The 144,179-nt window shown below is 41.5% G+C and overlaps 1 long non-coding RNA gene across 1 annotated transcript; it reads right to left on the bottom strand.

Annotated features, from left to right (window-relative positions):
* Positions 1-35,723: 35,723 nt before the first annotated feature.
* LOC309551646 lies at positions 35,724-134,161 on the bottom strand. Its single transcript, XR_014225103.1, has 2 exons — positions 133,956-134,161; positions 35,724-35,783 (listed from the first exon to the last, which is right to left on the bottom strand). It is a non-coding gene; the product is annotated as an uncharacterized lncRNA (long non-coding RNA).
* Positions 134,162-144,179: the final 10,018 nt, after the last annotated feature.

Raw genomic sequence — 144,179 nt, 5'->3', positions numbered from 1 at the left:
CTATAGCTTGTTAATCTTCTTTCCAGCAGTCTGGAACATTTTGTTAACTGGACAAGATTTTCTAATCAGCTCAATAGTGCCTTCTATTTTCAATCTTTCAGCTGGGTTGGTGCTCATAGACATGACATTGTTGACTTATTTTACACACTTGTGATTTAACTGACCTAGTAGTGACCTAAATAATCACTGTGTGCATTTATAATTCTCATGAACTTCAGAGGATAAAATTCTAATGAAAAAAAAAAAAAAAATGACTATGCTTGATTGCAATGCTTCATAATTTGTGTGTTCAGTTTCCTTTATGTGGGATACAATATAATCTGTTAGTAACTTTGTTTTGTCACGGACGGTAGCTTGACACTTTTGAATTTGACAATGCAATAAAAAAAAATATTGATTGGGAAAGTAATAATGTTTTCTAAATGGTATTGTATTTCCCTGTTCATTTACTGCTGTCTCCAAAATTGCTAGCATTTTATAGACACTTATTCGGTGTTTTCCTTTTATTGTCAGGACACCAGGGGCATTGTCGGGAGGTCCCGGATCTCAGGTGGTGACAGATAGTGGGGAGAGGACTACCCCCTTTAGCCTGGGAGTAATCCTGGACCTTCATTGGTCTAGATCCCCTGGTGAGTGGGCTCAGAGGGGGTCCTTGGGAGACCCAGTGGGTGATAACAGGGAGACGGTACTGGATACTTTTCCTCTTGGCAGGCATCCTGTGACTTTTGATGCAGAAAAAAAAAAAAAAAAACAGAAAGTTTGAATGTATGTATGAAGTTTTGCGTCCTCCCCTTAAAATAAGGTATTTAAAGTATGTGCTTTGGGCAATTTTCAGGACTGAGCAATTGGGCAATTTGGGCAATTTTGGCTGACTTTTTTAGTGAGAAGAAAGCACTATTACTACCTATCCTGGCCCAATGCAATTTTTCCTGATCCAATCCAATTTGTGGTGGACTAGATATGGGTCCTAGCCTTTAAATGAGATTTTTGGAATAAGTAAGTAGAGGGTAATGTGTGTGTCTTTCGTTAAATACATACAGTGGGGAGAACAAGTATTTGCTACACTATTGATTTTGTCATTATTATTTGCTTAACTTGTCTATACAATGTTATAATAAATTTGTACATTGTTTTACATATTTAATTTGGTATTTATTTAATCTCCAGCCAATAGCACCAACCTCATTTAAAGTCCCGCGGGCCATTTTTCTGTATTGTTATGTTAATTTGGGATGGAGGCGTGCTTGGGCGGGAACTAGACCATTACCCCTTGTGCTCATGATTTAGGGTGGAAGACACCCACAAGTGCCCACTCAATGGTCTGGCTCCTTTCCCTGGCTGGACATTCTACCCTGGTGTTTTATCCCCTTGGTTTTTTTTTTTTTTTTCAATTGAAACATCTTTCTATATACTCTTTAACATCCTTAGGCAATTTTATTGATTTTATATTCATATTTCTTCATGTGTGAATTTTTCACACTGATGCTACATCCCTTTCGGCTATTGGGCTCTTGTGCTTGCAGGCGACGGCTGCCTTGACTCCGGGAGCTGCGATGTGTAAAGAGGGTGGCTCCGCCCCCTTGCTGTCCCCGCTCCTCCCCCACCTGGGACGAGCGGGTCCACCCTCACATCGGCGCCATGTTGCACCTCTGACGTGGCTTGTCAGTGTTCTCACTGACGCCGCTACGTCATCTGCGTGCCCTACAACTGCGGGAGGGGGAGGTCCGCCCTCAGCGTTCCTTCCTCCACGAGGTCACGGATGATCCTGTCCGGACCCACCATTGCCCGCTCACATGACGCTAGGATCCCAGGCGCATCAGCCAGCTTTGGGGACACATGGTAGGTTTAACACCACATCCTCAGTCTCTCATTTCTTCACCATCTCACCTTCCCCCTGGCATCCTTCTCCTTTGGGTCAGCACCATGTCACACCACCCCTTTCTCCTCTCTCCCCTTTCCCCCTCCTTCTTCCCCTTCTCCCCTTTCCAGGCCACCTCTCACCCCACGAGTCTACCCATCTCTCATCCACCCCTGCACACTCACTCCTGCCCCAGGCACCCTTCAATGTCTTTTTCTTTTTCTTGTCCTTCACACCCATTTTTTTTTTTTCCATTACTCAGCCTGTATCCCTCTCACTTTCCACACCAGCTCCTGTTCATCACACCGCCATTTCTATCTCACCCTATCCACATCATTTTGTTACATTATTATCATTTTTCCTTCCTTTCACATACACAACAGATTTGGAAGGTCCAATCTCCCATCACTCTCTCACTATCCACCTACCGCGGACCCCCCTTCTCTGGCTGCTCTCCATGGGACCCTTCAGCTCCCGGGTCAGGCTTTCGGTCCGCCACCATTACACGGGAATCCAATCTCCATGTAGTTCAACCTGTGAGTAATCCACACTCCTTTGTATCATCATTATCCCTTTTGAATTGTTAACTTTAGCCTTACAGCCTTTCACATATACTCAAACTTATTGTTCTTTTGTAGATACATCCAAATACATAGATCTCTGAAGAAGGGAGATGTAGCTCCCGAAACGCGTCAGATCAATTTGTATTGTATTCCACTATCATGGAACTATCAACATGTTATCCAGGCTATTGTCTAACCAAGTGGTCACACCAGGATATCTATCAACGTTTAATATTGTACATGCTATTACACTATGCCATTATGGCCATCGAGCCGTGCTATGTGATATTTTTACATGTCATTATTATTTGCTTAACTTGTCTATACAATGTAATAATAAATTTGTACATTGTTTTACATATTTAATTTGGTATTTATTTAATCTCCAGCCAATAGCACCAACCTCATTTAAAGTCCCGCGGGCCATTTTTCTGTATTGTTATGTTTTCCTACTTACAAAGAATATAGAGGTCTGTAATTTTTATCATAGGTACTCTTCAACTGTGAGAGACAGAATCTAAAAAATCCGGAAAATCACATTGTATGATTTTTAAATAATTAATTTTCATTTTATTGCATGACATAAGTATTAGTTCACCTACCAACCAGTAAGAATTCCAGCTCTCACAGACCTGTTATTTTTTCTTTAAGAAGCCCTCCTGTTCTCCACTCATTGCCTGTATTAACTGCACAAGTTTGAACTCATTTGTCATTACCTGTATAAAAGACACCTGTCCACACACTCAATCAACAGACTCCAACCTCTCCACAATGGCCAAGACCAGAGAGATCTGCAAGGACATCAGGGATAAAATTGTAGACCTGCACAAGGCTGGGATGGGCTACAGGACAAAAGGCAAGCAGCTTGGTGGGAAGGCAACAATAGTTGGCACAATTATTAGAAAATGGAAGAAGTTCAAAATGACGGCCATTCTCCCTCGGTCTTGGGCTCCATGCAAGATCTCACCTCGTGGGGCATCAATGATCATGAGGAAGGTGAGGGATCAGCCCAGAACTACACAGCAGGACCTGGCCAATGACCTGAAGAGAGCTGGGACCACAGTCTCAAAGAAAACCATTAGTAACACACTACGCCGTCATGGATTAAAATCCTGCAGCACACGCAAGGGCCCCCTGCTCAAGCCAGCGCATGTCCAGGCCCGTATGAAGATTGTCAATGACCATCTGGATGATCCAGAGGAGGAATGGGAGAAGGTTATGTGGTCTGATGAGACAAAATAGATCTTTTTGGTCTAAATTCCACTCGCCGTATTTGGAGGAAGAAGAAGGATGAGTACAACCCCAAGCACACCATCCCAACTGTGAAGTATGGCGGTGGAAACATCATTCTTTGGGGATGCTTTTCTACAAAGGGGACAGGACGACTGCACCGCATTGAGGGGAGGATGGATGGGGCCATGTGTTGCAAGATCTTGGCCAACAAGCTCCTTCCCTCAGTAAGAGTATTGAAGATAGGTCGTGGCTGGGTCCTCCAGAATGACAACGACCCAAAACACACAGCCAGGGTAACTAAGGAGTGGCTTCTTAAGAAGCATCTCAAGGTCCTGGAGTGGCCTAGCCAGTGGCCTGAACCCAATAGAAAATCTTTGGAGAGAGCTGAAAGTCCGTATTGCCCAGCAACAGCCCCGAAACCTGAAGGATCCGGAGAAGCTATGTATGGAAGAGTGGGCCAAAATCCCTGCTGCAGTGTGTGCAAACCTGGTCAAAAACTACAGGAAACTTATGATCTCTGTAATTGCAAACAAAGGTTTCTGTACCAAATATTAAGTTCTGCTTTTCTGATGTATCAAATACTTATGTCATGCAATAAAATGCTAATTATTTACTTAAATACAATGTGATTTTCTAGATTTTTGTCTTAGATTCCATCTCTCACAGTTGAATAGTACCTATGATAAAAATTACAGACCTCTACATGCTTTGTAAGTAGGAAAACCTGTGTATCAAATATTTGTTCTCCCCACTGTGCCTTCCTTGTGGAGTTTGTATATATTGGACCAAGATAAATAATACATTAATGCATTTGCTGTTTATGTGTACTATATATAATTTTAATTGTATTAACATCTTTGTAGATGTATTGATGTTATGTCAAGCAATGCTCAGTCATGATCTAGCAGGAAATTCATGAAACATGTTGACTGATGTTTGAATGTGGACATACTGTAATCTTGTCATAAAAAAAACTTTCAGACACATTTTTATGGAATAGGTGAATTGATTATTTGTAATAAAGTAATGCAATCATCTAAAAATCTTAACATTTAAAAATGATTAACAAATGCCATTCACACAGTACATTTAGTTTTCATGCTCCTGGATTTTTATAGCTTTATCTACAAATCCAGAGCAAGGAATAAATGCCTACAATCAAAATCCTAAACACAATATTTCAGAATATTTTCTATTATCCAGTGTTCTCTTGGCGTGTCAATCAAGTCTTTGACTACAAGAAGAAAGCTAGCGAACAGGCACGATTTGAATGCCTCATCATTAGCTTGGACTCGTGCTGATTCCAGAAAGCCTTCTGTTTAGAGAATACTCAGTGATCTAATATTTGACTGATCATTTGACCACCCAAACCTGACTTCAAAGATTCAGGTGAGTCAGCTCTATTTAATGAAAATGTCAAACAAATTAATCTGAGCTGAGAACTTAAAAGGTAGCATTTTCCTTTGGTGGCGCAGCTGATGTATGAGAAGTTGTAATTTTCACCTATATTTCCTGTTTTTTTTTTCTCACAAGGATATGGGTATAGTTTATAGACAAATGCAAAATAAATGATGCAACACAATATTGAATAACGAGTTAAAGGGGAAAAGGTGGTATGAGTGCAGCTAGATGATCCTGTTTCCTATAAAAATATGTTTGCATCGGAAAAGGTGTATAATGGTAAACCTGTGCCTGCTCTTCAGATTCTTCAGTTTTATTCTTTCATAAAATGAATGTATGATTGTTTTGCAGGCTATCAACGTTTTTGCTGAAAAAAACAAAAACTCTTATTTGCAGAGCTTAGTAGCTCAAACAAAAATTTACCATATAAACTTAATGAACCAGTGCAGTGACCACATGGTCTTTGGCAAGTCAGCACAAGCTAATCACTTGTGTTGAAGTGATTATGTGCTAGCAAGTAATAGGAAAAGTATAGTGACATAGAGATGATCTCATCAGTGTTCTGCTTCTCCTTCACTCTCCAGTCTCAGTGCTGGGTGCCCCTGTACCTTTGAGGAGGGATGGGCTCCTTCCAGGCTCTGCCTATCCATTAAAATGTATGTGCTTCCATTGTGGAGACTCTCAGAAGTGAGAGTTAGGACTACAGAAAATGGAGTGCCTTGACAGGGCCTGTTTCTTACTCATGTATTTATGTGTGCAGGTTAAACCCCTGTTTTTAACGCAGATTGTTAGACAGGTAAATTTGGTTGGTTGCAGGCTGGTTGGTAAGTTGAGCATGGAAATTTCTTTGGTTTTGTTTGACAAGTCTAAAAGTTCCCAGTGCCTCTTTGAGTATGTTGATCTGGAGCAATGTAAATCCAACAGAAGGTAGGAACTGTATAAGTTGTGTCTTAATTGAAGAGATTTGTCATCCCTTACTGTCTTGTCCAATCAGTTCCCTTGTGTACCCCTCTACCAAAAACTAAAAGTTTTTGGTAGGTTCAGACTTTAACTTCATAAAAATAATTTTGTTGGTCTATTCCAAGAATTAGATAAATCATTTTGGCTTGATTTTTAACTTTCTGCAGGTGAAAAACCCAACACCCACTATCACCTACCTGTGTTTTCACTGGAGCCAGACACGTTAGACAGTAAAATTACAAGAAAAAAAGTAAGATATCTTCTTTTTATCATAAACTTTCAGAATCAGCTGTTCAATAAAGACTGAACTACTCAGCTGCAACAGTCAGAAAGAAAATCTAACTCAAAATTCCAAAATAATTTTTCCAGCTAACAACATGGAATTCCCCACAGGGTGTATGTTATACAATCAACATTATAAGTATGCACTGCTGGAAAAAACAGGCAGACCTATATTATTGCATGTCGATGTAAAATCCACTCTATTAAGTTTAATAGATTCAAAAAAGAGGGAGGAGTGAGGCAGAGTGCAGCCATCCTACATCACATATTTTTTTTTTTATATGATTAATAAATCCTTAAACATTTTTTATACATACAGTATGTGTTGATTGATCTGTGTACTTGGGTGCCGTCCTAGAAAGTCCTTGGTTTTTACCGTGTTGTAGTCACTTTATTAAATTTGTTCATGAACATTTACAGAATATCTACTCATTTCTAACCCTAAAATAGACACTTCAAAGTTTCAGATATGGAAATCTAAGAATTAGAAAATGCACATTAAAATATTTGACTCATAACTACAAGATAAAGTACATTGTATTGTTTGTTTCTTTTTAGAATCCCTCTTGCAATTGTCCTGCATAAATTATCATTTTAATTTTAGACAGACAGATCGAAAACCACTCAGTACGTAGAAAGACTGGTTCACATGTCATACTTACCTGCTCTGTGCAATGGCTTTGCACAGAGCAGCCTTGATTCTCCTCCTCTCAGGTTTCCAGCTGGCACCCCTGCCTCCTAATCAGTGTGCCACCATTAGAAGATGCTTCCTACTGTAGCACACCTCCAGGCTTGATCCTGAGCCATGCTGTCTGCGTGTATAGTGACACAAACAGTGTGGCTCAGTCCCACCCCCGGTCTCTTATCACAGGATTTGATTGACAGCAGCAGGAGCCAATGGTTGCTCTGTCCTGTGAGGAGGGAAAGAGTGGAGGGAGCCACTGTTCTCAGGCACAGCGGTGCATCAAGACTGGGCTCATTAAGGTATAAAGAGGGGCTGGGGTGTCAGCACACAGAAGGCTTTGAATGCATTAAAGAGGAAGTAAACCCAGTGTGTTTTTTTTTGTTTTGTTTTTTGTTTCCCCTGATAAGTAAAAGCATTCTGTGCTAGAATGCCTCGCATAACAGCACATTATGTGATACTTACCTCCGAACAAAACCCTCATCGTCCCCACTGGAGGCCGCTTCCATCTTCAGCCGTTTTCCTTCCAGGTCTGCAGACTCTGACTATGCTACTGGCCGGGAGACGCGTGACGTCACTCCCATGCATGTGCGTGGGAACCGCCAGTCACGGCACAGGGCTCTGAAGAAATGGCACGGGCTTCCATTTCTTCAGAGCGCATGCACCGATGATGTCATCAGCGCGCTATACAGTAAATATCTCCTAAACGGTGCAAGTTTCGGAGAAATTTACAGTACCTATTATAGGCTTACCTATAGGTACAACTTACAAAGGGGGGTTTACAACCACTTTAAGGTAAAAAGCCTTCTATTTTTGCAACCATTTTAAGCTGACCAGCTGGTACTGTACTGAACAAGTGTACACCAGATTTATTTTAGTGATTACCTGTTTTTATATCACTTGTGCTTTATACCTAAGTAAGCCAAAAAAGGATAAGAAGTCTATTTTGACTTACCTGGAATCCCATATAACACTGTCCTGCTTTGGGAATAGTAAAACAAATGGGAAAGGTGGGATCTGCTTGAAATTGAGATTCTACAACTTTCTGCATAGAAACATGGCAGCAAGAGTGATGATTGAAAAAGACCAAGTGGTCCATCAAGTTTAAACCAAATGTGAAACACTACTGATAGGTGATATCAGTAAATAACCAGCTGCTAGAACACCATGAGATGCCTATGGTCAATAAAAATTCCCCATAAAAAATTCTGCACTACTCACAAAAAAGTAAATGAATAACAAAAAATGGCCAAACAATAGAAAATTCATCTAAGGTGCATATGCAAATTAATCACATAAAAAACCTAATGTCCACAGAAAGAAAAATTAAAAGTCTTCAAGAAAAGCAATTTTTTTTTTCAAATATTACTTTATTACATTTTTTTCCCCAAAGACAAATAACAAACATATACAACATGAAAAGTATATCAAAACTACATAAGTCCTATAGTGTAGAGGATCTCTTCAAGAAGTCTATATCCTACCAACTCATATCTGAACAACTATCAAATATATTCCATAGTCACATAGTCATATTAATTATACAATTTTTCATATTCATATCTTAAGACATCTGTTTTCCTTTTAACTTCCTGTAATACTATTCCCCTTCGTCGTTACCATTTAGCATCTCCATCTATTCCCAAAAACAAAAACCAACAAAACAAAAAAAAAATAAAAATAAAAAAAACTCTTTCCCCCTCCTCCCTCTCCAGAGATGGAGGCCTCATTCACTCCCCTCCCTCTCCTCCTACATTCATCCAATCTACTCTGTCAAGAGTTGTTTTCCCTCTTCTGAAGAGATAAATAGATTCCATAGACCCCATATGCTTTTATAATTTTCCTGTTTGTAGTGAGAGGTCCAAATTAGGTCCTCCATTTTATTAATATTTTCCACCTCCGTACCCAATCTGACACTGATGAGGAAAGTTTTTTTTTTCCAATATAGTGGTATACAGGCTTTCACAGCATCTAGCAAATGGGGGATAATAGATCTCTCATAGTCTCTATTCGTAATCTCGGAGACATGGAGGAGGAGAAGGGCCGGATCCTCCTCAATCCTAAAATTTGTCAAAGTCTGCATTATGGCAACTACTCCCGACCAAAAAGGTCTTATCTCTATGCAGGTCCAAAAGATATGGAAGAGTGTGCCCTTCTCCTTCCCGCATCTCCAACATCCATCTGTCTCTTGTGGGTACCATTTATGTAGCTTGTCCGGTGTATTATACCACCTAGTGAGTATCTTGAAGTTTGTCTAGGTAAACTAAGGGTACTATGTGCTATACGTGTTTTTTTGTGTGCCCATATATAATTAATAAATAGAGTATGGATAGTCTTGAAGAAATTATTTGGGATTTGTATCGGTAATGCCTGCATGAGGTATAGATATTTAGGCAGGACACTCATTTTTAATTTTTAACAGGTTACACCTCCCGAACCAGGATTGTAATCCTCCCTGCCATTGTCTCAGCAACCTTTTAGTTTCTGACAATAGGCGGGGGGGTCATTCCATCTAAATTTGAAATTAGCTTTCAAGATAGACATATGTGGCTTTGAAATCCCCAGTCCCAGTGCTTCCGGTTTCCCATAATTTATTTTAAGATTGGAAAATATACCAAACTGTTTAAATTCCTCCAATAGGTTCGGCAGTGAAATGTCTGGATTTGTTACTGTAAATAACAGATCATCTGCATATGCTGCAATTTTGTGCTGTGTTTGTCCTAGTTTTATTCCCCCAATATCTGGGTTCAAACGAATTTTGCACAAGAAAGGTTCTAATGATAAAGCAAAAAGGAGGGGGGACAGAGGACATCCCTGCCTCGTCCCATTTTTTATCGGGAAGAGTTCTGACAATGTTCCATTAGCTTTTACTCTAGCTGTCGGGTTCTATTTTACCTAGCATTGAGTCTCCTATTCCAATGTACTTAAGTACAGAGAACATAAAGGACCAATTAACCCGGTCGAACGCTTTTTCTGCATCTGTACTCAATATGATGCAGGGAGTTTCAGTTACCTTTGCTACCTGCATCAGGTTGAGCACTCTCGTGGTGTTATCTCTTGCTTCTCTGTTTGCCAAGAACCCCACCTGATCTAAATGTATTATATTTGAGATATATTTTGCTAATCTTGTTGAAAGGATTTTGGTGAAGATTTTCAAATCTACATTTAAGAGTGAGATTGGCCTGTAGCTACCACATATGGTTGGGTCTTTACCTTTCTTTAATATCAATGAAATATGGGTGGTTAAAGTGTCTCTAGCTAATGTGCCTTCTCTGTCCGTAGTAAGTACGGACCTAAGATTGAAAACAATGTTTGGTAATATTGTGTTGTTAGCCCATCTGGTCCCGGGGCTTTTCCCGGTTTCATTGAGTTTAAAGATTGTGGAATTTCCTCTTGTGCGATACTTGTCTCCAAGGCCATACGGTCCTCTCTAGAAAGTATAGGTAACTTTGATTGTAACAAATAGTTTTCTATCGCTTGCTGAGTGCTCGGTTCTTCCTTCAGGTTGTACAGAGCAGCATAGAAATTCTTGAACTCCTCTGTGATCTGTCCCGGGAGGGATTTTTTTACCCCTCCTGGGGACATAACACAGGGGATTAAAGATCTTGCTTTCTGCGTCTGCACTGTCCTTGCCAGCAATTTCCCACACTTATTTGCTGCTTCATAATTAAACTTAACACTTGTAATGCCGCTTTTGCTCTATATTGTAACAAATCTGTTATCGGTTTTCTGGTTGTCACCAGTTCTGTCATCAAAGATGATGATATTTTCTGTTTATGACTCTTTTCTAATATCTTCAATTTTCTCTAAAAGTGTGGTTAATTGCTTGTTTCTTTCTCTTTTAATTCTTGCCCCGTGTTTAATTAATACTCCTCTTACCAGCGCCTTATGGGCTTCCCATAGAGTCCCTATAGTACAGTCTACTTGGTCATTTATCTCAAAGTAACACACTTTCTATCAGCAAGAACACTCAGCAAGAGGTTCACTTAATATTCACACTTTTGCATAGTTAGAATACCATCACATGTGTACTCCTCCACCACATGCCACAAAGGGGGGCTTTGATTAAATATATTGACCCTCTTAAACAGAGAAATCTTATAACACTTGTTAAAATCAGGTAGCTCACAGCAGGACATAGGGAAATGCCACCACTTCCATCAAGCAAACCATTTCATCTCCAGCTCCCAGAAGTATCAAGTTTAAAATGTACTTGAAAAGGTGGAAACATGTGGCTTCAAGAAAGGGGCAATCATATTTGTTTATGTTGCCCCTCCTAGTAATACACAGATTTGCCATGCCAAACACCTTCATTCAGCCTATCTATAGAGAATGCACTTATCAGATCAATGTGACCAAACACAAGGTAAGGTCAATTTGTGCTTTTAGAAAAGCCTGTCCAAGTCTGGATATTGTGGGAAAGCTTCAGAGACTATTGGAATCCCCTGTCCCACAATACCTAGACACTGAAAAGCTGTTCCAAAAAACACCAATTGACTTTACCTTGTGTTTGGTCACATTGATCTGGTGAGTGAATGAAAGTGTTTGACATGGCAAATCTGAGTATTACAAAGAAATGCAGTATAAACGTATTAGATTTATGTTAATTTTGCACCTTCTAGTTATTTATTTATTTGTGAGTAGCGCATTTGTATATGAATTTATGTGGCCCATTAAGGTTTCCCTCACCTTTTTTTTTCAATTTTAAATTTGCTTATTGTTTACCATGCTGTATGCTGTATACGTTAAATTTCACAATCTCAAAAGATTATTAAAAATGTTTCTTTAAGAGAGAAAGAAATGGATATATCAGCCATTTTTTTTTTAAAAGAAAATGGCAAAAATATATATCCTGTTCCCTTATAGCATTTTAAATAGCACAATGCTTGTGCTGTCTAATCTGCCCCTCTCTAAACTGTAAAAAACCTGGCTGATCCTGCCACTTCCTGTGTCCCCCTCTGTGAGCTGACCATGATCATCATGGCTGCTAAGCCCTGATCACTGTGGTCAGCCTGCATGTCTTCATCATCCGCAGCTCTCTTCTGTTCCTCTCACCCACCTCCCTCTTTCCCTGCCTGTCAACTCTGTCTCTCTATCTCTGCACCGCCCCACCCCCTCTCCCACTGCTATTAGTAGAATAACAGATTAGCAATTGCCACTGCCACCCCCTCTATTATAATGAGGCATAACACACAGGGTAAATGTTTTTCTAAAACAAAGTTTGCAAGTACCGTTTTCCAGTGATCTTTAGGCCGGTCACGTCGCTCCCGGCTGGTCTCCTACTCCGATCCAGGGCTGCTGCAGGAGGGGCTATGCGGCCATGTGACCTCCCCAACTGATGTCAGAGGGAGATCTCGGCTCCTCCCACAGTAGCCCTGGATTGGAGTAGGAGACTGGCAGAGAATCACGTGACCGGCCTGAAGATTACTGGAAAACGATATTTACAAGCTTTGTTTTAGAAAAACATTTACTCTGTCTGTTATGCCTCATTATAATAGAGGCTGGCAGTGAATATCATTTCTGTGGTAACAACCACTTTAATGTCATTTCATATAAGCTTTAACATGTTAGCTTAATTTCAAAGGTAATTTTCATAAATCTACAGCTTTCATTAAGATAATACCCAATGATACTGCCTTGTTCAAACATTTCCTGTTATAGAATGACTAAAATCAGTGCCTGTCTTCGATTTGTTTTCCTGTATTGTCACCCTGTCACATATCAGTATGTGAAGAGAATACAGTAAGCTTCCATGCTGGTGTTTATTATCAAGGCATGCTTCACGGCTGTCTCTATCAGAAAGCCTGGCCTGAGCAATAGCATGCAGCTGCTGCTGTAGTGAGTTCATATATAGACAGAGCCTAAGAGGTTAGCACTTCCGCCAATTAGCACCAGGGTCGCTGGTTTGAATCCCAACTACAGCACTACCTGCCTGGAGGTTGCATGTTCTCCCTGTTCCTGTGTGGATTTCCTCCAGGTGCTCCAGTTTCCTTCCACACTCTAAAGACCTGCTATGCTGGTAGGTTATTTGGCTCTTGTCTATAATGGCCCAAGTATGTGTAAGCTTGAATGTGAGTTAGGGACCTTAGTTAGGGACTGATGTGAATGTACAAAATATATATATGTATGTATGTAAATCGCTGCGCAAATTGATGGAACTATATACAGTATCTTACAAATGTGAGTACACCCCTCACATTTCTGTGAATATTTTATTATATCTTTTCATGTGACAACACTGAAGAAATTACACTTTGCTACAATGTAAAGTAGTGAGTGTACAGCTTGTATAACAGTGTAAATCAGCTGTCCCCTCAAAATAAATCAATACACAGCCAATAATGTCTAAACCGCAGACAACAAAAGTGAGTACACCCCTAGGTTAAAATGTCCAAATTGGGCCCAAAGTGTCAATATTTTGTGTGGCCACCATTATTTTCCAGCACTGCCTTAACCCTCTTGGACATGGAGTTCACCAGAGCTTCACAGGTTGCCATTGGAGTCCTCTTCTTCTCCTCCATGATGACATCACGGAGCTAGTGGATGTTAGAGGCCTTGCGCTCCTCCGCCTTCCATTTGAAGATGTCCCACAGATGCTCAATAGGGTTTAGGTCTGGAGACATGCTTGGCCAGTCCATCACCTTTACCCTCAGCTTCTTTAGCAAGGCAGTGGTCATCTTTGAGGTGTGTTTGGGGCCATTATCATGTTGGAATACTGCCCTGCGGCCCAGTCTCCGAAGGGAGGGGATCATGCTCTGCTTCAGTATATCAAAGTACATTTGCATAAATGTTGGCATTTATGGTTCCCTTAGTGAACTGTAGCTCCCCAGTACCAGCAGCATTAATGCAGCCCCAGATCATGACATTCCCACCACCATGCTTGACTGTAAGCAAGACACACTGAGCCAAAAAAATGTATCTTGGTCTCATCAGACCACAGGACATGGTTCCAGTAATCCATGTCCTTCGTCTGCTTGTCTTCATCAAACTGTTTGCGGTCCTTCTTGTGCATCATCTTTAGAAAAGGCTTTCTTCTGGAACGACAGCCATGCAGACCAATTTGATGCAGTGTGCGGAGTATGGTATGAGCACTGACAGGCTGACCCCCCACCCTTCAAACTTTGCAGCAATGTTGGCAGCACTCATACATCTATTACCCAAAGAAAACCTCTGGATATGATGCTGAGCACGTGCACTCAACTTTTTTGGTCGACCATGGCAAGGCCTGTTCTGAGTGGAAACTGTTCTTGTAAACCGCTGTATAGTCTTGGCCACCGTGCTGCAGCACAGTTTCAGGGTCTTGGCAATCTTCTTATAGCCTAGGCCAGTGATGGCGAACCTTGGCACCCCAGATGTTTTGAAACTACATTTCCCATGATGCTCAACTACACTGCAGTGTGCAATGAGCATTATGGGAAATGTAGTTCAAAAAGATCTGGGGTGCCAAGGTTCACCATTACTGGCCTAGGCCATCTTTATGCAGAGCAACAACTCTTTTTTGAGATCCTCAGAGAGTTCTTTGCCATGAGGTGCCATGCTGAACTTCCAGAACCCAGTATGAGAGAGTGAGAGCGATAACACCAAATTTAACAAACCTGCTCCCCATTCACACCTGACACCTTGTAACACTAACGAGTCACATGACAACATGACACCAGGGAAGGGAAATGGCTAATTTGGCCCAATTTGGACATTTTAATTTAGGGGTGTATTAACTTTTGTTGCCAGCGGTTTAGACATTAATGGCTGTGTGTTGAGTTATTTTGAGGGGCCAGCAAATTTACACTGTTATACAAGCTTTACACTCACTACTTTACATTGTAGCAAGGTGTCATTTCTTCATTGTTGTCACATGAAAAGATATAATAAAATATTTACAAAAATATGAGGGGTGTATTCACTTTTGTGAGATACTGTAAGTAACTGTGATAAATAAAATATATAGACAGTAAGTGGTGGCTGGGAGGCTTAAGCTGACCATATATGGTTTGATCTTTTTCATTCACTCAGTAGGCTGAATTTAAAAAATGATCCGATTCCCCCATCCACACATTCGAGGTGGATAGAGTAACCCTCCCTGCTGGGGTACTGTATTCTGACAGAGGGGAGATTTCCCCGCTATCAGAATACACTGATCAGTGCTGTACCTGCTAGTAGAGCAGATTTTATCTAAAAGGACGGTTGAACAGAAATCAGTTGACAAATCAACTTCTGTTTAACTGCCATGGCCACACAGGGAATGAAATTTGCCAAGTCCCTGCTGAACCGACCACATTTTGATCCATCTATGGTCACCTTTAAATGCAAGTGAGTGGTGGTGACTGTTTTTATATGATCCCTGTTGAGCAGGTGGATGATTACTAAAAATAAAAAGTATCTTGGACTTTTTTTTATCTGATTTCAGTCTGGTGCTACTTGATTTTTTATGGTTTGACCCACTGTTGGGTGCCCACCACGGGGAACCTTCCTGTGTGGGAGGCATTTCACCAAAGCTATTGAGCTTGTTTGACTTTTTCCTTCATCTGACTACATATGCAAGTCTAAAATTTCCCAGCGTCTTTTTGTGTATGTTGTTTTGGAGTCTTTGTGTTTTGTAAAGTACATCTAGTGCTCCCCCTACACACACACACACAGTAAATTATGCTCCTTTCTAGCTATTTATTGAGCAGTTTGTTATTTTTTTCCTTTGCACATATCCCTGTTCATCAAGCTTGTTGGACCCCATCTTTTCAGCAGAATGACTGTGTTAAGTGACAGATTTATGCTGCTCTACCTTCAGGGTTCATGTACTTATTTATCTTTGTTACTTATGGGGTTTCGAAAGACTGGGTTCCCTAATGTATGTGTCCTTTAAGTTTTTCAGTTACTGGAATCCATCTACCAGAAATGCAGCCTCAAGGATGTTAGAACTCGGCTAAACAACACTGAAGTCAAGATTAAAGAAAATGAAAAAAGTACTGATGGATTAAATGAACAGCTTCCTGGGACATCTGATAAGACTATCATTTATACACAGCCTTAGATTTGGCTGTCTAAGCATAATATTGTTGCTGGCTGGAAATATAGTGAATATGTTGTGCCAAAGAAAAATTAAAACATTATCACGCATCTGCTTCAGGTGGATTTCTGTTAAAGAAACAAAGATCTATGTTAACTATAATCCCTCTATATTTCATATCCAGACAAATTGGCAGGAGTTAAAGTAGATTTTGTGATTCCTTATTAGATCAGATTACTGTGTTTTCTTTAGGTAAAATATTTCAGAATATGAAGCACTTCCATGGGAATTAGTGACGTGACTTCTACAGCGTTGTCCTACTCCCTCATAAATTGTTGGTTTATTCATTATTGAAAATAGGAGCCTACAATGGGTGGATGGGTGATACTCAGACAATAGCCAAAGGTTTTCAAAAAGCTGAATCTCTGCAAAAAAAATAGAGAGGTTTTCTTGGGAGGGTGCAAGCGATCAGCACAGAGCCTATCAGCACTGTCCAGACAGAGGGTCAGTGGTCATACACCCTCATAGGACAGTCAGAGTAAATGAAACTCCTCCTACAAGCTTTAACCAGACACTGAAAGAAGTCACAAGACTGCTATATACTGCTGAGGAGAAAAGGTATCTAGCAGTTTATATTTGCTAATATTAATTGTATTTCCATCTTCTGTGTACTGCAGTAGACCAGATATAATAAATACAGGATCCTGTGTTTAGTAACACTTTAAGGTTTTTATACATTAATTATGCATTTAATATCTTTTGTGAATGCTAAGTTTTGACATGTAAATGAACCAATACATGCAAAAGAGTCTGTATTTCAATTCCCTTATCAGCATTAACGTTTTGAGGTGTATTTATCAATAATTTGTTAGTAAAACCTGCCCAGTATAACATTAGGTTATATCACCCAAGTAAGATTCAATGGGATTCATTCACCCAGTATTTTCTGGTAGGATTCGCATATGTACAGTATTATATGACATTTGCCAGACAGATCCTGTTTGAAAATTGTAAGTGTGGTCAAAATTTAGGTGAGTGTTGGGCAAATTTCTCTTCAAATTTATAATAAATACACCCCTATTTTCCATATTAGCAATTGTCAGATGGGGTATCTGTTCTGTTAGGTTGAAATCCTTTGGAATCCTTTAGGGATGTATTTTATAATGACAAATAGTCCGGTCTATTTTTTATTGATCCAACAAAATGTCAGCTTCGAAGGACATCCTCTATATTTGGACATATACAATGTATAATTGATCTGGAAGATATTTATTTTCATATCTTTGTGCAAGCATCTGGTTTTTGAAGTACAACTGATGTTTTTCTTTATTGAATAAAGGACCCTGATCCATTTGAAGTGATTTTAGATGCATGTAGCTATTTTGACTATAAGGTTTTTCTAGGTTTACTGAATAAAAACTTTCATATTTGGAAAGTAGGGTTCCCTTAACCACTTAACCCCCGGAAGATTTTACCCCCTTCCTGACCAGGGCCTATTTTGCGATTCGGCACTGCGTGACTTTAACAGACAATTGCGCGATCGTGCGATGCTGTACCTAAACAAATTTGATGTCCTTTTTATCCCACAAACAGAGCTTTCTTTTGGTGGGACTTGATCACCTGTGCGATTTTTTGATCATGCGCTATAAACAAAAAAAGAGCGTCAATTTTCCAAAAATAACAATATTTTTCACATTTTTTTATATGAAGTTCCCCTATATATATGCACTGTTACTGTAAAAATGACACTGGCAGGGAAGGAGTTAACTTTATTTGAGAGGGAGGGGTTAAGTGTGTCCCGAGGGGGGTGTTTCTAACTGTGATTGGATGTGGCTACTGGTGTAAGGAACAGAGATCAACGGTCCTACATAGCAGAACGGTGTGATCTCCATTCTTACACAGGGGAGAATGACAGGCAGCTGTGTTTACATTAGCCACCTGCCTTTCTCCCGCTCTAACGGACAATCGCGAGTGCCCAGCGGACATCGGGCACACGCGCGGGGGGGGGTCCGTAAGCGAGCAGGCGCGTGCCTCCGGAGGCGCGCGCTCGCTCCCTAGAGCCTCACAGGCTAGCGACGTAGACCTACGGCACTTTGCCTGTGAAGGGCTGACTGCCAACGTAGATCGGCGTTAGGCGGTCGGCAAGTGGTTAAAAAGATTTCAAAAATGTTAAATGTTTGGGAGCATAGGTCCTCTGAGGTCTAGAAACATTACCTATTTTTTTCACAGGCTACATTTCTACATATTTTTTAATATTCTTGTCTTAAGTCATAAGTACCTATAGGGACTATTTTGGGGGACACCTGACTGTCTATTACATTTAGGAGTCAATAGGGGTTTTCTGGGGCAGAAGTTGACAGTCCCATGTAGTTTGCACAATAGAGTACTAGCAAATTGTGATATCCATGGAGCTTTAGAATTGAGCTAAGACCGGCTTCAGGGACCAGTGGTTGTCTGCTCTACAGTGCCTCTAGCACAGTGTTTCTCAACCAGGGTTCCGTGGAATCCTAGGGTTCCTCCAGAGGTTGCTAGGGGTTCCTTGAGCAATGGGCAATTTCTGCCTCTCAGATAAGTTCCCCTGACACCATTGATCTTTTTAGCTGTCTGGAAGAAGGTAATTCTTCCCAATGTCCACAAATGTAAGGAGCATTCAACCCACTGACTATCACACTAAGTGGCGTCACAAGGGGGGTGCAGGGGGGCGGACCGCACCAGGGTGTCCGCCGGGTGGAGGGTGACACCGCTCTGCCTCTCTTCCTTCCTCATCTAATTGTGCGGGCAGGCATCGCATCGCCGCTGCGCCGCATACTAGTATTGTGTCAGTGATGTCAGTGTCAGACTGCTGCCAGCCAGTGCCTAGGCTGGACTTCTTTGATCCTCCTCTCTCGGGGCCGGGCCGTGCGCCCTGAGCCTCCCCTCCCTCACTCCCTGCTCTCACGTTCAGGCAGGCAGGCGGGGGCGGAGCCAGTCACGGTGATGGCAACGCTAGGGAGAGGAGACAGATGAGGAGCGGGCGGCCGGGCCGGGTGAACCCCAGACAGTGCAATTAAATTGTCAGAGTGTCCCCTAATGCACAGTACAACTGCTCAGCAAACTCTTCTCTCTGCAGCCTACTTTTGGCAATGGTCCCCAGAAGTCCAGCCTGGACTTGGCCCACCAAAGACTAATTTTTTTCAGTGGGCTCTGCACACAGCTCTCTCCATCCAGGAATGTAGTCAAGTCCCAAGTAGTGGCTGCAGTCCTTCCTCTTGTCAAGATCAGTTTCACAGTACAGCTGCCAATGCAGCCAGTTGCAGTCCTCCTTCATCCCTGGTCTCCCCCAAAATGCTTGTTGCTCCTCCTCTGTTGGAGAAGCTTTCCAGTTCAGCACTGTCTCCACTGCAAAAAGAGAGTAACAAACTGCAACAAGGGGGGAAACAGAGCAGGCTAAATATATATATATACACAGTCTATATAGTAGTCCAAACAAAAAACACATCAACCAGTCTGGCAGGCTCCAGCCACTGCTGAACACATAATCAAAAGCAAATAAAGACCAGTAATGAAGTGCAATACTTCAGAAAGTTTTAATCAGAGAGTTTAAACTCAGGAAACTATGAAACATGTCACTATTGCCATTACATTTAGGGCTCTTTCACACGGGCGGTCCGATCAGATCCGCCTGTCAGTTTTTTAGGCGGATCTGATCGGATGCCCCATTCAGCCCTATGGAGCAGCGGATGTCAGCGGTGACATGTCCGCTGACACCCGCTGCCATCCGCATCCGATCCTGTCCGTGAAATCCGGACGGATGGAAACCCTATTTTCCATCCATCCTGGGGATCTGATCGAATGGGATCAGATGAGAGCGGACAGGCGGTCCGCTCTCATCCGATTCCCCATAGAGAGCAGCGGGGGCTGTGACACCTCCCTCTCCGCACTGCAAGCGGAGACGGAGCTGTCATCCGCTGGGTCAGCGGGGATCGCGGATCGATCCCCGCTGAGCAGCACAGATCCGCCTACGGAGGCGGACCTTGTGAAAGAGCCCTTAGTGTTATATGGGAGCTATGATTTACGAGTTACATTAGTTTAAAAAAAAAACACATTATTAAAAGGGGTTGGGGTGACACCGTGAGTTACCGCACCGGGTGACACCAACCCTAGTGACGCCACTGATTACTCTAATGTATCGTGAATTGTAAATATAGTCATTTTTAGCAGGAGTTCCCTGAGACCTGAACATTATTTCAAGGGTTCCTCTGTGTTGAAAAGGCTGCTCTAGCAGTTTATCATCATTTTATGTACCCCCAGGTTTGCTTTAATAAAAAATATGTTTTAATACTTCCCTGCCTGTGGAGCTTTTTACTTGGTTGGGTGTAAGTTACAAGATACATAAGCTGTACTGACAAGAAGGTTGGTGAGCTATTCTGTACTCTATAAACTTTATTCTAACTCTTCTCCAGAGTGAAAGTCAAACGGGAAACATCCACAGATATATATTAAGTACAAAAAAAAAATAATTTAGAGTAAAGAAAGGTGAAATACGATACTTATTAAAAATGTAATTGATCAAGTGCCTACCTTTTAAATTTACCGGTGTTTATTAATCTAATATTGGTGACAAAATTAAATGCCGTTGATTTTTATTATTATTATGTGTGTTCAGGGCACCTTTGGAGCTGGAATAACTATAGATGTTTCTCTTGATTTTAATAATATAAAAAAGCAATACATTTATATTGAGCAGCTTGCTCATTTATTAACTAACTTTACTTAATAATGTCCTTGTAGGGATATTTTTGGTCTAATTATTATTATTTTTTTTGCACTTATCTGCATTCATTACAGTTCATATCAATCATTTAAATAATAATGTGTGCTGGTGTCTTAGAATGGCATGCATCCAAACCCTTATTTACATATAAAAATAATTAAAACATTTTTTCATGGGACTTTAAATGAGGTACAACATTTGCATAAAAAGATGTATTAAGCAATACATAAAAATCTTTTACATAAAATAAGCAGGCTATTTTGTAAACACTAGCATGTAGCAGCATGCAATCAACATAATATTCATGCAATGATATATATACAAATTCCACTCTTCCAAATTTTTTACAAAACATAATGATGGGTACACCCTTTAGATCGATGTGTTTCGTAACAATAATCTCACTTCTTCAGGAGCATATCAATATATGGCAACTATCAATATTTGAAAAACGTAAGCCGTACACACAGGTCGAATATCAGGTGGTATTGGCTGGTTCAATAGAAACCGTCTGACATTTGGCCGTGTGTGCAGCAGCAGGTCCAACAGAATCCGGCTGAATGTCCAGCTTCTGTCGGAGGGGCATGGCCATAAAGGTCTACCGATCGGCATCTGATCAGTGCTCCAGTGCTCTCAGCCAATGGCTGAGAGTGCTGACCAGTGTTTTCTGGCGTGGAGGCTGTCTCCTGTCAGAACACAATAGCTCAGCATTGAGATCGCTGTGCTAATATCAATTTATTAGTACAGGATCTCCTCCCAAGCTCTTCAGTTTTTTTTTTAGTTCAGCCTGCTGGGTTTAACGACACAGCGGGAGTCGGGCCAGAGGAGGAGATCGTCACCGCCTCCCTTCCCTGATCGTCGGGGAAACTGTGAGAAGACCCGCCTGCTTATGTAAAGAAAGCAGGCGGATCTTCCCAGTGACAGACAGGCAGGGATCACTAGATTCAGCATAGCTGAACCTTGCGATCTCTGTGTTTGTCACAGAGCCCCCCCACCCCCACACACACACACACATGTCAGTAAGCATGAGGCAAACATTTAACCCCTTGATCATCAACAGTGTTAACCCCTTCCCTGCCAATGGCATTATTACAGTAACAGTGCATATTTATAGCACTGATTACTGTAGTAATGTCACTGGTCCCCCCAAAAGTGTCAAAAATGTCAGTCAGGGGTGCGATCTGTTCGCTACAATGTCGCAGTCCCGCAAAAAATCGCAGATCGCTACCAAAAAAAAACAATAAAAATGACATAAATCTTTCCCGTAGTTAGTAAACGCGATAACTTTTGTGTAAACCAATAAAAATATGCTTATTGCGATTTTTTTTACATAAAACATGAAGCAGAAAACAAATTGGCTTAAAATGTAAAACAAATGTGATTTTTTAATTTTCTTTTTTGGGAATGTCATAGCAAAATGTGAAAAATATTGTTTTTTTTTTCAAAATTGCCGCTATTTTTTTATTTATAGCGGAAAAATTAAAAATCGCACAGGTGATCAAATACCACCAAAAGAAAGCTCTATTTGTGGGAAAAAAAGGATGTCAATTTTATTTGGGTAGAGCGTCGCACGGCCGCGTAATTGTTCGTTAAACTAACGCAATGCTGAATCGCAAAATAGGGCCTGGTCAGAAAGGGGGCAAATCCTTCCGGGGCTGAAGTGGTTAAAGAGTTTCTCAAGCAAGTTTCCTCAGCCTACAGAAAATACAGATAAAGGTAAACGAACAAGATTATATTGCCACCTTTTCCTTTAAGCAGGTAAAAATAAGTATTCTGTAAACAGCTAGCTAAGAGCTGCTGCAGCACATCATTATTGTTCTTGGCACTTTCCTATTGTATATGCACATAAAAGTCTATATCTGCCCACGCAAGTTCACAGCTACTACTGTACCTCTGTGAACAAAAGTAAAGCCTAATACAATGATAGATTTTACCCTCGTCTAAGCAAAGCAGTTCTATCTGCCTTCTTGTAGTTTCCCCCCACTGAGCATGTGCAACTGCCTCCAGGAAACTAGTGGGATCCTGTTTCAAATATGGCAGATAGTCTAGACAGATGTTTTCATATTCATAGACCATATGTATACATTCAGGACTACTCCATAGATATTCCTATTGGTAACAGATAAGAAAAAAGTTGGGCTTTATTGATTTGATTATTTGCTTATTTGAAAATAAATATATAACTGCATTTTTTTTTCTTTTTTGTGTCCATATCTGTCCAGACTTCAGCTCTAAACAGACATATGAACATTTTCATAGCAAGCTTGCATGAGTGGGAAAAGACTTGTGGCCAGGGTAACTTCTCAAATAGGGATGAGCAAACGGTTTGAATTTGCAGGGTGTTTGCCGGGTATCTTCCCCAACCAACACCCTGCAATGCACTGAGCACTGCACAATGCATTCTGTGCCCTGATGGGTGCAGTGTATGCTACTTGTTAGGGAGCAGGGCCGTAAAGCTGGCCGTGGCGTCCTTAATAACTGATGAGTCATCAGCTGTTAATGGGTTCCTGCTGATAGCTGAACAGTAAAAAAAAAAAAAAAAAAAAAAGTTTTGGTATGGATTAAGACAAGAACGCCAACTTTTTTTTAAAAACGGAGTGGAGTCCCCTCTCCCCAAAATTCATACCAGACCCTTATTTAGACATGTAGCCTGGCACGTCAGGAAAGGGGGGGAGAGAGGGAGCGCCCCCTCCCCCCCAAACCATACCATGTTGATGGGGACAAGGATCTCCTCCCGAAACCCTTGGCTGTGGTTGTGGGGGTCTGCGGATGGGTTGCTTATCAGAATATGGAAGATCTTGCCCCCTTCCCCCAATGTAAATGTGTATCTGGTACACAGTACCCCTACCAGTTCACCAAAAAAGTGTCAAAAAGTAATAAACACAAGTTTTTGACAATTCCTTTAATAACAATTAAAAAAAAAAAAATGTCAAAGCACAGAGCAGAGATTCGGGAGGAGGCCTCCAAGGAGGCAGAGAAATTTTTTTTTTTTTTTTTTTTTTGGGGGGTCGTGATGCGGCGGGCAATTGATGATAGATTTACATCAGTGGACATAACTTTTTTTTTAGTTTTCAATAGGTTTTTATTAGGTTTTAAGTGCAAGTCAATATCATAACAGAAAGCAACAGGTAATTGACTGTCAAAAAGTGCAACATTACAGCATGGGTACGGGATTCGGGGACACAGCCCCTCGGGGAACACACAATAAAAACATAGCCCACACCCGCAACCCACCATGCCCCGCACAGAGGCGGCCCAAGGCAGGCCCAGGGCCACCCCCCCCCCACCCAGCGCCCCATTAAAGGGAACAAACTGCGCCAAGGCAGGGGAGAGGCGAACACCCGGGCCCCAACCCACCGCCCCACCATCGGGAACAGCGGGGCCACAGGAGGCGGTGTGCGGGAAAAGAAAAACCCCAAAGAAGTCCCCAGGGGGTTAGCTCCGTCAGGTGTCCGAACCCCATAGGGAAAGAGGGATCACAAAGAAACAACTTAGGAAAGAGAAGGAAACAGAGAAAGGTGGAAAAGAAAATGAAGAGGAAAGGTAGGGGGAAGGATTGATTGGTGTCCAGGTCGGGTACGGGGGAGTGCTGCTGTCACGACTGTCCCCCCAATTGTGAGCCTGTTAGGGAATAGCTGTAAATCATATAGGTCCCGCCAGATATCTGATCCAGGGATCCCATGTCTTTTCAAATAGGGGTAGCTTATCTTGGAGGATGGCCACCATGCGCTCATTCACCATAATCCATGTCAGCTTAGCTTTAAGCAACTCAAACAATATCACCAGGGACCGCCATGAACGAGCTATGGCGATCTTGGCCGCCGTGAATATAAAGGTGACCAATCTCTTCGTAAATTTAGGGGTTTGCTCAATCGGCTTGCCTAACAACGCCTGTATAGGGGATTTGACCAAGTTGACACTCGTGAGCGAGTTGATAAAGTTGTATACTCGTATCCAGAACCGGCGGACCTTGGGGCAGGTCCACCAAATATTGAAGACCGTGCCCGCCTGGCCACAGCCCCTAAAACATAAAGGAGATGATAACTTTTTTTTAAAATAAAGAATTAGTCACAAAACATGTCTCTTGTGTTTATTACTTATTGACACTTTGTTGGTGAACAGGTAAGGGTACCCAATACTCATTCATATGGGGGGGATCTGGGGGCTTCCAGATTTCTATAAGCCAACAACCACAGCCCAGGATTGTGGGGAAGAGACCCAACAACAAGGGGATAACGTGCTTTTGTTTGGGGGGACAGGGCCCCCCGCCCACAGCACCCACCCCTCTTATTGAGGGCATGTGGCCAGGTATTGTTCAGGGGGGGGGGGCTCTCTCGTTTCCTCCCTTTCTTGACCTGCAAGGCTGCATGTCTTTTTTTGCATTTTTTTTGCATTTTTTTTTTAATTTTGGTGTGGGATTCCCCTTTCAAATCCATAGGGGGACCCCAAACCATTTTTTCTTCATTTTTTCAATAGCCTGATGTTAGCATTTGTACCCGTGAGTCATTTTAAATGGGGTTTGAATCATTTTCTTTTTTCTTTAGAAATGTCATTTTTGCTGCAGCATGTTTTATGCATGCTACAGATGCTCTACTTTACAGGAACGTAAGGGGACCCTCCAGGCACTATATTTAAAGTAATTTTTCATTTTTATTGTTGCACTTTTTTAATTTTTTTATATTAATATTTATATGATCATTATTAATAAGTTCTGCATGGTTTGAGATTACAAGGTCCAACAGAGCATCATTTCTAGTGGGGCCTCGATAAAATGTACCATAAAATTGTCTTGTAACAGGTTTATTAATTTTTTGCCCTTTAACTGCCATTACTCCAGTCAATGTCTGGGTAGTTAAAATCCCCCATGATTATCACTGTCCCAGCCCTTGCAATCCTTTCTTTCTGTGCAAGGAACCGGGTCTCCACCTCCTCATTAATACTGGGAGGTCTATAACAAACTCCAATGATAATCTTTGTATTACGCACACCCATGTACATTTCCACCCATACTGCTTTAGACTCATCACACTCTACATCAACTAGGTCCTCTTTCACACTAACTTTGAGATCACTTTCCACAAAGAGGCAGACACCACCCCCCCTTCGTTTTACCCTGTATTTCCGAAAGAGAGAATAGCCAGGAAAAATAATAGCCCAGTCATATGAAGAATGAAGCCAAGATTCAGCAATACCAATTAAATCATAGTTCTCCTCATGCACCAGAGCTTCCAACTCACCTATTTTGCTTGGCAGACTTCTGGCATTGGTGAACAAACACTTTAATTCATTGTCACATTTTGCACACTTGTTTTGCATATTTTTTACTTTGGTACAAATAGTACCATTTCCAGAGTGCTACTAAACCCACAACAGTAAAATCTGTCTGTATATGCAGAATAGCATGCTTGTTATACTCACTGTGGAACTTAAGTGAATAATCCTTTGCACTGTGTAAAAAGGCTCTTTGATCCTGTATGCACAGAGCCTCCCCCTTCTGCAATGTCACTCTGGACAAATCCAGATAAGACATAGTCAGAGTAGTCTGGCTGCACATGCTCAGTTTGGTCTCTGTTGCTATAGAGAACATTTCCTGTTCCAGCTTGGGTTAATCCATTGCATTGTGTAAAAAGGCTGCTCGATTCTGTCTGCTCTGATCATCTCCTTCTTCCACAGACTCCAAAAAATAACCTAATATTTATTGTCTATGGAGTCAGGCTGCACAGTTTGGTGTGTATTGCTAGAGAGTTTTTTCTTGGGCGGGTGCATGTTATCAGCACAGGGCCAATCAGCACTGTCTAGACATGTCCAGGCAGAGAGTTAGGGGTCTTGAAGCCTGATAGGACAGTCATGGGATAAATGGAAACTCCTCCTACAATCTTTCAGCACACACCGATACAAGTCACAAGATTGATCTGACTGCTATACACTGTACTGTGTACTGTATAGTATACAGTATACAGCCGATAAAAAAAGGTATTTATCAGGTTATTTTTAGTAAAATAATTGAATTTCCATTTTCTGTGTACTGTGGGAGACCAGATATAGCGGCTGCAGGTTCTGGGTTTAGCAACACTTTAAAGCAGAACTAAACCCATCGATTTAACAGTTTCAAAAAAGTTATACTCCCAGCATGCTGGAAATGCTAAGTTCTGTTTCACTTAGGATTAAAAGGTAACTCCACTTTAGTGGGGGAAAAAATAGCAAATAAAAAAATTAAATAAAAAACCCTAGCATATACAATCGCAACACAAGTCATATTGTAATTGAATGCTATTAAAATGTACCTTTCCTTTTCAATCTGCAGCTCTGTAATTTTCTGTAAAATGCAATGCAATATGGCTTCCTGGAGGTATTCTGTACACAGAATGTGTACAGGACACCCCCCAGATAAGTAATTTAAGTCTGCACTAAGATACAAGTCAGATTTCAGGCGTCCCCCTGCAACAAAAATGTAATTTTTGGTGGAATACTCCCAATAGGAAATCACATCTAAAGGAATGCAGACCCTGCAATTTTCTTCAATAGAGTCCTACAGGTGCAGCAGCTGACTAATAATTAAGAAACCACTCCCTTCAGACTCCCTTCGGCACATGGGCACAAACACATAGGGATTTCTTCAGACTAACAAAAGAATCTGCAACAAAGTTTGTCAAAATCCTTGTAATGTACATAGATCACCCAGAAAGCATTACACCTCCATCCCCTTGGTGGATGCAGTATATAGATAGGAAGGGATTTTATGTATGGGGCATGGCCTGTAAAGCTCACTGCCTTTGAAATCCCTAATTTCCTCTTTGGGACTTTATGTGAGACAAGCAGGACATGCTATTGGTCTCCATCCCTGTAAGTGGAGGTGTAATGCTTTTCAGCTGGTCTCTTCCAGTTTGCACCATGGTTATAACCTAATTATTTGAGTCTTTGAGACAACAACCAGTCGTGGATGAGGGTGGGTTGGGGGAGGTTGGGCTGTCTCCCTCTCACCTGTTCCCCCATCCATCCATTAGCGGCCATGTGCCTCCAGTGTGAGGACACTAAATTAAGAGTGTAGGACTGCAGATTTAACAGGGTGCCGTGAAGTGGCTCTGCAGCTTTCACATGCTTTTGCAAATGTGTGTCAACTAAACCCCTGTTCTTTGTACCAAGAGACAGGTTTTATTTGGTTGGTGACAGACTGGAGGGTGAGTACATCAGACTGGGGGCTGGCTGACTTTCATGCACCTCTTACAATCCTTCAACCTCATTTTGTTTTTTGTTATAGGGATGGAGACGCCGGGCAACACCAGCTTGGGTCTCATTTAAAGTCCCACCTAGTCCAATATGTTTAAGCAACCAGGGATGGAGACGCCTTGCTTACAGCTTGGTGCCTCATATAAAGTCCCACCGTGCGATTTTCGTGCGTTTTTGGTGGATGCAGTTTTGATTTGACCTTAGTGTTTTCCGTATACAGGGATGGAGACCAATAGCATGTCCTGTTTGTCTCACATAAAGTCCCAAAGAGGAAATTAGGGATTTCAAAGGCAGTGAGCTTTACAGGCCATGCCCCATACATAAAATCCCTTCCTATCTATATACTGCATCCACCAAGGGGATGGAGGTGTAATGCTTTTCAGCTGGTCTCTTCCAGTTTGCACCATGGTTATAACCTAATTATTTGAGTCTTTGAGACAACAACCACTCATGGATGAGAGTGGGTTGGGGGAGGTTGGGCTGTCTCCCTCTCACCTGTTCCCCCATCCATCCATTAGCGGCCATGTGCCTCCAGTGTGAGGACACTAAATTAAGAGTGTAGGACTTCAGATTTAACAGGGTGCTGTGAAGTGGCTCTGCAGCTTTCACATGGGTTTGCAAATGTGTGTCAACTAAACCCCTGTTCTTTGTACCAAGAGACAGGTTTTATTTGGTTGGTGACAGACTGGAGGATGAGTACATCAGACTGGGGGCTGGCTGACTTTCATGCACCTCTTACAATCCTTCAACCTCATTTTGTTTTTTGTTATAGGGATGGAGACGCCGGGAAACACCAGCTTGGGTCTCATTTAAAGTCCCACCTAGTCCAATATGTTACTGCGTTACTTTAACGGAAAATTGTGTGGTCGTGCGACGCTGTACCCAAATACAATTGATGTCCTTTTTTTCCCACAAATAGAGCTTTGTTTTGGTTGTATTTAATCACCTCAGCGGTTTTTAGATTTTGCGCTATAAACAAAAAAAGAGTGTCAATTTTGAAAAAAACTCCATATTTTTTACTTTCTACTATAAAACATTTCCAATAAAAAAAAAATTAAAAATTAAATTTTCTTATCAGTTTAGGCCAATTTGTATTCTGCTACATATTTTTGGTAAAAAAAAATCCCAAAAAGCGTTTTTTAATTGGTTTGCGCAAAAGTTATAGCGTTTACAAACTACAGGATAGATTTTTGGACTTTTTATTTATTTATTTTTTTTATTAGTAATGCGGTGATTCAGCGTTTTTTAGCGGGACTGCGACATTGCGGCGGACAGATCGGACCCCTAACTGACATTTTTGACACTTTTTGGGGACCAGTGACACTAATACAGTAATCAGTGCTAAATAATATGCACTGTTACTGTGTAAATGACATTGGCAGGGAAGGGGTTAATACTGGGAGTGATCAAAGGGGTTAAAAGTATGCCTAATATGCTTACTGACTGTGTGGGGTGGGGGGGGGGTATTCTGTGACAGGCACAGAGAGATTGCAGTTTCAGCTTAGCCGAAACTGCTGATCTCTCCCTGCCTGTCTGACAGAAGATCCGCCTGCTTTGTTTACATAAGCAGGCGGGTCTTCTCTTGGTTTCCCGGACGATTGTGGGAGGGCAGCGGCAATCACCACCGCTCCTCCCGTGGCCTGCCCCCCCCCCCCCCCGCTGTGTCTAAACACAGCCAGAGGAGTGGCTCCGGAGGCGCGCGCGTGCCGCCGAAACCACATGCACTACATACATACTACGTGACTGGAAGCAGCTGAGCCGCCCTGCCACAGTAAAAAGGCGGCGCGTGGTCGGCAAGCGGTTAAGCAGCCTTTAGCAGTATCAGGCATTTTTACAGCTTAACGCTGCTGCTCCAGAACGCGCTGGCCCTGGGGGTTTTCTACAACTTAAAAACACCTATGCCACTTACAGCTCCTGAAAGCCTGTGTGTGTGCATGAGGCCATAGAATAACATGGAGGGGCGTTTTTAAGCTACAAAAAAAACTGACGCTCCTAAAAGCAGCTGTAAAAACGCCCTGTGTGCATGAGGCTTATTGTCAAAGCTTGATTGAACTAGCTGAAGTTAAAAACTGATTGGCTACCATGCACAGCTTCTCCAGATTCTGAGTGCTCCAGTTTTAGTAAATCTCTCCCACACTCATAGATAAATTCATTGCTTCCATGCGTCTAAGGTGACCAGAGACACGCTAGACCCTCAGACAGTGTGTTTGCTTATGTACTTATACAGAGAACGACTGCTGCTTATAAATACATGAAACCTTGCTTTTGACGGAAAAGCTTATTTCATTTTGTTAATAGCACTCTCAGAAGCTTATGCAATCTACTTAACATAAAGGGTCACTTGGAAATCTGTGGTAAGGTTTCTTATAAAAAAACAAAAATAAATAAAAGTAAAACCTCGACATAATAGTGTAAGCTCCAGTTACTTTATGAAAAAATGACAAAACCTCTCCACATAATAACAGCGGTAAGTGAAAAAAGAGGAGGAAGACAGTACTGTTTTAACCACTCCGGCTGAGAAAACAAGCTGTGAGGTAAAATACGATTTTAACAAACAGTTCCTAGGCTTAAAATCCAACAAGTAAAATCATTCAGTACATCCACCTCCAGTAAAATTATTATTATGTGTTTTGGTACATTAGAGTAGCTGGACAGTTTTATATTTGTAGACTATATTTACAGTAAAATTGCAGAGATTTACAGCAAAATATAAAGAGGAATTTGCTTTTATATAAAAGTGACTGCCTGTAAATTTACTTAAAGTGAGCCTGTGTTCAGTTAAAAGCTCCTAAAACGTATGCCCCATACACACTTTCCGATAATCGTACGACAAAACTCGCTTTCGACCTAATCTCACGATAATCTGATCGTTAGTACACAGCTTTCGACAGCCGATCACGAGAGTTGGTCCAACAAAATTCGAAGGGACAAACAGGAAAACTTTTGTCGTACGACATCTTCTCGGACGATAATCGTTTCGTCAGTACAGTAAGCGTATGCTAAAAGTCGATCGACAAAGACCACGCATGATCGGAAATAGTCAAATGACGTTGCACGACGCAGGGGTCAGACGTATATGACATCACTTCCAATACGTAGCTACGAAAAATACACTTGGTCAGTGAATCATACGAAGAAAATCTGATGGTTTGTACACAGAGTTGGTTTCGATTTTAGTAACATGCAACAATTTACGAAACATTCGTCGTACGATTATCGTACGATTATCGGAACGTGTGTACGGGGCATAAGGCAGCCCATACATTGGTCATTTTTTTTTTAAAGTGAACCATCCCTACTAGAACAGCTGGATTTCAATCCATGTATGGCCAGCAGATATCTAAAGATCATAGTTCCCAACTATTTTGGAGGGACTGTCACTATTTTGGAGGGACTGTCCATATTTTGAGACCAAATTTCTCTGTCCCTCATACAACCTAAATTCTCCCTCTTTTTGGTCTGATATATACATCCCTACACAAAATATACTTTTTAGCCAACCTCTGCATTACTACATTTGTTATTTTGAAAAGTGAAAATAAATTAAAAAGGTACTTGTGTGGTTTAGCTAATCTTTTTCTGCATATTAGATCTATTAGATCTTTGTGGATCATGTAACTAGGGACATTGCCTACATACTAATTTAAAAAGGTGTCCCTCTTTATCATTTTAAAATGTTGGGAGGTTATGAAAGATACATTCACATACATAGTGTCATTGTATTACATAGTGTTACATAGTATTGTATTATTATGTATGTACATACATAGTGACATTGTCAAAAGTATTGGAACACCTACCTTTATACGCACATGAACTTTAATGGCATCCCAGTCTTAGTCCGTAGGGTTCAATTTTGAGTTGGCCCACCCTTTGCAGCTATAAAAGTGTCAACTCTTCTGGGAAAACTGTCCACAAGATTTAGGAGTGTGTCTATGGGAATGTTTGACCACTCTTTCAGAAGCGCATTTGTGAGGTCAGCCATTGATGTTGGACTAGAAGGTCTGGCTCTCAGTCTCCACTCTAATTCATCCCAAAGGTGTTCTATCAGGTTGAGGTCAGGTCAGTCAAGTTCCTCCACCCCAAACTCGCTCATAAATGTCAACCCCACACCATAATCCCCCCTCCACCAAATGATTTGGACCAGTGCACAAAGCAACATGGATAAGCTAGTTTGGGGTGGAAGAACCTGACAGTCCTGCACAGAGTCCTGACCTCAACCCAACAGAACACCTTTAGAATGAATTAGAGCAAAGACTGCGAGCCAGGCCTTCTCGCCCAAATCAGTGTCTGACCTCACAAATGTGCTTCTAGAGGAATGGTCAAACATTCCCATAGACACACTCCTAAACCTTGTGGACAGCCTTCCCTGATGAGTTGAAGCTGTTATAGGTGCAAAGGGTGGGCCAACTCAATATTGAACCCTACAGACTAATGGCACTTTTCCACTGCAAGTACCGGCTCGGCTCTTCTCGGCCCTGCTTGGCCCAAACGGTATGGTTTGCTTTTCCACTAAAGTAGTACTAAAGTTAAGTGGGTGGGATAACAACGGGGTTGGTGGGATTCTCTGACCAATCAGTGGCTAGTAGTGACTGCATGCAAAGGATTGTGGGATATGGTACCGGGTATGGTACCTCTTGGAACCACAATCGAGGTGGTACTGTTTTTGAGAGCCGTACCGTTCGGTTCCATGCAGTGGAAAAGCGCCGCCGTACAGTACCGTACCGAGCCGAACTTTTGACAATATAGGGAATGTTTTCATACCTAATAAAGCTGCCAGGGAACCTTGAAGCACAGGGAACTCTGATATGTACACAGTCCCTGTAATTCATAAAGAGTGTCTGTCACATCTCTGTATGATACAGTGAGGGGGGAAAAAGTATTTGATCCTCTGCTGATTTTGTATATTTGCCCACTGACAAAGAAATGATCAATCTATAATCTCTCCACTATGGCCAAGACCAAAGAGCTGTTCAAGGATGTCAGGGACAACATTGTAGACCCACACAAGGCTGGAATGTACTACAAGACCATCACCAAGCAGCTTGGTGAGAGGGTGACAACAGTTGGTGCGATTATTCACAAATGGAAGAAACACAAAATAACTGTCAATCTCCCTCGGTCTGGGGCTCCATGCAAGATCTAATCTTCAATGATCATGAGAACGATGAGGAAAAAACCCAGAACTACACAGAAGAATCTTGTCAATGATCTCAAGGCAGCTGGGACCATACTGACCAAGAAAACAATTGATAACACACTACACCGTGAAGAACTGAAATCCTACAGCGCCCGCAAGGTTCCCCTGCTCAAGAAAGCACATGTACAGGCCCATCTGAAGTTCGCTAATGAACATCTGAATGATTCAGAGGAGAACTGGGTGAAAGTGTTGTGGTGAAACTGGGTGAAACTGTTCAACTCAACTCGCCGTGTTTTTAGGAGGAGGAGGAATGCTGCCTATGACCCCAAAAACACCATCCCACCTTCTAACATGGAGGTGGAAACATTATGCTTTGGGAGTGTTTTTCTGGTAAGGGAACAGAACAACACAACACAGAACGTTGGAGCCAAAACACCATATATAAGTGCAGCAGTTGCACTAAGGCTTTGCTGTCTGATCTTCAGCTGTACCTGAGTTCCTCAAACCTGATCCTGCTTCTTCTTCTGAATCTATTCCACCTTGACCTTGGCCTGTATCTGGACTTTCCTTTTGTCTTTTCCCACCTGCCTGAATCCATGTTGCTGATCTCTGCCTGAACCCTGAATACTCTCTGCCTTCTGTCTTTGCCAGCTATTGATCGACTGTCACCGACCCAGCTTGTCTGACCTCGCTTCCTGTGTCTCTTGCTCTGCATGCACCTGCCTGCTGCCTGTTGCCACCAGCCACTAGCCTGACGTCTGCCAGTTCTGCCTACCTTCTGTTACCTTCTGGTCCACCCAGGCACCCTTACACCACCACACTCTCGTGGCCACTGTCACAACATCGGTGATCCCAGAGTCGGGGTTGTACGAGAGGCCTTCCCTCTGCACAACAGGCTCAGCCGTCAGGTACGTGACAGGGCTACAAGACCATCAATAAAAAGTTTGGTGAGAAGGAGAGAACCATTGGAGCGATTATTCACAAATGGAAGAAATACAAAATAACAATCAATCTCCCTCAGTCTGGAGCTCCATGCATGATTTTGCCTCATGAACTAAGGATCATCATGAGAAATGTGTGGGATCAGCCCAGAACTACACAGAAGGAGCAGCTTTTAAATAATCTCAAGGCAGTTGGTCACCAAACAAACCAATTGGTAACATAATACGCCGCCATGGATTGAAATCCTGCAGCACCCATAAGGTCCCCCTTCAAGAAAGCACATGTACAGGCCCATCTAAAGTTTTCCAAAGAACATCCAAATGATTCAGAGAAGGATTTGGAGAAAGTGCTGTGATCAGATGAGACCAAAATTAGGCTCTTTAACTCGATTCGCCGTGTTTGGAGGAAGAAATATGCTGGCTATGACCCTAAGAACACCACCCCTACAGTCAAGCATGGAGAGTTAGACATTATGCTTTGGGGCTGTTTCTCTGCTAAAGGTACAGACAAACTTTGCCCCACTGAGAAGCCAATAAACGAGGCCATGTATTGTAAAATTCTGGAAGAGAACTTTCTTCCCTCAGCCAGAACACTGAAGATGGGTCTTCTAGCATGACAATTACCCAAAACATACCACCATGGCAACAAAGGAGTGGCACACGAAGAAGCACATTAAGGTCATGGAGTCCCATAGACAATTTATGGAGGGAGCCTAAACTTTGAGTTGCCAAGAGACAACAAAGAAACCTTAAGGATTTAGAGAAGATCTGTAAAGAACAGGGGACCAAAAACCCGCCTGAGATGTGTGCAAACCTGGTAACCAACTACAAGAAACGTCTTACCTCTGTGCTTGCCAACAAGGGTTTCTCCATCAAGTGCAAAGTTATGTTTTGCTTTGGGATCAAATACTTTTTTTACTGAACTGCAACTCAATTTATAATATTTGTATCATGTGTTTTTTCTGGATTTTTTGTTGATATTCTGTTTCTCTGATTTAAAATGCACCTATGATAAAAATGATAGACCCTTAATTTCTTTGTAAGTGGGCAAACTTACAAAATTTGCAGGGGATCAAATAATTATTTTCACCACTCTACATCTTGTTTCTAGATTACTGTACTGAGCAAGGGAGGAGTAAAGGAGAGGTGCAAAGTGATCCTTTTATTTTCCCCTGCATGGATAATTAAAGGGGTACTTTAAGCATTTTAGGCACATTGATTTCCAAACAAATGAGTGCCATAGACACCTACAGATATAAACTAGCACCGTATCCCAAAGTAGGCAAAAAATATTGTTAAAAATATCTAACAAGGACAGCAATATGCATAAAGGGACTTTAATGGTGCACTGCTCTTCAAAAAAATACACACATACATAGAATATAATCCAAACTTATATTTGTTTCAAAACATAGTTAGTCAGGTTGAAAAAAGACACAAGTCCATCTGGCTTAACCAATAAAAACAAAAAACAGTAGTGAAACACAACCATACAATCCCATATACACAATCCTGCAGTTGATCCAAAGGAAGATGAAAAACCCCAGCAAAGCATGATCCAATTTGCCACAGCAGGAGAAAAAACTCCTTCTTAATACCCTGAGAGGCAATCTGATATTCCCTGGATCAACTTTACCTATAAATATTGCTACCCAGTTATAATATGTACACCTAGGAAATAATCCAGCATTCTAGTGAGCTGGCCAGAACCACCTCTGGAGGGAGTCTATTCCACATTTTCACAGCTCTTACTGTGAAGAAACCTTTCCGTATTTGGAGATGAAATCTCTTTTCTTCTATATGTAAAGAGTCCCCCTTGTCCTCTGTAATGACCTTATAGTGAAATACTCAACACCAAGTTCACTATATGGATCCCTTAAAGCGGAGTTCCACCCAGTGAACTTTTTTTTTAATAAAAATACCCCCGGAACAGTCAGGGCTAGTGCATTTCACAATGGCTAGCCTCTGATCTGTCCCGGGTTGCACTTACCTTTTAGAAGAAATACTTACCTTGAAAATGTATTCTCCAGCGCTGCCATCTCAGGTGTGGGCAGCTTGAAGCCAGCGCGATCCTCTTCTGTGTCCTCTTCCATCTTCTTCGGTCCCACGGTGCCGCAGCGTCATCCCTGCACAGCTTCTGGGCATGCCCAGAAGCTGTTTTGCAAGGTATGACGGTGCCTGCAACCGAACTGACGTCGGGGCAGGTGCAGGCGCATTGATTCCTCGGAGCGATGACGTTCAGCTCCCAGGAATCATTGCATGCCAGGAAGTGATGACTCGCCGCGGCCGCCGATGTATATAAAGTATATTACCTTCTAAACGAGGTAAGTAAAAAAAAAAAAAATTGCGACTATCCATTTGTTTTTCAGGTGACCCGGAGCGAGAAGATGGAGGTAAGTATAATTTTAGGGTGGAACTCCACTTTAAGTATGTATACATGTTGAGGGAATATACAGGGAGGGAATATTGGCATTGATAAAAACAGAAAGAAATAGAAATTCTTAAAAAAAAAAATATATATATATATATATATATATATATATATATATCATACCAGTGAAAAAACTAGTGGATTATTTTTAAAAGCCATACAAATAAAATGCTCTTTAAAAACAATGCACGTCATAAACACAAGTCTGAATAAAACCCCTTTAAATGTTAGGTCCCATCCACAAGAAACATTTGATTTACTTTACGCTTCTCCAGAAGAGGCTATATTAATAAAGTCCACCAGATATACATATTAGTCCACTTCATCATATAACAGCAAAGGTAGAAATTGCACTTCTAGACTGTGGAGGGGCCTCTGTTACTGTAAGCATTTCACAGACGTGCTTCCTCAGAAAATGGGGGTTCATAAAGTGTTGCTAAAACGTGGGTGACATCTGCCATCAGGGAAATGGTGGGTAGGGAGGGCAGCTATTAATGGTGGAAAGGGAGGGCAGGTATTAAGCCTTATAACCTTACTAACATACATACTCATCTATGTGGCTGCAGCATCAGTCTGATGCTGCAGCTGTCCCCCACCAGCTCTAAGATTGAGAACCGAGTGATCACATGACCACTGATCATTCAGTTCTCAGTTCAGGTCTTCACTGAACCGAAAGCAATGACTTTAAGTTACCGTCTCTCTGCTCTGGCCCTCCAGGGCTCACTGAGGGGGTGGCTGGTTAAGGCTCTCAGCAGTGAGAGGCTGAGCCAGCTGCAGGTCAGGCATCTGGGTGGAATCCAACATTATTGCTGGAATACAAGCAGAAACTGGAGTGGCGCTGTAACTTCAGCTGACAATGGGCTTTACAAACAAATGACCACTGCCCCACCTATAACTGGTCTTCATGGCAAAAACATGGAAGGGCAACGCATGTCAAACAAAAACAAAGAAAATTCCCAGCTCAACTTACCAACCAGCATGCTACCAACCAAATTATCCTATCTAACAGTATGCATTAACAGGGGTTTAGTCTGCACACATTTGTAAATACATGCGCAAGCTGCACAGCTTTAGCCCACTGCTGGCTTAATCCAGGTCACAGGAGTGCAGAAATAAGTGCATTTCTGTGACCAAGAAGAGAAGTATGGTAAAAAAAAAAGCTTTAGCTTTACTTCTCTTTTAATATATTCTTGTATTGTTAAATGACTCCAGACTGTTGTCCTGCTTGCTAGAGCAATACCGTTGGGTTCTTTGCGCCTATCTAGCACAGTCTCTGAATTTTCCTTTGTAGAATAATAATGTGCAAGCTAGTCAGCTGGAGTATTAGAAACAGAGCAGTATGTCCTAAAGGGCAGAAAGTACGTAGTATAAGAGCATAGAACATTGTGTCTTTATGTTGAATATTTCATAACTAATGGGGAAAAACTGTCTACCTTTTTTACTTTACTGGGCATAAAGACTAAATTCAATCCTAACTTCACTGGAAATCAATTACCACATCAGCATACAGAGAGCACCATCTATTTTTTTTATGTATCTTATATATCACCTCATAAACTCTGTTTGATTAAAATAACTTAAAAAAAAACAACTTCAATAGCTTTGTGAAATGCAGAAACCTAGAAGTCAACCTTCAACATAATTGATAGAATTGTCATTTTACAAAACTAGCAAAAATGTGCTTACTCATTGAATGGGATGGAATGGAAGTCCCAGTGGTACACATAACACAAAGCACAACTTTCAGAGTAGAGCAGTATGAAGCATGTAATGTACTGCACAGTGAACTTCATTGGGCAGTCTAAAGCAGTGTTTCTCAACCTTTTTTTAGTTGTGGCACCCTTAACAATTCTGCACAATTTCTAGGCACCCCATTCTAAAATGTAAAAAAAAAAACCTAAACGAATAGTTTTACATAATGCAGCAACATCTACACACATGGGCCATCCAACATTAGAAGTGATTTATTCCTCCACTATTGCAAACTGGTACGGACTAGTATTCTAGGGTTTCTCTTGTCCCTCAGTTTATCTTCTTCTATTTGCTAATGTGACCCTAGTTCTGATGGAGAAGGCATGAGGAGAAGTAAATAAGGATGCTGTGCAAGCACCTGTCATTCTCCTTATCAACCAGTGATGTAACTGGTTATCAGGGTCCCAGTGGCTTGAGCTGCACAGTGCCCAGGGTTGTCAGGGTGCCAGTCGCTTGACCGGCACAATGACCAGTGTTGTAACTCTAAAAATGGCAACAAATTGCCACAGGTTTTTACTTTGTAGCCATTTTGCCAAGGCACCCCTTAAGAACCCAGGGTGCTACGGCACCCTGGCTGAAAAAGGCTGGGCTAAAGTTTGCAGTGAATGGCAAAGACAGTCCATTCACACTTACATCCATTCACCTAGTACACTCAGCACACCCACTATGTACCCTATAAATGGGCTACGGGGGGTGGGGGGGACAGAGGATGGAGGCTGGAAAAAGTATCAAAGAAAGTAAACATTCAGTCAAGAAAATATTTCTTCAAACTATTTTTTTTACAGAACATCTGTCATCAGTAAACTGTGTTTTGAAGTTTGGAAAAGCTTTACTTTCATACAAAACTTGCACATGGATCAGAAAGGAATAATGTGCTTCATTCAAACAACTCATGTCTAATGAGTCGAATGGCCAATAATTGTTCTGTATAGTAGCAATGTTGTCACATTAGGGATCGATTATCCTTTTACATTCTAGGGCATTTTCTAGTTCACAGAATGATACCCTTGAAGTTTTATGTATTTAAGAAAGAGTTTGGTGTTTCAAAATTCCTGATGTCTATGTGTAGTTGTGTCTCTCCATTACAGTATAGGTGTTTGCTTAGATTGTGGCCCCAACCATCTCCGCTCTGAGTGCTCACTCTAAGTGCGTTGCTTAAGCAAAGTATGCAAACTCACCTTTTCTTCTAGTTTTTAGTTCTCTAATATTCTAATCATTTTATTTTTAAATCGTAAATGCTAACAAGCAGGGTCCTCTGATTTCTAGTATTGTATTGTATTGTAACTGTACTGACTGCCCTCATGTTGTAAAGCGCTGCACAAACTGTTGGTACTAAATAAATACTGAATAATAATAATAATTATTTTAATGATGTTTTTCTTTTTGCTCAGATCACGCAGATTGGCAATAGTTTGCATGGTCCTAGACATACACAGAAATTCTTGTGTCACAAGCTATGCCTTCACGAGGAAATGTGCTACGCCAGAGTTTCCTCAGTAAAAACAATGTAAAGCATTTTTTTTATAGTATAGCGTTTTAATATATATTTTATTAAATAGGCCTCCAGCAGTGTACAAAAAAAAGGGCTGCAATACTCTCTTCAATCTAAATCTGTTCCCCACAATCAGCTCATAAAAATGAGGACATATTATGAATGCTGGTGTTGATCAACTTAAAAATAACAGAGAATCTCTAGTTTGTCTTTCAGAGGGCCACACAATGCCAGTGCATATCTGTACTTTAAGGGGCATTGCGTCAAGATAGGCAGTCGATTCAAAATGATAGGGCTGTAGTGCATCTCAACACAAAAATGTTTTGGTGCTGCTGCCTTTTTTGCAACATACCACAATGCATATGTAATTTTTCGGCATCAGTGGCCGCAATATAAAAAAAAAATACTGCATTGGTGTCAGTGACCACAATAATAATTCCAACTATTAATAACCCTACCATTGATGTCAGTGACCTGATCTACAGCCGAGACCGGACGTATCGGAGCTATACCGCATCGGCGGCTGCTGAACTTGTTTTACTCTAACTGTAAGTCTACTTGTTTGCTCTTAAATAAATACTTTGACATACTTCACTATGAGTACCCATTCATTTTTCTGAGCGTACTGGAGGAGTATTAAGAATATTTGGAGGATTAATGCAAACTAACAAACGAGGCGGACAACATCCATTAAGACACAAAGGACATCCCAGAGATCCCAATAGAAGCCCTCACCTGTGGAGGAGGATTAGATATTCCAGTCCAGTGATTGTTATCACTAAACGCCTTTAAATGTGTTTTTGGAGGAGAGTGGCCATTGCACCTATTAGAGGATATAGCTCACTTCTGGTGACACGTTTTAGGAGTTCCATGTACTGTGAAGAGTCACGAAAGTCACCTTTCCTTTTAAGCAAATTTTGCACATTCCTGCACATGGACTTTTATTTATAATTTAATATCACCCCACAATTATATATGTTATATATATATATCTATATTTATTGCCATGAACTGTGAAGAGTCACGAAAGTCACCTTTCCTTTTAAGCAAATATCACCCCACAATTATATATTTTTATATATATATATATATATATATATATATATATAAATATTGTCATTTATGCCATTACATCTTATACTGTGGATATTTGTTATTATTTTATCGCATCAACTTTTTTACACTATATATGTGAATATTTGTTATCTTTTTATCGCATCAACTTTTTTACACTTTATATGTTTTATGCACCTATGAATGCTTCATCTTTTCACTGAAGTCACATAACTTATTTGTATCCATTTTTATTATTTTTCTTCTTCACATTATACCCATTGGAGCGTGTATTACACTGTAACTAGGATTTTGTGTCATACTAAGTTTTAGGAATATATACTATTTTTTGGATTTATATGATTATTTAGTGAAATAAGCACTGATTCCCCCCTTTTTCTTCTATTTGAGCAACTTGTACTAGGCTTTCCTTGCAAGCAATGTTAATACAAATTTTCAGACATGTTATATATATATATGACTTCTTTCATAAAAAAATATTATATTCATCCTAGACCTAACTTTAAAATTTGAACACCAAGTATTCCCAAGTAGCTGTTTATTTCTAAATATCTTAGGGAATTGTAATATATAAGATGTGGTGGAAACAATGGTATTATAAGGTAGTTTACAATGTCCTATTAGTGATCCTTTACTCTGGCTTTCAGCAAAGGGCCAAAATTCTAATGGCTTGGTTTAAGGCAGGCAGAGCCATAAAACATTCAATAATTTTTGCCTCCTTCCATTCAATTACTGGCCAAGTTAAAGTATCCACTGTGTAATAGTTTGACAGCTGGATCCTTTTACTAGGGAGATTTTTTTAACTTTATGACCTGACAATAGAGAAGCCAGAGAATGAGAATAAAACTTTCCAAAGCGAACAAAATTCTTATCTTAGTGTGTTGTCACATTAATTAGTGGCCAATTTTGCCTCACCTTGTGCTCTAAAAACAACTCAAATGTTTGAACTTTCTGTATCGATGACAATGCTCATCAGGACAGATAGAGGGGTGAATCTTCCCAGAAGGGATACAGGCATACAGAAGAACTTGATAGAGCTTCTAACCTAAACTAAAAATAAAAACTTTAAATACAAATAAGGTAAACAGTAGGCATCCTTTTCTTCATAACTAAATGCAATCTCATTTTTTTTCACTTTAACTCAGCACAAAACAATGACAATGACAGCCACCATACCTTAGTGCAGGTTTCTTTGAAGTGGTGTAGGGCCCTGGTCCTCAACCCTGGTCCTCAGGGCCCACTAACAGGCCAGGTTTGCAAGATAACTGAAATATATCCCAGGTGATATAATTTGCTGCTCGATGATTGCAGTATTCTAGTCTGCATCTCCCCAAGGTAATATCTAAAAGCTGGCCTGTTAGTGGGCCCTGAGGACTGGAGTTGAGGACCACTGGTGTAGGGTATACAGAACAATAATTCCTAAATTTTTATGCTATATAGTTATTATTCAATCACTGCATTAGCATGTCCCCAATATGTGCTGAAACCCTATTAATGTGACTTGTTGTCCAATACATTTTAAAAAAGAGTTATGCTGTTAAATACATTCTAGCTATTCAATTAATTTAACTTTGGAAATGTCAAACTATGATATAAGATTCGGTGGCTTTATTGTTTTTACAAAAATATCTAAAGTGTTAGTGTATGTATTCTTTCAAATATGGGCCCACGTTTTTGCAGAAACATAGAAACATAGAATGTGTCGGCAGATAAGAACCATTTGGCCCATCTAGTCTGCCCAATATATCTGAATCCTATGAATAGTCCCTGGCCCTATCTTATATGAAGGATAGCCTTATGCCTATCCCATGCATGCTTAAACTCCTTCACTGTATTTGCAGCTACCACTTCTGCAGGAAGGTTATTCCATGCATCCACTTCTCTCTCAGGAAAGTAATACTTCCTCATATTACTTTTAAACCTTTGCCCCTCTAATTTAAAACTGTGTCCTCTTGTGGTAGTTTTTCTTCTTTTAAATACTGTATGCTCTCCTCCTTTACCGAGTTGATTCCCTTTATGTATTTAAAAGTTTCTATCATATCCCCTCTGTCTCTTCTTTCTTCCAAGCTATACATGTTAAGGTCCTTTAACCTTTCCTGGTAAGTTTTTTCCTGCAATCCATGTACTAGTTTAGTAGCTCTTCTCTGAACTCTCTCTAGAGTATCTATATCCTTCTGGAGATATGGCCTCCAGTACTGTGCACAATACTCCAAGTGAGGTCTCACCAGTGTTCTGTACAGCGGCATAAGCACTTCTCTCTTTCTACTGCTTATACCTCTCCCTATACATCCAAGCATTCTGCTGGCATTTCGTGCTGCTCTATTACATTGTATTCCCACCTGACCATCAAATCTATATGAGCTTGTTGAACATCCCATTCAGAAACCATGGGCATTATTTTAATGTGGGCCCCCTATAACAGTCTCTACTCTGTCCACAAGATTTAGAATTGTGTCCATGGGAACTTGTGCCCATTCAGCCCAAAGAACATTTTATGAGATCAGGTATTGATGTTGGATGGGAGACTTGGCTCATAATCAGCATTCCAGTTCATCCCAAGGGTGCGCATAAGGCCTGAGGTCGAAGTTCTGTGCAGGCCACAAAAGTTCCTCCATGCAAAACGTATTAAGCCATATCTTTATGGAGCTAGCTTTGAGTACATAGGCACATTTATGCTGGAATAGATGAGGACCTTCCCCACAAGGTTGAAGTGGCACAGTTGTCTAAAATTATTTTGTATGCTGTTACAGTAGGACCCCTTTCACACGGTCGGGTAGTTGTGGCTGCCAGATATCTATGACAAGAATCTGTGGATTCTAGCTACTGTAGAATGACCGAGTTATGCGATCAGCAGCGACCACTCAACCCATATGAATTAATAAGAACCTGACGTGACTGGTGTTGTTTGCATGTAGCCACACACATAGCTGCAGTTAGGGACAGATCTGTGAGCCTGGACACTGTCAGACAGGAACATGGTGAGGCATATGTTAAATGGAAAGCAGGAGAGGCGTGGTGACACATACTGTAAATAGGAAGCTGAAGCATTGAGGTATCAAGAAAAAAATTTAGATATATGAAGTTACATGTCATTGCTAATTGCTAAATAGTGTAATTATGTTGTTATCATTTTATGACATCCCTGTGAACCACCCCATCCTGGTCCAAATGTACACACCCATCAAGCCTGAAAGGGAAACATTATGCTTTCTTCCAGTGAAAGCTGTGGGAGAACCAAAAGACTGACACTGACAGGTGTGGGTTTCCTGGCAAGACTTTGGAGGTCATTTCTCTATATATTTCCATTGCAACTCCCTCCTCATTGGCTTACCTTTAAATATGCTATCCCCTATTCAGTCCATAATAAATGCTCCTGCCAGACTCATCCACCTTACAAACTGCTCAGCATCTGCTACCCCCCTCTCTGACAATCCCTCCACTGGCTGCCACTCACCCAACAAATTAAGTTTAAAATACTAACAATAACTTACAAAGCCATGCACAACTCTGCCCGCAGCCACACTTCACAAAACTAGTCTCAAAATACCAATCAAATCATTCTCTTTGTTCCTCCCATTACCTTCTGCTCTCTTCTGTCATCTCCTCCCATGCTTCCCTCCAGGAATTCTCTAAAGCCTCTCCCATCCTTTGGAATTCCTTATCTGTCCGACTATCTCCTACTCTATTTACTTTTAGCTGATCCCTGTATACTTTTCTCTTCAGAGAAGTTTATCCTACCTTCACCCATCTATCAGCTCATTCCCCACAGCCATTACCTTTTATATAACTTGACTGTCCCTTTTAGATTGTAAACTCTAACAAGCAGGGCCCTCTGATTCCCCCTGATTTGAATTGTATGGTAACTGTACTGTTTGCCTTAATGTTGTAAAGTGCTGCACAAACTGTTGGCGCTATATAAATCCTGTATAATAATAATAATAATAATAATTTCTCATGAACAGAGTAGAATTTAGCAGGCACCAGAAAAGGTATGTATTCCCTCGTTTGTTTACAGGTACAAAAGGCTTGCTTTTTACATTTTACTTACCGTATATACTGGAGCATAAGCCAACCCGAATATAAGCCGAGGCACCTAATTTTATCACAAAAAACTGAGAAAACCTATTGACTCGACTACAAGCCTAGGATGAAAAATGCCCCCACGAGACCCAAAACAGGGGCTGCAGGCATGGTGCAGGGGCTGTCGACATGGTACAGGAGATGCAGGGCTATGGGTATGGTACAGGAGATGGTACAGGGATGATACAGGCATGGTACAGGAGATGGTACAGGCATGATACAGGAGATGGTACAGGCAAGGTACAGGAGATGGTACAGGAGATGGTACAGGAGATTGTACAGGCATGGTACAGGAGATGGTACAGGCATGGTACAGGAGATGGTAAAGGAGATGCAGGGCTGTGGGCATAGTACAGGAGGTGTAGTGCTGCAGGCATAGTACAGGAGAATCTCCTGTACCGTGCTCACAGCACCGCATCTCCTGAGGAGATGCAGGGGCTGCGGAGGAGTCTCACTTACCTTTCGGTGAGGCACCTTACATTTAAAAATGGTGCTGCTCGGTGCCAACACATTACCGTGCATGCGCTGTCTGCCCGGGAATAGCATGTGTGCACTTTTCTTCCGGGTCTGGGGAGCACACGCGCGCCGCTGCCTCCCCACTCCCACTGTGATTGGACACAGCTGGAACCAATCAGCTGATCATTCCTGAGGCTGACAGAACAGCGGTTTACCTATGTAAACAAAGCAGATTGCCATTCTGTGACAGGAGAAGACAGAGATCTTATGTTTCTGCTAAGCAGGAACGCGGATCTCTGTCTTCTTACAGTACAAGCACCTCCCCCCACACACAGTTAGAAAGCACCCCTAGGGATACATTTAGCCCTTTGATTGCCCCTGATGTTAACCTCTTCCCTGCCAGTGCCACTAGTACATATTTTATTTAGCAATGATCACTGTATTGGTTACACTGGTCCCCAAAAAAGTGTCAAAAGTGTCACTTAGTGTTTGATTTGTCCACCGCAAAGTTGCAGTCTCGCAATAAGTTGCTGATCACTGCCATTACTAGTAAAAAAAAAAGATCTATAAAAATTCCATAAAAATATCCCATAGTTTGTAGACGCGATAACTTTTGCGCAAACCAATCAATATACGCTTATTGGGACTTTTTACCAAAAATATGTAGCAGAATACATATTGGCCTAAATTGATAAAGAAATTCAATTTTTTACATTTTTTTATTGGGTATGTTTAACCCCTTTACCACCGGAGGATTTTGCTGTCTTACATCTGGGCCACTTTTTGTGATTCGGCACTGTGCGAATTTAGCGGACAATTGCGTGGACGTGCGACGCCGTACCCAAACAAAATTTACGTCCTTTTTTCCCCACAAACAGAGCTTTCTTTTGGTGGTATTTGATCACCTGTGCGATTTTTTTGATCATGCGCTATAAACAAAAAAAAGAGCGTTTATTTTGAAAAAATAACAATATTTTTAAAAAATTTTTATATGAAATTCCCCCCCAAAAAATGTAAAAATCGAATTTTTTTAAAATTTTTGGCCAATTTGTTTTCTGCTACCTATGTTTGGTAAAAAAAATCACGATAAGCATATTTTGATTGGTTTGCGCAAAAGTTATTGCGTTTACTAACTAAGGGAAAGATTTCTGTCATTTTTGGTGTTTTTTTTTTTAACGAGTAATGGCGGCGATCTGCGATTTTTTTTGCGGGACTGCGACATTGCGGCGGACAGATCGGACCCTTGACTGACATTTTTGACACTTTTGGGGGTACCAGTGACATTACTGCAGTAATCAGTGCTATATATATGCACTGTTACTGTAAAAATGACACTGGCAGGGAAGGGGTTAATTTTATTGGAGAGGGAGGAGTTAATGTATGCCTGGTGCTTACTGACGTGTGTGGGGGGAGGTGACTGTGTGACACAAGGACAGATCGGATGTTCAGCTATGCTGAACACTCCGATCTGTCCCTGCCTGTCACTTAGGAGATCCGCCCGCTCTGTTTACACAAGCGGGCGGATCTCCTCACTCGATTCCCCGACGATCGGGGAAGAGCGGCGGCGATTGCCGCCGCTCCTCCCCTGGCCCGACTCCCACTGTGACTGAAAACAGCGGGAGCGCGCCTACAGGGGGAGGAGTCCAGCGACGTAGGTCTACGTCGCTGGACGATAACGAGCCACATTTCTGCAGTAGCAGCAATGTGAGCGGGGGTAAAGTGGTTAATATCAGAAAGTAAGAAATATATATATTTTTTTTTTTTCAAAATTGTCTGTCTTTTTTTGTTCATAGCGCAAAAAAATTGAATCTGCAGAGGTGATCAAATACCACCAAAGGAAAGCTCTATATGTAGGAAAAGAAGGGCATACGTGTTATTTGATTAAAGCATTGCACGACAGCGCAATTGTCAGTTAAAGTAACGCAGTGCCCTATTGCAAAAAATGGCCCATCATGAAGGGGGTTAAACCTTCCGGGGCTGTAGTGGTTAAAAAAAAAAAAAATTTCAGGATTCTTCCCCCTATTCTGATCACATCACCAAGCTATGTCCTTGGCTTCTTCTGTCTGCTGCATTAGTTAGATGTGATAGCTATTGTATAATTCGTCATTCCTTGTTGTTATTCATAGCATATCATGTAGAAAATACCTAATCTTGATTCTTCCAGGGAAGGATGTTGAAAGTGTTCCTTAAGAGCAAAGGAATGTATACCATTCTGTTGGTTTACAATGACTTTCCCTTCTAATAAATGAAAATATAAGTAGGTTATGGACATCTAGATGATTTATAATTCGTTTTATTAATAGCCGAAACTCATTTTTATGATATTGCCATGTAGCATGACAATGTTACTGAAACCTATTAGGCATATTTTTATAGACGATAACTGTGGTTACATTTAAGTGCAAACTAGACTTTGCAGAATGTTTACTACCTTACCACATAAGGAGCATCAATGCAGCAACTAAAATTTATCTACAGCCCAGAGCAACTGTTCCACTTGGGGATATTATTGTACAATCGTGGCTGTTTCCAAGGACCTCTGTAAGATATAATGCCTATTTGGGATCTTTTATTGCTAATTGACATTATTTTAGAGCCCCCCAGACAGCTGTAGTTCGTGCTCGTTGGGAAACAGTAAAAAAGCATTTACAGCATCGACTTGTGCATGTTACCAGATGGGCTCATATATCTCAGGCACCCAAGTTAAAAAGTTAATGAAGAAAATAAACTTCTATAAATACGGCCAGAAAATCCAAATGTATTTACACGTACAAAGGAATTAATTAAATCGAGCAACTTGAAAGATGTTACACTCAAATGAATAATTAAATCTCAACCAACAATGTACTAAATAACCATAAAATGGAGTAATGGGTTATAGCTGAATCAATGATGTGTTTGAATTGATATGTTAACTAAATTATTAATTGTACTGTGGAGAAGAAGCCTAAGCCAACTGTGCCAACAAAGGTGTGCCATATAGTAATTACATACCTGAATTTTTGGAAAGGCAAAACAGCCTGGTGCTTAGGGTAGAAATATTTTAGGGGATGCAATACAATTTTAGGCTTCAGCTTATTAAGTAATCTTCATCAATTTTTCTCTTTTCTCTTCTAGACATTTTCAAAGACAATAATAGTTCACCACATACAGAATTTACTCGTTTACTAAGATTTGTGGTCACAGGGAGAGGTACAATAAGACTAGCCTAAGGGAGTATATAATTGGATTCTGGCCCTGACTGAACTAGAAAGTGGCAATAACTACAGTAGAAGCGTGCGTAACATTATGTGGTTTCATGCTGTAAGGAAACATACATTTCAACACTCCTGCTTACAGCAAAAACTGATGCCAATGCTTATTCCCCTCTGCATGGTTTACATTGAACCCCAAACCAAAGATTGCATTCTTCCCAGCTGTAAGTACTACTGGCTTTATAGTTATGGCCAGGCAGTGTTGTATCTCAATGCAACAAATCAGAATAAAATACAACAGTTCTCTTATAAAGCTGAACTCCACACAGAAATCAAAGACACATTCACAAATTAATGCAGCTCTGTATTCAAAGATAAATCATTCAAGTATTTTAATGCAAGAAATGCAAATACACGAATTTGACTTGGTGTTGGTCAAATGTGGTCCCTTTACAGCAGAGTTCAGACTGGGAAAATCACAAGAAGCCATTCAGTTGTGCTGCAGTACTCATGAACTTGGACCATGCTAATAGGAAGTAAGAGCAGAGTGACAGTGCTCATCAATCTACTGCTTCTCTTTTCACTGTCCAGTCACACACTATGGGAGGGACAAGACCTGTAAATGTTACCTACCTGCAGCAAAGAAAGGTCAGGTCTTCTCGCCTGACAGACAGGCCTATGCTGTGTGACAGAGCTGTGTAAATCTAAAATGTGGAAGGACAGAAATACAAATCTGTGTAAAATTAACACTATGTGCTGATACCAAATCATGGTGATATAGAGAGTTAGTGTGCAACCTACCAAATGTATACCTACATTTGCACACTAACTCTCTATATCACCATAATTTATTAATACTATCTTTATATGCTTTTATATTTTTATACCTACATTTACATATATTTGCATATTTATGTTGAGTCTCAATAAGCCTGTTAGGTATTGAACACATTTATTTATTTATTGATTTGGTATCAGCACATAGTGTTAATTTTACACACATATTACACACCCATTGTGTTTTTATATCCTATTTCTTATATAGTTCTCATTCCCACATACATTCTATGTGCATTTGCATGTGTTGAACTTGGTCTTGAACTATAGGAGCCTAACCCAGATTTCCCATTAACCTAACTTCCTGGCAGCGCCAACCACTCCCCTTTTTGACATTTACACCTGACGCTCCCCCATTGGGGGTGCATCTTTTGGAGTGGGCAGCAGCCATTAGTGTTTTATTTATAGAAATTTTACGCACTATTTTATAGATAGTTTATCCTAAGCGCGGATCTTTCTTCTTTTCTTTAGAAATACAAATCTTCTGGCAGGCAAAACAGCTCCAACATATGTAGTTCAGCCCAACATATGTAGTTCAGCTGTGCTTGGCTTTTTGCCTGAAGTGCAGACTCAAGTCAAAGCACCTGAATGGTCCAAATTCAGCTTGCCTAAAACTGGTATAGGGGTCTTCTATTGTTCCCAGAAGGCTATAGTAGCTAGGGAACATTTGGGAAATGTGAAATTATATATAGTGTTGATACTCTGGTTACTGCTAGTTTCATTGTAAGGACTTTTAACTGTACAAGTAACTTTTTGAATCCTTTAAAAGCTCTCCTGTACCATTAAATGATCCCATAATTGCAAAGCAATAAAAACCTTATATGTTTGTTACTTGTTACATTTTACTTCTAATAAGGCTTTTGCTCCAAAACTGTGAACAGAGAAAATGACTAATACAAACGAATTTAATTAAAATGCTTGTATAAATAAATGTGAATTTTCTTTGTATTGTACAGGGATTCGTTTTTGTTCTGTTTCTAATAAGACTGAATTATAATACACAAATCTGCATAAGGTCAGTTTCCATTAAATTATTAATATATACTTCAACACATGACCTTAAACATAAATGCATACTGAATTCTGCTGTTTGTGTTAACTATTAAAGGATTTCCTACTTTAATTACACAAATGAGTTATGCTGTCAGACACTGATGTCTCTTGGCAGGTGTATTTTATGGTCTAGATCAGGGGACTCCGAACTTTGTAAACAAAGGGCTAGTTAACAGTCCTTCAGACTTTAGAGGGGGCCTGGGCTATGGCCAGCTAGAATAGAAAATTTCTCTGGCATCAACAGGAGTTAACAATGCCCAATCTTTTGTATTAGGAGGAGGAATATCACCCCGTAGTTGGTGTCAATGGAAGAAATGGTGCCCCATTGTTGATGTCAATGGCAGGAATTATGCCCCATTTTGGTGTCAGAGAGCAGAATAGTGTCTTATACCAATGGGATGAATATTGCCCCAAGGCCTGGATAAAGACAAGCAAAGAGCCGCATCTGGCCCCAGGGCCCCAGTGTTAGGGGGGCGAGGGGGAGGTGGAGGTGGCTCAGCCAAATATTTTTTACCTCTCTCCGCCACATGTGTACACAAGACCTTAATGTGCCCAGGTTTGTAAAAGGGAGTGCGGGGCCTGGTAAAGCAAGGTTGAGCAAAACTATACTGCAGGTTTTGAGGTCATGTTAGGTAAGGTAACCGATTTCTCAAAATGAAATCCCGAGACACTCTTCTGGTCATTCCCACTTTTATTGGGGACGAGGCAAGGGTGGAGAAGGGGGCAGGACTAATAGCACCACGCATAGCATGCTGTTCCAAATTTGGGGGTGGGGCCTTATTCAAAGGGGTATAGTTACATGAAATCTAAGCCTACTTTTGTTGACTTGCAGACTCCAGACAAAATTTCTGCAGCACGTCAGACGTGTCCCAAGACATCTGGGAGCTTCAGTGGTATAGACAATACAATATGCACACTGTTTATAAAGCTGTGGAATCATGTTCTGACTGAATCAGCCACTAGAAGAATACTTTTGTGGTCACATCTCAATGTCACAGCACCTATGGGTAATCTTCAGAGCCAAATTAAACGAATAAGCAATGTAGAATTGCAGAAAGCCTTGCTATAAATAGGGGAGCAGGGAACTTCTCTCTTTATTGAAAAACCTAATCGTACACATAGTACAAGGGTATGGTACAACCCAAACACCACTAAAAACACTCAAGCAGCATATGCAAAATGTTGTAATTCCCATGGGACCAATTTACTCCAGTTTCACCGGTTATCAGAGCCACTTCTGGATTGTGCGCAGTCTTGCACGCCGGACTCGAAGGAGGTTCTGATGCATGGGACTTGGAGAGCCGGTGAGCATGTCCAAGGTTAGGTTGCAAAGCTGTATGGTTAAAAAACTTGACCAGAACCTGGATTTGTCTTTTATTAGGGGAGTTTACGGACGTTAAATACAGAGGGAGAAGGCTACCTGGATATACAAGTGTGATATACAAGTACTATTAACTTTTTCAATAAAGATTAGTATTTTGCATCATTTAAACTGCTGTTGGTCCTCCTTCACAACTACCTTTCTCGGACGTTCTTTCCTCGTTTTTTGAGGTCTCCTGTGTTCTTCTTTGTTACACTGTATCAGCCATTTACCTTCTGATCAATGAGGTTATACAAACTCCTTTTTTGAAAGGTGATCTAAATTTTCACTCCCTGGCTCTCTCCTTCCTTGTTGCTGTGATCAGATTTCTCATTAGTCGGGGTGCTTGCCCCTGAGCCCCACACTTAGTGATATAAAACCTATATACTTACTTTCAAATGCCCCCTCTACATCGCCAAATATTACTCAATACTTCATCGGCAGCACTTGGTCTGAGGTGCCAGGATGGGCTAGGCATAGCCATCATTGCAAATAATGGGAACCTACCTGAAAGGACAAACGGCCCCCCACCTGTCACACTTATCCCCTCATCCCCACCGGTAAATACACAGGTCCGTACCTGTCCCACCACCTGTACAGACATATGCTCTTCTGAAATGTAAACACACAGTGTACCACTCTCGGGGCATAGATCCCTCTTGCTTCTGAGCAATAAGGAATGGGCTAAGGCAATCAAGCAGAATAAGTACACTGGCAGGTGGCTCTCCCTGGCCCTATCCCTGTTTCTGGAACCCATGGCAGAGATAAAGAGAATCTATAGAGATGAGCACAGACAGCACACACACAGAAAGCAACCACATATTTCAGTAAAGAGCCCAATGTGAGCTCAATGACATGAACACAGTAAAAGGAGCAATGGATTCCTCTGTAATGTACATGATCTAATGAGTATTTAGAAAGGCAGGGTACATGGTAGAGTTAATGCAAGCCCACCCCTCCATCCTCCTCCAGGCACCGGCCACCAACAAAAAAATTGATTCTGAAAGGATTACCCCACAGGCCCGGAGGCCGTTTTTTGAAATTGGGGAAAAGACAGCAACACAGCCTTCTAAAATTGGAGAATGTCCCTGGAAACTGCAGACAATGGCAGAGATACCCATGAGCAGCAGAGAGGGTAGAGCACTGATTGAGTTTTTTTCCTGGAGGGTCAGCCACAAGTGTCACACTGCTCAGTGCCAATGCACTTGTCAAGTATGAACAGGGGAGATAGCGAAGAACCATATGTAAATAGGTCTTGATTTAAGAGAAAGTTTCAGTTTTGTTTTTGCACCACCGCCAACTGAGCTGGCCTGACCTGTTGATATTCATTAAAAATGATTTTCAATTTTTACTGTTATTTTAAGACACTCATATTGGACTGCACTCGCCATGCACCATGGAACACAGTTTACTGCAACTGTTCCTTTAAAGGCCTCCCATAGTTGCCCCAGACCTTTTAGCACCCTTGCAGTGTCCCTGAAGCTATTTATATATTAGAACATTTGCATTGTGACCAAATATTTTATCTGTAGGATGAAGGATGAAAGATGCTGAGGATGAATGCAATCTAGAATTGTTGACCTTTTTCTGCAGATACTAGTTGCTTTGCAGTCTTGCTGGTCCAATGCCTTCTGTATGCTTGTTCCAGGTCATCGTCTCAAAGTTTCAAAGCCAGAGACAACAAGGCAACTAGTATTTAAAGATTTATAGGTCTTCATTGGTATTGATTGTTATATCCCACACAAAAATACAAACTGAAATCCCAAAGATTTGAAAAATGTAGCTATGAAATTACGTTTTCTCATGTAGCTTGTTTGTTATCATAGTCAGGTATACTTCGATAATCATATATTGTCTGTATTAAAATATCGCCTTTTATGCATGTCCTACCTTAACAGTGGCAGCAAGAAAAGAAAAGGTCATTCTCATTGTTACATATACATATGTGTGCTGTGCCATACTAGAGGTATGACATTGATGCATGTACCTGCAAGTCTTTTGGGGTCAGACTCACATCAAAGAAGTTGATTAGGGCAAAATAATTGCAGCTTAAATTTAGCTTTTGAAATTAGATAGTTTGGGATGTATTTATCAAAAGGATAATGAGCTTTGGAGTTGTCGTATAATTGACTAGACAGTGCATCCTGCTGTGTTCTGCAGAAAAATTTGAGTGACATTACCATTATGGACTTAACGTCTGTGACAGTAATGTGACTACTTTCCGCTAGCAATCCCATAGATGATATTATCTCTTTTTCAATACTGTTTGTGAGTTTTAAACCTTTCTAGATATAAATCCATGAAAAGACCAGCTCCAGACACAAAATTGGATTTTCAGAGGACTGTAGCTAAACACAATGTGAAATTAAATTTATTTCACATTGTGTATACATTGCATTTATTCATTCAGCAATATTTGCCCACCAGTCAATAGCAGCTTCATAATGATTTGACATACATATAACATAATAGATAGTACATATGCAAAATATGTTATTAGATTAGAAAAGTTTATACTTACATTGATTACTCAGCAGTCAGTATCCAATGCATTACTGTCAGTGTACATCAAAAATCAAGAGGTGTAAATTAAGGTAATTTGACCATTTAAGCAAACATTTTTACAGTTTATAAATAACATTTTCAGAGCAACATGTTCACTTTAATGTCACTCCCCCTTAATTTCCCCCAGCTGTAAATACTAACCTACCCTTTGTACACCAAATGTTCTGGTCACCCTTAGAGGTAGGGGGGGACAAAGGGGGTAGTATATGAGCAGCATGGTGGCTTAGTGATTAACTGGGGTCCTATATAACCAAAGTGTAATAATGTTCAATAAGGTTACTGTCTCATTAAATCATCCATATAAAAAGCCCATATCACAAGCAAAATAATTGTGACAAAAAATATAAATGATTAAAACAGTTCATCAATGTCCTTTGATGTGATGTGAACCTTGAAAAATGGAAACTCCAACGAAAACGTGAATCTGCTATAAAGATGCCCATGTTCCCAAATAAGGCTTATTTACAAGTGTCCACCGCTCTGTGCTGCAAATATCTTCATGCAATAGTAACTATCCCTTCAACAGATATGACCAATGGATGGTCTATATGCACCTTTTTTCCACCGTAGGGGATCTTTAGTAATGTTGCAAGACAACATAAATAAGTGCAGCGCAATAAATATTAAAACATCAGCAATTGCAAACAATATGAAGTATATCAAAGGAGCAAGTAAGCCATAAAGTTCCATATACAAAAGAAGCTACAGGTGACAAGTGAAAGGATAGGATGAATCCAGTATCCACTTCAGGTGGTACACCTTCACCTTTAAGCAAGCTACTGCGCTCACCTCAAACCTAGACCTCTGTTTTACCAGCAGGTGAAATAGGCATGTCTTTATATACAATTCGGGTGAAAGGTACTGCAGTTCTCCAGCCACTGTCCCACTTCCAGCACATATAACAAAGGACCAGGAGTGACCTCAATCCACCAACCGAGGCTCCCCTAAGGGAAAACAGTGATTCAGTACAGCAGTAAAAGAAATTCCGGTGTCCAGTCGGCTGAGAAGGAGATGGCAGCGGCTGACATCAGGACGGATAGCTCCTCCCCCATACGCATTTCATCCTACGGGACTTCGTCATGATTATGGATAACTCAGGGTTTTTTCGGCCACTGCTTGGTTTCGCCATCTGCCAGCCAAGTCACCATAAAATAAAACTATAAATAGTGCTTATCCTTAAAAACAACCAGTCTATATTTAAATACAACTAATACCAAAGCACTCACATTTGTAAGTGCACCAGGCAATAAACAGCATGTAATCATAACCACATAGGTTAGAGTTATAATACCGGGTAGTTTGTTTACCGAGATTCCTCATGTCTCGAACACAGCATGATGTTGGAAAGCCCCTCCCCTACGCGTCACGCCACAGGTTCACGGGGCTCCCTCACATCGCTCTGAGGAAGCCACATGACCCTGTGGCACAACGCCTAGAGGAGGGGCTTTCTGATGTCACAGGGTGTTGAAGACATGGGGAATCATGGTAAGTAAATACCCGGTGGACACTTGTGAATAAGCCTTATTTGGGAACTTAGGCAACTTTATAGCAGATTCACGTTTTGTTGGAGTTGATGTTTTTAAAAGTTCACATCACATCAAAAAACATTGATGAACTGTTTTCTTTATTTATATTTTTGTCACAATCTTTTGTTTTTGATATGGGCTTTTTCTATGTATGATTTAAAGAGACAGTAACATTATTGAACAGTATCACACTTTGGTTACATAGGAGCACGGCACCACTTAGTTTACAGTGTATACACAGCTTATGAGAGTGTGTTTTGGTGTGAGCAATCCAATGGCAATAGATATACATATACATTACTTTATTGTTTTGAACACAGCAGCACGCAAGTATACCTATTTTTGGCTTAGTGATTAACACTTTGGCTTGCAGCACTGAAGTCCTTAGTTCAAATCCCAATTAAGACACTACCTGACGGAAGTTTGCATGTTCTCCTTGGGTTTCTTCCCACACTGCAAAGACTTGCTGGTAGATTAATTGGACCAATTATATGTAAGTATGTTAGATAGGATCCTTAGATTACAAGCTTAATGAGGGCAGGGGCTGATTTGAATATATGAAAACGCTGAGTATAACATCAGTTCTATGTAAATACCTGAAATAAATGAACATGATGATTCGTAGCAGATAAATTTGCTACTGGCAGCCAAATAGAGCAATACAGTCCTAAAAAATAGTTTTTATTTTCTAACTTAAAATGATGGAAATTAATTGCTTTGTGCTGCTGTTTAGTAAACAAAAATTTTTGAGTGATATATATTTTTGTCAGGGCTGGGTTCGCAGCAGCTCGCTTCTCTGTGTTTATGCTGTTCAGCTGTCTGATAATTGTCAGCACTCATTGTTTCCTCAGTGGCTCATCTGGTTATCATTATCTGCTCGTCAGTCCCGCCTACAGCCAAGCCCCTTTTGGCTATTTAGGCTACCTGTTCATTCTTTTCCTGCCTTGGCCTTGTCAAGATATCCTGAGTTTCTCTGTTGTGTTCCTGTTAAAGAGCTTGCCCGGTTGATGTTCCTTCTGGTTCTGAAACCTGACCTGCTTTTGACTACGCTGATTTCTGGCCCCCTGATCACTGGCTTGTATGATTTCCGGTTTTGGCTTCTGAAGCCTGACTTATGTTTTGACTACGTTACTGATCTGTACTATTTTTACTATTATATTAAAGGTGTGATTTTTACTGCAGTTTCTGTCTCAGTCTGATTCATGGTTCCTGACATTAGGCGAAGGCCTGAAATTCAGAAGATGCAGGCAATCCACCTAGTGGTAATATTTTTTCCTGAATAAATGAGCAGGATCACCCCATGGATCAGTTTGCCACAGCGTTACAGATGCTCCTGCTTTGCACTGCTCACCTGAATCCTCCCACTGTGTCTGTTCCAGTATAACCAGTGTTTCAGGCCGTCCCCGCTGGTATTACAATCTATGTGCAGGCACCCGCCTTGAATGTTACCTCTGTAAGAGGTATGTCTGGTTCCGCTCTGCTTCCTCAGCATTTTGGGGGCTATCCAGTTCAATGCAGAGGGTTTCTCAACCAGGTTGAGGAATACTTTGAGATGTTGTCCCAAGCGTTCCCCACAGACAGAAGCAAAGTAGGCTTCATTATTTCTTTGCTTATGTCCATCAAACAGAGTACGAGGATTGTTGCAGATTACGCCATTGAATTCCGCCCTCGTGGCGGCTTTTTCTCATGGTCTCTCGGATAAAACTAAAGGTGAGAAAGCAGCCTGAGACATACAGTACCTAAGGATCTAGAGAAGTTAATCACGTTTTCCATTCTCATTGACTCCAGACTCAGAGAGAGAGACCTTCCTTTAAGGAGTGTTTGCATGGAAGCCTCCTGTACGTTTGGCTCAGAGCTTTGCATTCCCACCCATGCCTCCCTCACCTCCTATGCCTCCTGGTACCAAGTCTGCCAGTGAAGTAGAGCCCATGCAGTTGGGTTTCACATGTCTCTCTGCTGAAAAGAGGGCCTTTAGGAGGAATGAGGAATTGTGCCTTTACTGTGGCCAGGCAGGTCACATATTGACGTTTTGCCCTACCCATCTGGGGGGGGGGGGGGGACACCCGCAGCTGAGGTCCTGTATGGGACAGGTCTTAGGTGGCATTTTTGCATCCCTAGCTATCCTGAAGGATAAACCTCTAGTTCCCGTTACCCTTTCTTTGTCTGAGTCGTCCATCGATACACAGGTTCTAATCGATTTTAGGGTTCTAGGCCTATTCATAGATAACGCCTTTGTGTCTAAGTTCTAGATTCCACTACAGCTTCATGCCACTCAACTTGCTATTGATGGGAGACCTTTACAGCCTGCCCATGTGACTCATGGGACTGCTCCATTGACTATGGCCATAGGGGCTCTGCACCATGAGATATCCAAATTTCAAGCCATGTCCTCACCTCATTACAAGGTGGTCATTGGTTATCCTTGGTTACAGAGGCACAACCCCTCTTTTGATTGGCATTGCACTGAGGTTCTTTCCTGGTCGCCACAGTGCAGTAAGACATATTTTCAGAAATTGGTTAAGGTCTTGTGCACCTCTTCACTGTCCTCCTTGCCAGAGGAGTACTGCAAATTTAGCGATGTCTTTGACAAAGGTCAAGCCTGTAGTTGGCCTCCTCACTGGTCGTAAGATTGCGCAATTGACCTTCAACCTGGTTCCATGCCCCCTCATGGCCGGGTCTACCCTTTGTCTGTCTCGGAGGATAAAGCCATGGAGGACTATGTTGCCGAATCACTTTCTCATGGGTTCATTCGCAAGTCTTTGTCTCCTGCCGGTGCTGGCTTCTTCTTTGTGAAAAATAAGAGTGGTAAACTGAGACCTTGTATCGCTCGGAGGGGTCTCAATCGCATTACGATTAAAAATGCTTATCTGATTCTATTGATTACGTAATTATTTGACCACCTCAAGAGAGCCACAGTTTTTGCTAAGCTCGATTTAAGAGGGGCATAAAATCTCGTTACAATCAAGGAGGATGACAAATGGAAAACTGTGTTTAATTCCAGACATTAAGAATACCTCGTAATGCCATTGTCAAGGTGCACTCCTGTTGGCAGCCATCTTGGACATGTGCAGACTGCTGCCTCTTATAAACTCTGATTGCATCATCACTTGCCTGCTGCTTGGGTGTCGCACAGTTATGATGCTGCACACCTGACTATATCTATCACCTGATGGGTTGCAGTCCTTGCCCTTGTGTTTGTGCTCCAAGGTGCATCTCTGCTAACAGTGTTCTGCTCTCTGTGTTCCTCCGTGTATGACCTAGCTTGGCTGATGACTCTCTTGCATCTCGACCCTGCATCGGCAGAAAACCCTGGCTTGGATAACTACCTGCTTCTGGACTCGACACCGGCTTGGGTGACTACCCGCTTCTGGACTTGACCCGGCTTGTTCCTGCTCTCACTTCCTCACTCTTGCTGTGCGTTTATTGTTGTTTGCTCCAAAAAACTGCTTTACTTTATCTGCATCCCCATGTGGTCCGATATCCTGGCACCCTGACAGCTATTTGGTCTCTGCAACGCTCCTGCAGTTTTTCAGGAATTTATCAATGATGTTCTCTGAGATATGTTGCAGTCATGTGTGGTGGTTTATCTGGACGATAGTCCCATATATTCAAAAACCCTAGAGAGCAACCACAAAGATGTCTCCCATGTGCTACAGAGGTTGAGAGATAATAACCTGTATTGTAAGTTGGAGAAGTGCGAGTTCCATCGTGAAGAGGTTACATTTCTGGGTTATGTCATTTCTACTGCCAGTTTTTCGATTGACCCAAAGAAACTATCTGCAGTTCTACAGTGGCCTCGACTCGTAGGTCTACGCCCACTATAATGTTTTCTTGGCTTTTCCATTTATTATCGGAAATGTATTCGTAACTTCTGTTCTCTGATCAAACCCCTGACTGATATGACCAGGAAGGACGGCAACCCACAGAATTGATCTCCGGATTCCATTAAAGTCTTTGAGTCTCTCAAGGCTACCTTTGTTTCAGCTCTTATGTTTGCACATCCTGATCGTATGTTACCCTTCATTCTTGAGGTTGATGTGTCTGAGACTGGAGTAGGAGCCCTTCTGTCTCACTGTCCTACCTCTAAGAGCGCTATGCATTCTTGTGGCTACTTTTCTAGGAAATTGTCTCCTGAAGAATGCAATTACGAGATTGGGGACAGAGAACTTCTAGCTATCATTTTAGCCCTTAATGAATGGAGGCATCTCCTCAATGGTACCATTGTGCAGGTCCTCATTTTGACTGACCATAAGAATTTAACATCCTTGTCGGAGGCTAAACGCTTATCTCCCAGAAGGGCATAAAGAGCACCAGAAGGGCACTTTTTCTGTCAAACTTCAATTACATAGTCTTATTCTTACCCAGTACTATGAATGTATAGACTGATGCATTATCATGACAGTTTTCATCCTCCTCCAAGATGGAGTCTGTTCCTACTCTTGTGATACCTCCAGATCGCAGATCTAGCCTCTATTTGCACTAGTCTAGTCACTTCACCTTTGAGTGACAGAATTCTTGCTACTCAGATCCATTCTTTTCCTGAAAATCCTTTTGAATCTCTGCACAGCTTTGCTCTAGACATACCATTCTCCCTAGGCAGCTGGTCATCCTGGGAAGAATGAGCTCATCTGGTCTATTTCTCAAAAAATCTAGTGGCCTAGTCTCCGCACTGATGTACATGCCTTCATAGCCGCTTGTACTGTATGTGCTCAGAGTAAGACACTATGACAACTTTCAGTAGGCCTCCTACAACTCATACCCAATGGAGAGAGGCCTTGGACCCACTTGTCTATGAATTTTATTGTGGAGTTACCTAACTCCCAGGGTCACACAGTTATTCTAGCCGAGCCCGTCCCATGGATGAGAAATAGCTTATTTGTAAGCTGAAGGGGAAGAGCACCTTAATCTCAGCACCTGCACTTTATTTAATAGACTGTGTTCACAATCCTTTTTGGACTTTCCTACTATTGATTCACAATCCTTTTGGACTTTTATTATTGACTTACAAGCTATTCGTATATTCACTTTATATGCACCCAGCACTTTGATATTATTTAATTGCACCATTGTATTTGAAGAAAATCGCAGAGGTTGGCTTCTCTATTAGAGGCTATTTTATTTAGACACCACTTTCACCCTCAGCTGCTGCATATCTACTTACTTAGATCATAGCATTTACAAACATCTAGGCCTCACACCCATTGGCGCAAGGGTTATACCCCATAAGGTATATGGTCACATAAGTTTTTGATATTGCCATCTGCGCCCCATTGGGGAGATTTCCCTTTGCTTCTTGTCCTATAACAAGAACAGGAAGTGAGAGGAAATCCCTCCAATTTGCATAACATGTGAATGTGACCAGCTCTCAATTGAGCCAGTTCACACATGACCATGGCGGCTGCAGTGCAGTTTTGAAAAAGGTCCTGTGCCTTTTTGGGTCCGGCCCAGGTGCGAATGCAAGCAAAAATTCACACCTGAATCACATTTTCCTTTCAGGTTCATCCAAACATGTGTTCAGACCAAACCCAAACTCATTCCTAGTCTCTAGTTATAACTGACTATGTTTACAGCTATCCTGCTACCTGTACATGATTCAGACATAATTTTTGTCTTGACCATTGACAGTAAGAAGGTCACTGGGGGCCCCAGCTAAATTTTGCTGTGAGCCCCATAATCTGTACTTACACTCATGTACTATATATCTATTTGCTGACAGTATTACTGCTACAGGGCGGCAGCTCTGTGCCAGATTACATAATTATACGTGATCCTGCACTTCCGCCTGCAGGGGGCGCGCATGCACCGCTTCTACTGTTCACAGCAGAAACCGATCTGCAGGTGCCGGGGACTCGATATCTGCTGGCACCCGCCGATCATCAGGCAGAGACTCAGAACGGAGCTTTGCCTATGTAAACAAGGCAGAGTTCCATTCCGACAGGGGGGAGGTATGGATTTTGTGTTCTTGCAAAGCAGGGACTAAAATCCAAATCTTCCGCTAGTAAAAGCTGCACATACAGTACTCAAAAACACAGGCTAGGCACACATTTAACGCTAGATGTTTAACCCCTTCCCAGCCAGTGTCGTTAGTAAGGTAACAGTGTATATTTGTAGCACTGATGACTGTATTACTGTCACTGTTTCCAACAAAGTGTCAGTTATTGCTAATCGCCACCATTACTAGAATAGAAAAAAAAAATTCCATAAATATATGCCATAGTTTGTAGACGCTTTAACTATCTGCCCCGGTTCACATTAGTGCGATCACAGAGATCGCATGTAATTCGGAGCGCACTGCTACTAAATTACATGCGATCTCTGTGCGGTGCAGATTTCAGCCATACAGTTTGTATGGCTGAATTCGCACCACATCCGCACTAAACACTCACATGACACTTTTTTTATCCACAGCAGAATCGGATCGCATGGTGGTTCACACTAGTGCGATCCGATTCTGTGCGAACTTGCAGATCGCACTGCGATATGGAATCTCAACTGGGGGGTGTCGTTAACTTTTAATTGACACCCCCTGCATATCGCATATGGCAGTGTGAACTGCCAGAGGTGCGGATGCGATGCGCGATCAGCCTGCATATTCGCAGCATTCCCGCATTCCCGCAAATGTGAACCGGGACTCACATAAACCAATCAATATACTGTATGCTTATTAGGATTTTTTTAACAAAAACATGTAGCAGTTTTACAGCAGAAAGTAAAAAATATTGCTGTTTTTTTTTATTGTTTTTTTTGTTTATAGCACACAAAATAGAAAACACAGTGGTGAGAAAATACCAGAGGTGGGGGACTTGAGTCACATGACTTGACTTGAGTCAGACTTAAGTCACCAGTTTGAGGACTTGAGACTTGCTTGACTAAAATTAATAAAAGACTCGACTTGACTTTGACTTGGTATTCATGACTTGAGACTTGACTTTAATTTGAGACATATGACTCGAAATGACTTTACTTTTTTAAGTTATTAAATATTTGCATTTTCTCAAGATGTGTTAAAGCAAAATGAATGTGCCTGTTATGTTTCTGACACCACAGTCACTTAAAACACCTCAGTGTGTTCTGATTTTTAGGACACTGGCTGTTTAACAATGGAAACACTTAACATGTTTTTAGTGACTGTGGTGTTGAAACATGACCGGACGAAGGATTTTGAGCTGTTTGGGCATTCAAAGTGTTTCTTTAAAGCGGTAGTATACCGCTTTTTTTGACTTTTAACTACAGGTAAGCCTATAACAAGGCTTATCTGTAGGTACAATTAATATCTCCTAAACCTGCACGGTTTAGGAGATATTACCACTGCATGCAGCCGCTGACAAGTGCGGACCTTCAGAGTTCCTTGCCGGGAATTGCCGGAAAATTAGTCCCGGGAGTGACGTCATCGCGGCTCCGGCCACTCACAGCGTCGGAGCCGCGGAACCCGGAAGAGATGCCGTGGGATCATATCCGCTCCCACAGCGGTGTCCTGGGGTCCGTGTCGGGGCTTCGTTCTAAGGTAAGTAATTCATAATAAGCTACTATGTGATGCATACTAGCTCATTATGCCTTTGTCTTGCAGGGGTTTTTTTTTTTTTTTTTGTCATTAGAGTTTACTACCGCTTTAATATGCCAAGAAAAAAGCACTAAGCAGTTTTGTTAATGTTGAAAATAAAACAAAACCTTTCCGGACCCCTGACTTTTATCTGGTTTAAAATTGGGGTAGATCAGTATTTTGACTTGATTTGTGACTTGACCAAAATATATGACTTGACTTGACTTGCTTGACTTCTAGCAGGGACTCGAATTGACTTGCTTGCTTTTCGCCACAGTAACTTGGGACTTGCTTGAGACTTGAAGGTTAAGACTTGAGACTTGCTTGTGACTTGCACATGTGTGACTTATGCCTCGTACACACGTGCAGATTGTTGGCCGAAAAGATTCGGCCGCCGAACGATCGGCCGATTGTAGGCTTGTTAGTATGATGCTTCCGACAGCGCACTTTCAGCCGAAAAGAATCTGTCGTGCAAGCATTAAAATTTTTGTATGCCGACACCAGAGCGGCCGATTGTTCGCCAGTCAATACAGAATTCGGCCGACAGACAGCAGATTTGCAAGACTGGGCATGCTCAGAAAAGAAAAAACACACGGAAAGTTAACCATCACATGACATCACTTCTGCAGTCGGCTGTAGTCGGCGGACAAAATTTGTGTGCAGTCTTTTGCACTTTTCAGCGGACACGACAGCCCGGGGACAAAAGACGGCCGATTGGTCAGCCGACAATCTGCACGTGTGTACAGGGCATTACTCCCATGTCTGGAAAATACCATCCAAAGAAATCTCTATTTGTGAAAAAGAAAAAAGAAATACAGCAAGGGGAAACAGCGTTGCATGACTGCCCAATTGTCAGTTAAAGTAACACAGTGCCGTATCCCAAACATTGGCCTGGTCATGAAGGGGGGTAAATCTTCTGGAGATCAAGCGGATATACACACCCATGGTCCTACTTTCACAGCAACATTTCTACATTAGGATTTGGGCTATCTCAGTGAAAAACAATGTTGTTTCTTCGCTGATATTGATGCTTCTCACTTCTCAGATCCTAGAGAGGGCAGGAAACAGAAAGATGAAAGGATGATTCCCACACTTGAAGTTTATATTTTCTTCTAAATTTTGTAAATGGAGCGAACTACTGTCATGTATACTTCACCTGATTCTGTGTATTTCTTAAATGAATTCTCTTTCTTCTTTCTATGTGACGCATATATCTAGAAGATGAACAGCTTTCTTATAAATTATCCTTGCTCCAATTTTCCTGCCTTTGGCGGCAGTATCGCTTGGTAAAATGGATCTTGGGAAAAAAATAAAAAATACATTTGTATTCTACAGATACTCTCCCAAAAACGTCCAGTTCAGGCATTTCAAATTAAAAAGTCTGCACTAAGTTACAGCGTCCGTAACGTCCTGAAGAATTTGCAAAACAAACCATTTTAAAATAGTTTTTTCGTGGAAGGAATAAATCACTCTGCACTGGCTTCAATGAATATTGAAAAATGACCTAATAGGAGATTAAACTGTCCCTCTGATATAAAACTTTACTGTAGCAACTTGAGCAGTAATATATTTATGTGTGTATGTATTTCTTTATGGCTCCACTGAGTAAGCAGGGTTTGCAATTTCAAGCAACACTTTAATATACAAAGACAGATTGCTTCTATCCCAGCCCGTAGAACTTTGCATTAAAAACTTTAGAAAATTAAAACTGGAAAAAATATGGCTGACAGGCACCAGAAGTTGTCAATATCATCGGATTCTCAGTTGTCTGTGTTTGGACAGCATGCTGAGTTAGTGAAAAGGACTTTAAATACAAGACCTCAGTCCTCCAAATCTAATCAATACATACACTGTATTGTCAAAAGTATTGGGACGCCTGCCTTTACACGCACATGAACTTTAATGGCATCCCAGCCTTAGTCCCTAGGGTTCAATATTGAGTTGGCCCCCCCTTTGCAGCTATACCAGCTTCAACTCTTCTGGGAAGGCTGCCCACAAAATTTAGGAGTGTGTCAATGGGAATGTTTGAAAATTCTTCCCGAAGCGCATTTGTGAGATCAGGCATTGATGTTGGACAAGAAGGCCTGGCTTCCAGTCTCCACTCTATTTCATTACAAAGTTAGGGGGGGGGGGGGGAGTAACATAGTTAGTACCAGGTACAAGGCAATCGGCATACTGAGTAAAAAAGGTAATAGATAATATATAGTATATAATAGTATCTGTAAACTAAACTTTAGTATTATGCAGCCGATTCGCCCAATGTTACTGACAAGGAAAAACGGGAAGGGGGGGGGGGTAAAAACGGGACTTTGTATGAGCTGTGTGAGGACGGTTGGCAGATAGACAGTAAAATCATTGGTACAAAAAACTATTTAATAATAAATCTCATCATGATATATAGCATAACAATGAATGCATGATACAAACATGTGACAATTTATAATATAATAAAGAAGAACATGGTATTTGACAATTAATGCAAAGCTTGAAGGATGTACATTGGAGAGGAATGTATAGTAATAGTTATTGCCGTGTAAGAAATCCAAGTATTTAAAGATTTAAAAGATGCACATTGATAGGCTCGATGCGTTTCGTGGATCAATTCCACTTCATCAGGAGCAGGTGCATCCCCAATCCCACTTGACAGTGGAGCCATAAGGATAAGGTAAAAATGATGTGGACAATTGTGCAGATGGGCAAGAAGTCTTTGTCTAAAGCTGTGGTAGCCTCACCTGCGGCCAGTGGGACACTCCAAGTGGACATCCCAAAAAGGGGCATAAGTGACTGAAGTTCATAAGTTATGTCACATAAAACAATCCCAAGGGGTTACTGTGTAAATAAATGTGTAAAGGGTAAATTGTTACTTTAGAAATATTAGAATGTTATAGTGACAAATATATATATAGGGATAGTACCCAAAACCGGAGAAAAAGTAGACCAATAATCGGAAATATAACAAAAATAGGAAATACTAATCCATATTATGTGAGGAAATTGAGGAAGAGAAAAAGGAAAATCAGTGAATGGTGAATGTGGTAAAGGTGTTCTCTCGGTTTGAGGTCAGGACTGTGTGCAGGGCAGTCAAGTTCCTCCACCCCAAACTCGCTCATCCATGTCTTTATGGACCTTGCTTTGTGCACTGGTCCAAATCATTTGGTGAAGGGGGGATTATGGTGTGGGTTTTTTTTTTCAGGGGTTGGGCTTGTCCCCTTAGTTCCAGTGAAGGGAACTCTTAAGGCATCAGCATACCAAGACATTTTAAACAATTTCATGCTCCCAACTTTGTCCTTCTTGTCCAACATCAGTGCCTGACCTTCCAAATGTGTTTCTGGAAGAATGGTCAAACATTCTCATAGACACACTCCTAAACCTTGTGGACATCCTTCCCAGAAGAGTTGAAGCTGCTATAGCTGCGAAGGGCGGGTCAACTCAATATTGAACCCTATGGACTAAGACTTCGATTAAAGTGCATGTGCGTGTAAAGGCAAGTGTCCCAATACTTTTGAAAATATAGTGTATATATTATTTGTACTGTCTACGTAGATGTATATGCTTTCATTCTGAATATAGTGTGAGTTAAAGAAGAACTAAAAGCAAAACTTTTTTTTTTTTCATTTAGAACAGCGTAAGGGAGGACAATAACCTCTGTCAGATTATTTTTTTCTTGCCATCTTGCCATATTGTGAAGATTTCCCTTTACTTCCTGTCCTGTATCCAAAACAGGAAGTGAAAGTAAATTCCTCCAAAGTGAGAGAATTTCTGGTTGCATTAGGGTCATCAGAAATAGTGTCCCCATTGGAAGATTTCCCCTCTATTCCTGTTCTGGGGACAACCCATAATTTGAGAGTTACTCTCACTTCCGGTGATAACAGTGAACAAGCAAATGGAGAGGGTGACACACACAATAGAAACCTAACTCCCCTCCCCTCCATACAAACTAAAAAAAAAAAAAAAAAAAAAAAATGCCTTAACGTATACTTTAAAGCAATCCTGTGCTATACTCATTCAGGACAAAGCAACATATTGGCTTTAATGCACCCCCCTCCCCAGAAGCACAGCTTTATCATCTGTTTTTTAGCTTTTAATCTTCCTTTCAGTCTCATGGAAAGGAAGTCCTCTGTAAGCTGTGAGTCACTATACAGTACACAGAGCTTACACAGAGCTGATGACTGTTTCCTTACCATGTTACATAGTTACATAGTTAGTGAGGTTGAAAAAAGACACCAGTCCAACCTATGATGAGTGTGTGTGTGTGTTGCCAATAGTACATTGTATACCCCTGTATGTTGGGGTCATTGAGGTGCCCATCTAATAGTTTTTTGAAACTATCGAAGCTCCTATACGACTGCTTGTGGAAGACAATTCCACATCCTTACTGCTCTGACGGTAAAGAACCCTTTACGCAGTTTAGGGTTAAACTGCTTTTCTTCTAATTTTAGTGAATGGCCATGTTTCTTTTTAAATTCCCTTTTGCTGAAAAGTTTGTTCCCTATGCTAGGGTCACCAGTACAGTATTCGTACATTGATATCATATCCCCTCTCAAGTGTCTCCTCTCCAGAGAGAAAAGGGTCAGTGCTTGTGTTTCCTCATAGCTGAAGTCCTCCATTCCCTTTATTCAGTGGTCCTCAACTCCAGTCCTCAGGGCCCACTAACAGGCCAGATTTTAAGTATTACCTTGGGGAGATGCAGACTAGAATACTGCAATCACTGAGCAGCAAATGATATCACCTGGGATGTATTTCAGTTATCTTTCAAACCTGGCCTGTTAGTGGGCCCTGAGGGCCAGGGTTGAGGACCACTGCCTTTATTAGCTTTGTTGCTGACAGAATTATCATTTTATCTCTGAAGTGAATCCCCTTTTTTTATACATGCTATTATTCTGTTGGCTTTGTTTGCAGCAGCTTGGCATTGAATGCCATTGCTGAGCTTGTCATCTACTAGGACCCCAAGGTCCTTTTCCATCTTAGATTCCCCCAAAGGCTCTCCCCCTAGTGAGCAACTTGTGTTCGTATTTCTGGTACCCAAATGCATTACCTTACATTTTCCAACATTAAATCTGATTTGCCATGTAGATGCCCACCCAATTATTTTGTGCAGGTCTTCTTGTAAGGTTTCCACATCCTGTGTAGAAGTTATTGCCCTGGCTAATTTAGTATCGCCCACAAATACTGAGACTGAGCTATTTCTCCCATCCTCTAGGTCGTTTATAAATAAATTAAACAGGATTGGTCCCTGAACAGATCCTTGGGGGACCCCACTTTCCACAACAAACCATTCTGAGTACTCCCCATTTATCACCACCCTCTGAACTCGCCCCTGAAGCCGGTTATTTATCCAGGTACTCATCCTATGGTCCATACCTACGTACCTTAGTTTGTTCAGTAAACGTTTTAGGGAACTGTATCAAATGTCTTTGGAAAATCCAGATACACCACATCCACAGGCCTTCCTTTATCTAGATGGCAGCTCACTTCTTCATAGAAGGTTAAAAGATTGGTCTGGCAAGAGCGATTTTTCATGAATCCATGCTGATGCTACTAATTCTATTATGCTACTAATGATACCATTTTCTTTACTAAAATCTTGTGTATAGTCCCTTATCATCCCCTCCAATAGCTTGCAGACTATTAATGTTAGGCTAACCGGACTGTAGTTCCCAGGTATATATCTCAACCCTTTTTTAAATATTGGTACCATGTTGGCTTTTCTCCAATCAGCTTGTACCTTTTACCCTCTCTATCACTGCGATAAAGGGAATGCCCCTGAATGGTTGCCATCCAATCATGAGAGCTGTCAAACCAAGTCTCCGAAATTCCCACAAAATCTAAATCCTCCTCGTACATTAGCAGCTCCAGTTCTCCCATCTTGTTGGCCAGACTTCTAGCATTGGTATACAGTTAAAATGTTAAAAGAGGAAAGAAAAAAAAATAGTGCCAGGGAGGGAAGTTATTTTTTTAAGTTTAAACTGATCCTATTTTTTGTGTCTGTTTGATTATGGCAAGGACTGTAGATAAAACAATATTTGCAATACCTTAGTTGTTGGCAATTGGGACAACACAGAAATATTCTTGTTTACTCTTTATTTTTGCTTTCTTGGTACCTCTGAAAACAAATAGGTGAATCCAGATTGAAAGCACTGGGAGTGAAGGTTTATAACTCCTTTGAGGAGTCATGAGATGCCCTCTACTTTAGAAAATAAGCCACAATATCATCTTTTCCTGCTTCAAGTAGCACATTAGTATATTCATTTTCATAGTCATAAATATGTAACATGGTTAGTGAGGAAATGGGTGTATCACTCATGTGTAAATAGGGCAGTAGGAATGCTAACTATTGCCCCAGGACAGGAACTAATGAGAATGGTTTAACATTATATCTTACAGGCTGCAGAGCATGTTGGTGTTATGTACATAGGAAACTTAAATAAATGTATTATTGCATCTGCTTGAATGTTGATTGTATGTATTGTAAAGCACTGGCTGGCAGTATTGTGAATGGTGTATATGTGTCACAGAGGTCTCTGATTCTTAGTGAAGGGCTCCAGGGTTTGCATCTTCTTCTTGTCTAAGACTTGGAGCCCGAAGACTTTGTAGAACTTTGGGTAAGATAAAGCTACTAATCCCAGGTCCATATTTTACCTCTAAGCTGACTTATGCTACAGGCTCTCTACCACTCTCTCTGCGAAATGAGAGACTGCTACTAGATGAAAGGACAATACAATTAGGTGCACAAATGCCGGCAGTGCTCTAAAGTGATTATAAGGTCTAGTTTAAAAAAAAAAACATTTGATACTTAACTCCTCTGTGCAGTTGGTTTTGCACAGAGCAGCCTGGATCCTCCTCTTATCGAGTCCCTCTTCTCTGCTCCTGGCCCCTCCCTCCCTCTTGTCAAGTGCCCCCACAGCAAGCAGCTTGCAATAGAGGCACCCGAGCCGAGCTGCAGCTCCGTGTGTTCATTCAGACACGGAGCTGCGGTTTGGCCCTGCCCCCCCCCTGTCTCCTGATTGGCTAACTGACTTTGATTGACAGCCGCAGGAGGCTCAGGAGGGAGAGTCCCAGATTGCAGAGGGACTTGTGGACATTGCTGGACAGAGATGGGGCTCAGGTAAATATAAGGGGGTGCTAGGGAGGCTGCTACACACAGAAGGCTTTTTACCTTAATGTATAGAATGCATTAAGATAAAAAAACCTTCTGAATTTACAACTCCTTAAGAAGAGAAATGTTTATTATTGAACAAAATGCAAGAGCTGTAAAACAGCTTATATTGGCAAATGCTAATCTGCGAGAGACTATCGCCCAACCACCCAGCAGCTACAACAGCTGACTGAAGTCCACCAGGCCTCCTTAAAGCAACAGCAGCCAATGGGCCTGTCTCTACAACAGAAGATACACGCTCTGTTAGAGAGGCAGATAGTGGCACATCTACACCTCGACAGCTAGTGCAAAAAGCATTAAGCAAATTGTCCCTGGAAGATGATGTGAAAGCCCTCCTCAGCATCTTTGAGAGAATCCATGCAAAGCAGCGGGCAGAGGAACTAGCACAATTTTTTTAGTGGGAGAGCCTCAAAAGGCCTACTTTGACTTGCAACCTCATGATGCCAGGAAGTATCCTGAACTCAATGAAGAAATCCTAGTCAGGCTCTGGGTTACCATAGCAGCCCAAGTGCAGTATGTGATTTTATGAGAATATGACCCTGGAAAGCCTGTGAGATTTCAAGTGTATGATTTGCTCGATCCACCTTACAAATAAGACGAGCCAACTGAAGATGCTCAATCCTGCACTGATTGTGGAGCAAGTTGTTTGTGACAGTTGGAGCCTTGCCAGTTAAGATACAGCAGCCTATTAGACACATCAAACAAGAGAATGGATGAGCTGGTGTCCCATGAGGAGCGACTTATTATAACCAAGAACTATCTCCACGATCTCCCCTCCAAGTCCAAGAGGCGCAAACTAGAGTTTATAACTGCTTTACTATAATCAGAGAAAATCAAGATATATTATCAAGAAAATCAGTGATGTCAACTACCAGGTATACCAACCTGTAAAGTGAAAACTATTCCAAATATACTATGGGGTTGATTTATTAAAGGCAAATAGACTGTGCACTTTGCAGTTGCCCTCCTCAAGTGCAATTGTTCCACAGCTTAGAAAATGAGATAAAGCTTTACTTTGCAAAGAATACCCAGTCACATGCAAGGAAAGTTTTAAAAAACAGTATTTTTGCTTGCAGTATGATTGAATGATGGAAGTCAGCATAGCTTCTGCTCATTTACTAAGCTTCATAGCAGCTGCTCTAGTAGAGTGCAACTGCACTATGCAAGGTGCACAGTCTATTTGCCTTTAGTAAATCAACCGCAGAGTTACCCTAATAAAAACCTTGAAGGATTGGCAGGCTTTCTCAGCAGAAAGCATCCTTTAAGTATTACCAGTGAAAGGTTAGGATCTCAGAAACTCTTTATGTTACTCAGATTCAGGAGGAAGGAGAGTTCTTGCAGAGAGATTGAGAGGTGTTTTCAGAATTACCTGGATGATTTAAGACAGTTTACTATGACATTGCAACAGAGCCTCACAGCAAAGTAAAGTTGAACCTTATTCGGTACCTGAAGCTCAAAGAAAAGCCATTTCAAAGGAAGTGCAGAAAATTTTAGCCCTTGAGATTATAGCAGAATTTAAAAGCAAGTTGTCAAGTCCCATAGTGCTGATTCCTAAGCTGGATGGCAGCCTAGGTTTTTGCAATGACTTCAGAAAACTACATTTAAGATTCAAATTTGTTGCTTCTCCCACGCCATTGATTAATTGAAGGAAAGCTTTGGTCCTGTCAGGTACATTAGCACCCTTGATCATACTAAGGTGTAATGGTAAGTTCACTTAACAGATGGGGCAAAAGAGAAGGCAACTATTGTGATCTCACATAGGCTGTACCAGTATGTGGTACTCCCTTTTGACTTACATGGGGCCCAAGACTCATTACAAAAAATGACTGTATTCGTAAGCCCCACAAAGCATATGCTTTAACATACATAGCTAGATGATGTTGTCATTGTCAGTCTAGACTGTAACTGTAAGATCCAAGCTGTTAAGGATTCCATGGGCAAAACTGGGTTAACAGCCAATCCTAACAAAAATGTGCAATAGCTTTGGAAGATGCCCTGTGTTTTGTCTACAGCATTGAGCAGGTGGGTCATAAAGTCTCGGATGCATAAGACTGAAGCAATTCACAGCTGGCTCTGGTCAGTATAAAAAAAAAAAGTTAGAATCTTTCTGGGAATACTAGGACACTATCAGAAGTCTGTTCATAACTTTCCACTTACTAATTTCATCAGGAGAGCAAGTCCACCATGGTAAAGAAGCACAGAAAGCTTTCCAAAGCTGAAGGTAATATTATGTATGTGATCATTTTTAATCACCCCAACTTCAGTCAGGAATCAGATGGCACTGGTGCTGGCCTGGAAGCAGTCTTGTCATACCTCAGCTGGAAACTAAGGCCTGCAGAGACGTACTATTTGATTGTGGGAAGGTAGTGTCTAGCCATAAAGTGGGCATTGAGTAATTGAGGTATAGGGATGAGCTTTGAGTTCGAGTTCAAAATCAAGTTCAAGTCTGCTTGACGGTGGCATAGGTGGTAAAATAACCAGGCTTGCAATTGTGAGGTTGTGGGTTTTGTTCCCTTGGCCAGTGGGTGATTTATAAGTGGAATTCTATAGTTAATAATACATTGCTGGCAGGGAGAGAGATTGTTGCCTTTACAGTTTGTTGAGATCAGGTAGTGCAGTGTATACCACAAAGTTTTTTATTTTTTTCTATTTTTCGGGCAGGGGGGGGACTGATTATCGGGGGACATTATTTTTTTTTTTTTTTTTATAAAGGACTTGTCCAAAACTGGCTTTTGTCTTTATTTTTTTGTACACTTTTTTGGTGAATGGGTAGGGGTGCGATGTACCTGATATCAATTCACAAAAGGGGGGCGGGATAAGGGGGCCCGCTTGTTATAAGGGGCTTTAAGATTCTGATAAGCCTTCCCCCCAGACCCCCACATCCCAGGGTTGTGGGGAAGAGACCCCTGTCCCCATCCACATGGGGGCAAGCTGCTTTGGGGTGGGGGGGCAGAGCCCCCCCCCCCCCCAAAGCACTCACCCCCCATGTTGCCTGGTATGGTTCAGGAGGGGGGGGTGCTCACTTGCCCCCCACCCCCATCCTGGCCAGCCAGGCTGTGTGCTCAGATAAGCATCTGGTATGGATTGTAGGGGGAACCCCAAGCCGTTTTTTTTTTTTCATTTTGGCGTGGGGTTCCCCTTAAAATCCATACCAGACCCGAGGGGTATAGACTGGGAGGGGACCCCATGCCATTTTTTTATCTGTATTGCCGTGAGCCGACAATACATTACAGCCGCAAGCAAGTTTAAATTACATTTTTTCCTTTAGAAATGTCAGTATTGCTGCAGCAGGGTACATACCACTTTTCAGGCGCATTAAGGGGGCCCCCCAGGCACAATATTTAAAGGAATTTTTCATTTTTATTGTTTCACTTTAAGCATTATTAAAATCACTGCTCCTGTAAAAACAATTTTTTTGCATTGATTCATGTCCCCCAGGGCAGTACCCAGGTCCCCATATACTTTTTTGGACCAATAACTTGCATTTGAGCCTTTAGAAGTAGGACTTTTGATTTTTCATGTTCGTGTCCCATAGACTTTAATGGAGTTCGCATGCTCGCTAGAACATTTCCCCTGTTCCAGATGTTCTGGTGCGAACCGAACAGGGGGGGAGTTCGGCTGATTACTATTGAGGTATTTCCTTTTGAACATATACAGTATCTCACAAAAGTGAGTACGCCCCTCACATTTTTGTAAATATTTTATTATATCTTTTCATGTGACAACAGTTTAAATTTGCTCTCCCCTCAAAATAACTCAACACACAGCCATTAATGTCTAAACTGCTGGCAACAAAAGTGAATACACCTCTAAGTGAAAATGTGAAATGTCAAAATTAGCCATTTTCCCTCCCTGGTGTCAAATGACTCTGAGGATTTGAAAAAAATAATTGTTGCTCTACATAAGGATGACCTAGGCTTTAGGAAGATTGCCAAGACCCTGAAACTGAGCTTCAGCACGGTGGCCAAGACCATACAGCGGTTTAACAGGACAGGTTCCACTCAGCACAGACCTTGCCATGGTCGACCAAAGAAGTTGAGTGAATGTGCTTAGCGTTTGGGAAATAGACATATGAGTGTAGAGGTTAAAGGGGTGGGGGGTCAGCCTGTCAGTGCTCAGACCGTACGCCACATACTGCATCAATTTGGTCTGCATGGCTGTCATCCCAGCAGGAAGCCTCGTCTAAAGATGATGCACAAGAAAGCCCGCAAACAGTTTAATAAAGACAAGCAGACTAAAGACATGGATTACTGAAACCATGTCCTGTGGTCTGATGAGACCAAGATAAACTTATTTAGTTCATATGGCGTCAAGCGTGTGTGGCGGCAACCAGGTGAGGAGTACAAAGACAAGTGTGTCTTGCCTACAGTCAAGCATGTGGTGGGAGTGTCATGGTGTGGGGCTGCATGAGTGCTGCCATCACTGGGGAGCTACAGTTCATTGAGAGAACCATGAATACCAACTTGTACTGTGACATACTGAAACAGAGCATGATCCCCTTCCTTCAGAGACTGGGCCGCAGGGTAGTATTCCAACATGATAACGACCCCAAACACACCTCCAAGATGACCACTGCCTTGCTAGAGAAGCCGAGGGTAAAGGTGATGGACTGGCCACGCATGTCTCCAGACCTAAACCCTATTGAGCATCTGTGGGGCATCCTCAAATGGAAGGTGGAGGAGCACAAGGTCTCTAACATCCACCAGCTCATGATGTCCTCATGGAGAAGTGGAAGAGGTCTCCAGTGGCAACCTGTAAAGCTCTGGTGAACTCCATGCCCAAGACGGTTATGGCAGTGCTGGAAAATAATGGTGGCCACACAATATATTGACACCTTGGGCCCAATTTGTACATTTTAACTTAGGGGTGTACTCACTTTTGCTGCCAGCAGTTAAGACATTATTGGCTATGTGTTGAGTTATTTTGAGCGAACAGCAAATTTACACAGTTATACAAGCTGTACACTCACTACTTCACATTGTAGCAAAGTGTCATTCCTTCAATGTTGTCACATGAAAAGATATAGTAAAATATTTATCGAAATCTGAGGGGTGTACTCACTTTTGTGAGATACTGTAGCTCTGATTGATTCCCGACTATTTCCCTCTAGAATGATTAGCATGGAACAAAAGGAACAATGTAAGGTGACACATGGAGGAAGATTTACTAAAACTACAGCACTCTTTGGTGCAGCTGTACATGCTAGCCAATCAGCTTCAAACTTCAGCTTGTTCCATTAAGCTTTGGCAATAAAACCTGGAAGCTGAATGGTTTATATGCAGAGCAGCATCAGATTTTGCACTCTAGTTTTAGTAAAAGGACCTCATGGTGTTTTTTGGCTCTGCAACACTTAACATTTTATGTTAAACACAAGTCAGGGACCAACAAGGAGATGCTAATGGGCTGTCATGCATGCACACTATCTTATGGGAAATGTTCTCATTCCCACAGAACTGAGCAGGGGGGGAGGGGGGGTATGTGAGGTATGTGAGTCACTGACAGGATTGTGGACAGTATATATATTTGTCACCTACATTTCTCACCTACACATTGTGACACAGGGTTCATGACTGCTATGAAGGAAACAAACTTTTTCTTTTCTCAGATATTAATAAGTTCCCATTTGGGTCCCAGAGGCTCTTTGTAGAGCTTTGGGAACAGTAAAGCCTCCAGTTCTAGGTCCACATTTTAGCCAGATCCCACTTACTAGTAGTGATGAGCTGAACAACCCCCTGTTCGGTTCGCACCAGAACATCTCGAACAGGGGAAATGTTCTAGCGAACATACAAGCACAAACATAAAAAATCACAAGTCCTCATTTTAAATGCTTAAATGTAAGTGACTATTAATCATCCACTATCCAAAGATTCAAACCCACAGCCTCTTACTTGCAAGCCTGTTATTCTAACAGCTACCCCACTGAGGCAGCAGAATAACCTAAGACTCTCTCTGCCTAACAATTATCTATCTGAGTTTGACAGCTCTTTTATAGGGCTCTAACATCACCAGTGCCCCATAATCCATTGCTGAGGTGCAGTGAATAAATTACCGACGTCACTTCAGAAGGGGTGGGACAATTAATAGGTTTTAATTAAAATCCATAATTAACATTAATCACCCACTGGCTTGGAGATTCAAACTTACAGCCTTTCGCTTGCAAGCCTGTTATTCTACCACCGAACCTGATGACTACCCTTGGACTCTCTCTGGCTAACTAACTTCTATCTGAGTTTGACAGCTCTTTTATAGGGCTCTGACATTGCCCCATAATCCATTGCTTTAGGTGCAGTGAATAAATTACTGACGTCAGTATTTTATTCACTGCACTTGAGCAGTGCATTGTGGGGCGACTTATGACATCAAGTCACTATATAAGAACAGTCAAACTCAAAAAAATGAATAAAATGGTCTTGCACTGTCAAATGTAATCACCTCCATCCCAAATTAAATGCAATAGGAAAAAGGGAGTGCCCTTAGGGACTTTAAATTAGGTAATTACAATGAGTAACCATGACTGTAAAATAGCAGGTTTATTGATACAACCATACAATAAATATAACAGCAATCATAAATATACAGCACAGTGGGCATGTACAATAACATCAATGGTACAAATATATATCATGTATTGAACTCATATATTGAATTGAAACTCAACGCGTTTCGTGGGTCTTTGGTAAGCTCACTCATCAGGAGTAGAGTTGAGCGGACACCTGGATGTCCGTGTTCGGCGGGTTCGGCCGAACTTAAAAAAAAAGGCCGGGACATGGACTTTTTCCGAACTTTACCCGGACACCGAACCCCATTGAAGTCAATGGGGACCCGAACTTTCAGGCACTAAAATGGCTCTAAAACACCAATGGAAAGGGCTAGACGTAGTTAAGAGCATGGCAAGTGCTCTGCAAACAAATGTGGATAGGGAAATAACTTAAAACAACAACAAAAAAACAGAAAAATAAAACAATGTTCTTCATCTGTGAAGGACGAGGCCCATATGGAGTAGGAGGGAGGTTGAGGTGATGGTAGATGTGGCGGTGTCATAGGCGTGCGCACAGGGTGTGCCGGGTGTGCCTGGGCACACCCTAATCACCTAGGGCACATTAGCATTATCGCTCTGTTTGCCAGTGAGGAGGTGGGAAAGATCTCCCTCGGACCTGCTCTGCCATAGGAAAAGTGCCACACACTTCTATTTCACTTTGCCAGCAGGGAGAGTAATGTACCGGGGCCATATACATGTAGGCAAACACATGCATGTGTATTTAGATGTATGAGATGCGCCCCAAAAATTGGAAAGGTGTATCTCACACGTACCGATACAGACTATCCCGCAATTTAATTGTTTTTACCCCAAGGGTGTAGATTGAATAGCGGAATAGAAAATATGATATCAAAAGGTGTATGTATCTCACACGTACAGACCCAGACTAGGCCCCGATTACTATTTTTTGTACCCCAAAGGCAGGAGGAGGAGTAGGAGGAGTTCGGAACAGGCAGGAGGCAAACTGAAGCACCCTGCAATCCTCAGCGGTATGAGATGCGCCCCAAAAATTGTAAAGGTGTAACTCACACGTACCGATACAGACTATCCCGCAATTTAATTGTTTTTACCCCAAGGGTGTAGATTGAATAGCGGAATAGAAAATATGATATCAAAAGGTGTATCTATCTCACACGTACAGACCCAGACTAGGCCCCGATTACTATTTTTTGTACCCCAAAGGCAGGATGAGGAGTAGGAGGAGTTCGGAACAGGCAGGAGGCAAACTGAAGCACCCTGCAATCCTCGGCGGTATGAGATGTGCCCCAAAAATTGTAAAGGTGTATCTCACACGTACCTATACAGACTATCCCGCAATTTAATTGTTTTTACCCCAAGGGTGTAGATTGAATAGCGGAATAGAAAATATGATATCAAAAGGTGTATGTATCTCACACGTACAGACCCAGACTAGGCCCCGATTACTATTTTTTGTACCCCAAAGGTAGGATGAGGAGTAGGAGGAGTTCGGAACAGGCAGGAGGCAAACTGAAGCACCCTGCAATCCTCGGCGGTATGAGATGCGCCCCAAAAATTGTAAAGGTGTATCTCACACGTACCGATACAGACTATCCCACAATTTAATTGTTTTTACCCCAAGGGTGTAGATTGAATAGCGGAATAGAAAATATGATATCAAAAGGTGTATCTATCTCACACGTACAGACCCAGACTAGGCCCCGATTACTATTTTTTGTACCCCAAAGGCAGGATGAGGAGTAGGAGGAGTTCGGAACAGGCAGGAGGCAAACTGAAGCACCCTGCAATCCTCGGCGGTATGAGATGCGCCCCAAAAATTGTAAAGGTGTATCTCACACGTACCGATACAGACTATCCCGCAATTTAATTGTTTTTACCCCAAGGGTGTAGATTGAATAGCGGAATAGAAAATATGATATCAAAAGGTGTATCTATCTCACACGTACAGACCCAGACTAGGCCGCGGTTACTATTTTTTGTACCCCAAAGGCAGGATGAGGAGTAGGAGGAGTTCGGAACAGGCAGGAGGCAAACTGAAGCACCCTGCAATCCTCGGCGGTATGAGATGCGCCCCAAAAATTGTAAAGGTGTATCTCACACGTACCGATACAGACTATCCCGCAATTTAATTCTTTTTACCCCAAAGGGTGTAGATTGAATAGCGGAATAGGAAATATGATATAAAATTGGTGATTTTTCAATAGCACATGTGAACACAACAGTGTCTTATATCAGTCAGCTCTGCTGCAGGCTATGAAGGGGAAAAAAAGAAAATTCCCCTTTAAGTTTGTAATTTTTAAATAGATTAGTACAGACTATGCCACAATTTAATTTTTTTAACCCAAAAGGGTGTATATTGAATAGTGGAATAGAAAAAAGTGTATAAATTTTAAAATCACTAGCATATGTGAACACAGCAGTGTCTTTTATCAGTCAGCTCTGCTGCAGGCTATGAAGGGAAAAAAAAGAAAATTCCCCTTTAAGTTTGTAATTTTTAAATAGATTAGTACAGACTATGCCACAATTTATTTTTTAAACCCAAAAGGGTGTATATTAAATAGTGGAATAGAAAAAAGTGTATACATTTTAAAATCACTCAATAATAGCACATGTGAACACAGCAGTGTATTATCACAGTCAGCAGCACTGAAGGAAAAATGCTGCACACAACTGACTGATAAAAAAGATTTTTTTCTCCCTCCTCCTCAGCGGGCAAAAAGATTGTGTTCACTGCACCACCCCACACACAGCAAAATCGATGTAGAACACTGACCCTGCCTATTCTCCAGCCTCGCCCTAAAATGATCAATAAGATCGGTCACTGGCATTGCAAACCCCACACAGCAAAATCGATGTAGAACACTGACCCTGCCTATTCTCCAGCCTCGCCCTAAAATGCCCTAATAACTCCCTGCCTGCACTCTGACCTGACCCTGAATTCTTTTCGGACACAATATAATTTTCACTGTCTGTCCCTAATCAGCAGCCAGCACGTATGATGTGTGCTCTCTCCCTAAACTACAGCAGAACGAAGCAGCGTGCTGGGGCTCTCGAACTTATAAAGACATGGTCACATGCTTCAGATGGCCAATCACAGCTACTAATACATTAGTAGGCATGGCTGGGATGGCTTAAGGCACACCAGTTAAACGCTTGTTGATTGGCTGTTGAAAGCCCGCCATTAAAAGCGTGCCATTACATACAAACCCGGAAATAAAATGACCGAACACAGATTTTAAACCCGAACATATGGTAAAGTTTTCGGGTCCGTGTTCGGGATAAACAAAAATCCAATTATTCGGTACCAACACGAATAATACAGTCCGTGTTCGCTCAACACTAATCAGGAGTATATATGAGATAAACCATATCTATGAATAAAACAGTGAAAGACATGTTAATATGCATGAGGTAAACCAGCAAGAGTGAGATTTCAACATCTGTATGTGTGTAAAACCCAAATGGGGAAATAGCACTCACATGCGGCCCAAAGAAAAATGATGGATGCATGCTACCTTAGGTAGGGGTTGCCAGAGTCTAATCCGGGAGCTGACAGGACATGAAGAGATGGCAAATAGCATGGGAAGCCAGGCGAAGATACATGGATTGTAAAGTATAAAACTTCTGCTTGATGGAATAGCATTGGCTGGAAATGAATGAACATACATCTCAAATAATTAGAAAAGTAGGATTATTATATCACGTAGTTATGTCAAAAACAGTAAAAATGTATATATGTATATGTGGGATCTCAATACGTATAAAAAAAAACGTATTGAGATGTTCATTCATTTCCATTTTTTTTGTACACTATTTTGGTGAATGGGTAAGGGTACCATGTACTCGATATCCATTCACATGGGGGGGCAGAATCTTGGGGTCGCCTTGTTAAAGGGGGTTTCCAGATTCCGATAAGCCTCCCCCCACAGACCCCCACAACCACAGCCCAGGGTTGGGGGGAAAAGACTGGGGAAGAGACCCATGTCCCCATCAACATGGGGGCAAGGTGCTTTAGGGTGGGGGGCAGAGCCTCCCCTGCCTCAAAGCACCCACCCCCCCATGTTGAGGGCATGTGGCCTGGAATGGTTCAAGATGGGGGGGCAGCAAGGCTGTGTGCTCGCATAAGGGCATAGTATGGTTTGGACCATATGGACCCCATGCCGTTTTTTTCAGCAATACTGACATAAACTGATATAAACTGAGGTGCCATATATATATATATATATATATATATATATATATATATATATATATATATAAATAACTTTGATCTCAACAAACTAAAAAGCAAAAATCTCTCTCCCTGCTAGCAATATATTATTAATTATAAAATTCCACTTATAAATCACCTGCTGGCCAAGGGATTCGACCTCACAACCATTGGAATTGCAGGTCTGGTATTCTACCAGCTATGCTATCATCAAGTACAGCTAGATTGAACACACTTTCCCTGCCTAACTAACTAACTCCTATCTCACCCTACACACAGTGGATGTGATAAAAGTTAGGGAGAGTGTATTCAGCTTAAGCTGGCTTGGTGGCTTAGGTGGTAGAATACCAGGCTTGCAATGATAAGAGCTGTGAGATCAATTCCCCCTGCCAATGATTTATTTATTGGAATTTAGAAGTCAGAGAGTCCATGATAATGCGGGAAGTTCCCGCGAAGAAGCCCATTTGTTCATCATTCGACAAACGAGCGAACAGCAAATGTTCCAGTCGAACTTACGTTCAATTCGAACTCGAAGCTCATTCCTACTTACTTGTCATCTATGCTCAGGCTTTTTTACATTTGAGCTCTGCAATGTAAGAGCCTGCTTCCGGTTAATTGCGGTAATACCACTAAAGCATTGGACTGTCTTTTCATTGGGGTACATCCTATATGCTAAAGATGGTTTGCACCTAAAATGGAAGGGGGTCTGCTATGCTGGGAGAGAGGTTCATGGGAAGTCTGGAGGAGTATTTCAACTAAAATTGAGGGGAGAGGGTAAACTAGAATTCAATCAGGCAGACGGGATAGTTAAGGGTCAGACAATAAAGCGGCTCTTCACTGCATCTAATCACCACAAACCAAAAACATTATTTATTTCATTTTTATTATTCAAAGCAAACTCCCCAATCCATCTATGTCTCTATGCTCTATTTTAGTGAGAAATCAGTTAGAAAACACCCCCTAGCATTTCTGGCAGTGGCCATCTTGAGTAAGGGCAAATGATTCATGTAGCATTTGCTTCCTGCCCTTAGCTCAATTATGCATGCAGGAGAGTGTGCTTAGCTGAGAAAACGCCTCCTCCTCTTCTCCCCTCCCAAAGACTCCTAGGATGTATGACATAATTTGCCTAGGCAGGAAACCAGGAAGTAACTAAAGAAATGTAAAAATAAAGTTTAAAACAAGTAAATATGGTATACTTTCCTATCTATTTACTACTGCTAGCAGCATGAGAATTAAAATGACTTGACATGCTAATGACTCTCTATTCAAGTCCTCTATACCAGAAAGCAGCCACAGGATGTGGTCATTCCTTTGACCACTCCTAGGTCACTTTGCGAGTGAGGTCAGCATCATCTGTGCCCTGCCGTATAGTCCCAAATATATAGGATGTCCCAGTTGCCATCAGCGGAAAGGTCACCACACCTCTGTAGGGCCACGGGATAAATAACAGACTCCCAAAGATAATATTCCAGTGCCCTTAATACATAAAATAAATAAATATGAATATGCATTACACTCTTAAATGTGTAAAGGGAAAATAACACATTCAAAGAAGGAATGCAGACCCATGCCTAAAGAAATATTAACAGGAAAAACGCCACTGGGAAAATAAAGAATCAAATCCCAATAAATGAAAAATGAAAAAAAAATAAAGATAAAAAGCCAGCAAAATCAATCCCATGTGTTTACACTTACAATGCTGGGAAATCCAGAAAAAAGCGCCCAGCCTAAAGCTTCCAAAAGGGATCCTATGCCAGTGCCGAGATGTCCCTCACAAATCAGCCATGTTGTTGACTGTAAGCATCATTAAACAAAAAAGTGGTGTAGTGGTTAGCACTTTCACCTAGCAGCAAGAGGGTCACTGGTTCAAATCCCAACCACAACACTACCTGCCTGGAGTTTGCATGTTCTCCCTGTGCCTGTGTGGGTTTCCTCTGGGTACTCTGGTTTCCTCCCACACTCCAAAGACATGCTGGTAGGTTAATAGTATCCTGTTTAAAAAAAAATTGGCCCTACTGTGTATGTATGTGAGTTAGGGACCTTAGATTGTAAGCTCCTTGAGGGCAGGGACTGATTTGAATATGTAAAGCGCTGCGTAAATTGACAGCGCTATATAAGTACCTGAAATAATAATAATATATCCCCACAGGAGAGGAAGTGACCAACTCCCTCCCGCTGAGGAGGAATGGCACCGGGAGTGGACCTTAGCATCCTCACATAGGGCTCCTGCACGGGAGACTGTGCAGAACACGCCCACCAGCCTGGTGATCGGAGATACCATCATCAGACACTCCCTCCTGTATGAGACTGCTGGAAGCAGGGGGGCACACTAGGTGGAAACCATTAGCCCCCCTGCTACCCTCCCCTATCAGGAGGGAGCAGGGGGAGGACCAATGACTGCCAACCCAGGCTGCAAATGCAAAGCGAAGGGAGAAAGGAAAGCCCTCCCCGAATGACTCTCATGTAGCATATCCGCCCCAATGAGGGGATTGCCTGTGCCGGACAAAGGTGAGGAGACATCACTAAAGCAGATGGACAGCAAGGACAAACCTAAAATAGTGAATCTTATTGATGAAAATGATAAGAAATAAAAAATATATATAGGCCAATATGCGTGCGTGGGTGACCCCATAACAAAGAAGGATCAAAAGATAATATAAACTGCAATGCATTTAGGGCATCAAATCCTGAAAAGGAGATTAATAAACACAATGCCATTAAACCAAAAAAAATTTAAAATTAAGAATAAATATGTAAATACCCTGTTACTATCACCATGAGAGCAAAGAGAAAAAAGAAAGAAAAAAAAATATTTTTACACAATTTAATAAAAAAAAAAAAAAAAAACCCATTAGGATCTTGATGGAGGGTTGGAAACACGGGTAGGAGGCAAGGAACATATTAATGTCGTATTAAGCAAAAGCGTAAATTAGTCAGTTTTTCCTGAGCTAAAGCCGTGCAAAAATGGCCTAAAGCTTTCTATGTCATTTAGGCCTAGGGATACAGTGGCATTTAGAGCCCTGATCTAACGGGCCTCTCTTTGGAGCAAAACCTTGTTCCAATCACCCCCTCTTGATGGAATGTGAATGCAGTCCAAGACAGTGAAGTTGACCCTGGGCATGAGATAGTCATGGATACCGGCAACATGTTTGCCCAAAGGCAGATAGAGGTTGCCAATCCTCATGCTCGCCAGATGTTTACTAACACAGGCATGGAACTCCTGCTTGGTTGACCCACATAAAAGGAACTGCATTCACATTCCATCAAGTAGTCCACTCCCCTGGTCTTACGATTGGCAAAATGCCTCAACCTTAAATAATTCCCGTTGTAGTGAGTACCGTTCTGTGGTAATCCCGAGTGTGGCTCGGGGTTACCGCTTTTGGTACCAAAAATTAACCCCAAGCCACACTCTGGAATACTGCCAGGGAGGTTAAAGGAACAGGATATTCATTTTTTTTTTGTTTGTTTTTTTAGGGTTACAAACGCTTTAACTTCTAAAGGTGGGAAGATACTGGAGAGTTTAATAAAAGACCACCTTGATGAGTTCTTGTTAAAAAAAATATATTTTAGGTAACAGACAGCATGGATTCACGAAAGACAGAAGTTGCCAAGCAAAACTGACATAAGTTTAGTTAGCAGCTTGGACAAGCAGATGTTTTGTTTATTTTATATAATGGACTTGCTGTACAAAGCCCTCCTGCACTGAAATTTGTTTTCTGCCCTACTGATTAAAATTGCAGGACAACCCTGCTTGGACTCTCCTTGGTATCCCTTGTTCATGCTCAGTCACCACTGTCAATTCCATTTGAGCCTCTTCCCCTTACAGTATATACTGGCTTATTTATATAGGGCAAATGTCAAACCTAATAACACACAAAAAACAAAAATATCTCCTTCATGAATGATCATTTTCTATATTTTACTTCACCTTGCACTAATTCTTTGCTCTTTATAATGCAATACTGAACAGGTCTGATAATGGCTGGGCCCTCCTACGTTTGCTTTTGTGTGACTGAGTCTATTCTAAGGTTCCTTTATAAGCTAAAAATGCATTCTTTTGGCAGGTCCTTTCCTCTGGTAACTGATACTGGTCCACCATTCATTGTTTAATCTGCCTTAAAGCTTAACTAAAGCCCACAAATACTCACCTCCCCAGCAATGGTCTCTTGCTGGTTACAGCATCTACTTCCTGGCTTCTTCCTGGTGCCAATCTCCATCACCCAGAATGGGGTGGCATAAACCTCAAGCAAAGGCAGAAGTTCAGTGATCCCAGCACACGGGTAGAAATGTAAACTGATCTGCACATGCACAGCTCACTGAGCAGGCAAGTAAGCTTAATTTATTGCTGGAAGAGACGTTTCTTATCTCTTCTGCAATAAGAAGTCTTCTGGCTGGAAAAATTCTAATGTTGAGTTTGATTAGTTCCATGTTAAGGGCCTGCATACATTTTAAGAGCTAAATTATATCTGAGTAGACCCCAATCCAAGTTTTAACATCCAGCAGTTTTGGATCTATCACTGCTCATTGCAGAAAGTGCAAGCAAGCAACCTGCATCCAACACCCCCTTCAAAAACAGCAAATGTACCCTCATCCTGTTTTTTAAAATGTATTGATGGACTTAGTTTATTTAGATATATTTGGAAACTTAGAACATTGTTATATGTGAATGAGAAGACAGCAGTAGAGATTGTTACCTGAAGGAATTGCTCTGAGATCCAGAGTAACCGGAAGTCAGCCAGAAGCCCTTCATTTTGCTATATAGGGTAAGTTTAGAGAGAGTCAGCCTTGATGTACATTAAAGTGGAGTTCCACCCATTTTTAATAAATTGGATTACATAGATGTATGTAATCCCCTTTAAAACGACTTTTACCAATGGAAAGTTTTTTTTTTTTGCTAGTAAATTCCTTATTTTTTGCTTTATTTATCCTCTTCTCACTTCCGGGTCCGGCCGGCGATTACGTCATTCGGCGATTCGCAGCGTGTGCTGGGATGTATCTCAGGGCATGAAATCTCGCATTATTACACAGGAGATGAGCTGCACTGCGTGCTCTGCCCCGCCTCCACCCCGCCTCCTCTCAGTGAGCTGTACTGTATGTATTGTATTGAGGCCGTGCTCCGCCCCGCCTCCTCTCAGTGAGCTCAGTGAGGATATAATGCTTTCAGTCCACGCTCACTGAGAGGAGGCGGGGCGGAGGCGAGGCGGAGCACGGCCTCAATACAATTCATACAGTACAGCTCACTGAGAGGAGGCGGGGCAGAGGCGGGGCAGAGCATGCAGTACAGCTCATCTCCTGTGTAATAATGCGAGATTTCATGCCCTGAGATACATCCCAGCACACACTGCGAATCGCCGAATTACGTAATCGCCGACCAGCCCCCAGAAGTGAGAAGAGGATAAATAAAGCAGAAAATCAGGTATTTACTAGCAACAAAAAAAAAAAAAAAGCTTTCCATTGGTAAAAGTCGTTTTAAAGGGGATTACATACATCTAAAGTCACTTAAATGGGTGGAACTCCACTTTAAGTACAACTCCAAAACCAGCATTGTGAGATATAACGGTGGCTGGGCTTTCGTTTTGAAGGACCGACATGGCATGGGATATAATAACAACTTGGCTTTTGTTTCTAAGAACAAACATTGCATGAGGTATAGTAATCACTTAGCCTTTGTTGCTATGCATCAACATAGCATAAGGCATGGTAATAACCGTTGTTGACAAGGACCAACATGCCAGAATCCATTTATTAGCAATAAATACTTTGTTTTTTTCCCAAATGAAAAGTCTTAGTAATAACATTCATCAGACGTCATGAATATTATTTCACGGTATGACTGCAATCTTTCAATTGTCTACAGGAAACATGTTCAGCAGCCAGTTTCATGATGCCATAGAAATCCCCCAGGTGACAATAGACATCCTAGCATGTCATTAATATCTCACACATTAAATGTCATCTGCAAGAATTATAGGGACTTTACATGCTGCGGGATTGAAAGCTTCAGGGATGAAGAGGTCACATATAAGATCATAAATGTTCCCGCTGATGAATTCACTCCTTTCTAGGCAATCAAAGAAGCAAGACAGCAAGACATTTGCAGTAACTTCTTCTCAAATACAGAATTGTATGACCCATAGAGAACTCTGTAGGTGGAAAGTTTCCTGCGTTGTAAACTAAAACGACTAGTGCTTCCATTTTCTTGTAGCAGATGTTTTATACAGGGACAGGAAATTGGCATTCAGTATTCATTTGGTATGCTCAACAAAGGCAGAGAAACTACTACAGTTACAAATGTTGAAATTAACGAAAACATATATTTTGTATATACTGTATTTTCTTTATCTGTAATATTCAGGAATAAAATACACAATTATTTTGTCAGGTAAATATGAAATATTGTATATCTGCATTAGGTATACTGACATTTACAGTTTGAGTACTCTTTTTTCATTTGGGACTTTTTGTAACTAGAGGTCCCTATGCCTATATTGCTCTGCACTATGGCAGCACTGCACGGCTTACAAGGTCACAAGACAAGCAGCGTTCACAGGTGGGATAGTAAAGTCCTTTTACAGGTACAATGGCTCAGTGGTGAAAAAACCTACAACTCTTATAGCATCAGAACAAACTCCACAGTATTAATTCCATGCGCTGTTTATGGAGATGGGGGTTACACTATGTTGTGTTTGGTGTGGGACTGTGGGCTCCGCCCACACAGCCCTCATCATTAATTCACAGTATCCTGTGGATAATGCCTACAAGTACCGTCAGCCATTGCGGCTGATGACCCATAGTTCTCAATGAGCTGTGGGGGTGCTTGTGAGCGCTTTGGTAGTCCATTGGTTCTTCCTGCCCTCAGGTAACTGCCTTCCTGTACGAGGTATGGGCAGAAAGCTATGCTGAGAGTTTATATAGAAAAATATACAAAGTATATTCCTCGCGCCAAGGGACTAGATTGGGGTAAAGGTGCTGATGCCTCTGTGCCTAAAGTTAATTGTTGATGAATAAATTAAATAAATAGGAATGCAGCTGCTGTACAATAAAAGTATAATGTGAGGTAAATGATCTTGAGGAAAGATCAGATACAGCGCTTGCTATGATATCTGGTGGATATTGGTATACGTATCCGTCTCTATGATGAGTGTACAGTATCAATCAAACATTTATATCAAGTGAATCAATTAAATGTGGATGATATACATATGAGTAATAAAAAAACTCCCAGTAGGTAATACAATAAAGTGCAATATGGTGCAAATGTGAATGGTGACTAAAAACCTTTTAAAACCAAGCACATTAAAACAATGGTGGGATATAATGCAATAATACAATAAATAAAATTGTCCAGAGCAAATAGTGACTTTAGTGCTCAAAATATTAAATAGATAAAGTCCTTAGTGAAGGTGAGTCTTCAGATTCGAAGGTGCAGAGTGCTCTGACGTGATTAACCGTATGATCGGTTGCTTGCCAGTGTGAGTAAGTAGATTGGATCACTTACCAGATCTAGTGGGTTCTATATGCCATATGGCATTAGAACCATTCGCGCTTTGAGAGCCCCCTGGGCTCAATGGGTGTTCCCCCTTAGGTGGTCCTATGGGCTGCTGATGGTTCCTTTTAGGCTCCGGGGTGATCGACCAAGTATGTGGTATATAGGAGAAAAAAGCTCCAGATAGTGTAGTATTTTCAAATAAATGGTAGTTTATTTCCCATAAACGGGAAAATGTAGCATAGAGTAAAGTTAAAACATCACTGGTGGTATAGCGGTGGGGGCTGCTCGTCCTCCTCGCAGAATGGCAGGCTGGCTTCCGGCTTGCGTTCCACCTAGACGTGATGTGATGACGCTATGCGGTCCAAACTGACGCGTTTCGTCACTTCCGGTGACGTCCTCAGAGTTTTGAAATTTCAAATTTTCAAATTTCAAAAGTTCAAAACTCTGAGGACGTCACCGGAAGTGACGAAACGCGTCAGTTTGGACCGCATAGCATCATCACGTCATGTCTAGGTGGAACGCAAGCCGGAAGCCAGCCCACCCCTCTGCGAGGAGGACAAGCAGCCCGCACCGCTATACCACCAGTTATGTTTTAACTTTATTCTATGCTACATTTACCCGTTTATGGGAAATAAACTACCATTTATTTGAAAATACTACACTATCTGGAGATTTTTTCTCCTATATACCACATACTTGGTCGATCACCCCCAGAGCCTAAAAGGAGCCATCAGCAGCCCATAGGACCACCTAAGGGGGACACACCTATTGAGCCCAGGGGGCTCTCAAAGCACGAATGGTTCTAATGCCATATGGCATATAGAACCCACTAGATCTGGTAAGTGATCCAATCTACTTACTCACACTGGCAAGCAACCGATCATAAGGTCAATCACGTCAGAGCACTCTGCACCTTCGAATCTGAAGACTCACCATCACTAAGGACTTTATATATTTAATATTTTGAGCACTAAAGTCACTATTTGCTCTGGACTATTTTATTTATTGTATTATTGCATTATATCCCACCATTGTTTTAATGTGCTTGGTTTTAAAAGGTTTTTAGTCACCATTCACATTTACACCATATTGCACTTTATTGTATTACCTATTGGGAGTTTTTTTATTACTCATATGTATATCATCCACATTTAATTGATTCACTTGATATAAATGTTTGATTGATACTGTACACTCATCATAGAGACGGTTTCGTATACCAATATCCACCAGATATCATAGCAAGCGCTGTATCTGATCTTCCCATATGCTGAGCCTGACATTGCACCTGCTGGACTACAGCACTCCTTGAGCACCACATGTCCTCTGATCCATTGATGCTGCAAAGAAAGTCCTCCCCCTTGTGCCCTACATGTCCTATGATCGATTGTAGCTCAAACACTGCTGCCAGTGGGGACAGGGAGCAGGAGCAAGGGGGATTTCACACACAGCCCCTCCAGCAGCACAATCAGAGAAGGGGAGAAAGCAAGCTGAGAATACATCGCCCAGTGCTCTAACACAGTGCAGCAACCCTGTCATGTACCTAATAGAAGAGCCTGACACAAAGAGGAAGGCCTCTGTTGCACCTCGAGCTTGAGGCCCCTGATAGAGTGGACAGGTGGCACAGGAGCGCAGAGTAATACAGGTACCTGTGGATATTGGTAGGATTGTCTGATCAAGCAGCAGTAAGCCAATGATCAACCACAGTGGAGCAGGTGAGCTGGAACAGGCTGGCACTGGCGACAGCAGACAGGCAGGTCACAAGCTGGTAACAGACAAGTGATGAGAAGGCACCAATTGTGAGCAGACTATGCTTGCAGCAGGAAATCCCTGTAACAGATAGTAGCTGAGTCAGGCAAGCCAGGTCAGATATTGGTAGTCAGATTAGGTGTAGGTGCATAGACAGTAGCATAGCCCGGGTACAGGCCAGAGTCAGTAACACATATGCGGCGCAGAGGCAAAGGGAACAGGCAAAAGCAGAGGACAGGAGACAAGCTGTGATCAGTGCAGGTGGAGTTCAAGGAATGGTCAAGACAAGCTGGGTCAATCACAGAAATCAGAGAATCAGATGCAGAGTAACAGAATGCAGGTGCACGTGTGTACATGTTCCTAAGAGCATGTGAACTGGCCTTCAACTGCACACAGGAATCCGGCTAAAGGGGCCATTTTTCTTACTGGCATGCTCTTCCTGACAGGGGGGGGGGGGGTGAAGGAGGAGAGTAGGCACAAGAATTCTTAATCCACCTTTCCAGCTTAAGTTATAACTACATGGATGTCCATGGACTGATTGTGACATCATCAGTATGCAGGTAAATGTTTATTTATTTCATTATGGATTGTGTCATGTGATTTCACCTGATCACTCCATTCCTTAGTTTTCCATATCTTTCAATTACCAGAGGCTGGTAGATCAGGAATATTACTAACTTTCACAGGCTGCATTTTGACAACAGGGGTGTTCTTCTTTCCATTGTACGAAACATAACACTGTACGAAAAAGTTCCAGCAAACAGTGAAGGCTATAGGTCAAATATGGTGTAGAATAGGTCATTTTTTCTGCTCATTATTTTTATCATGCCCACCACAAGACCTCTTGAATGCTTGGCTATTGATTTTCAATCAAGCGTTATTTTTCAGGTAATGAGAATAATCAATCTGATTTGCCCATCACATACTGTATAAGAAAAGTAAAAGCAAAGAAAAACACACAGCACAGGGCAGCATCCTCACTTAATAGATGGCCTAGTTTAAGAACTTGTTAACTCAGTCAGACACAATTAAAAAAGGAAAGTGTGAATATTTTAATGTTCTGAAATCAAAACAGTTTAAATGACCATAAATCTCAGAGTAAATAATACTAATATATTCAGATTTATTACCCAAGTTGGAGTTTAAAAATACGTATGAAAATTATTTTAATTTATCACACTAGAGCTATGCAATGAAACATCATGATATATTAGACCTTCTGAATCATTATCAATGCTATTTATGTGATAGTGTTTTCTGTTTTTTTTTTTTTTTTTTATCAATTTAAAAAACATGCCCAGCATGGTAGGCTAAAAAAAAAAAGGACTATGGTAATAAAAGCAGCATGCATCTGTATTAGACAGCAATGCACCTTATGCAGGCCCTGGGTAGCAAACAAGCTCCGGTTCTAACTTGATGCCAGCTTATAGGTTTGGTCTCCTTTTCCTGCCTGCCCAATGAAAATATGTCAGGGGTCAGTAGACAATCATGCATACTGAATTAAGAAGGGGGGGAGGGTGAGGGAGTGTCAAAAGTCAGAATTTGAATATGGGGTGCACTGACATTTGTGGGGCCACAGAGGATTCAGCAGCAGCAGCTCTGCAGATGCATTTAGTCACTTTTTGGTGCCTGCTGTCTGGTCCATACTTTACATCTTTCTTTCTGCTTTAGCGGCATGTTCATTGTTAATATTTGTGACTTTTGAAGCACTAACAGCAAACCGTATTTAGTATAAAACTGGTTCTAAGCTCTTAAAGGAAACCCACGCTGAGAACTGTGTAGCAGGGTTGCCTACCCCCAATTTAGCCATTTTGCCAATTTCTGCCATTGATTAGTCCCATTCAAAAAGTAAAAAGTATATTTGCTCAATTGAGTAACATTAACAATGTAATTTGCTATATATATTAAAAGCCATGGTTATAATCAATGCTGTTAAAAATGGGTTGTTTTGAAATGATAAATCCCAGATTTTTTTATTGATGCATCACTTAATTACTGAAACGGGGCAACAAGACCAACTAGAACCATTAAAAGCCTGCTAAAGTTTGCTGCAATTAATTGTATAAATCTCTTTCTGAAGTTAGCACAGCTGCTGCGTTTCTAAAATATAATTAGCCATTTATTGATCAGTTTTACTCTCGGTAAAGATCCTATTAAAAAAAAAAAAAAGCATTTGTTTCTAAACTTCCGTGTTTAGAGTCCTCCTCCAGACCTCCACTGGCTACTGGCACTGACACAGTCCACTGAGAATTACAGCATCGGCAGGCAGCTCCCCTGCCTCCCTACTCAGACCTGGTTGCTGCTGTGATGATTCATAAAAGACGCCAAGTGGCAGGCACCATGACTTCACCGGGGGACCACTCCCCCCCCCCCCCCCCCGCTGAGCTTGCCCGATCCTGGCCGGCTTTGGAACTGATGCCCGAAGGCCCTTTTTTACAGGCAGCTGCCGTACGTAATGGACATTTACAGACAGCTTGTAAATTCATCTGAAATTTACAAACTGCCTGTAAATTTACAGATGGTTGGCAACCCTGCTGTGTGGGTATCAATAACTGATAATGCTAGGTGCTTGGCTGCCTCTACCTTCATCACTTTCTGAGTCACTGTTTCAGGGAAAACACACACTCAGTAAAGTAAAAAAAGGATCATGCATACTAGGGGGAGTACAACTGGGGGAATCAATGGTGGAGGAGGATCTGGGTGTTCTGGAAGATCATAAGCTTCATAATACCATCCAATGCCAAGCAGTGGTTTCCAAAGTAAGCAAAATTCTTTCTTGTATTAAGAGAAGTATAGACTCCAGAGAGAGAGACATAATTTTGCCCCTCTAGAAATTATTAGTAAGACCTCATCTGGAATATGCAGTTCAGTTTTGGGCACCAGTTCATAAAAAGGATATTGAGGAACTAGAGAAAGTGCAGAGAAGAGCAACCCAACTGATAAGAGGCATGGAGGAGCTCCGCTATTAGGATAGATTAGAGGAACTGAATTTATTCTATCTTGAGAAGAAGCGATTAAGGGAGGGATATGATCAACATTTATAGATACATAAGTGGTCCATATAGTGAACCATGTGTAAAGAAAACAAGGGGGGCACTCTTTATGTCTAAAGGAAAAGAGATTTATCCTCAAAATATGGAAAGGCTTCTTCACAGTAAAGCCTGTGAAAATATGGAATAAACTCCCTAAAGAGTTGGTTCTCTCCAGCTCAGTATATTGTTTTAAAAAAGGCCTGGACTCTTTCCAAAATGCAAAAAATATAACTGGATACTAATATTTATAGGTAAAGTTGATTCATGGAATATCGGATTTCCTTGTGGGGGATCAGAAAATATTTTTTTTAGAGCAAATTTAATCATGCTTAATTGGGTTTTTTGCCCTCCTCTGGATTAGCTGTGGGTATAGGATTGTGTATATGGAGGTTTATATGTGTGTGTGTTTTGCTTTTGTTTAATTTATTTTTTTTCTCTGTGGGTTGAACTGAATAGACTTGTGTCTTTTTTCAACCAGACTTACTATGTAACTATGTAAGTCTTTTCCTTGATTGTTGAATGTATAAGACCAGGGGGTATTCACACTAGAATATTCTGCATTGAGTTTGAATTAAGGGTTTTTGCTCGGTGTCTGAAGGGTTACCCTGTGCATTTGTGAAGACTGCTGAAGATATTTAGATGGTAGATATCAATGTTTTATTCGTTTAGATTGGTTATTCTATCAAAGCCTTATGATTGACCTGAAAGAAAAAAGACTGACACTGTAATATTATCACTGCTGTCACTGTTATTGTCATTGATGCATAATGTTGTGATTGCTTATTTGTTACACTCATATTGCCACGATTTGTATATTGACACAAGCTGCTCCTTTCCTTTAAGCCCCTCAGACTTTAGGCCAGTTTGACCACATCCACCATTAGCCTTACCCACCACTCCAACCCTATATTTAGGAATTATGCTGTAGCATTACATGCACTGTACCCCGTATGCTAGGGGAAACATTTAAATACATTTAGAGCAAATATTGTCAGCAAAAGACACACATCATAAAAGGCAGTGTACATTTTAGAATACAGTTTATTTCCACTGGAAAGAAGTATACGAGTCCCTACAATAAAAACTGCATAGGTTGGCTTTCCAAATGTAACAATGTGTTGTAAGCTGTGAAACTGCAAATCGGTCCTGTACAAAAACTATGGTGGTTTAATTTAAAAAGAGAATTGGACTTTAATGGCACAACACTTGATGTAAATCCTAAAATATAATGTTTTATTGATTTTACAAAAGATTAACCACTTCTGGACTGGAAGGATTTACCCCCTGAATGACCAGGACATCTTTTGCGATACGGCATTGCATTACTTTAACTGATAAATGCATGGACGTGCGACGCTGTACCCCAATACAATTGATGTCCTTTTTTCCCACAAATAGCGCTTTCTTTTGGTGGTATTTGATCACCCCTGCAAATTTTATTTTTTGAGCTATAAACAAAAAAAGAGCAACAATTCTGAATATATATATATATATATATATATATATATATATATTTTTTTTTTTTTTTTTTACTTTCTACAATATAACATTCCCAATAAAAAAAAATAAAAATCAAATGTTTTTTTATTATTTTAGACCAATTTCTATTCTGCTACATATTTTTGGTAAAAAATATCCCAATAAGTGCATATTGATGGGTTTGTGCAAAAGTTATCCTTATACAAACTAGGGAAAAGGTTTATGTCATTTTTTTTATTTTTACTAGTAATGGCGACGATCAGCGATTTTTAGCGGGACTGCGGCATTGCAGCAGACAAATTGAACACCTAACTGACATTTTTGACACTTTTGGGAGGACCAGTGAAATTACTACAGTAATCAGTGCTAAAAATATGCACTGTTATTGTACTAATGACACTGGCAGGGAAGGGGTTAACACCAGGGGCGATCAAAGGGTTAAATGTGTTCCTAGGGGGTGCTTTCTAACTGGGGGGGTGGGCTTGCTGCTGGAACACAGAGACCTGTGTTCCTAAATAAGAGGAACACAGGATCCCTGTGTTCATAACTGACAGAACAGTGGCCTGCAGTGTTTACAATGGCAGACCACCGTTCTGTCTCCACGGGGAGCGATCGCAGGTGCTCAGCGGCAATCACGGCCGCCTGACCCGCTGATTTGCTTTCCCTGTGGCGAATGAGCACTCATGCGCCCGCTAGCGGTCCCGCAAATCGACGTACAGATATGTAGTTTTGTGGGACAGACCCGACCTGCCGCCGTAAAACCATGGCGGCTGGTCGGCAAGCGGTTGTTACAAAGATATCCTAACACATTATTACGTTAACACCATAGAGGTTACTGATAACACCATCATCCCTCATATATAGGATGGGAGCCCCCAATGATAAGCATAACAAAATAAGAAACTTGGAACAAGAAAACTTTCCTGATTCCCCAGTAACTACTTAAAGCTGAGTTCCTGCCTCAAATACCTTTTTTAACTAAAAATACCCCTATAATACTAATCCATCAACCTTTACAGAACCGCTATTCTCATAGTTTTTAGTCAAAATTTTACTTTTAAAAACGCTGTCTGGGCACCATCTTGGATGGGGGCATCTGAAGCTGCAGTGTAATCTGCTGTGTCCTTCTTCCTGATTCCAGGGAGTGTTCTAGGAGTTCTTCCTGATTCCAGCCTCCTGGGAGTGACAAACAGCTCCCAGGATGCAATGCAAAGGCGGAATTGATGTCGGTGGCCGTGGCCACAGAGAGGGGGAAAAGGAGGAAGTACAATCAAAAATGCCCTGAAAATAAGGTAAGGGACCCCCGAAAAAAAATTGAAAATGCCCAATTGTTGATCAGCATAGCGAGCACTCCAGGAATCACTAAAGTTGAAAATAGGCCGGAACTCCGCTTTAATGTCTACTCAGAGGGGTGATGTCAAATTCAGAGATCCTGCTTTCTGTACATGTTTTGCGTATTGAACACTTCTTCAAAAGCTTTAAGGGTAAAAATAACTCTATAACAAAGTAAGAATTCATAAAATTATTATTATATATCAACTTACAAAATACAAAATATACCAAAATTACCATGCATCTACCACAATGTTGTGGCTGTACTCACAATGTATATGATAACATATTAGACATGCGGTCCTTGTGTGCTGGGTAGTGCTAAATATATTCCTACCCCTGGAATCTTACTACTTACTGTTTGTATGCTTATCTTTTCTGATACCCACAGAACAAGGATCAGGTCAGGACATTTTGGATCTAGACTGTATAACTAAAAGACTTACCTTCAAAGGTACCAACCCCCCCCCCCCTTTCTTTTCTCCTCCACCCCCCTCTTTTCTCCCCTTCCCCCTCTTTTGTTTGAAGCATCAGTTTAATCTCTCTGGACCCCATTTATTGGTTTAAAAATACATTCATACCACAACTTTTTCAGTATACTACACAATCCACCTTGATACCTCAAGGTAAGAAACAAGTAGCTTTATTTAACTAATATATCTGTAATATGTCTTGTTAGACATCTGTATACTGAGTGGTCTGTTTTCCTCCCATGTTTCTGTATGGCCATATGTTAACAGATGGTCATCCGTTGTCATCCGTTTTTACCTAGAGATGCATTGATGTCCGTTTTTTATCCGCCAACGGACATCATCACCCCTCTGAGTAGACATTAAGTAGTTACTGGGGAACCAGGAAAGTTTTCTTGTCTCTAGGTTCTTATTTTGTTATGCTTATCCCAACCTATTTAAAAGGGGTAATGGTGTTATCAGTAACCTGTATGGTGTTAATGTAATATTTTGTTAGGATATCTTTGTAACAATTGTAATCTTTTGTAGAATCAATAAAACAATATATTTTAAGATTTACTTCAGGTGTTGTGCCATTAAAGTCCAATTCTCTTTTTCAATTAAAACACTGTATCATTTAGGACGGGGAACTGTTAATTCATCAATGTCCGCAGTACCACTCTGCGCTGACATATATCTCAAACTGTACAAAAACTAGTTCTGGCAGTTCTGCTAGACATGTCAAACTTAACCACTTAAGCCCCGGAAGATTTTACCCCCATTCCGACCAGGGGGTATTTTGCGATTCGGCACTGCGTGAATTTAACGCACAATTGCGCGGTCGTGCGACGCTGTACCTAAACGAATTTGACGTCCTTTTTTTCCCACAAACAGAGCTTTCTTTTGGTGGTATTTGATCACCTGTGCGATTTTTTGATCACGCGCTATAAACAAAAAAAGAGCGTCAATTTTGCAAAAATAGCAATATTTTTCACATTTTTTAATATGAAATTCCCCCAAAAAAAAATGTAAAAATCAAAATTTTTAAAAATTTTCGGCCAATTTATTTTATGCTACCTATGTTTGGTAAAAAAAATCGCAAAAAGCGTATTTTGATTGGTTTGCGCAAAAGTTATCGCGTTTACTAACAAAGGGAAAGATTTTTGTCATTTTTGTTTTTTTTTTTTTTAACGCGTAATGGCGGCGATCTGCAATTTTTTTTGCGGTACTGCGACATTGCGGCGGACAGATCGGACCCTTGACTGACATTTTTTACACTTTTGGGGTTACCAGTGACATTTCTACAGTAATCAGTGCTATACATATGCACTGTTACTGTAAAAATACACTGGTAGTGAAGGGGTTAACTTTATTTGGAAGGGAGGGGCTGTGTGTGTCCCTAGGGGCGTGGTTTCTACTGTGATTGGCTGTGGCTCTAGCTGTAAGGACACTGATCAACGGATCTACATACCAGATCCGTTTTATCAGTGTCTTTGCAGCGAGGAGAATGACAGGCAGTTTGTTTACACAAGCTGCCTGACTTTCTCCCTCTCCCCCGCCGATCGCCGAGTGACCGGCGGACATCGGGTCCGCTGGTCACACGCGCGGGGGGGTCCGTGACCACGCGGGAGCAGGAGCGCGCCCCGGGGGGCGCGCGCTCGCTCCCTAGACCCTCACAAGCAAGCAACGTAGCCCTACGTTAGTTTGCCTGTGAGGGGCTGACCGCCGACGTAGATAGTCGTGCGGCGGTCGGCAAGTGGTTAAATGAAACACTTGAGTGGCCAAATTGAGTGAACAAATTCCTCAAGGGTTTAACATTACATCTACTGAGGGCCACACCTACATCATTCCAGAAAAATACTGTATTAATGGTAAAAAAAAAAAACATTAACCCCTTCACACCTAAGGATAAAACAAATCTTAATGCCTAAGCACAATTTTGCCACTTTGACATTTTTGGGTAAAACCATACATATCATCTCAATAACTTTGTGTATCCAGGTGGATTATACCATGTTTTTTGCAGGACAAATCGGGCTTTCATTTGATAGTAAATGGTAATGGGTATCTCCTGATTTATTTTTTATTATCAAAGGAAAACTGTCCCAAAAGAGTTAAAAAAAGATTTTTTTCATTTTTCAAGATTTTTCAATTTAGCTGCATATTTCTTGTTACTACCATAACCTACCACCAAAGAGCAACCCAAAATAAAATGTCCTGCTCCTGATGATCACAGCAAAACTACATATGTGTATGTATATTGTGGTTTATATCCATAGTATAGCCCAGAAACAGTGTATTTTGCATTTTTTTTTGTCCTACCTAAAACACACTGACACTAACTAGCACTGATGCTAATTTAAAAAAAAAAAAATGCTACCAAAAATGTACTGACCTTGACCTTGACCCTTACTAAATTTGGCGCTGACCTAGATCAAATCTTGAACTAGTGATTTTTTCTTTATTTTATATTTTATTTTTTATTATTTATTTTCACGCACACTTTTTCTCTGTGCAAGGAAATAGAAAGATACATTGTAACACTAACGAGTTACATGACACGGGGGGGGGGGGGGGTAATGGCTAACTGGGCCCAATTTGGATATTTTCACTTAGGGGTGTATTCACTTTTGTTGCCAGTGGTTTAGACATTAATGGCTGTGTGTTGAGTTATTTTGAGGGGACAGCAAATTTACACTGTTATACAAGCTGTACACTCACTACTTTACATTGTAGCAAAGTATCTTTTCTCTCCATTCACAGAGAGAGAGAGAGACACAGGGGTGGGCTTCACAGTGACTGATCACTGTGGTAGCCAATCAGAGGTAGCCAATCAGAGGTTACCAATCAGAGGTTACCACAGTTATCAGGTGACCTGGAATCAGGAGTTCTGGGTCCAGATCATTAGCACAGGGCCCAGGGCTCTTGGTAAGACCCAGGTCTCTGTGCTGGGAGTGCACTGTACGGTGCACTCCCAGCCCAAAGGGATACGCATATATGCGGCCCCACAGAAAAAAGCCCAGTGCAGTGACTATACTGTCAAAAGTATTGAGACCCCTGCTATTACGCACACATGAACTTTAATGGCATCCCAGTCTTAGCCCACAGGGTTCAATATTGAGTTGGCCCACCCTTTGCAGCTATAACAGCTTCAACTCTTCTGGGAAGGCTGTCCACAAGATTTAGGGATATGTGTCTATGGGAATGTTTGACTAGTCTTCCAAAAGCGCACTTGAGAGGACAAGCACTGATGTTGGATGAGAAGGTCTGACTCACAGTCTCCGCTCTAATTCATCCCAAAGGTGTTCTATCGGGTTGAAGTCAGGACCCTGTGCAGGCCAGTCAAGTTCCTCCACCCCAAACTCACTTATCCATGTCTTTAAGGACCTTGCTTTGTGCAATGGTCCAAATGATTTGGTGGAGGGGGAATTATGGTGTGAGGTTGTTTTTCAGGGGTTGGGCTTAGCCCCTTAGTTCCAGTAAAGGGAACTCCTAAGACGTCAGCATATCAAGACGTTTTGGACAATATATTGCTCCCAACATCGTGGGAACAGTTTGGGGATGTCCCCTACCTGTTCCAACATGACTGCACACCAGTGCACAAACAAGGTCCATAAAGACATGTATGAGTGAGTTTGTGGTGGAGGAACTTGACTGGCCTGCACAGAGCTCTGACTTCAATCTGATAGAACACCTTTGGGATGAATTAGAGTAGAGACTGAGAGCCAGGCCTTCCCGTCAACCATCAGTGCCTGACCTCACAAATGCGCTTCTGGAAGAAAGGTCAAACATTTCCATAGACACACTCCTAAAGCTTGTGGACAGCCGTCCCAGAAGAGTTGAAGCTGTTATAGCTGCAAGGAGTGAGCCAACGCAATATTGAACCCTACGGACTAAGACTGGGATACCATTAAAGTTCATGCGTGTGGCATAAAATATAAATAGTTGCTTGGAGTACATGGTGGAGTGTTGATTCAGATATTTATATGACTGCAATTACACTTCAGAAAGAAATCTTACCCCATCAAAGTGGATAAAGCCTTGTCTTCCAAATAGATAATCTAGAGTTCCTGAAATGATAGTTGCTTTTATTTTTTATTTTATTTATTTTTTGCTATCCATTATAACAAAAAGATGGTAAAGGGCAACAGCATCCTCAAAATCCCCAATAAATGTACACAGGATTGTTTTATGCCAACTTGCAATTTCTATGTGTTAAATACGAGTTCAAGCAATCCTTGCACTTAGAGTACAATCTCTGTTCCTAGAATCTACAATAGTTACAAATGTTGCATTAGGGTTTGTCCACTGGTGAATGTCATAACACTGACTAAAATGGCCAGTGCTGCATAGGTATTCTCATAGGCTAAAACCGCATATGTAAATGTACATTTTCTAATAAATAACACTTACTAAAAAAATTCAAATCTAGGTACATACCTTGGCCTATAGTCCTATAGCTGACACAGAAGATATCAATACCTTACATTAACCCTTACAATTTATATAAACCATAACAATTAACTTCTTGAATTTGCTCCCTTTTGGTCTGTAAAATATAACAATAAATGTGCTTTGTTAATTCTAATTAAAAGTGAAAAAGTACTCATTGATGCTGCCAGAAATCCAGTTTGGGGATAACTGTTGCACTAAAATCTCAGTTTTCTTTTGCAGCTACAAAACAACTCTCTCTGTATTATTGAAATAAGATAAAATACAGTAGCGTGAGTATTGTCACCTTAGGACAGAAAGTGTGGATCACAGGATGAGAATAAAGAGACTCAAAAATAAATAAAACAAATTCAACACTAACATTTACAGACCGGTAAGCTCCAATGCATTCAATTTTTGTTCTTGAATTTGGATGCACTTACATATTTATAGCGTGAGAGATCAATTTGTATATATAAGCTGTACTACACATCTACTGACACCCCCATATTTCCCATGGTGCTCATATTACAGACAAACAAGCGGTAAGCGCCCTCTTATGTTTCTAGGCAGCTCAGAACACCCCAGCCTTCTATCACTATGAGAGACAAGAACATTATCGATGCATAGGTTTTGCCCGCTAGACATCTGAGTAAAACGTTAAGTAGTGGCAAACACCGTAAACAAAGAGGGGAATTGTTAAAATAAAGGACCTTATAAATATTTAATCCTGCCTTGTGACATTATGAGACCCGGGCTCAAAATATTTGTAATAGCGCAATTAACTAAAGGCACATTATCTGGCTAGTATCGGTTCAGTATTTACTTACAAATGATCCCGCAGGGAATTAATACTGTCCTATCCGGAGAGGAAAAGATGCAATCCACTTCTAAATTTTTAATTTTTTAATTTAAATGCCGTATTCTAAGCAGAGCAAGTCATTAAAAGTGTATGAAGCACAAAAAAGCCCAGTGCATCTAGTTATAGCACTATTGATGTATGTTGTAATTACACTGCTGTACAAAATACATTGCTTTCATGGTAAACTATTGTTATGAGCAGGGGATTTTAATGTTTCCGCACATAACTTATGATTGGTATTGCTTAAGCAGTGTAAAATCATTTATACAGCCCATGTAAATCTCTCTGGGGAATGCAGGTGCGGAATACATAATTTACTTTTTGGGCATTAAAATTTTTATGTAAAATACCCAAGTTATATAATCATAAAGTGTTGTGCTGGAAAGACAGATTTACAGAGTTATAAGCTGCGAATGTTGTGATAGCGCCATATTTTACTGCAACTTCAAAGGAAGGATTGCTGAAATGGACTTTTTATCTTTAGTGCGTTATCTTTAAGACATATGAAAATAATAATCGTGGATGGTTTATACTGTATTTTACACGACATTACAGTTTTCGTGCCGGAAGACTACAGGAGCAAGAGGTTTTTTTTTTTACAAGAGGTTTAATGCTGTGTTAAGATGCAAAGTGCTTCCTATTACTGTGTAGTCAGCCAAGTGGTGATGGTAACATACAGTCATTAGGAAAATGATGCATGTAAATCAGGAAAAATGCACAGTAAAACCAAAGATTTGGATTGTTGGAGGTGAAAATCAAATTAGTAGAATGGTGATAGTATATTCTAAACTGGTGTACTTTATATTATCTATATTCATTGAACTTCATTTGTAGTGTCCACTATTGGTTAACAGACACCATGATGCAATAGCAAGCATGCCATCCTAGACTTCTTCCAGTTTAATCAGAGTTTGCAAGGTTGAACTCCTGAACCTCTTCTGACCTCCCTCACTCTGCTTGTGGTCACTAAGAATACCAATAGGAGGCAAGGTAAAGCCAGAGCTTGACCTTTCTAGCCCTGGTTACTTTTTTCAAAAAAGAGCATATGAATGCTCTAAAGCAGCCGTCATTAAATGGTGGCCCGAGGTCCAGGAACGGACCGCACAATGCTTCCGCCCGGACCCGTCAGGCCGCCACTGTAAGTACTCATTGGTTTTCTGGGACCGCGGGTGTCCCAGCAACCAGTGACATCCCGTGTGTGCGCCCCGCCCCCTGCTTCTTTCTTCGGCTCCCTCCCTGCCGGCCGCGAGTTGGGGCGTGACATCACGTGCGCGCCCCGCCCCTTCTCCTAACTACAGCTCCTGACTCTCACGCTTAGCCTAGCCGCGAGCTGGGGCGTGACATCACTAGCACGCCTATTTAATGACACCCTGATGGGCAAAATTAATGCTAAGGGTAACACTGATGGGCAAATTTTATGCTAAGGTGCACTCTAATGGACATATTTTATGTAAAGGGGCACTCTAATGGGCATATTTTATGTTAAAAGCAACGCTGATAGACACGTTTTGTTTTGCCCATCAGTGTGCCCCTTAACATAAAATGTGCCCATCAGAGTGCCCCTCTAACATAAAATATGCCCATCACAGTGCCCCTAACATAAAATGTGCCCATCAGTGCCCCCTAACATAAAATGTGCCCATCAGCGTTCCCCTTATTTTATGTTAAGGGTCACGCTGATGGGCAAATTTTATGCTAAGGGTCATGCTGATGGGCAAATTTTATGTTAAGAGTCACGCTGATGGGCACATTTTATGTTAAGGGGCACGCTGATGGGCAAATTTTATGCTAAGGGTCACGCTGATGGGCACATTTTATGTTAGGGGACACTCTGATTGGCACATTTTACACATTTTATGTTAGGGGTCACTCTGATGGGCACATTTTATGTTAGCGGTCACTCTAATAGGCATATTTTATGTTAAGAGCAACGCTGATGGACACATTTTGTTTTGCCCATCAGAGTGCCCCCTAACATAAAATGTGCCCATCAGAGTGCCCCCTAACATAAAATATGCCCATCAGAGTGCCCCCTAACATAAAATATGCCCATCAGAGTGCCCCCTAACATAAAATGTGCCCATCAGCGTGCCCCTTATTTTATGTTAAGGGTCACGCTAATGGGCAAATTTTATGCTAAGGGTCACGCTGATGGGCACATTTTATGTTAAGGGGCATTTTAATGGGCATATTTTATGTTAAGAACAACGCTGATGGACATGTTTTGTTTTGCCCATCTTTCTAAGTCATAGCACAGACTTCAGATTCGGACCTCGGCCCAAAATAAAATTTTAGCGACTGGACCTCCTTGAATTTGAATTCATTACCCCTGCTCTAAAGTAAGCCTAGATAACCTACATGCACCCATAGGTTCTAGCTAGTATATTGAGGTGACAATTTACTAAGAACGTACTACAGTTTTCATGTAAAGGATTTTGCAGAATTTAAAGCAAAGAAAAAGAAAAACAGCTAATGCAGTGGTACATATTATTGTGTATGTCCAGCCAAAACATTTTTGGGTAAGGATTAGAACTGTTGATTTTTGTACTGAAATTTCCCCCACATACCATCACAGAAATACCAGTTTCGTCAGACAGAAAATATGGATAGCAGTAAAACCCAACATGGGTCATTATCATTCCCCACTCTATCCAAAACTGAACAACATTTTTTTTTTGCTGGACATAAACATTAATAGCCTCTACATCCCCGTTAGACCAACTAAAAAGCTTAGCTAAAGAGCAAAGGTTAGCACTAGCACTGAATTTCCCATACCTACTAAGTGTAGTTAGTGTTACCAAAGCAGTGCAGATTGTTTGACAACTGGAGAACCTGTGTTGAATTGCATCTGTCCCCATGTAGCACCCTCAGTGTACAGAGTAAATAAATTTAGTTTGGCTCCTCTATAAACAGAGGAGCTGGGGTTAATTTGTTGTTGTTTAGCTGTGCAGAGCTCTAAGGGTCCCTCTGGCTATTAAAACTTGCTAGATAGTTCTGGAACTTAGAGGGTGGAGGAACAGAGGCTAAAGCCTAAATATTTATGTTTCCATCAATCCCTGAGAGGTAAGGCCCAGTAGGTGGGGAAAAAGGTCAGAAATATCCAGAAGCCTGACAGTAAAGGAGCAGAGTCCAGCGTCCCATTCCAGGAGAAGGAGAGAGTAGGTGGAAGAGAGAGAAGGTGGAGCTGGAAGTCTCACCCCTTTACCAGCCTCAGCAAGGCTTAGCTGAAGCCATCCTGACAAATAAGATGCCCTGGGTAACAGAAAGCATCAAAATCAGGTGAAAGGTGTAGGAATTACAACAGTTTGTATATGTGCCGCCCACTTTTTAAGGGACCAAAAGTAATGGGACAATTGGCTGCCAGGTGTGTGTTATTCCCTCATTATCCCATTTACAAGGAGCAGATAAAAGGTAATTTCAAGTGTGCTATTTGCATTTGGAATCTGTTGCTGTCAACTCTCAGTATAAGACCCAAAGAGCTGACACTATCAGTGAAGCAAGCCATCATTAGGCTGAAAAAACAAAACAAACCCATCAGAGAGATAGCAAAAACATTAGGTGTGGCCAAATCAACTGTTTGGAACATCCTTAAAAAGAAAGAATGCACCGGTGAGCTCAGCAACACCAAAAGACCCGGAAGACCATGGAAAACAACTGTGGTGGATGACCGAAGAATTATTTCCATGGTGAAGAAAACACCCTTCACAACAGTTGGCCAGATCAAGAACACTCTCCAGGAGGTAGGTATATGTGTGTCAAAGTCAACAATCAAGAGAAGACTTCACCAGAGTGAATACAGATGGTTCACCACAAGATGTAAACCATTGGTGAGCCTCAAAAACAGGAAGGCCAGATTAGAGTTTGCCAAACAACATCTAAAAAAGCCTTCACAGTTCTGGAACAACATCCTATGGACAGATGAGACCAAGATCAACTTGTACCAGAGTGATGGGAAGAGAAGAGTATGGAGAAGGAAAGAAACTGCTCATGATCCAAAGCATACCACCTCATCAGTGAAGCACGGTGGTGGTAGTGTCATGGCGTGGGCATGTATGGCTGCCAATGGAACTGGTTCTCTTGTATTTATTGATGATGTGACTGCTGACAAAAGCAGCAGGATGAATTCTGAAGTGTTTCGGGCAATATTATCTGCTCATATTCAGCCAAATGCTTCAGAACTCATTGGACGGCGCTTCACAGTGCAGATGGACAATGACCCGAAGCATACTGCGAAAGCAACTAAAGAGTTTTTTAAGGGAAAGAAGTGGAATGTTATGCAATGGCCAAGTCAATCACCTGACCTGAATCCGATTGAGCATGCATTTCACTTGTTGAAGACAAAACTGAAGGCAAAATGCCCTAAGAACAAGCAGGAACTGAAGACAGTTGCAGTACAGGCCTGGCAGAGCATCACCAGGGATGAAACCCAGTGTCTAGTGATGTCTATGCATTCCAGACTTCAGGCTGTAATTGACTGCAAAGGATTTGCAACCAAGTATTAAAAAGTGAAAGTTTGATATATGATTGTTAATCTGTCCCATTACTTTTGATCCCTTAAAAAGTGGGTGGCACATATACAAACTGTTGTAATTCCTACACCGTTTACCTGATTTTGATGTAAATACCCTCAAATTAAAGCTAAAAGTCTGCAGTTAAAGTACATCTTGTTTGTTTCATTTTAAAATCCATTGTGGTGGTGTATAGAGCCAAAAAGATTAGAATTGTGTCCCAATATTTATGGACCTGACTGTATTTCAAGACATGATACTTCAATTTTTGAAAAAGGAAGCAAGAGACCTGGACAAAGAAGACAAATTACTTGTTTTAATGCAAAATCCTGTAATTAACAACAGACCCGGCAGGAAGACACCCGACCAAAAACACTCACGTCAAGTAACAGCAATGAGTAGCATGGCAGGTCTCAGATGTGCCAACAGTGTCTGTCTTGAGTGGCAGAATGTGGCCTGGACCCAAATGGGGAGGTCTCCAAGTAGGATGGTGTGTCCCTATCCTTTCCCTACTCGTTAGGAACCTCTCCCTGCCGCTAACCACTGTCCCTGTCAGACGGGAGACCTGTCCCCACACTACTCACACACGAAATGTATGCTAAGCCTGGAAGCCAGGACCTTAAATAGGCTCTTCTTGAACCAAGATGGCTGCTAGAGTTACAAGGGGTGGCAGCATCCAAGCGTTCTCTTAACACCCCTACAACACCCGCTGCACAGCCCAAGTTAGTTGCCTCACCATCGGCCACAAAAGCAAGTAAAGTGCTTTGAGTCCCCAGAGAGAAAACGCTTTAGAAATATAGCTTGAAAATAAAAAAAAAACTTAAAAATTTTAACTGAAAGTAGAAAGCTATTGTAACATGGGTTTTGAGTAGATGCCAAGAGCCTGGGACCCTTAAAAGGTGGTATTTTCTCCACCAAAGTTATTAGCTATAGAACCCTTTCATCCTCCAATGAGTAAGTTTGCTTCATTGATTAGCTTCAGGCCACTCATGGTACGTTACCAAGAACGGATCACCTGGAAAACATAATTGTGTCCCGTAACATGATAAAATGAATTATGAGTTATCATGATACTATTGAGTTGAGAGAACCAAGTTTGCATGGGTCTCCATGAAAAGCTAGAGAAAAATGTAAAAAGCATTGATGGCCATTCACTCTCCTTGACCAGGACAAATTTTTAAGGGGTACTTTCAACATTTTGGCCCTTTTTACTCCCACTGTAAAGTAATCCTAAAATCCATTCCTGTGATTTCCCGTTCCTCCAATCTAGAGAAACGACACTTGCTGGGTGTCCACCAGAGGCAGTCAAAGAGAAAAGACATGTCCTCTGAGATTTGGAAGAACTGAACCTTCCCATGTGACAAAGAAGTTAGTCCCCTACCCTGCCATAAAAAATCTGGAGAAAAAGGGTTAAGCTTTAGGGGGTCCCTGCATACAGTACTCTAGTCTATCCCAGGAGCGAAACCACAGGGGTTGCAGTTGCAACCCTGCCCTGTGCTCCATGGTGCCCATAGCTCCCCTGTACATCTGGATAGGAGTGGTGACAAAAAGAGGAACCGATCCCATGCATTTTCCTCCTGCAGCAGCTGAAAACCAGCTTCTCCTCCTCTCTCTCCTGAAGGTATTCTGCGGCTGCCGGAGGAAAATGGAAAGGATTCCTCTAAATTCGACCCCCCGCCACCCCTCCTATTCAGCTCCCTCTGCTTCCTGCTGCCCCCGGGCTCCTGTGCACTACCATGGCCCCTCCTTGGGGGATGTATCAGGATGGAATGTGGGGAAGGGGCTGGTGAGTATGTAATTTACTGGCCCCTTCCTTTTCTGAATGGACAGAGCCAGTGATTAGAAAACTGACTGAACAGGAAGCTCAGCACAGAGCTATTCCTCTCCAATCATTCTGGGCAACTGAGGCTGCAGAGATTGAGTTTGAGGGCCATTCCTCAATCTCCTTTCTCTGTTTCAAAGGTGAAACATCAGAGGTCAGTTTAGACCCCTGATATTTTCACCAAAGCTCCCCAACTCCCAAAAATAAAAAACTACTGAAACCAGTAGCGGAACAACCAGGGTAGCAAAGGCTGCATTTGCGACCGGCCTTGGCGTTCCGCCACCGGATTCGGGTGGAAGGGCCACAGCTGGGGTTCAGGGGAGCCCTTCATGGTTTCTTGCATTGGTGCCCTGAATGTTCTAGGTACACTTCTGGTCTATCCTGTACTTCCAACCTTGCAACCTCAATACATAAAACAACATTAAGAAATGTGGAAATGTATGAATTATCTTCAGACAATTTTTGTATGATTTTAAATTAAAAATTTCAAAAGCATTACTTGAGTAACAGTGACATGCTTATTTGGATAGTCATAACATGTCAAAATAATTCGATTTTTACTGACAACTTCTATAGAGGACCCAATGGATGGGTCCATTTAGATTTTTACTGATAACATCTATAAAGAACCAAATGAAAGACACATCATAAAACACCATTTATGATTTCAAAAACAAAAACTTGCAATATTTCTGTGTTTTCATAAATAATACTCTATTATATAAAAACGAAGATTAGCAGTAAATCGCTGTTTGTAACAGAATAGTTCCAGTTTCTTTTGATACAGCAAGATATGTCATATTAATTGTATATCAAGTCTTAGGAGGAATCTATTTTTCTTGTATTTTTTGTTCATATATTTTCACCAAGTGAATTTATATTTCCCTTCGGTTTTATTCTCATTTTATGAGCCATCTGCTTTCTGATTGGTTTAAGTAAAATCTGCATTATAATACGCCTCAACCAGCTGTTTTTGGCTAGTAAACGATAGCTTTATCTGTAAATAAAAGGCTGCAATTTAGCAATTGCTTGAGTGACGCATACGCACTTTGTTATGTTGAAAAGGACTTAACTTGTTTACACTGCTGGCACATAGTTTTATCACCAGCTTTTCGTTCATTTACATTATACTCTGCCTAGCAGCAAAATACAAATTTGAATACATAAAACATGGATGGAAATCGCTTTTGTCTCAGTTTGCAGATAGCTTTCCTAAAGAAGAACAGTGAAAATTATGAAAATATGTCACCGGTGTAATGAAACACATCAGTTTCTGTACATCATAAAATGAATACGCTTGTATTAAAGTACACTTGTCATGAGAAAACCACTAAGGCCCCTTGTCCTTGTCTTCTGAAAATGCTAATTGCCTTGCAGTCATGCTGATCCCCATTCTTTAATGATTTCTGAATCACTGGAATGTAGATCAGAAGTCTGAATTCCTCATCTGCATACTTTTCTGGCCCTCTCCATTCAAAATGTTGAAGCAGCAGGGTCACTGGGTGAGTATAAAAGCCAGACAGAGGGATGGCAAAAAAAATAAACCAGCATGCTAGAGAACTACAATAAGCATGCAGAAAATGCATTCTGACTTTCCTCTGCCCTTTCTGATCTACATGCTTTTAAATGAATTATTCAATGTATTAAAGCCAGAGGGTCAACATAGCAGCCATACAAATGGTATTTTCAGAAGGGGGCAAGAATGGAATTCAGTCTATTTCTCTCATAATAAGTTTACTTTAGCACTAAGCCATTCTATTTGACATTCCTTATATTGCCAATGAGATGACTGGATGGTGTACCAATTACTTTCAAACTTAAAGTGCATCTATACTTTGTCAATACAGGTTCACAATAATGCAGACATCCCCTGCGTCTCATACTCGCCACTCCATGCACTGAGGAAAAGTCCAGTGTAAGGCCTAGTTCACATGGATGTCCTTGAGTGTACACCTATGTGAGGGCCGTGTTTTACCTGTACACAGGGCTTTTTTTCTCATAGAATAGGTGCTGGAACCCTTCTGGGTCACTTGTTGTCTCTGCCCCCTACCCACCTATGAGCACCATTCCTTGGATCCACCCCCTGCCCACCTCCCAGTACCACCCCTTTTAGAGAATACAGAACTGTCATTAAAGGATACAGAAGTTTAATTTTGTGGTACATTTTATGGAATTTATGGAATAATACCAAGAAAAGCATTAAGGTATATCCACCGCATCCAGCAGCAATAGACTCTCCCCAGCAACAATAGACTCTCCCCAGCAACAGTGGACCTCAACAACAATTGACCCTGGCACAAACAACAGATTTCCCAGCAGCCAGCCCAGCATCAATAGACTCTCCAGTAGCAAGCAACAACTGACCCCCCAGCAACATAAACCCAACCAGCAACAATAGATCTCCCACCAGCAACAATAGACCTCCCCAGCAACAAAGGACCTCCATAAAAAAAGGAGATGCTCTCCAGCAACAATAGATCCCTCAGCAGCCAGCAACAGTAGATCCCGTTCAGCAACAACTGACCCCCAGCAACAATAGATCCTCCACCAGAAACAATAGACCACATCTGCAACAATAGACCGCCATGCAAAAATAGAACTCCACCAGGAACAATAGATTCCCCAGCAGCCAGCATCAATAGATCCTCCAGCATTACACACATCACATACATTCTGTGCTGGAGGTGCCGGAACTGCGTTCCCCCACGTTCCCACTGAAAAAAAAGCCCTGCCTGTACATAATGCACAGGTGTTGTGTACATCCACATGCAGGCAGTCCCATTTATATCAATTGGAATGCCTTACAGCTGCTGCTCCAAGTGTCACATCCATACAGGTGTGTCTCAGAACTCACACTGTCTGAGTTTAGGGACCCGTGCTTGCACACACCCGCATCTACACAGATGTCAAATTGGGAGCAGCATAAATTCAAAAACAGGCAGTGCTAAATTCCATTAATCAACAAAATAAATGTTGTATACATATATATATATATATATATATATATATATATATATATATATATATATATATATATGTGTAATATATGTAGCAAGGTTCCCAGGCCTGTGGCCTGATGTGGGTCTGCCATTAGAACCGGTACTCTCTCCAGCCCATGTGTGCTGCGGCCTTGGGTGTGACAACTGAAGCAGCGACCACTCCGGCATCTTTGTTTGTGGTTTTTATTTGATTTAAAGGGGATGGGAGAAGGTAATGAGTGTGATACTCCTTGCGGCTCAAACTAATTACACTTGGGACTTTGTTGCTGAAAAATGCCCGTTGGCGCTTCCTTGACGCCAGCCGGTGCCAGCCAATGCTCACTGACTCTGAGAACCTGAAGAAGTGTTGAATCCCCGACTTATAGTCCTGTAGATCCAAGACTGAGCTGTAGAACTCCTGACACTGCTGTGCTGTGGAAGTCACTAAATACTGTCCCCCGCTAGGTACAGCTTGGAGGAGTATCTTGTAGAACTTTGTGTAACTGTCGCATTAACTGATACTCTCTGTACAATTCAGGGCCCAGACTGCCGGTACCCCCTTTACAACTCCAGGGTCCTCTACCTAGGCACCCCCTTTACAGCTAGCTGACACTGGATCCCAGAACCTCTTCCAGGGTGGTCCCCTCTAACACTTCAGGTGAACCCCAGGGGCAATCCTCAGTACTCACAACCTGTGTAGGCTTTCCTGGGACTGGACCCCTCTCTCTCTCCTCATGCTCTAGGCTCCCCGAATCCCCTCAGCTCAACTCAGCACTCTCTGGATACTCAGCGACACCCCAAGACATCCACCTTCCTCTGACAGGAGGAGAGACAGCCGCACTCTCCTTCCTGGGACTTATACCCACTCCCAGAATCCTTTGCAGCCTAATCTGCTTTCTGGGGTAGTTACAAGCTGGGATGTGTCCCCTGATTGGGCTTCCCACACTGCCCTATGAGAAGCCTCTCACAGGAGCCAGTGGGGATACTTCTCCCCTCAGCAGGCACATCTGGAAGCCCTGACACCCTACCTAACAAATCAAAGCCCTGCTGTTAGGCAGACAAGGCCCACTATATATTTTACCTAGCACCTACCTGTAGGGTGCTACACACATATATATATAAATATATATATATATATACAGTGCCTTTGCGAAAGTAATCGGCCCCCTTGAACTCTGCGACCTTTTGCCACATTTCAGGCTTCAAACATAAACTGTAATTTTTTGTGAAGAATCAAGAACAAGTGGGACACAATCATGAAGTGGAACGAAATTTATTGGATATTTCAAACTTTGTTAACAAATAAAAAACTGAAAAATTGGGCGTGCAAAATTATTCAGCCCCCTTAAGTTAATACTCTGTAGCGCCACCTTTTGCTGCGATTACAGCTGTAAGTCGCTTGGGGTATGTCTCTATCAGTTTTGCACATCGAGAGACTGACATTTTTGCCCATTCCTCCTTGCAAAACAGCTCGAGCTCAGTGAGGTTGGATGGAGAGCGTTTGTGAACAGCAGTTTTCAGTTCTTTCCACAGATTCTCGATTGGATTCAGGTCTGGACTTTGACTTGGCCATTCTAACACCTGGATATGTTTATTTGTGAACCATTCCATTGTAGATTTTGCTTTATGTTTTGGATCATTGTCTTGATGGAAGACAAATCTCCGTCCCAGTCTCAGATCTTTTGCAGACTCCATCAGGTTTTCTTCCAGAATGGTCCTGTATTTGGCTCCATCCATCTTCCCATCAATTTTAACCATCTTCCCTGTCCCTGCTGAAGAAAAGCAGGCCCAAACCCTGATGCTGCCACCACAATGTTTGACAGTGGGGATGGTGTGTTCAGGGTGATGAGCTGTGTTGCTATTACGCCAAACATAACGTTTTGCATTGTTGCCAAAAAGTTCGATTTTGGTTTAATCTGACCAGAGCACCTTATTCCACATGTTTGGTGTGTCTCCCAGGTGGCTTCTGGCAAACTTTAAACGACACTTTTTATGGATATCTTTAAGAAATGGCTTTCTTCTTGCCACTCTTCCGTAAAGGCCAGATTTGTGCAGTATACGACTGATTGTTGTCCTATGGACAGAGTCTCCCACCTCAGCTGTAGATCTCTGCAGTTCATCCAGAGTGATCATGGGCCTCTTGGCTGCATCTCTGATCAGTCTTCTCCTTGCATGAGCTGAAAGTTTAGAGGGACGGCCAGGTCTTCATAGATTTGCAGTGGTCTGATACTCCTTCCATTTCAATATTATCGCTTGCACAGTACTCCTTGGCATGTTTGAAGCTTGGGAAATCTTTTTGTATCCAAATCCGGCTTTAAACTTCTCCACAACAGTATCTCGGACCTGCCTGGTGTGTTCCTTGTTCTTCATGATGCTCTCTGTGCTTTAAACAGACCTCTGAGACTATCACAGTGCAGGAGACTTGATTACTCACAGGTGGATTCTATTTATCATCATTAGTCATTTAGGTCAACATTGGATCATTCAGAGATCCTCACTGAACTTCTGGAGAGAGTTTGCTGCACTAAAAGTAAAGGGGCTGAATCATTTTGCACGTTCAATTTTTCAGTTTTTTATTTGTTAACAAAGTTTGAAATATCCAATAAATTTTGTTCCACCTCATGATTGTGTCCCACTTGTTGTTGATTCTTCACAAAAAATTACAGTCTTATATCTTTATGTTTGAAGCCTGAAATGTGGCAAAAGGTCGCAAAGTTCAAGGGGCCGAATACTTTCGCAAGGCACTGTATATATATATATATATATAAATATATATATACAGTATCTTACAAAAGTGAGTATACCCCTCACATTTTTGTAAATATTTCATTATATCTTTTCATGTGACAACACTGAAGAAATGACACTTTACTACAATGTAAAGTAGTGATTGTACAGCTTCTATAACAGTGTATATTTGCTGTCCCCTCAAAATAACTCTACACACAGCCATTAATGTCTAAACCACTGGCGACAAAAGTGGCTACACCCCTAAGTGAAAATGTCCAAAAAGGGTCCAATTAGCAATTTTTCCCTCCCCCGTGTCATGTGATTCGTTAGTGTTACAAGGTCTCAGGTGTGAATGGGGAGCAGGTGTGTTAAATTTGGTGCTATCCCTCTCACTCCCTCATACAGGTCACTGGAAGTTCAACATGCCACCTCATGGCAAAGAACTCTCTGAGGATCAAAAAAAAAAGAATTGTTGCTCTACATAAAGATGGCCTAGGCTATAAGAAGCCAAGACCCTGAAACTGAGCTGCAGCACGGTGGCCAAGACCATACAGCTGTTTACCAGGACAGGTTCCACTCAGAATAGGCCTCGCCATGGTCAACCAAAGAAGTTGAATGCACGTGCTCAGCGTCATATCCAGAGGTTGTCTTTGGGAAATAGATGTATGAGTGCTGCAAGCATTGCTGCAGAGGTTAAAGGGGTGGAGGGTCAGTCTGTCAGTGCTCAGCCTCAGACCATACGCCACACACTGCATCAAATTGGCCTGCATGGCTGTCGTCCCAGAAGGAAGCCTCTTCTAAAGATGATGCACAAGAAAGCCTGCAAACAGTTTGCTGAAAACTATCAGACTAAGGACGTGGATTACTGGAACTATGTCCTGTGGTCTGATTAGAGCAAGATAAACGTATTTGGTTCAGATGGTGTCAAGCATGTGTGGCAGCAACCAGAGTGTGTCTTGTCTACAGTCAAGCATGGTGGTGGGAGTGTCATGATCTGGGGCTGCATGAGTGCTGCTGGCATTGGGGAACTACAGTTCATTGAGGGAACCATGAATGCCAACATGTACTATGACATACTGAAGCAGAGCACAATCCCCTCCCATTGGAGACTGAGCTGCAGGGCAGTATTCCAACATGGTAACGACCCCAAACACACCTCCAAGACGACCACTACTTTTCTGAAGAAGCTGAGGGTAAAGGTGGTGGACTGGCCAAGCATATCTCTTGACTTAAACCCTAATGAGCATCTGTGGAGAATCCTCAAATGGAAAGTGGAGGAGCGCAATGTCTCTAACATCAACCAGAGTGGAAGAGGACTCCAGTGGCAACCTGTAAAGCTCTGGTGAACTCCAAGCCCAAGAGGGTTATGGCAGTGCTGGAAAATAATGGTGGCCACACAAAATATTGACACTTTGGGCCCAATTTAGACATTTTCACTTTTGTTGCCAGCGGTTTAGACATTAATGGCTGTGTGTTGAGTTATTTTGAGGGACAGCAGATTTACACTGTTATACAAGCTGTACACTCTCTACTTTACATTGTAGCAAAGTGTCATTTCTTCAGTGTTTTCACATGAAAAGATATAATAAAATATTTACAAAAAATGTGATGGGCGTACTCATTTTGGTGAGATACAGTATATGTATGTGTATATATATATATATATATATATATATATATATATATACTGGATAGATAGATAGATAGATAGATAGATAGATAGATAGATAGATAGATAGATAGATAGATAGATAGATAGATAGATAGATAGATAGATAGATATTGTTTTAAATATTATATCATATATACAGTATACACTGCTCAAAAAAAAAAAAAAAAGGAACACTTTGAAAACACATCAGATCTCAATGAAGAAAAATATTATGCTGGATATCTATACTGATTTGGATTGGAACGATGGAAATGAAAATTATCAACCTAAAGAGGGATGAATTCAAAGACACCCCTAAAATCAAAGTGAAAAAATGATGCAACAGGCAAGTACATTTTGCAGAAACAACATTGCAGCAACTCCAAATGGTACTCAGTAGTTTGTATGGCCCCCATGTGCTTGTATCTATGCCTGACAACGCCAGGGCATGCTCCTAATGAGACAACAGATGGTGTCCTGGGGTATTTCCTCCCTGATCTAGACCAAGGCATCACTGAGCTCCTGAACAGACAGAGGTGTAACCTGGCAGCGTCGGATGGACTGAAAAATAATGTCCCAAAGGGGTTCTATTGGATTTTGGTCAGGCAAACGTGGGGTATTCAATGGTATCAATTCCTTCATCCTACAGGCACTGGCTGCATACTCTCACCACATGAGGCTGCGCATTGTCGTGCACCAGGAGGCACCCAGGACCCACTGCATCAGAGTAGGGTCTGACAATGTGTTCAAGGATTTTATCCAGATACCTAATGGCAGTCAGGGTGCCATCGTCTAACCTGTAGAGGTCTGTGCGTCCCTCAATGGATATGCCTCCCCAGACCGTCACTGACAGACCACTAAACCAGTCATGTTGAATGATGTTACAGGCAGCAAAAGGTTCTCCACAGCTTCTCCAGACCCTTTCAAGTCTGTCACATGTGCTCAGGGTGAACCTGCTCTCATCTGTGAAAAGCACAGGGCACCCCAGTGGCGGACCTGCCAATTCTGATGTTCAATGGCAAATGCCAATCAAGCTCCACGATTCCGGGCAGTAAGCACAGGGCCCACTAGAGGGCATCAGGCCCTCAGGCCACCCTAATGAAGTCTGTTTCTGAATGTTTGGTCAGAGACATTTACACCAGTGGCCTGCTGGAGGTCATTTTCTAGGGCTCTGGCAGTGCTCATCCTGTTCCTCCTTGCACAAAGTAGCAGATACAGGTCCTGCTGATGGGTAGAAGGATAGAAGGACCTTCTATGACCTTGTCCAGCTCTCATAGACTAAAGCCCCGTACACACGTACCGATGGTCGGCATACAAATGTTCCTCTTTTCTCCCCGGGATGTCGGTGTCTGCTGAAAAGTGCAAAGACAGCACAAGGACAGCACAAGAATTTTGTCCGCCGACTGCAGAAGTGATGTCATGTAATGGTTAACTTTCCCTGTGTTTTCTATTTTCTGAGCATGCCCAGTCTTGCAAATCTGCGGTCTGTCGGCCGAATTGTGTACTGACAGGCGAACAATCGTCCGTTCTGGTGTCGGCATACAAAAATTTTCATGTTTGCAAGAAAGACTTTTGTCCGCGGATTGTGCGCAGACATCTGTCGGAGGCACCATACTAACACGCGTACAATCGGCAGATCCTTCGTCCACCGACGTTTGTATGCCGACGATCGGTACGTGTGTACGGGCCTTTACTGCCTGTCTCCTGGAATCTTCTCCATGCTCTTAAGAATGTTCTGGGAGACACAGTAAATCTTCTGGCAAAGGGCACATATTGATGTGCCATTGTTGAGGAGCTGGACTGCCTGTGCAACCGCTATAGGGTCCAGGTATCGCCACATGCTACCAGTACTGACACTGACCCAAGCCAAATGCAAAACTAGTAAAAAACAGTCAGAAAGATGAGTAGGGAAAAAAATGTCAGTGGCTTCCACCCATAAAGCCATTCCTGTTTTGGAGGTTGTCTCATTGTTGCTCATCTAGCACACTTGTTGTTAATTTAATTAACACCAAAGCAGCTTAAACTGATTAACAACCTCTACTACCTAACTGACCAGATCCACATACCAGGAGTTTAATTGACTTGATGCTATACTCTAAATAAAACTTGTCCCTTCATTTTTTGAGCAGTGTATATACACATATAATTAATAAATATAGTGCACATTTCACAAATTATTCAGTGTAAAGACAATATTATAAAGTCATGGTGTGAATCCACATGAATCAAATATAAAGTTAGTGCATGTGCCCTTATACAGTGTCTGAGAAACGTTTTTTTTTTTTTTTTTGGAATTTAAAGTGCAAGTGCTTATGAATTCTAACTTAAACTAATAAAAATATTATATGCAAAAGAAAGGTCCATAAATGTCCAGAAACATGTGAAAATGATGGTGGTAACCCCTGAAGCACATTCCTCCATCCAGAAAGCCAACACTTCTTCACTGTGGGCAAATAAAATTATACGCTTACCGAAATACCATGCTCCTGCATAACAGAGTAGTCATGATTAGCATGAAAGTACACTTGCAAATGTCATTGTTGTTTATCTGTGGTTATACGTATCAGACACACCCCCTCCAGAAGTTTTATAGTATACATAGTTTGGGTGTTTTTACTTTTACAGTATGTCTTACTTTCTATTATTTATTAAAATGTTGTTGCCTTCACAGGACAGAAGAATAAATGGGGCCTAAAAAGAAAAACAATTCCAGCCAGTATCTGTTTTGTAATCGGAACTCCTCCGTATGTAATGACATCACGGTTTTAGGGCACACTCCTTCGCATTTAATTAGATACCAATGTCCTCAAGGGTGTACACTTAAATTAGGGATCGAACGATTATTGGCAACACCGATATATCGGGTGCCGATATGTACTTTCCCTGATATATCGGAATCGGCCCTTGAGGTTACAGATATTGCCAATATTTAGGGAAAATGCTTGTACCGTGGTGATGCCTGCAGCTAGAGGCATCACCCCGGCACTGGTGTCCATAGCCAACGGTCGGCTGAATTGTAATGACAACCAATGCAGCTGAGAAGCCGCTCGGCTGTCATTACAAGGAGCGGGAGAGGACGTCCCCCCCCCTCCCACCACCTTCCGCTGCTCGCCCGGGTCTCCCATCCCACCGGAAGACCCGGGCATCCTACCTCCACCGCCGCCACCACCGAAGAGAAGACACGGGTCTCCATGTAAAAAACCCGGAAGTGATGTCATGACATCACTTCCGGGGACTCTGCGCCAAATTAAAAAAACTGACAGCATTCAAAACAGCCAAACTTGGTGTTTTGAATGCTTTTCGGTGCCGAGGAGGGGTTTGGGGTCTTTTAGACCCCCAGATCCCTCCACAAGGAGTACCTTTAGAAAAATAAAAAATAATTTTTTTTACATGTCCGAAAATATCGGCATTAAAAAAACTATATTGGTCGATCACTAACTTAAATATGTGAATAAGTCCTGAGTTACAAGTACCTAGAGTCCTATCTTACACAGGGCTATGGTCTGAACATGTGACAGCAGAGATTGGCCCAACCTTGTCACGTGGAGTGAGTAACAACGCCCCTCCATACTTGAAAGGGTGAGACATTTTTCGTTTGGCTCCCAGCTGTGGACAGAGCAGTGAATAAGTAAAGAAAAGCCAAATTTATGCTGTTGGGGATAGAGGGGATTAAAAAAAAAATACACAGTTGTGTTTTAATGAAGCTCTAGCACTGAAATAAAAATTGAAAACATAAAGATCATGTAAAAGAAGGGGCTTACTTGTCCCAGCACCCAATTCTAGTTGCTGTTGCCGAGTATAGTCACTCCAAGTTTCTTCACATCTATCATAAGCCTGTATTCCCTTCTGTGCTGTGTGATTCCTTCTCCTGGTCCTTTTATCACTGCTGTGTCCTGTAGTGATGTAGGGCCTGGTGGAAGCAACCATAGTTCTTCTTTGAGTTGCTACCCAAGGGACCCATAAAGAATATTCTATGAGGTCCCCAACATTTATTGAAGTGACAGACAACCCAGCAGATCTCCAGCTGATGGGGTTCTGCTAACGTTTGCTGACCTTGAAACCAAATGTGTTCAAGTTGTTTGTTCCTTTAAAGACGGATTTGTAAAATGACTTATGAAAATATTTTTTAAATGTCCTTGAAGAAGCTCTAGAGTATAATGAATGGAAATTTCTATATAGTTTTATGTTGAAATGAAGAAATAAATAGCTCGGGGACACACTCTGGGAAGCAGACCAATTACACTGACATTGCATGGAGATAATACGCACAAATAATTCTCGATTCAATCAGTGAGTTTTTCTAAAAGGCATGTGTGCTCACTGCTTACTTAGCTATACTTGTTATACAGTTTCCCCTAGGGAAGGAGGGGGGTTAAAAGAGTTTTTGGTGAAATTTACATATTTCACTTAGAAAAAAGGTGCTTAAAGTAGTTTTAAAGTCAAATCATTTTTACCTTAATGCATTCCCTGCATTAAAGTAAAAAATGTCCTACTACTTGTTTCTTTCCCACCATCCCTAACACCTACCTGGCTCTTCGTTCAATCCAGCATTGTCCCATCTGCAGCAGCACTGCTACCCTTTCTCACAGGACAGATTGAGAGCAGCGGGAGCGATTGGCTTCTGCTGTTATCAGTCAGATCTTTCAAGGAGGGATCAGGGGGCAGATGGACACACAAAAAAAATGTAAAACCTGGGCTATGTGCTTGTGCAACAAACAATAAAGGGTAAGTGTATATTATGCAAACAGCACTCACTGATACAAGGATACATGAGCATTAAAACTACAGTATAAATACAAAAAATGTGTTGCACTGGTTTACAAGAGAAGCAGTAAAGGTGAAAATCATTGAAAAGTCCTAAATAGACACACAAACACGCACATACAATTAGTGCAATGAAGTAGCGCAATAAAATGATATAAAAATCGCTTTCGGATCAGCAAAAGTCCCTTTCAACATGGATCAGGCAAACACTGAAAATATATGGTGAATAATCCTTGATAAAGGCATACTACCATAACCAGCCGAAACGCGTTGGATTTTCTAGGATATTTCTTCTCTGCAAAATTCCAGGCTGAACTACACGCATGGAACAGCAGAGAACAATATTCAATTAAGTCACCATATCACCTTGTCACAGACTTTCAGTACTTACTCACTTTCACCAATGGGTCTTTAACCCAATACACAATATTGAACTCTACTTATTTTCTGCTCTTGCGCTTTATTTTATTTACTTAATAAATTGTTATATTTTACAAAAATCCTTGTCACCCGCCTTTAAAGTCCCACCCATTCTTGGCCTGAGGCACCAAACCTTCAAACTACCCTATTGTGTTTTACATTGCTTTCAATGGGAAGATCCGTTTTTGGTGTGGTTTTTTTTAGCTTCCCAAGATTTTTTTTACCACAATGAAAGTGTGAAACATTAATTAATTTTAAAGAAAAGCATTTTTCTTGAGCCTTTCAGGTGCTTTTTTTAACGCAAAAGTGCTTGAAAAACTCCTCAGTGGGAAAGGGCCCTAAGGGCAGGCTGTTTTTAATCTGTAACATTGGTGTTATTATTTTTATTTGTGCACATGTATCAATTTTACAGTATTGATTTATAGTAGGCTCCATTCCCACTTGTATGACTCCAAAGTTGCGCCGACTTTGGAGTGCAGCTTTGATGCAGCTTTGATGCAACTTTGGCGCAACATTGATGCAACTTTGGTTTTGATTCTCTATGGGGTTTAGGTCAGGTGAGTTTGCTGGCCAATCAAACACAGTGATTACATGATCATTAAACCAGGTATTGGTACTTTTGGCAGTGTGGGCAGGTACCAAGACCTGCTGAAAATGAAATCAGCATCTCGATAAAGCTGGTCAGCAGAGGGAAGCATGAAGTGCTAAATAATTTCCTGGTAGAGGGTTGCGCTGACTTTGGACTTTATAAAACACAGTGGACCACTAGCAGATGACATGGCTCCCCAAATCATTACTGACTGTGGAAACGTTACACTGGACATCATGCAACTTGGATTCTGTGCTTCTCCACTCTTCCTCCAGACTCTGGGACCTTGATTTCCAAATGAAATGCAATATTTTCCACAGTCCATGATGATTTGTGGAGCCATGTCATCTGCTGGTGTTGGTCCACTGTGTTTTAGTCCAAAGTCAGTGCAGGCCTCTACCAGGAAATTCTAGAATTCTAGAGAACTTCATGCTTCCCTCTGCTGACCAGCTTTATGGAGATGCTGATTTAATTTTCCAGCAGGACTTGGCACCTGCCCACACTGCCAAAAGTACCAAGACCTGGTAATCATGGTATCACTGTGTTTGATTGGCCAGCAAACATTACTGACCTAAACTCCATAGAGAATCTGTGGGGTATTGTCAAGAGGAAGATAAGAGACACCAGACCCAACAATGCAGATGAGTTGAAGGCCACTATTAAGCAACCTAGGCTTCCATGCCACGCCGCATTGTGCAGTAATTCATGAATTTAAAAGGACCCCTGGTGAAGTATTGAGTGCTTACTACACTGTACATGGACATACTTTTCAGTAAGCCAACATGTCTGTATTAAAAAGCCTTTTTTTATTGGTCTAATGTGATATTCTAATTTTCTGAGATACTGAATTTTGGGTTTTCACTAGCTGTAAGCGTCAAAATAAAAATAAATGAATGCTTGAAATATTTTGCTCTGTGTGTAACGCATCTATATAAAATATTTGAGTTTGACTTTTTTAATTGAATTACTGAAATAAATTAAATTTTTGATAATATCCTAATTTTATGAGATACACCTGTATTTAACTTCTGTCACCTGTAAGATTAGAAGTGTTCTCTTACAAGGATTACTAATTAGTGCAGCTGTACCTCTGTTTTGTATACAAGTTAACATGGGGGTTTGGGGAGTGGAGTAGAGCACCCCTAGTATATACTAATTGTATACTTATAATCATATATGTATTATATTATAATCTAATATTCAAATTGCTTGTCCAAAAGCTAGAGACTCTTAGGAGCATTTTCCAATTTTTGCACAATAGGTTATCAGATGTATACAAGGAAAAGGCCTATTATAGTAAATTGATATAAATAGGTGTATAATCAATTCAAATTCTAAAGCCCCGTACACACGTACCGATCGTCGGCCGAACGATCGGCCGTCTTTTGTCCGAGGGCTGTCTTGTCTGTTGAAAAGTGCAAAAGACTGCACACGAATTTTGTCGGCCAACAACAGCCGACTGCAGAAGTGATGTCATGTGATGGTTAACTTTCCTTGTCTTTTTTCTTTTCTGAGCATGCCCAGTCTTGCAAATCTGCTGTCTGTCGGCCGAAATCTGTACCGACTGGCGAACAATCGGCAGTTCTGGTGTTGGCCAACAAAAATTTTAATGCTTGCACGACAGATTCTGTTCGGCCAAAAATGCGCTGTCGGCTGTCGGAAGCATCATACTAACAAGCCTACAATCGGCCGTCGGCCGAATCTTTATGGCCAACAATCGGTACGTGTGTACGGGCCTTAAGGATTCACTGCATGAATATATATACACTAGCAGCGCATCAGAACCTAATAGAACACAGTCCCAGGGATTAGCCAAAAAAAGCCAACCCACATCAAAATGTCAATGTAATAGCCCTTGGTATAATAAGGTGGTAAATCCCTCTTCAGTGCTTGATATATATAAGATGTTGGGCACCTTCACCGCACCTCTGTGAGCCCCCTTGGTAGTACTCACGTACCCTCAAAACATGTATACATCGCCTTTATAATGAATGCTCCAGCAAGTCTCCCAGGACCAGTCCACTTATGTGATCACCGACCATGGACCCCTTGTCACGGACCTCCAGCACTCCTCCAGATGTCTCTCAACACCTCGTCCACTGATAGCGGCATACAGATCCAGTACTCCTTCACCAGCGTCCTGGGCCCAGCTCCGCTCCGCACTCCACAAAACTTTCCAGATCTTCCTCCGGTGTGTGTTCTCATCTCAGAGTGTTGGCAGTCCGTGACAAGGGGTCCATGGTCGGTGATCACATAAATGGACTGGTCCTGGGAGACTTGCTGGAGCATTCATTATAAAGGCGCTGTATACAGTGGGGGTCGAAAGTTTGGGCACCCCAGGTAAAAATTTGTATTAATGTGCATAAAGAAGCCAAGGAAAGATGGAAAAATCTCCAAAAGGCATCAAATTACAGATTAGACATTCTTATAATATGTTAACAAAAGTTGGAATTTATTTCCATCATTTATACTTTCAAAATAACAGAAAACAAAAAAATGGCGACACACAGTCATTAATGTCTAAACCGCTGGCAACAAAAGTGAGTACACCCCTAAGTGACAATGTCCAAATTGGGCCCAAAGTGTCAATATTTTGTGTGGTCGCCATTATTTTCCAGCACTGCCTTAACCCTCTTGGGCATGAAGTTTACCAGAGCTTCGCAGGTTGCCACTGGAGTCCTCTTCCACTCCTCCATGACGACGTCAGTGAGCTTTATTATAAGCTTACATGTAGGTAGAAAGCAAAATGTGAGATTTACTACCACTTTACGCCACTTTACCAAGACTCCAGTCCAGTTTAACATCAGTGTCTTGGTGGGTGCATAAAGTATACATTGAAAAGTGTTAGAACTGGCCTTAATTCCTTTCTCATATACTGTGATAAGTCATTGAACTCTGTGAAGAGACGCAAGGCAGTTTAGAGGGGTCTTCAGTGAGAATGGAAGCCAACAAGTGTCTTTCTGTTATCTCCCTGGAGTCAACAGACAATGCAATGCAATGAAACATGTCCCTCTACGGTTGGGAGAACACTCCTACTTCAAAACAAGATATGGGCTTTACCCCTTGCCGACCGCCGCACGACTATTTACTGCGGCGGTCAGCCCCTCACAGGACTGTGCCGCTAGCCTGTGAGGCTCTAGGGAGTGAGCGCGCGCCGCGGAGGCGCGCTCCCGCTCGGTCACGCCCCCCCGCGCGTGTGCCCGGCGGACCAGATGTCCACCGGGCACTCACGATTGTCCGTTACAGAGGGAGAAAGGCAGGCGACTAATGTAAACAAAGCCATCTGTCATTCTACCCTGTGTAAGAATGGAGATCATACGGTTCTGCTATGTAGGACCGTTGATCTCTGTTCTTACACCTCAAGCCACATCCAATCACAGTTAGAAGCACGCCCCTAGGGACACACTTAACCCCTCCCTCTCAAAAAAAGTTAACCCCTTCACTGCCAGTGTCATTTTTACAGTAACAGTGCATATGTATAGTACTGATTACTGTAGTAATGTCACTGGTAACCCCAAAAGTGTCAAAAATGTCAGTCAAGGGTCCGATCTGTCCGCCGCAATGTCGCAGTCCCGCAAAAAAAATCGCAGATCGCCGCCATTACTCGTTAAAAAAAATAACAAAAATGACAAAAATCTTTCCCTTAGTTAGTAAACGCAATAACTTTTGCGCAAACCAATCAAAATACGCTTTTTGTGATTTTTTTTTTACCAAACATATGTAGCATAAAACAAATTGGCCTAAAATGTTAAAAAATTTTGATTATTACATTATTTTGGGGAATTTCATATAAAAAAATATGAAAAATATTGTTATTTTTGGAAAATTGACGCTCTTTTTTTGTTTATAGCTTATGATCAAAAAATCGCACAGGTGATAAAAATTCCACCAAAAGAAAGCTCTGTTTGTGGGAAAAAAAGGACATCAAATTTGTTTAGGTACAGCGTCGCACGACCGCGCAATTGTCCGTTAAAGTCACGCAGTGCCGAATCGCAAAATAGGCCCTGGTCAGGAAGGGGGTAAAATCTTCTGGGGCTTAAGTGGTTAAGTGTAATTGGTCATCAGCGTATAACTTATCAAATCAGTGTTTGTGTGAGAGACCACCTCTCTGTTACTGATAATGGCACACCCCTTCCCTCCTCCTCCTTTATGTCCTTATATTGTGTAAAAGGAAGTCAGCTAAATCTGGGAATGTAGTCACAGGAAGGAGATACATTTCCACCTGATTTAGAAAGTCCATTAATTAATTTAGGGTGTTGGCTACAGAGCTAGCCAGCAGGAAGTTGAAAGGCCTTCACCTGTTCAGAATGAGGGAGTTAAGGCTCTATAATTTGTTCAGAGAAATTCCTATTGTTTGCTGCCTCCTGTCGCCGTGTAGGCTGGGAGAGGAGGACAGACATACGTGTACCTCCCGACGCCGTGTGGGCATGGGAGAAGGACTGCTGCCGCCTGTCGCCGTGTGGGCTGGGAGAGGGGGACAGTCGGATGTGTGCCTCCCGACAAGCTGGTGAGCATGGGAGAAGACCCCCTACAGCGATGTGAAGCTAAGGAGGGTAACCACGAGTGAAGACGTCTCAAAGGTGAGAAGACAAAGTGTTCCATGTGAAGAGTGTGAAGAGTAAAGGGACCTGTTAAATGAACTGTGTTCAATGTGAAGAATCTGAAGAGTAAAGGATCCTGTTATAAATGAACATGTGTTGATGTGAAAGAAACAAAGGGACATGTTCAATGGACAATGTTTGTGCTGTGTGAAAAGCAAACAAATGGACATTTGAGTGTCTGCTGTAGGATCAGCAGTGTCGGCCCAACAGTAGGTTGGAAAGACTTCTTAGGTAGGTTCCAGCGTGAGAAGGTAGCCGCCCACAGAGGCAAGGATTTATTTTGTCTTTTATTTTATTTTGGCTGTTTTGACGCTTGCAATTGTGTGAAGTAAATTGCATGAATAAATCAGTCTTGTTTTCAACCTCTGCTCGGCTATCTCTCTGTGAAAACGCACCCCCAAAGGGGTCATCCACACCCGCCACCGAGCTAATCCCTTACATATGGTGGAGGATGCGGGCATAAGCAGAGATCCCTGCAAGGAAGTGCAAATGTTTGATGAACTTTGTCTGGTGCATGAGATTGAACAATCTATGTGTGCAGGAGAGAAGATCCTGACAGAAAAAAAAAAAAAAAAAAGTGTTTTAAAGAGACAGCGGTCTCAAAATTATTTGATGAACTTTGTTGTGTCTGGTGCAAGTGACTGCACAAACTGTGTGTGCAGGAAAAGAGATCTTGCAAGAGAGAGAAAAACTACATGTGTTAAAGAGACAGTGGTCTGAAAATTTTTTGCTGGACTGTGAAAAATTTGTGGAGTTATTGAAGATGGGGCGATCCAAACGCCTGAAAAATGCAAAGATAGATGAGATGAGAGACCGGATTCTATGGATGGAGGGGATGTTACCGTCTGAACCAGCCCCATCCATGCCTAAAGAGAGTCTACTAAAGAGGAAGGTTGTTGTCCCTAGCAACACTGATGAAACTGCTATGGAGACGCAGTGTGCTCAGATGAAAAGTAAGCTCAAAATGGAGGAGATGTTGAAACAACTGATTATATCAAATACAGCTCAACAGCAGGCAAATGCAGCTCAACAGCAGGCAAATGCGGATTTTCAGCGGAGCTTTGCAGCTCAACAAAAGGCTCATCAAGAGAGCATGGCAGGCTGGAAACAGAGACGCCAGCAGCCAATGGAGGCCATCAGTTTGGAGGAAACAGAGTATGTGTGCAGGGCTGAGTTGGATGCCTTGCAACGGAAAATGGAAGAAAAGGAACAAGCCTTGGAATTGCTTAAAATGGAGCATAGAAACTTGCAGGAAATGAATGAACTACTCAAGTCTCATGTGTTACAGTGGGAAGAATCCACTGCTCTTCTTTTGGTCGAGTTGCAAAAATGTCAAGACACTATAAAGGAGAAAGATACCATCCTCATGGAAAAGGAAATTGAAATTCAGACTTTGCAGAAGCAAAGTATGTGTGAAATGTTGGAGTTACGTAATCAGCTGGAAAAAAGTCTTCAGTGTTTGGAAGTTACAAAAATAGACCTGCAGGAGTCGCAGGAACAGAATGTTGCTCTGAAAACGACATTGTCTCTCAGCGACAACGAGAAAAGTGAAAGAGAGGCTAAATTACTGAGTACTGTGTATGAGCTCACCACTTTGAGCAATGTGGTAGATGAATTACGTGCAGACTGTGAAAGTTGGAAAGGTGAAGCCCAACGTTTCCAGCAGCAGTTAAAGGAGAAAGAAGCCTGTGTGGCAGAATTACAGTCTCATTCCCAGAAACTAGCCAATGAGGTGAAGGCTCTTATGCAGGGAAAAGGAGATTGTGAACATAAGAGGGAAAAAGTAGAGGCACAGCTTCTGGAATCGCAAGTCAAGGTGTCAGAAGGTGACCGATTGTGTGCTAAGCTGTCAGAGAAGGCAAACCGACTGCAGGTTGAGTTGGACAATGTTACAAATCAGCTTTCTCAAGCAGACAGAAAATCTAGAGAAATTGCGGAAGATTTTTCTATCTTGGAATCGCAGCTGCAAGACACGCAGGAACTCTTACAGGAAGAGAGGTGTCAAAGGCTGAGTTTTAGCACAAAGCTCAAACAAATGGAAGATGAGAAAAATGGCTTCCTGGAACAATTAAAAGAGGAGGCGGAAGCAAAGAAAAACCTATCAGAGCAAGTCGCAACATTGCAAGCTCAGATAGCGGATATGAAAAAACGCATGGAAGAAAGCGTTGGTTCATTACAGTGTGTTGAAGATGTGAAAAAGAAGTTTGATCAGATGCTTGGTGAAGAGAAGACTGTGTCTGCAAAATATGCAGAAGAACGCGCACGTGCAGAAACGGAGGTGCGTGATAACGAGAGCAAAGCCCTGTTCTTGGCTCGCTCTTTGGAGGAAGCTCTAGAGTGTAAGGCTGAACTAGAAAGTGTTAACAAACAGCTGCGTACAGAAATGGAAGAATTGGTCAGCTCCAAGGATGATGTTGTGAAAAGCGTTCAGGAGCTAGAAAAATCTAAGCGAGCCTTAGAACAGCAAGTAGAAGAGATGAAGATTCCGTTGCAGGAACTGGAAGAGGAATTCCAGGCAACAGAGGATCTGTCCCAAAGAGGGGATAGTGTGCCTGATGCAGTTTTTAAAAGGATCAGTGTTTTGGGGTCTGTCCTGAGTGAGCCTCAGAAATGTGATGACACGTGGCTTGAATCACCCCTTTGGAATAAACCGTTCCTTCAAAAACTTCAAGCATTGGAAAATGTATCATTAGAGCTTCAGCAAACAAAAGAGTTGTGTAAGAAATGTGATGATTTCTCAGTTCAGGCTGAAAACCTAGTGGAGAAAACTAAAGCGGAGAAAACTAAAGCAAGTGATATAAATCTGGGAGAAAAAAGCAAACGCCACCTAGTGGAGAAAACTAAGGCTGTTGGTGAAAACGTGAAGCAAATGAATAAGTGCCTTTCAGGGAGTGTTTCCAAAATGGAACTGGTGAAAGACGGGTGGCAGAAGTTTGATCGTGATCTTGAGATGCATTCCATGTGGAATTCAGATAGAGAAAAGGAACTAGGTGACTTTGAGCGGTCAAAAAGTGCATTGAAGAAACCTGTAAAAGAATGTGTTGCAGTTCCATGCTTCTTCACTGATGCAGAGAGGAGGTCTATAATGGATACCACCCAGATCGCTGGGTTCAACTGTGTTGTTGCGTTTGACCCCTATGTTGGTGGAAGGAAAGTTGATGATGTTCTGGTTGGCTTCTTCTGTGAAGAGTTTGGCAAGAAATATAAACTCAATATCAAATCAAATAGTAGGCCTTTACTGCGACTCGCTCAGGAGGGCGAAATGTTTAAGAAGTTGATGAGTGCAAATGCTTCAGATCTGCCTCTGAATATAACATGTTTGGTGAATGATATTGATGTCTCTGGAAAAAGGAACAGGGGTCACTTTGAAGAAATGGGTGACAGCCTGGTGTCGCAAATGAAAAATCCTCTGCACAGCATCTTAGAGCAAGCTAAACTCAAGAAACAAAGAGTCAATGATTGTGTACAGCTGTATGGAGAAGCAACTCCAGTCACAGAGGGACGTCAAGAGTCCCTACTTGGAACAAAGCTTAGTGAAGCAAAGGTTCTCAAAGTTTTGTGGAAAACATTTATGGATTGCAGAGAGAGGCGTCTTAAGAATGTTGAAGACATTAAGACTAGCCCAATTGAGTTGCCTATGGATCACGGTCCTCCGTGGTGGATTGGACAGACGGTTATGAGGGACAAGCTGTCTGACATTTATGAGAAAGCTGTCAATGAAGATGACAGAAACGAGAAGGAGCGAAATGATGCCAAAAAGGCAGTTGAAGAATGTGTATATGAGATGAGAGACAAACTGTGTGGCATTTATGAGAAATCCGTCAATGAAGATGACAAAACAGTTTCATCCGGAAGCTTGAGGATAATAGGAGGCTTATCAGTGAGTCAGCAGTGCTTGACACATGCGTGCCTGGAAATCTGTGTCCCAACCCTAGGGTTGAAACAAGAGGGGGGGGTATGTAACAGGAAGTCAGCTAAATCTGGGAATGTAGTCACAGGAAGGAGATACATTTCCACCTGATTTAGAAAGTCCATTAATTAATTTAGGGTGTTGGCTACAGAGCTAGCCAGCAGGAAGTTGAAAGGCCTTCACCTGTTCAGAATGAGGGAGTTAAGGCTCTATAATTTGTTCAGAGAAATTCCTATTGTTTGCTGCCTCCTGTCGCCGTGTAGGCTGGGAGAGGAGGACAGACATACGTGTACCTCCCGACGCCGTGTGGGCATGGGAGAAGGACTGCTGCCGCCTGTCGCCGTGTGGGCTGGGAGAGGGGGACAGTCGGATGTGTGCCTCCCGACAAGCTGGTGAGCATGGGAGAAGACCCCCTACAGCGATGTGAAGCTAAGGAGGGTAACCACGAGTGAAGACGTCTCAAAGGTGAGAAGACAAAGTGTTCCATGTGAAGAGTGTGAAGAGTAAAGGGACCTGTTAAATGAACTGTGTTCAATGTGAAGAATCTGAAGAGTAAAGGATCCTGTTATAAATGAACATGTGTTGATGTGAAAGAAACAAAGGGACATGTTCAATGGACAATGTTTGTGCTGTGTGAAAAGCAAACAAATGGACATTTGAGTGTCTGCTGTAGGATCAGCAGTGTCGGCCCAACAGTAGGTTGGAAAGACTTCTTAGGTAGGTTCCAGCGTGAGAAGGTAGCCGCCCACAGAGGCAAGGATTTATTTTGTCTTTTATTTTATTTTGGCTGTTTTGACGCTTGCAATTGTGTGAAGTAAATTGCATGAATAAATCAGTCTTGTTTTCAACCTCTGCTCGGCTATCTCTCTGTGAAAACGCACCCCCAAAGGGGTCATCCACACCCGCCACCGAGCTAATCCCTTACAATTGCTAAACAGTATTTAATATAATAAATGTAATTGATACTATCTGTAAAGCAAAAAAAGAGTCTCGGATGCAGATGCCATCCGAATAAAAATGAAAGCTCCACCTACACCACATTAATGCACAAAAAATACACGTGATGTTCAATAAAGATTTATAGGGAGCTGTAAAACAATTTTTTTTTATGTTTATAAATAAATTTAAAATGCTCTTTTTTTTATTTTTTAGTCATGTGACCAGCTCAGCATCAATCAGGGCTGGTCAGACACTGGTAGACTCACACCGTAGACAGCATACATCAGCAGAGTAATAGAAACAGACCACAGGAATACATTCCTTTTTTTTCCCAAAAAAAAGAAAAAAAAAAAAACAGTGGCATGAAACATATGATTAACAGTATATGAAGAAATTATGGAAATTAACACTTCTCTGTTTAGTATCACTTTAAATCCACTAACAAACTGAAGTCAAACTCCTGCTAACACTTTAAAAGCAGTTACAGTCATTGTTTTTTTCCTTTTAGAATAAGGATTTTCCTTGAATAAATAAAATCTGATCATTGTGAGCACCCCTGCCTGTGGTAAATGGTTTATCTTATCCCTGCACACCAATATAATTGCAGGAAAGATTGTGCTTTTGAAAAACAACAGGCTTATTGGCTAGATCATCAAATGAAAGGGAAAGAAAGCTCAAAATGAAAACAAATGCAGCCTTACATCTAAGAATTGGTAAGCTGCAATAAAAAAAAAAGATTGCTTTTGGGTTTGTTACCACTTTAAGTGTTAAACTGAGGAAAATAGAAGGAAGGTTGTGGCAGGTTAGGAAAAAATCCTGCATAGTGAACATTAAACGTGTTTTATTGTACAGGCCTTAGACTAGCTCACATGCAACATTATTTTGCCATAACTGTAATATTATTTATTAGCATATATGAAGGCAACTCATCCACTTGAAAAGACATGAGATTCTCATTCTGTGATTTATAGGTTTCATATGGGCAACACAAACACATAACAACTCTATCTTCTTGCTAGTGATGGTTCTATCTTTTGGCGTATTTTCCTGTAATGCATCCATATTGGTCAATAAATCTACATTAAGTCAGTGGGCACCAGAGGTCACAATTGAAATCATCATTTAATGCTGACAAATGGAAACAAAAAGCATGAAAAAATCTATTAGACCAATGTAGTATTGGCAATAATCTAATGTTAATTGTGACCTATTTTCACATGTGCCATAGGCATCCCTGTGACTACAGTGACCATCTCTTATTCGTTACATTTATGTTTCTTTGTGTTGCAATATAAATTCTCTATATATCATGTTGCAGATATTTAATATCTATGGCAGGGCAAAAAAGCAAAAAAACAAAAAAAATGTATGCCTGTAGTACACGCAACTTTATGAATATTTTAATTTATTAAAAATGTGCAAGTACAGATTAAAAACTGTTGACCAACCAGCCATATAGCATGCTCATATTTTTCTGTTTAAGCTGACAACAGAGTGCCTTTGCTGCATTGAAATCCTAACCGAACCCTGCCTTGTCCCACTCCACCTGCATACATTGATTTCCTTTCCAGAAAACCATTTTGCTTCCTTGAATCCCGACAGCCTACCCCAACACTGTATGTAGGGAAAAGATGTAGTTCTGGGTGTGTGACTACATAATTAGAAACAAAGCTTTCTTTAAATGTAAATTGTATTTAACCACCTCAATACAGGGCACTTAAACCCCCTTCCTTCCCAGACCAATTGTCAGCTTTTACCGCTGTTGCATTTTGAATGAAAATTGCGCGGTCATGCAACACTGTACCTAAACCAAATTTATGTCATTTTTTCCCCACAAATAGAGCTTTCTTTTGGTGGTATTTGATCACCGCCAGGTTTTTTCTTTTTTGGTGCACAAATAAAAGAAGGCCGAAAAGTTTGAAAAAAAAAAAAAGTTTTTTGTTTAGGTTATAAAATTTTGTAAATAGATACGTTTTTTCCTGCACTGATGAGCACTGATGACGCCGCACTGACAGGCACTGATGAGGAGACACTGATGGGGTGGCACTGATGGGGTGGCACTGATGGGGTGGCACTGATATGCAGCACTGATGGGCACTGATAGGTAGCACTGATATGCAGCACTGATGGGCACTGATATGTGGCACTGATAGATAGCACTGATATGCAGCATTGGTGGGCACTGATAGGCAGCACTGATGGGCACTGATCGGCGGCACTGATGGGCACTGATGGGCACTGATAGGCGGCACTGATGGGCACTGATGGGTGGCACTGATGGGCGGCACTGATCGGCACTGATGGGGGGCACTGATGGGCACTGATAGGCAGCACTGGTGGGCAATAATGGGCACTGGTGGGCGGCACTGATAGATGGCAATAACGGGCACTGGTGGGCAGCACTGATAGATGGCATTGGTGGGCAGCACTGATAGGGGAGCACCACTGGCAGGCTCTCTGAGCCCTGTTTGCCATCCCTGGTGGCCATGGTGGGCATCCCTGGTGGTCATGGGTGGGCATCCCTGGTGGCTCTAGTGGCATCCCCTCCCCCCAGGGCTGCACTGGTAATCAATCATCTGATTACCAGCACAGACCCCCCCTGTGATCAGTGAGTAATTAGAAATACTCACTGATCACCCCAGCTGCAGAATTGATCCTCTTCTCTTCTCCTCACTGACAGGATCTGTCAGGAGGAGAAGAGATCAAAGCCGTTACAACGGCTGTATTGACATTACATGACGGCTGTGATTGGTCACAGCCGTCATGTGATCAGGAGGGCCAATCACAGGGCCCTCCTGTCGAGGCTTGTTGCTCTGTGTCCTAGGGACACAGGCACATCGAGATTGCGCGTGTCAAAAGTGTCAATTAGTGTCCAATATGTCATATAGTTACATAGTTACCTCTGAAGGGAGTCTATACCACATTTTCACCACTCTTACTGTGAAAAAACCCTTCCATTTTAAGAGATGAAATCTCTTTTCCTCTAGACGTAAAGAGTACCCCCTTGTCCTCTGTGATGACCTTTAAGTGAATAATTCAACACCAAGTTCACTATATGGACCCCTTATGTATTTGTACATGGTAATCCTATCCCCCCTAAATCTCCTCTTCTAAAGAGAGAATAAATTCAGTTCTTCTAATCTTTCCTCATAGCTGAGCTCCTCCATGCCTCTTTTTAGTTTGGTTGTCCTTCTCTGCACTTTCTCCAGTTCCCCAATATCCTTTTTATGAACTGGTGCCCAAAACTGAACTGCATATTCCAGATGAGGTCTTATTAATGATTTTTAGAGGGGCAAAATTATGTCTCTCTCTCTGGAGTCCATACATCTCCTAATACAAGAAAGGATTTTGCTCGCCGCAACTTGGCATGCGTGCTTTTATTACCTACTTAAGGACCAGGCTTATTTCTGACACTTGTTGTTTACAAGTTAAAATCAGTATTATTTGCTAGAAAATTACTTAGAACCCCCAAACATTATATATTTTTTTAGCAGAGGCCCTAGAGAATAAAATGGAGATTGTTGCAATACTTTATGTCACACTGTATTTGTGCAGCGGTCTTACAATTTTTTTTTTGGAAAAAATAGACTTTTTTTTAATAAAAAAATAAGAAAACAGTAAAGTTAGCCCATTTTTTTCTATAATGTGAAAGATAATGTTGCTCCGAGTAAATAGATACCCAACATGTCATGCTTCAAAATTGCGCACGCTCGTGGAATGGCGACAAACTTTGGTACAAAAATCTCCATAGGTGACTCTAAAAAAAATGTTTACAGGTTACCAGTTTAGTGTTACAGAGAAGGTCCAGAACTAGAATTATTTCCCTCGCTCTAACGATCGCAAGGAAAATCTTGCATGTGTGGTTCGAACAGTGTTTACATATGTGAGCGTGACTTGCGTATGCGTTCGCTTCTGCGCACAAGCTCAGAGAGACAAGGCGCTTTAAAAAAAAAATGATTTTTCTTATTTATTTTGCCTTTTATTTTTAATTTTTACACTGTCCCTTTAAAAAAAAAATGTGATCACTTTTATTCTTATTACAAGGAATGTAAACATCCCTTGTAATAGAAATAAGCAGGACAGGTCCTCTTTAATGTGAGGTCTGGGGTAAAAAAAAGACCTCAGATCTCACATCTACACTAAAAAGCAAAAAAAAAGAAAATGTCACTCAATGTCCTGCCTAGGAGGGGAAAGAACTGGATCATTTTCCCCACTACCGACGGCAGGGAAAACGACAAGGAAGTGGCGGGGCACTTTTCCCATTGCCCATAAGAGTGATCCTGCGGTGATTCCGCCACTGGGACTACTTTTATGTGAAAGAGGACAACCCGCCCTGTAAAAAAACACAGGGGTTATGGCTTCTAATCACAGCCATATCCCTGGTATTTAACGTTAAAGTAGAGACTTAAAACTGCAGCAGGTAGTCCATAAGGGGTTAAGCTTATGATCTAGCAAAACCCCCTGATCCTTCTCCACCATTGACTCCACCAGTTGTACTCCCCCTAGTATTTATGATGCATGCATATTCTTAGCCCCCAAATGCATAGCTTTACATTTTTCTACGATAAACCTCATCTTCCACATAGTTGCCCAATTTAACAGCACATTGAGGTCAGCTTGTGAGTTGGAGACATCCTGTAAGGACCAGGGGCGGATCCAGAGTCTAGTCTTGGGGGGGGGGGGGGGCACTGCCAGAAAATAAGGTGTTGCTTACAGAACTGTATTTAACGTATTATACGGTCCTAACCTAACCTTGTTTAAAACAGTGACACGTTTATCACTCCAGATTAGATTATTACATTACAAACAGATATGATACATTTAACCACATAATATACTGTAACTTTATTATTACAAAGGTCATAAGCAGTTTGTATACTTATAACAGAATAGTCCCAGACAAAATATTCACAAACAATATAGAATTAGGTAAAAAAAAAAACATGTAGCAGAACCCAAACATTATCACTCTCCATTATCTCCAACCACGCACAACAACAGAAACATTTTATTTGTAAGTTACATAACATTAAAAATTCACATAATTAACTCAAGTCTTCGTTTTCCTTGTTTGACAAACAGTTGAATAACTCGGTCAGTATTCACGGGAATATCTATATGAATGCAAAGTAAACACAAGCCATTTAACCGGTCCTCCACCATTCGTGACTGAAGCCATTTTTTTTTACACGTCAAAAGAGTTGAGAAAGATCTCTCTGCTGAGGCCACACCTACAGGGAGAGTTTCTAATATCAGAAGTAAACTTCTGATGGTTGGAAAGAGGTTCTGGTCACACTTCAAGAACTGTTTGTTGAATTTCCTTCTGTTGTGAAAACTCTCGTTTTCACTTTTTAAGCCAGAGACCTAGTTCTCCTTGCAGTAATGTCTCCATTATCTTCTGCTTACCATCAGCTAGAAGAGGTGGAAATGCTTTGATAATGATTGCACAGTAACAGGAACCATGGTTTCTATTTTTTCCAAAAAGTACTGCTGGCATCAATATTTCAATCTGGAAACACTGCATCGAATTTTCTGGAAAACTAACTTTTTATTCATTAATAATGTTGTCCAGCAAGGGAATATACAACAATTTTGTGTAGTATTCTTCTGTTGATCCTACATTGCAATTGAATCTGTGCAGTTGTCTGCCTACAAGACGTGGCAATTTTAGTTCCACTCCAAGCTCTAAAGCCAATTCTGTAGCCTTCATATGCAAAGTGGAAAAAGTGCCATCAGCATTACATCGCATATTCTCCAGGGTTGCCATGGTATCGGTCAAACAGTCAGATGCGCTTGTTAAATCAATTGTTGGGGATTGAAGGATGCGACTCAGAGGAAGGGTTACTTTCAGAACACTGATGAGTGAAACCAAGGAAAATATGAATTCTGCACTGCACAGAAAATGGATGAGAGTATATTCTGTTGAGCTAGTGCTTGAGCATTTCCATTGAGACATTGCTGATAGTGAACTCACCACTTTTACAAGTCCATTTTGAAATTTTATAAGAGAATCACCCATCTAGTTTCATATAGACTGGTAAGTTGAATGCCTAACTCCTGCTTTAAAATACAATGACGCTTTCCTGATTGGTTAAAGAATAAAATGGTTGATTTGACCACTGCTACTGCATTGCGAACTGCTGACACTTGTGAGGACTTTGAAATTAAATTGTTCAGAGAATGATTGTAGCAAGGACATCTGCAACTGTTGGGTGCTACATAAAGAATCTCTGATACAGCACCAGCCACCTCTGAAGACAAAACACTGCGACGGTCTGTTCCAATGCCAACACAATGAGTGATGTCCAGGGAGAGGTCTTTAATTCGTTGGATAACCATCTGGCCTAAATCCTTTCCTGTAAGCCTTGGTTCTTAACCTAAACTATTAATTGCTGATTCCTTCTGGGTTGCAAATTCATAAGCATCTACAAATTGTTTAAAATCTTCACGAATAGATCAATTGTAGACACATCTAAAGTTGAGTGTAAGTTGTTCTGTATGGCAAATGTCTATAGTTTCATCAAAGATTACACTAAAATAGCAAGCCTCTTTAATTCTATATACAATGACATTGCTGATTTCACAACACCTGATTAAATCATTTTATGTGGATTTGGAAATGTAAAAGATGCAGTAAGGAGGTGCTTCTCTAATATTTTGTCTCCAGATACAACTTGGTATCTCAGCAATTCCCGAAAGTTGCCTTCATTCACCTCTGGAGTGGAGTCATCTATTATAGCACCATCATCTCGGTGGCCACGCAGAAGTATATTTTGTCTGCCCAAAAATATAACAGACTCAACAATAGGATGAATTTGCTCTTGGTTCTCTTTTACTTTCTGAAGACAATCTGAGTTTATTTGATTGACAATTTCATTGTCCGGTGAATGGTAGGTTTTTAAAAATGCATTTCCTTTAATTACACTCTCCTGGTGATAAACAAGCCATGCATGGACTTCCAAATCTCCATCCTTGTCCTTGAGCTTTTTAACATTAGTAAGGGGCTCTATTACCAATTTTCCAAGGGCCATGCCTTTGTTATGACCACCTTTCCGATGTTGCGCAAACAATGCACAGCACTTGAAAAGCAAACCCTTTTTGGCAGGTGAATACACTAGCCAAGGGAAACTGTCAGACTTTAAACGTAAGTAAAGTCCATAACATTAGGAGATGAAAAGTTCATAGATAGGGATCCAGTGACTGTGGTTCCACACGACAGGTGCTATTGAAAAGCCATCACTGATAGAGGGGACACACACTGTCTCTTACGCCAAATGCTAGACTACTCAATCAAAAGTAGACAATAAAGCGCTTATCTAATGAACTTCAAGCCAGCATACTCCTGGGGTCTTTTGGTAACTGTATCCAATCAAACTATAACACACTCCTTCCAGGACAATACCGATTTTTTTAAAGGGACAGTGTAAAAATAAAAACTAAAATAAATAGGAAAAAAAATTTAATGCACCCCGTCTCTCTGAGTTTGCGCGCAGAAGCGAACACATATGCAAATGGTGTTCAAACCACACATGTGAGGTAACGCTGTGATCAATACAGCAAGAGCAAGTATTCCAGCACTTTATTCCCTCTATAACTCTAAGGGTCGCCTATGGAGAATTTTAAGTACCAGAGTTTGTTTCCATTCCACGAGCGTGAGCAACTTTGAAGCATGAAATGTCAGATATCAATTTACTCAGCGTAACATTATCTTTCACAATAGAGAAAAAAATTGGGCTAACTTTACTGTTTTCTTCTTTTTTTTTAATTCACATAGGCGTATTTTTTCCCAAAAAATTTAGTTTGTAAGACCACTGCACAAATGCGGTGTGATATAAAGTATTGCAACAAGCTCCATTTTATTCTCTAGGGTCTCTGCTCAAAAAAAAAATATAATATTGGGGGTCCTAAGTAATTTTCTAGCAAAAAATTATGATTTTAACTTGTAAAAAAGTGTCAGAAATAGACCTGGTCCTTAAGTGGTTAAGATTGAACTAGACAACAATGTCAATACTAAACGGGCAGCACTTTTTTTCCATAAATAATGGCATCTATGCCTGACTGTATTCTGTGATTTTAGACATTTATTATTGTACTCACTTTTATAGTTAATACTTTGGTGCTCTGGTGGGGGGAGGAGCGCCCATGGAGGAGCAATAGAGATGAGGAGGCAGCCAGCATCACACAGCATAGACTGGAGAAGATGGAGGGAGGAGGTGGGTGAAGCCAACACTCACAGTAGGTGCACGGCGGAGGAGGAAGAAGGCTTTGCTTTGAATGCTGGGGCCTCCTTGGCTCAGATCGTCAGACGTTGTGACGTCACTGGTTGCCAGACGCCAGGCAGCAATAGCAACCAGTGCAGGGGACGTATTGACCAGGCAAGTGGCGTGGTGGTACTACAACAGCAGAGGCTGTCTCTGTGCTGCCACTGCTGCTGGCCCACTGCCAATTCTGGGAGAGAGACTGGGACTCAGTTCTGGGAGTCTGGGTCTGGGAGTAGGTAAAATTTTAAAATTTTCGCGGGGGGGGGGGGCAATTTCGTTCAGAGTAACAGTTAATTCAGAGTTCTTTACCACTACACTCTGAATTCTATCTTTTAGCCGGTTTTCTATCCATTTACAAACTGATCTTTCCTAGCCTGTAGACTTTACCTTACACACTGTCCACCTCAATATCGCCGCCATTACTAATAAAAAGAAAAATAAAATTCCATAAATATATCATATAGTTTGTAGACGCTATAACTTTTGTGCAAACCAATCAATATACGCTTACTGGGATTTTTGTTTTTACCAAAAATATGTAGCAGAATACATGTTGGCCTAAACTGATGAAAAAATTAGATTTTTTTACATTTTTTTTTAGGGATATGTTTCATAGCAGAAAGTAAAAAAAATATTGTTTTTGTTTTTTTTTCGAAATTGTCAGCAATTTTTTTAATTACTGTTTAGCGCAAAAAATTAAAAACACAGATGTGATCAAACACCACCAAAAGAAAGCTCTATTTGTGGGAAATTTAGGACAAACATTTTATTTGGGTACAGTGTCACCTGACCGTGCAACTATCATCTAAAATAAAGCAGTGCCATATAGCAGAAAATGGTCTGGTCAGAAAGTGGGGTAAATCTTCCGGAGCTGAAAGGGTTAGTTTACAGAAAAATTGACGAGAGAAAGAATGGGAGAGAGAGAGAGAGAAGGGGAGAGAGGGAGAGGGGGAGAGAGAGGGGGAGAGAGGGAGGGAGGGGGAGGGAGAGGGAGAGAGAGAGAGGGAGAAAGAGAGAGGGAGAAAGAGAGAGGGAGAAAGAGAGAGGGAGAGAGAGAGAGGGAGAAAGGGAGAGATAGGGGGAGAGAGAGGGAGAGAGAGGGGGAGAGAAGAAGAGAGAGGGAGGGAGAGAGAGGAGAGAAAGAGAGAAAGAAGGAGAGAGAGAGATAGGGAGCGAAAGGGAGAGAGAGGTGGAGAGAGAGGGAGAGAGATAGAGAGAGGGAGAGGAAGAGAGGGAGAGAGAGAGGGAGAAATAGAGAGGGAGAGAGAGAGGGGGAGAGGAGAGAGGGAGAAAAAGAGAGGGAGAGGGAGAGAGAGAGGGGACTTCAAATCTCAAGACCAGTAGAGCAGCTGCCCTAACAGCCAAGGATCACCAGCAGTAAGTACAGCAGAGACCAGGAGGGTGGGGAGAGGAGCCCAGTTTTGGGTTACATCTACAATTTCCTGTAAAAGTAAACTAACACTTTGGCTTGGACTGGGAGTATGAGAGGCAGAGCTAGAAGCCAATCAGGCTTTGTTGCAGTGTACAAGTGCTGATAGGAGGAGAGAGCAGAGCGAGCAGATTGCAGAGAACACAGCTGACTGTAAACTACCGTATTTATTGGCGTATAACACGCACCTCACATATAGGAGGGAAATTTTAGGAAAAAAGCTTAACATTTTAAATAAACAGCTATGAACTCAGAACTATTTTTTTTTTGATCAAATGCAGTCTTACCTGTGCCCATGAATGCAGCCTCATCAGCGCAGTGTCCATAAATGCAGCCTCCCAAGCACAGTGTCCATCAATGCAGCCTCGCCAGGGCAGTGTCCCCAATGCAGACTAGCCAGCGCAGTGTCTCCAATGCAGCCTAGCTAGCGCAGTGTCCCCAATGCAGCCTAGCCAGCGCAGTGTCCCCAATGCAGCCTCGCCAGCACCGTGTCCCCAATGCAGCCTCGCCAGCACAGTGTCCCCAATGCAGCCTCGCCAGCGAAAGTGTCCCCAATGCAGCCTCGCCAGCACAGATTGCCCATATTGCACAGATCGCCCATATATTGCACAGATCACCCATATATTTAAAAAAAAAAAGCCGGGCAGCGCTGAGGCAGAGGGGGGCGGACCGTGCGAGGAGAAGCGAGTATGAGCCACCGCTGTCATCTGACGTCCCGGCGCCTATGATAGACGTTACACGTCCCGTGTCCCAGCATTGGGCCACTGTGCTGTCTATCATAGGAGGTGGGACTTCCTATGAAAGCAGCTGCTCGTCCTTCCTTCTGCTCCGCCCGGCCGGCCCCTCTCCTCTTCCTCTCAGCGCTGCCCGGCTTTTTTTTTTCTTACTTTATCGGCGTATAACAGGCACTGGTGCTTTGCCCTCCATTTTTAGGAGGAGAAAGTGCGTGTTATATGCCGATAAATACGGTATTTCGTTTTTTTTATTTTTGCTAGCTAGCATTACCAGCTGCCTGATTGGTCTCACTTGTTTCCTTAAAATGATCTTTAAATCACATTCTACTGAAGGATAAACTATAAAAAGCTGAGAGGTTTGATGACTTTTGTATTTTACTTTAAATGTAAAACAAATCAAATTGCAATTCAACACACAAGAATCTTTGATAAGTAACCTTATCATCTTTCAAAGAACCAAATATTCCCCCATGTCCCATGTGTAAGTCACTGGTGAATCTGATTTAAATACACTGGCCCTCTGATTAATTCTTTCAAAGGATTCCTCTTATGCATCAAGTCTATTTTTAATCTAGCTGTATAATCCATTATCTTTCTCTTTGAGAAAAGATAAAAGACATTCCCATCATTTATTAGATAATAGAAACTGAATTAAGTCTGCCTGTGAAGAGTTTAAGTATTAAAATTGTAACATGTGTAAGTTTATTGTTCATTTGCATCCCCAAGGACTAAAATTTAAATTTGAGGTCAGTGACAGTGTGGTAAAGGAAGAGGGTTTTATAGCATTTTTGCAGTCCCATATATAAAAATTACTTGCAAGGTGTGTGTGACCTATACCCACAGATTGGACGCACCAGGTTCCGATCAGGGGACAGCATAGTACACACCAGAGGACCATCTGATGAGACAATCTGAAGTAGAGATTGAACAGGTGGCGGCCCTCAATAGCAGCATAGACCGTAAGTCCTCCCCATAAACTATGCGCACACATCATTGAAATAAACACATTTACCCTAACAAGTACCATACCTTTCAGGCTACACGGCTCGGGTTCTTGTTGCTCCAGAGGGATCAATATCATCACACATGGAAAGAAAATAATGGATGTATGTATTCATATCTTCTTTTTCATACCACATTTGAATAAAATCTGTGGTATTTACTACTAGATTACTAACTGAATATATCTATACAATTATTGCAGAATCTGTGACTTTCACCCTTGAAAAAGGCTGAGAGCCGAAACGCGTTGGGACACAAACGCAGGATAAACTCTCTGCTTTGATAGAGAATTTTCCTCAAAAAGTCACAACTTTCACATCTGTCACAATTTTCTGAACTAAATCACATCTCTTCACCAGGGGTCTATAGCCCCTCACAATTATCTATCTTACTGTATATATGTACCACGCTACAGAAGACAGTAAACAAATGCTTTATTTTACTACTTTTATTTAGATTATTATTTGTTACTTTGCCCTTAAAGTCCCCACATTTTCATGGCCTGTGGTACCAACCCCAAATACAATACAGTTTTAAAGGACCTGCTCCATTTTTTTCCTGATTGCTCAAAATTGCACAGATGGATTTGCTGGCTGGGAGAGTCGGGTGCCATTTTAAATAAATTTCACCACATAATATTGCACCTAATTGTATATGTTCCTCAAAAACCCTTAAAATAAATGGCCTGTGCATCAATAAATCTGAAGTGATTCAAATGTATTGCCTAGATTTGATTATCCATGTATTTAAGATAATTGTTACCCAGTCTGGCTGATAATGTTTGGGCCAGCAAACAATTCTATGTCTGTATTCATACCGGGATGCCTACAGATAACAACTGGGTAAGTAATATTGATGTAAAATTGATCAACTGGAATTGATGGTCCTGAACTATTACTACTGATTTTCTGAGAAAAATCTGAAGGCAGAGATGCATTAAGAAAAATACAAAAACCCTAAATTATATTTTTGGTGTATGTAGGTGCTTGGCTACATATGATGATTGGGGGAAACACTGGCTGAAGTGGCTCTCTGTAGTTGCTGTCTCGTGGTGCTCAACTGGTAACAGCTGTATCAGGAGGAGGGAGCTGCTGAGCCGGAAGAGTTCACTGGGAACTGTAGTCCAAAGGAGAGGGACTACTGTAATCAAGAGCTTTTGAACTTAATTTCACACAGGAAGATTGCCAAGAGGAGGGGAAAGTGCTGCATTTTCTCAGGAGGTAGCTTACTCTTGCTGTGAGAGTGCACATCGCTGTCTAGTGTGCACCATCACTGCTGTGTATCAATGACCTGAGCGGGGTCCAGAGTGCTGAGTTCAGGTATGTTGACAGCCAGGGTCTCCTGAGTGCAGAGCAGAGAGTGGACTTATCACTGTGTGTGACCGGATGGTGGTCTGCAATATCGCTGAGACTTGTGAGCAGTTGCTGTAGGGATTTGCTGTCTGCTGCTAGAGAGAAACTGAGTCCTTTAGGAGCTGACGATGTAGCCATCTACTGTGTTCAAAACTTGCTGCTCTAAAAAAAATTAAAATAAAAAATAAACAAAATAACACCTGTTGCAGATGTCAAAATATTATGCAAATAATCAAATAAGTAACAAGTGTAAAAGAATAATGAAACATCAAGTCAAAGGTTATTATATAACCAATAGGCGGATCTGATCGGATCCTCCATGCAGCTCTATGGGGCAGCGGGTGTCAGCGGAGGTCACCTCCGCTGACACCCGCTGACACCCGCA

This window comes from Pelophylax lessonae, assembly GCF_965119305.1.
Source record: "Pelophylax lessonae genome assembly, chromosome: 3".
NCBI classification, from domain to species: Eukaryota; Metazoa; Chordata; class Amphibia; order Anura; family Ranidae; genus Pelophylax; species Pelophylax lessonae.
Note: the sequence above shows the minus strand (reverse complement) of the source record. Positions and strands in the feature narration are given on the sequence as shown.